The 144,179-nt window shown below is 34.4% G+C and overlaps 2 protein-coding genes and 2 long non-coding RNA genes across 5 annotated transcripts; 3 read left to right on the forward strand and 1 right to left on the reverse strand.

Moving 5' to 3' along the window:
• Positions 1–661: 661 nt before the first annotated feature.
• Positions 662–8,386, forward strand: LOC146929820 (uncharacterized). The gene is made up of 5 exons (XM_085707413.1): positions 662–2,614; positions 2,697–3,816; positions 7,169–7,511; positions 7,668–7,788; positions 8,342–8,386. The coding sequence occupies exons 1-5, from the start codon at positions 662–664 to the stop codon at positions 8,384–8,386; spliced, it is 3,582 nt and encodes a 1,193-aa protein (XP_085563539.1).
• Positions 8,387–15,555: 7,169 nt separating this feature from the next.
• On the forward strand, positions 15,556–20,035 carry LOC146929821 (DEAD-box ATP-dependent RNA helicase 38-like). Its single transcript, XM_085701551.1, has 8 exons — positions 15,556–15,822; positions 15,911–16,207; positions 16,752–16,973; positions 17,142–17,207; positions 18,548–18,955; positions 19,056–19,173; positions 19,532–19,617; positions 19,781–20,035. Exons 1-8 carry the CDS (start codon positions 15,682–15,684, stop codon positions 19,841–19,843), a joined length of 1,401 nt encoding a protein of 466 aa, XP_085557677.1. The 5' UTR covers positions 15,556–15,681; the 3' UTR covers positions 19,844–20,035.
• A 2,645-nt stretch (positions 20,036–22,680) lies between these two features.
• LOC146929822 (uncharacterized) lies at positions 22,681–26,991 on the reverse strand. Of its 2 annotated transcripts, none has more exons than XR_015008294.1 (4): positions 26,735–26,991; positions 25,309–25,368; positions 24,136–24,240; positions 22,681–22,986 (listed from the first exon to the last, which is right to left on the reverse strand). It is a non-coding gene; the product is annotated as an uncharacterized LOC146929822 (long non-coding RNA). The 2 variants fall into 2 exon arrangements; XR_015008293.1 differs by having other exon boundaries at positions 25,309–25,389.
• An 8,270-nt stretch (positions 26,992–35,261) lies between these two features.
• On the forward strand, positions 35,262–103,426 carry LOC146929823 (uncharacterized). Its single transcript, XR_015008295.1, has 2 exons — positions 35,262–35,398; positions 103,188–103,426. It is a non-coding gene; the product is annotated as an uncharacterized LOC146929823 (long non-coding RNA).
• The last annotated feature ends 40,753 nt before the right edge of the window (positions 103,427–144,179 follow it).

The raw sequence follows: 144,179 nt of genomic DNA on the forward strand, positions 1-144,179 counted from the left end.
GAACGCTGAACGAAAGACTCACAACATTTTTACAAGTGCCAAACCTCTGCTGAAATTGTTCTGCATTCACTTAGAATTTCTGTGTCTCAAAGTCATATCTTAGAAATTCTTAAGTCCATTGAGTCTGTATCTGATTTGTATTGTGAGCAGCTCTGATTGTATATCAAGTGTTCAACCTTAAACAATTTTCTGTGTAATTTTGTTTAGTTAGGAAGTCTCTTGCAGTTGTGCTTGAGCAGGAAGTCTCTTGATTGTGTTCTTAAGCAAAGGAAGTCTCTAGCTTGTGTGCTTGAGCAAAGGAAGTCTCTTGCTTGTGTGCTTGAGCATTTGTAATCAGATATTACTCATAGTGAAATCTCCTTGGAAGTGCAAGGGGGACTGGACTACTTCCGGATTGTGGAAGGAACCAGTATAATTGCTTTGTGTTGTTCTTCTTCTCTCTCTCTGTTTTATTCCGCTGCATTTAGATTCTGATCATCACTTCAGAAGCTGTCTCGCTTAGCTTCTGATCAGTGTGTTCAGTTTTTAGGAGAAACGAAGAATTTTTCAAAACACAATTCAACCCCCCCTTCTTGTGTTTTTCTCACCTTCAATTGGTATCTAGAGCCTTGGTCCGTTGTGTAACACTTAACCGTGCAACAGTCAAAGATCTGAGAAAAACATGTATATTCCTCCTCCTACTGGTTCTGGTGATACTAGCTATAAAAATGTCTCACATGATTATAGTGATAGTAAGAAATCCAGTGTTGGAAAAGTTCCAAAGTTCAATGGAGATGCTGAAGAGTTCTCTTGGTGGAAGACCAACTTTTACAGTTACATCATGAGCCTAGATGAAGAATTATGGGATATTCTGGAAGATGGTGTTGGTGATTTAGTCCTTGATGAAGAAGGAGCTGCTGTGGATAGAAAGAAACATACTCCAGAACTGAGGAAACTCTACAAGAAGCATCATATTATCAGAGGAGCCCTTGTCACTGCCATACCCAAAGCAGAATACATGAAGATGAGTGACAAATCCACTGCTAAAGCTATGTTTGCTTCTCACTGTTCAAATTATGAAGGGAGCAAGAAGGTCAAAGAAGCAAAGGCTCTCCTGCTTGTACATCAGTATGAGTTATTCAAGATGAAGGATGATGAAACTATTGAGAAGATGTACTCAAGGTTTCAAACCTTAGTTTCTGGGCTACAGATTCTAAAGAAGAGCTATGTTGCTTCTGATCATGTAAGCAAGATACTCAGAAGCTTACCTGCCAGATGGAGACCAAAAGTGACTGCCATTGAGGAAGCTAAAGATTTAAACACTTTAAGTGTCGAAGATCTTGTTAGTTCTCTCAAAGTTCATGAGTTAAGTCTTAATGAACATGAGTCTACTAAGAAGAGTAAATCAATAGCTCTTCCATCCAAAGGCAAGTCATCAAAAGCTCTCAAAGTGGTTGAATCTGAAGAGGAAGAACAGTCAAGTTCAGATTCTGAACCAGATGCTGCTGAAATGGCCATGCTCTCAAACAGACTTCAATATCTGGCCAAGAAGAACAGAAAGTTTCTCGCCAAAAGGGGTAACTCCAGAAGCTCAAGGAAAGAAGATCAGAAGGGATGCTTCAACTGTAAGAAGCCGGGACACTTCATTGCTGAATGCCCTGATCTTCAAAGAGAAAAGTCAAAGGATAAGCCAAAGAGGTCTACATTCAAACCAAGCAAATTCAAGAAGCAGATTAAGCAGAGTTTAATGGCAACCTGGGATGATTTGGGTAGTGAATCTGGATCTGATAAAGAGGAAGCTGATGAAGATGCAAAGGTAGATGTTGGGTTGGTAGCAACAACAACTTCAGAAGCTGGATCAGATTCAGACTCAGAAGATGAAAATGAGGTATATTCCAAAATTCCCAGAGATGAACTTGTTGAGTCACTTAAAGAACTTCTTACACATTTTGAAGTAAGAACCAATGAGTTGAAGGATTTAAAAGAAAAATATGCTGATTTGGTACAACAGCAAAAATCAACTCTATTGGATCTGAAAGCTTCTGAACAAGGACTTAGCGGCTTCGACTTCATGTGTAAAACATATGAAAACCAGCTCAGGTTCTTATGTCAGAAGCTACAAGAAAAGTGTAATGAAAAATCTTTAAGTAATCATGAAATTGCTCTTGAAGATTTTATTATATCTGGCATTGACAGAAGCAGAGTAGCTTCTATGATTTATAGCATTTACAAGAACAATGGCAGAGGAATTGGTTTTCCAGAAGTGAAACTTGAGAAAACCAATCTAAAATCTTGTTGTGAATGCATCAAGGAAGGTCTGAAAACATTCTTTGTACCAGAAGGGGCTGAGTTGGAAACTGTTGTTCAATCAGAACCTGAAGCTTCTAGTTCTAAGGCTAAGATTACTTCAAAGCAAAAGAACTCTAAGTCAAAGGTTATGATCAAATCTGATTCCAAGATTTCAAAGGTTAGGATCCTGAAAAGATCAGAACCTATTCCTCAGAGTCTGGTGAAACCAAAATTTGGGGTTCTGAAGTTTAAATTTCAGAAGAAGACAGTAACTGCTTCTGAAGTACCAAAACCTAAGGTGATGGTTAATCAGAAGCAACCCAACTCACAGCACAAGTTACAAGAAGTGAAGAGTAAAGCCTTAAGTACTAACCTTCTAGGACCCATAGGACAATGGGTACCTAAATCTAAACATGTCAATGATGCAGGTATGTCTAAGAGCAGTGCCAAAGCAAAGATCATGGTACCTAGACAGCGGTTGCTCAAGACACATGACAGGAGACAAGTCCATGTTCCTCAGCCTAACAATGAAAGAGGGAGGAAATGTGAAGTTTGGAGGAAACCAGACAGGCAAGATCATAGGTACAGGAACTATTGGTAATTCCTCTACCTCAATTAATAATGTATGGTTGGTAGATGGTCTTGAACATAACCTTTTAAGCATTAGTCAATTTTGTGATAATGGTTATGATGTGTTTTTTGAAAAACCCAACTGTACAGTAATCAACAAGGAAGACAAATCCATTGTGTTCAAGGGAAAGAGAGTTGACAATGTCTATAAAATCAATTTTTCTGAATTGGCTGATCAGAAGGTGATTTGCCTATTATCAGTGAATGATAAGAAATGGATGTGGCACAGAAGGTTGGGACATGCTAACTGGAGGTTAATCTCTAAGCTTAGTAAGTTACAACTTGTGAAAGGGCTACCAGATATTGACTATCATTCAGATGCACTCTGTGGTGCATGTCAGAGAGGGAAAATTGTGAAATCATCTTTTAAAACCAAAGACATCGTTTCAACCTCAAGACCTTTAGAATTACTCCATATTGATTTATTTGGACCAGTGAGTACTGCATCCTTATATGGAAGTAAATATGGATTAGTCATTGTTGATGATTACAACAGATGGACTTGGGTGAAATTCATAAAGAGTAAAGATGTTGCGTGTGATGTATTCAGTAGCTTCTGCACTCAAATTCAATCTGAAAAAGAATCAAAAATTTTGAAAGTCAGAAGTGATCATGGTGGAGAATTTGAAAATGAGCCATTTGAAGCTTTTTGTGAAAAACATGGAATTTTCCATGAATTCTCTTCTCCTAGAACACCACAACAAAATGGGGTTGTAGAGAGAAAGAATAGAACTTTACAAGAAATGGCCAGAACCATGATTCATGAAAACAATTTACCAAAACATTTTTGGGCAGAAGCAGTGAATACAGCATGTTATGTTCAAAACAGGATCTATATCAGACCTATTTTGGAGAAAACTGCATATGAACTCTTTAAAGGAAGAAAACCCAATATCTCTTACTTTCATCAATTTGGATGTACATGTTACATTCTGAACAACAAGCTCTACCTAAAGAAATTTGATGCCAAGGCCCAAAGAGGAATCTTTTTAGGTTACTCTGAAAGGTCAAAGGCATACATAGTGTATAATTCAGAAACACTCTGTGTTGAAGAATCTATGCACGTTAAATTTGATGACAAGGAGCTTGAAGATAAAACTTCAAAGCAAGATGAAAGTTTTGCAGAGATACAGGTTCCTGAAGCTACTCCAGAACCTGATCAGATAGCTGAGTCTGAAGATAGTCCAGAAGCTGAACCCACATCAGAAGCGCAGGATGAAGCTGCTTCTGATGAAGCACAAGATGGCTCACATCAAGAAGATCCTCCCAGAAACACATTCAAACACAAGTCTTCACATCCTGAGGAGCTAATCATTGGAAACAAAGATAGTCCAAGAAGAACAAGATCACATTTCAGACAAGTAGAGTCAATGATTGGACTAATCTCAATGATTGAACCTACAACAGTTGATGAAGCACTTTCAGATGATGGATGGATCCTAGCTATGCAAGAAGAGTTGAATCAATTTCAAAGAAATGATGTGTGGGATCTGGTACCCAAACCTTAGCACAAGAACATTATTGGAACAAAATGGGTATTCAGAAACAAGCTGAATGAGCAAGGTGAAGTAACCAGAAACAAAGCCAGGCTTGTTGCACAAGGGTATAGTCAACAAGAAGGCATTGATTACACTGAAACGTTTGCTCCAGTTGCAAGATTGGAAGCAATCAGGTTACTTCTTTCCTATGCAGTTAATCATGGCATAATATTATATCAGATGGATGTCAAGAGTGCATTTCTCAATGGTGTCATAGAAGAAGAAGTGTATGTCAAGCAACCTCCTGGATTTGAGGATATTAAATATCCTGACCATGTTTTTAAACTGAAGAAATCACTATGTGGCTTGAAACAAGCTCCCAGAGCTTGGTATGATAGACTAAGTAATTTCTTAATCAAGAATGATTTTAACAGAGGACAAGTTGATACTACACTCTTCAGAAGGACCCTTGGGAAAGATATTCTTGTTGTGCAAATATATGTTGATGATATAATATTTGGTTCTACTAATGCTTCTCTTTGCAAGGAATTTTCTGAGTTAATGCAGGATGAATTTGAAATGAGCATGATGGGAGAGCTGAAGTTCTTCCTTGGCATTCAAATCAATCAATGCAAAGATGGAGTCTATGTTCATCAATCAAAGTACACAAAGGAGCTTCTGAAGAAGTTCAAACTTGAAGATTGTAAAGTGATGAACACTCCAATGCACCCTACGTGCACCTTAAGCAAAGAAGATGAAGGAGCTAAAGTAGATCAGAAGCTGTATATAGGTATGATTCGTTCTTTGTTATACCTCACTGCATCTAGGCCAGATATTTTATTCAGTGTATGCTTGTGTGCAAGATTCCAATCAGATCCTAGAGAATCTCATATGACTGATGTCAAGAGAATCTTCAGGTATTTGAAAGGAACAACTAATCTTGGACTCCTTTATAGGAAATCCTTAGATTATAAGCTAATTGGATTCTGTGATGCTGATTATGCTGGTGATAGGATTGAAAGAAAGTCAACCAGTGGCAATTGTCAATTTCTAGGTGATAATCTTATATCCTGGGCTAGCAAAAGACAAACAACTATTGCTATGTCTACAGTAGAAGCAGAATACATTTCGGCTGCAAGTTGTTGTACACAACTACTTTGGATGAAACATCAGTTGGAAGATTATCAGATAACTGCTAACAGTATTCCCATTTATTGTGATAATACTGCTGCTATTTGTTTGTCTAAAAATCCAATTTTGCATTCAAGAGCTAAGCACATTGAAATCAAACACCATTTTATCAGAGATTATGTTCAAAAAGGAATTTTAGATATACAATTCATTGATACTGAAAATCAATGGGCTGATATATTTACTAAGCCTTTAACTGTTGAAAGATTTGATTTTATAAAGAAAAATTTGAACATGCACTACGTGTCTGATTAGATGTTTGCTTGCTCCTGAATAGGATTTTAGGTTCTGAAGTTAGTTCAGAAGCAGTAGTCCATCAGAAGCTCCTTATTGAGGTTCTGAGGAAAACTCGCTTCTGATGATATCGTCAGCATCTGAAGTCCAGAATCTGGATTTATTGCTTCTGAATAGTTGAATTAGTGGAAACGTTGGGAGTTACTTTTTAAAAGTAACTTCTGGCCCACTAACTTGGTAGTTACTCTGTGAACTTCTTACGTGGCCTGTATGTGTTGGTGTATAACAAAAAGGGCAATGATGATTTAATAGCTTTGAAAGTACTTTTCACGCGCCCCTAATTTTTGTCATTAATGTTATGTTTGTTTGTCTCTTTTGAATTGCAATCATTTTACTTTTAACACTTTGTCAATTCACACACTACTCACTCACAACAAACACATTTTGCTCTCAAACCTCTTGCGAAGTAAGCGCAAAAACCTTAGAACCCTAAATTCTCTAAATCTTCTTCAATCATTATCAAATGGCATCATCAAGCTCAAAAGTTTCAGAATCTACTTCAAGCAAGCAAGGCGCAACAGAATCTGGGTCAGTCTACAAAGAAAAGACTATGGATATTCCATGGAAATCCTTAATCGTCCAAGTATAATCGCCAGTGGACTTCGCTTCACTTAAGAAGTACAAAGTAAACATGGAAGGATTGATAGAAACTCAGAAGCTGTCTGAGTATTTCAAGATGCTAAATGGGCCAACATATGTGAACTTGGTCAAGGACTTTTGGTTAAAAACTGAAGTGTACAATGAAAAGCCTGCAAAAGTTGTAAGCAAACAAGCTGGGTCGAAGAAAGGGAAAATGACCATGGATATGAATCCTACATCATTTGAGAGCTTAGAAATAAGGTCTGAAGTAATGGGCATTCCTATAACCATCACTGAGGGCGTTATAGCTAAAGCTTGTAGAATGAATGCAGAAGGAAGGTTTCAAGAAATAGTTAAGAAGGATGATGTCCTGCTGCAAAGCTACTACAACACTCTTCTGGGTGGTAACAAAGATGCTAAGCCTTCTGAAATGGAGATTCACAACAGAATGTTGGTGAAATTCAGTAATGATTGCTTCTTTCAAAGAGCAGGTGGGTCTGATCAACCCAACAACCAACAGAAGCTAGCAATTTACTTCATGACCAATCTGGAAAAGATAAACTTCCCAAGATATGTAATGGATCATCTATGCTGGGCTATAAATGAAGGTACTATTAAAGGAAGAAAACAAGTACCTTATGGAAGATTATTGTCTGAGATCTTTCATCAAGGAAGAGTGCTGGACTTCTTGAGAAATACAAGGAGTGCTTCTGACAAATGTTTTGAAGTGTCTACTGCTGAAAGGACTATTAGTAGTAGGAGCTTACACTCTATGAAGTTTATCAAGAAAGCTCCTGAGAATGAAAAGTGGTTGAAGTTAACCACAGAAGAAACTAGAATTATCAGAGACTTTCCTTCAATCTTTGAGGAAAGCAATCCTGAGATCTTAGCAAAATCAGTTGCTAAGTATGTCTTGGAGGGAGTTTCAAGCACTCAGGAGGAAGCTGTGCCTGCTAAAGTGAAGAAGGTTAAGAGTGCTACTGCATCAGAAGCAACTACTGTTAAGGGCAAGCAACAGAAGGTTGCTAAGAGAAAGGGAGGGAAAGCTGAAACCGTTTTTCATAAAGAAAGGTTGGAGGAAGCTCTTGAAGAAATAGAAGAAGAAGAGGCTGAGCCTAAGCTGAAAAGGAAGAAGGCTCCTGTTGACAAGAAAAGCTCCATGGTTGAAATGACTCCAGCCATGAAGAGAATGGCTAAGGAATTTTCTGATGACTATTTAGCAAATAGGCAAGAAGTGAAAGCCATAAAAGAACTTGAAAAAGAACAGGAAGGAGAAAGGACTCTAATAGAGGATGAAGCTGTTGCTGAAAATGTAGAGCAAGTTCAGAATCTTGGAACTTCAGAAGCAGTAGATAACTCTGCAATGTTATCTAAGGTATCTCAAGTTTCTCACACATCTTGTACCACATCCTCTATTCCTTCTGAAGACACATCTCTTTTAGATCACCTAGAAAGTCATTATCTAGGTGAACTACCCCAATCTGGCTTTACCACAACCTCAGAGAAAGCCTCTGAGACAACTCCAGAAGCAGCTGCTTCTGATAAAGTTGTTTCAGAAGACCCCCCACAACAAAAACCTTCACCAGATAAAGCCTTTTCACCCCCTCAATCTTCACCCCCAACAACTTCATCACCCCCAATCATTCCTGAACCATCTGTTTCTGAACAACCAACTCCTCAAAAGACCGTTCCTGAACCATCTGTTCCTGAACAACCAACTCCTCAAAAGACCGTTCCTGAACCATCTGTTCCTGAACAACCAACTCCTCAAAAGACTGTTCCTGAACATTCTGTTCTTGAACAACCAGTTACTAAACCCACTCCTGAACCTGAACCTGAAACTGCCGCTCCTGAACACATTGTTCCTGAGCTAACCTCTGCTTCCATATCTTCTTCACCAGTTCAAGTCATCAAGATCATCCACCATACTGGTGTATGTGATATGAACACAGACTCTGAGGATGATCAATATGATCATGCCTCTGATATGGTAGTTGACCCCACTCCTGACCAACCATCAACCAGCCAATCATCAACTACAAATGACCAATCATCATCAAACCTACCAATTGTTCCCCTAGCCCCTCCAAAACCCTCTAAACAACCTTCACCTCCCACCATTTACCTGGATTCTCAAGTACTAAAAGATGTGTGGGAAGATATTGCTTCTGAAGTTCTCAAACTGATAGCAAGTAGAAATGATCTGGGTCATACAATAAGCTATCAGAAGCAATGGAGAAGGATCAAGGAAAGGGTCATCAACCTGATTTCAGCTCTGCATGATTCCTGCATTGAGGCTCAAGAGCAAGCCAAGCAGAAGCTGGAAGATTGGTTGAATGGCATAGAAGAGAATACTGAAGATGTAGAAATTCTTGGTACTTGGGTGAAGAATCCACTCAGTATCAGAAGCAGAGAACCTGATGAATTCCTGCCTAAGGAGCTGCATCTGATCATTCCTTCTGAGATCCTAGAAAAGATTGATGAACCTAACCTGGCTCTAGCTCAGGAGAACAAGGTGCTCAAAGAAGAAAATGAAAGGCTGGAAACAGTGCTACTAGAGCAGAATCTGAAGATATCAAAGTTGGAAGCTGACATGCAAGAAGCCAAGATCAGAGAAGACAACTACAGAAAAGATATGGACAAGAAGTATGCTGATGTTCAAAAGCTTCTGAAGAAGATTTTAGAGAAATAAGCCAAACCCATAGTTGCACACTTTTAGCTTATTTTTCTGTCTTTTTAGGCTTTTGATATTCCTTGTTCATTTCTGCTTCTGAATTAGTTCTTTTTGCTTCTGATATTATAAGCGCTTCTGAATTCTTCCTGCTTCTGAAAATCTTTAACTGTTTATACCTTGTATGTCATTATTTGCTTTGATAATAATGCTTGCTATGACTGTTTATTTAATCTTTGAAGATGGTTAAAATGCTTTTAATTTATTTGAATTATGATCTGAATCTTTAATCTTACGTTTTTCTCATCTCTTCTTTTTGTTTATGTCTTTTTGCTAATGACAAAAGGGGGAGTATATGTGATAGTATTTAAAGGCTCTGAGCCCCATTAATTAATGTTTGAAAATTTTGAAAATTTCTATCCTTTTTATCGGTGTATCAAAAAGGGGGAGTATCAAATTTCAAATAACAATTAATTGAACCATTCTTCTTATCTATAAGTCAATTCTTTCAATTTTTTTTAGCTCTGAAATTATTGTGCGAAAAATGAATTTAATTAACCTGGATAGAACTTAGGGGGAGCTTACAAACCTCACCTTAAAGACTATCAGACTCAGGGGGAGTTAGAGCTTACAAACCTCAGACTCTGAGCTTACAAACCTCAGAACCCCAAGGTCAACTTGTTAATTAGATTAACAACAATTGATCAATTTTTAAATACTATTGTTTGTCATCATCAAAAAGGGGGAGATTGTTGGACCAAAATGTGTTTAACAATGAACCTTAAAAAGTTTTGATGATAACAAGGTATTAAAAATTGTAAATTGGAATAGCTAATATTTGTTCAAGTGTACAGAACCACAGTTAAAAAAAGTTACATCATTGATTGGTTCTGAATGAGCAAATAAAGAGCAAAAGAAAATGAAGCTTAGATGATTCTGAAGGCAATACGCTCCTGAAAGTAAAAGCGCTCCTGAAGTCAAGCTGCTCCTGAAGAAATAGCGATCCTGAAGTAAAGCTGCTCCTGAAGAATAGTGCTCCTGAAGACAAGAGGTCCAGAAGCCACATTATCAGAAGCTGCATCATTAGAAGCTGCCTCATCAGAAGTCATTTCACCAGAAGCTGAAGATCAACTGGATTTGCAGAACATTCAAAGATTGAAGAATCTACATTGCAAAAGCTGTCTATTGGTTTCGAAAACACAGCAGAAAATCAGTGGAACATTGCAACGGTCATTTCAAAGGTGTTTGAAGGCATGTGCTTGCAATTTGGACGAAAGCGTTGACATTGTACTTTGTACGAATTGTACAACCACGTTCTCCACTACTCTGTTTTGTGTCCACGCTACAAGACAAGAAAACAGCTCCAGAATACGGTCTCGCCTGCATATATGTTCCTTTGGATAAGGAATGGATTTCAAATTGGTTCTTCATAGGACAACAACCAAATCAGGCAAAAGATCATTGGTGAAAGATCAAGCTTCAACAACGACTCTTTGGTGTGCTGGCAATTTCACAACGTCTCTTTCACACCTCTATATAAAGGAGTAAAGACCTAGAGATTTGGTAATGCAAGAACGCTGAACGAAAGACTCACAACATTTTTACAAGTGCCAAACCTCTGCTGAAATTGTTCTGCATTCACTTAGAATTTCTGTGTCTCAAAGTCATATCTTAGAAATTCTTAAGTCCATTGAGTCTGTATCTGATTTGTATTGTGAGCACCTCTGATTGTATATCAAGTGTTCAACCTTAAACAATTTTCTGTGTAATTTTGTTTAGTTAGGAAGTCTCTTGCAGTTGTGCTTGAGCAGGAAGTCTCTTGATTGTGTTCTTGAGCAAAGGAAGTCTCTAGCTTGTGTGCTTGAGCAAAGGAAGTCTCTTGCTTGTGTGCTTGAGCATTTGTAATCAGATATTACTCATAGTGAAATCTCCTTGGAAGTGCAAGGGGGACTGGACTACTTCCGGATTGTGGAAGGAACCAGTATAATTGCTTTGTGTTGTTCTTCTTCTCTCTCTCTCTGTTTTATTCCGCTACATTTAGATTCTGATCATCACTTCAGAAGCTGTCTCGCTTAGCTTCTGATCAGTGTGTTCAGTTTTTAGGAGAAACGAAGAATTTTTCAAAACACAATTCAACCCCCCTTCTTGTGTTTTTCTCACCTTCAATTTTTACAGTTCTGTGATGTGAGTTTCGAAACGAACTTCTGAGAACTGATTCTAATTCATATTGAATCCGTGAAATTGATGATGAATTTGTTGATTTGCGTTTGTTTTGGTGGATCTGGAAAACGGTTAGGGTTTGTTAGATGATGAAGTTCTTCATGAACTTCATCATGTTCTTGATGAAAAAGAGGCTTTGATCTGTTTTTTGAGAGAGAGAAAGAAAGGTTGTGTTTGCGTGAGTTGGCAGAAAGTGATTGATGATTGGTACTGTTGCATTGATTAGGTGGCCTTTTATAGGCTGACACATGGCCTTCTGGACCAATAATGAGCTGGCACGTGGATTTGAACTAGACTTGACTTTGGACCAATCTGCAAATGATAGAAACTAAAAGGACTAATCTGCAAATGACAAAATTAAAAGGACTAATCTGCAAATAACCAAAAAAGGACTAAGATGCAAAAAGACTTGAGGACTAAAATTAAAATAATAATAAAATTGGGTAAAATTGGTAATTTTGACTAAACGTAAAGTGAAACCAATAAAAAACACAAAAAGGAATAAAATGAACCAATTACACAAATGAGGTACTTCAAAGTAACCTCTCTCTGTCAAAATTTCATGTGAAATGACAAAAATGCCCCTAAAGACTAAACTGACCCAAAATGACTCAAATGCAATTCTAAAATATGGATTTTGACATGAATTAAAACAAGAGTTCATACAAACCAATTGAAAAGACTCAGAGACAACTTTCAAAAATTAAAAGGAATTTTAGCATAGGAAATGACTAAAATGCCCCTAGGGGCTAAACTGACTCAAAATGTCTCAGATGCAATTTTTAAAATGGATTTTGACATGAATTAAATCAAGGATTTATACAAACAAATTGAAATGACTCAGAGACAATTTTCAGGGATTAACATGAAGTTGGATACATGAAATGACTAAAATACCCCTTTGTTATGAATTTTGCAAATAATATTGAAGTAAAGTGCAGAGAAACATGCAATTGATCAGAGACAACTTCAAAATGACTTGATATGCAAGAAAAACATTTGGATGGTTTTAAATGCAAGAAAACATAGACAAATTTACAGTTTGAAAAGATTTTTGAGGCAAAATTGGAAGATAAAGCAGGGTAAAATATCAGTGTAAAACAATAGCAAATTGGCAATCTTTCAAGAGTAATAGACACATATCAAAGATGGAAAAACATTTTGAGCAAGTATTTTTAGGTCCAAAATTAGGGTATAACAGATAGGCCTAAGCTTAGGCTTTTTAGAAAATCTGTTTAGTTAAATAGGTCAGGCTTAGCCTTCCAGAAAAGCCTATTAAGCCTAATAGGCCGGCCTATTAATACTTATTTATTAAAAAATGTTTTTTTATATTAAAATAATTGCATACATTAAAAATATAAACATCTTTTTCTCTATCTATTAGTCCTTTAATAGGTTTTGTTGTTATAGGCTTTTTAGGCTTTAATCTAGTTAAAATTTACTTGCAGTGAAATAGGCTTTTAAGTAGGCTTTAAGGCCTGTTTAGCCTATTTAGTAGGTCAAATGAACTATTTGATGGACATAATGTGTCGTTGCCGAAAGCGAAAAATGGTGTAGTGGAAGTAGGCCTGTAAGTAGGCTTTCAGGCCAATCCAGGCTTTTAAATAGGTCAGGTCAGGCCAAGAAAATCGGCTTATGATAGGCCATAGGCCAGGCTTAGGCTTACAATTTTTTTCGTAGGCCAGGCTCAGGCCTATCAAAGCCTGGCCTGGCCTGGCCTATTCCCACCCCTATCTCCTGGCAAGCTACATTCCTAAGTACATTCCCCACATTTCATCACAGAGAGCGTCACACGTTCCAATTTTTTGCGAGTAGCCTGTAATCTATCTGGCATCAGTTTCGAAAGAGTCCACCACAACCAGCAAGACCTGATGAATCTTTGTAGGTTCTATCACAGTTAAGTTTAACCCACGTCTTTTTCAACCAACGAAAATAGTATCACATTGTCGAACATTAAGAGGATGTTTGGTGTATTTGTTTATATCTTCAACCATCTTGAGAATCATGTAAGTGTGGTCAGTTAAACGTTGAAAGTCATCTTCAAAAATAGTTTTGTTCCTCCACATCCATATCTGCCAGCAAGCCACTATAAAATTTGTGCTCCATTTTTTATTCTGAATACCATGTAATTGATGATTGATATTCTTGAAGATCCAATCCCTACAATCAAAAAAATAAAATAAAAACAGAGATTTGATTCAAAGGGGCTAACCTTATCCATATTTGGGTTGCTAATGGGCAATCCATTAACATATGAATAGTGGTTTCATCATCTTTGTCACATCTAGAGCATGTGAGAGAAGCTCCAACACTCCAATTACTCATACGGTAATTAGTGAGCAACTGCTCATCAGCCACAATCCACGTAAAAATTTGAATTCTATATGGTCATTTCCATCTCCACAAGGCCTTCCAATCTCCCTGGATGGGTTGAGCTCTAGAATTTTGAGAATCATAGGTACTTTTAATTGTGAAATCCCTAATGTTGGTTCCTCCCCAACCAATATTGTCAAGTCCATCAGTGTATTTAGGTGCAGGGATAGAAAGAACCTGTAAAGCAAAGGTAGACGATTACCACGTCCCTCACATAGAGAGTTGTGTCAATAATAGATTGATTAGTAATGGACATAAGAGAAGTTCCATTAGGATCCCATTTATCCATCCAAAAATTAATATTGTTACCATCGCCCAGCTGCCACACAATATTTTGCTGAAATTGTTCCCAGATACCTGTTAAAGCTTTCAACAAAGGAGAATCATATGATTTAGAATCTATGGCTACCCTAAGATCTTTATTCCTCCCATACTTACTATAGAGAACCTTACACCATAGGTCATCCGGCTTGGTGATTAGATTCCAAAGCATCTTCATAAGAAAAGCATCATTTATACGACGAGGTCTCTTAATGCCTAGGCCACCCTCATTCTTAGTAAGACAACAAATGTCCCATCCTACAAGATGGAGATTCCAAGATTGGGCAATATTACCCCATTAAAAAGCTCCTTTGAATTTTTTCCATCTCGTTACAAAGGATATTAGGGAGCTTAGCATACTGCATATGATAGTATGGTATAAAGCTCAAAATTGATTTAGATAAAGTATGTATGCCAGCAAAACTCAAGAATTGTTGCTTCCAACCACTTAGTCTGTTTTCATTTTTGTCAATGACGTTATGAAACTTTCCTTTAGTAGCTCTGTCTGAACTGATGTTTATTATTACTAAGAATTTTGTCAACGACGTTATGAAACTTGCCCATATTATTGACTAAAAATCACTTCCAGTATTTATGTTTGGTTAAAAGAATTTAATCAATTATTATAATTTCTATATATTTTATTATTACTAACACGGGTACTCACGTATCCATCTTTCCACTCTTTTTATTGTCCTAATGTATGTAAATTATGAAAGATAGTTTATAGAAGATTTTGATTTTGATTAGAATTATAAATACAAATATTTGTGACTTCTAAATTGTAACATACCCCAAAAAAACCATGTTTATCTTTTTCAATGACTACAATAATTTAACAAATATAATATAAATGCATATCTTTTTTAATATCACTGACAATATAACATTAATATGTTTAAGAGTGTAATTGAACTTATAAAAAGTTCAACCCAAAATCTATATCCCCTTCAGTATAGATAATATTGTTCCTAATGTTGTGGGATATTTTCTATTTTAATGAGATTTAATTTTTTAATTAAAATTTAAAATTAATAATATTAAATGATAAAATAGTAAATAAAATAGTTTTTTTTAGATGGCGTCCGGACCTTGCGAACTCCGAACCTTGCATATATTATGCATTATGCATTGCTCTTACCAACTGAGCTAAGCTCACGAGGACTAAATAAAATAGTTTAAATGAAAGATATAATATGTAACGTAAAAGTAACTCATGTATTTTTCTTTAAAAAATATTTAAGTAATTTTTAAGTTTTTGTTTTTAGAAAACATGTAGACTATAATTGCACCATAATTTTCCGCCATAAAAATTACCGTTGATTTCACTCACATATTTGAAGTTGCTTTATTTCTACGCAACATTGAAGTTGCCTTGTATTAACTCCGTTAATATTTTGACGCCGACCAAGTCCCACTTTGTTTCTACGCAAACTTGAAGTTGCTTTCTTTTTAAGCTAACTCCCTCTATATATATATATATATATATATATATATATATATATATATATATATATATATATATATATATATATATATATATCTTCTGTGCTTCACTTTGTTAATATAAAAATTTCACAACCTCTCTTTCCTCCTCCATTATAGCCCTAACCCTAAGAGTTAAAACTCGTTTTCTTCTTTTTATCATTTCCTATAATGGCAGAAAAACCTTCACAACCTCCCTCCGGTGCAGAGGCCTCCGCTGTAGAAAGCCTATCGTTCGAAGCATTAATTATCGATGAGAACAAAAGTTCTCCTAAATTGCTCGACGGTCCTAATGACAGCAACAATGAAACGGTTCGATATTAATCTTGTTTCTTCTTTTGCTTTAAAATCAAGGCAAGAAATTAACTTTAACTCATAGGGTTTTTGAATTTTCATGTAGGAGGTTAACTCTGGGTACTCTCCTTACACATCTGCGGCAACATTCGAAGAGCTTTCCCTCTCTCCGGAGCTACTGAAGGCACTCTATGTGGAGATGGGGTTTAAAAAGCCTAGCAAAATTCAAGAAATAACCTTGCCGATGATTCTTAACCCTCCACATAAGGATTTGATTGCACAGGCACGTAATGGTTCTGGTAAAACCACTTGTTTCGTGCTTGGAATGCTTAGTCGTGTTGATCCAAACATGAAGGCTCCTCAAGCTCTCTGCATTTGCCCCACTAGAGAGTTAGCTATTCAGGTTATTTGCTTTTCTTTTTGCCATGATTTTGTTTGTACTTAATTGTTTTTCTTTTAGACCTTGTTTGGATTGTGGTTTGTGGTTTCATAATGAATACCTGATTTGATTCTTTTAAGCCAGAAACCCTAATCTGGATTGTCGTTACAGACTGTGTAGAAAATATGGACACAATTGTTAACTTTAAATATGTATTTAGGATGTGATTAACCAGTTGAATGTTAATTTTGAAATCTGATTTCAGTAATATCTGAATCCAATTATGAAGAACAATCCAATCATTTTTTTTTTTTATGTGTAATATTTTATCTGAATGCAAGGCATTAACTAATATGTATCCGGTGATGATTTCAATTAAGTTGTCATGAGTCATGCTAGTCAAGAATCACTACTTGTCAATATTTTAAAGTATGATTTCAGGATTAATCTTAGTAATTGTAAACAATGGTGGAGATTTAAACTACTTAATTAAGTGCTTGTTTGATTTGATTAAATTTGACATTCATAATTGATGTGGTGCAAATGTTCATTGTTGTGTTTGTATTAGAACAACGAGGTTCTCCAAAAGATGGGAAAGTACACGGGCATTAGTTCCGAACTTGCAATTCCTAGCATGGACAAAACTCCACCATCGAGGCGGCCACCTATTATGGCTCAGGTGGTTATTGGTACTCCTGGCACAATTAATAGCTTGAAGAATCATAAGAAACTCGGGTTGACGAGATTGAAGATTCTTGTTTTTGACGAAGCTGATCAAATGCTTGCTCAGGTAACTTTGCTCATCTTGATTATATATTGTTTAACTCTAGGCTCGCAATTCGCATACTAGTACAACTCTATCATGTGTTTTTTCTTTTCTTTACTTTTTAGCAGATTCGGTTGCTTAAATATGATGTGCCCTAATTTACTTAATAACTGTAAAACTTTGTTGCTGCAGGATGGATTTAAAGATGATTCTCTAAGGATAATAAAAGAAATAGAAAAATTCAATTCAAACTGTCAGGTTTGTTGATAGATCTTTCTCTTGCTCTGTACACTTGCATGTATAGCATTTCCATTCATACAAGAAATTATTGCATAGAATAAGGTATCCGGCCAATGAACCAATTAATGGACATTCAGGATTAATATAATTTCACGTTGCTTATGTTTATTTGTTTACATCAAATTTTTAGAACTTTTTTGATATTGGAATCTTCATTTGAAGCTTACTATCATGTTATGCAACTAATATGGGAATGTTTATGGCATTTGGAATTTATTTGAAGAAGCTCACACCTTTTATTCCCATATTTTTTTTTTCTTTTCTTTTTTTTTCTTTCTATTTGCAACACATGGTTTGGGCATTCAATTGCCATTAGTAAGGACATCTCACTAGCAGCGAATTGACAATGCTAAGGAATAATTGTAGGATGTATTAGCCATTTATTTGCTTTCTTTTAATTTATGATTCGATTTTAAATTTTTTAGTTGTAATCTGAATTATTTAGGGTTTATTGAATCTTGAAGTGCTATATCTTGTAATTCAAATATGGAATAAGAAAGTTAAATTTTATTTCTAGTTTGTAAATCAATAGAAATTCTTTTCTCTTTAGTTATTGTGACTCGTCTTAGAGCCTAGTGGCTTAGCCCATGACGATTGTCCCGACTTATCAACCGGAACGTCCACATCTGATTGTGATGTATTCTTGAATTTTTAATCGGACATCCTCTCCAATTGTGTTGTTTAACAACTCTTCCACCATCCCAGCTCCTGTTTCGAGTTTAAAGTCTCCTAGGATTGCATCAGTTTGTAATCAGAGCTTAGGTTAAAATAAGTTGTTGCCTATTCTTTAAATTTTGTTCTTTATGTTGTTTTTTTTATTTTAAGTTTTAAAACAATTTACTAAATATGTCCTGAAAGTTCAAAAATAAAATGAAGTAGAAGAGACAGATATCATCATTTTAAAAAGAAAAGAAGTGAGGAAAAAAAAGCAAAAATCCCATGAAAAAAAAAAAGGAAAAATAAAAATATTAGTTTCAATGATATTATTTTCAAAAGGAAAGTTGTTAAAGAAAAAAAACAGGAAGAATATGGGTAAAAGAGAGTAGAAGTTTCAATTTTTACTATCTTGAATTGATTGTTGTTTGCAAAGTTTGAATTTTTTTGGTTCATCATGGAACCATGAGATATGTAGTTTAGTCATTGATACAAAACATTGGATCGATATGGCTAGTACCACAATGGAGGAAAAGTTTCAACTTTCGGTTCTTGACCATCCAAATATACTTGATAGCCTTGATGATTCGAAGTTTAATGATATGAATAAGATGGTGACCAAGGATTGGCTTGTGTTTCTGCAGGTTCTTCTGTTTTCTGCTACATTTGATGACACTGTCAAGAATTTCGCTACAAGGATTGTTGCGAAGAAGGAGTATAATGAATATTTTGTGAAGAAAGAGGAGCTATCTTTAGAAGCAGTGAAGCAGTACAAAGTGCATTGTTCTGATGAACTCGCTAAGATTGAAGTGATTAAAGATTATATATTCGAATTAGGAGAGAATGTAGGGCAAACTATTATATTTGTGCGCACTAGAAATAGTGCAAAAATGTTGCACAAATCACTTGTTGATTTTGGCTATGAGGTTACTTCCATACAAGGTGCTCTTCAAACTGAAGAGAGAGACGCAATCATCAAGGAATTCAAAGATGGTTTGACTCAAGTTCTTATCTCAACCGACGTTCTTTCCCGTGGTTTTGATCAGGATCAGGTGCTTTCTCTCTCCCCTCCTCTCTTTCTGTGTGTTTTCCCGTTATGTTTGCTTGTTGTACTCATTTGTGTTTCTTGCATCCTTCCATTGCGTTTGTTAGGTCAATTTGGTTATCAACTATGATCTTCCCCTCAAGTACACTCGTGGCCAAGAACCTGAGCCTGATTGTGAGGTGTATTTGCACAGGGTTGGAAGGGCTGGGAGATTTGGGCGCAAGGGTAAGTTTTGAAAACTATCTGCTTGTGTTCTGTGGCTCATTTAAAATTCAGCATGTTTATGCAAAAGATTATTTAACTCACATAGCAGTATTTTATTCATCTCTTTCCAATATATTATAATAATCATAAGAGTAAACTTTGGCCCCAAAATTTTTGTGCTATCCTTGATTTATATTTAAAGATTCCACGTGAGTAAGAGATATGACCAAAGTACTCCATCAGTATTTTATTTGGCTTAGATTTTAACATATTTGAAGTCAATTTGTAATTTCACCCTCAGAATGTTATGCATGATATTTTCAGCAGTGATGTAATAACAAGTTTCGTTGTTTTACATTTGCTTTATTTGATTGAACAGGGGCTGTATTTAACCTGATATGCCATGAAAGTGAGCAAATGGTCATGTTAAAGATTGAAGAACATTTTGGCATCCATGTAGAAGAGGTATATGCCACTTGATAATGTACTTGTATTATGATTATGCAGCGTGATGCAGAACACTGACTCTTCAAAATTTGCAAAAATTTGAAGACTTTGTATGCATTTGCCAAGGTTTATGAACATATGCATCTTACATAATTCATTGTCAATTTTACTGTGGATGTAGGTGCGAGAAAAAAGTGTTGAAGACTATAAAAATGCTCTTAGGAAAGCTGGTTTGCTTTACTGATGTGAATCTCCAAAAGTTGAAGGATGCTATGTTTTGGGGATGGATAGCTCCTCTTCAGTTCTTGTTTATGATGCAATGTGATGGATGTTTTATTCTTTGTCCTAAATTTTGCTTCTTAGGAGTATTTTTTAGAAACAGAATATCTCTTCCTTGTTCTAGATTTATGGAATTGTTCACTTGGGTTTTGGCCTACTCCCCTAAAGTCTTTGTTTTTCATTCTTATATAACTTTGTGGTACTCCAAGTGCACATTTACAATTATCAATCAAAAAAAAAAAAGAGGAAAAGTTCTATTTGCCGTAATAGTGTCCCTTTGAGTATCGAAAATCCCTTTGGGCTCATTTGATCGATAATAATGATCTTGGGAGCTACATTAAGAGAGTGAATTATGGTATTATCGCAGCTTGCTGTCTTTATTTTCAAGTTCTCAAGATGCAGGTGAAGTCTAGTTGAATCAGAGCTACAAGATACAGCTTCTCAAAATCACGACCAACTTGCATTAGGAAGTGATGTGCACTATGATAATATAGGCTTGGTATAGGTTTTCTATCTTCCCAATGGTTTATAAAACTATCAACATGTTCAGGGTTCTGTGAACAAGAGGCACTGGTATATGTTTTGAAAGTAGATGAAAGCATGACATAACGTTAAATAGATGAGAGCAGGAAATTGAACAATTGAATATGGTTCTTGCAACTTCCAAGTTTTGAATTTTGACTTTTGATGTTTATGATGCACTTTTGGCAGGGACTAAAAAGATTGTTAAAATCATTGTTGAGGCAATTGATTTAGTGTTGTAGAATATCACAATTTGTTATTATTTTCCTAAAGGGTGGCCATGCCAGCTGAATAATCATCTGGCTTAAGTTAATTAGTTCAACTTCAGTTGATTAATTTGTATACTAACCATAGCATAATTAGTTCAACTTCATGTCCTATTATCTTGCAATCGCAAATGCAAAATATGCGACATCGTAAGGTAGTATACTAGCAGTAAAACACCCATTTGCGGTGTAGGCTTGAGATCTCGGATTGTGCTCCTCTTTAAGTCTCATGTTTGAATCTTCGCGATAGTAACAATTCATGTTTTGGATTAGTCTATAACCGTTTGAGGAACATATTGTACTGTTTTCACTCGAGTCGTTGTAATTCGCTTTTATCCTAGATCATGCAACTCCATAGGTGTTTTGAGTGTTTTGTAGTGAGAAATTATGTAAATCGACAAATCAGACATCACGTGAAGGATCAAGGATATGAAGACTGAAGTCAATAATTCTTAGAAGGTTTTTGAATACAATACAAATTGAAGAAAATTCATTTCAAGTTCCTAGGAGCTTCCAGACGGAAGAACGATCGAAAACGGGAGAAAAACGCAATAATTTGCGGTACAACTTGTAGTGGGTGGCCTTGTACTATAAGAGGACACCCATGTGTTAGTGCCAAGGGTCCGAAAATTCACATTAGAATTGGAGAGGTGATGACAGGTCATCTTTCGTTATTCTTAGCATGTTTCAGTTAGTTTTAGTAGGAAATAGCAGCAAAAAGGAGGAGTATTAGAATGATTGCCTATGATTTCGGGACTTTTGTAATGTTTTTCTATATTTGAGTTTGTAATTATAGTTTTCCCGAAACATAGCAATTTGAGGGGGGGTTTTGAAGTATTTCACGAAGAAATCATGCAAATCGGCAAATCAAAAACAACCAAAGAATTGTGAAGATTCAAGAGACAAAGAATAAAGATTCAAGAGGCCTTAGAAGACTTACAAGTGGGAGGAATTCTGTTTCCAAAGTACCGAGACAAGTTATTTGAAGACGAAGACCTAAAAACGACGAAAAGTCGGAGATTTGGGCCCGGAAGAAAGGCAGAATGCGCCTAGGGCATGAATATCAATTACATGCGCCTAGGGCATTGCTTATGCGCCCCGTGCATGCAAAAATATTGCACTATGCACCCCGTGCATTTGCAATGTGCCCCGTGCACGCAAAAAGTCGGGGCACAACTGTCTTTTCCTGCTTCCGAAATGGGTAAAGCCCGCACTTTTAGCTCAAATCCAGGTAGAAACTCTCACTATAAATATCAGCCTTCCTCATTCAGAATTTCTCGTTCAGAACTGTGGCAGTTCAAGAGGAAGGCTGCTTTGGAGATTCGGGAGAGAATCTATCTTCTCCTTGATTTTCTAGGGTATGTTTCTATCTTTAGTAATTTGTTTTTAGTTTCCATGTGTAACTAAATCATTTTAGGTTAGAGTTCTAAGATGAACCTCTGTATATTTTTGTTGGATATTTATTTAATATAATTTGTCATTTATTTAATTTATTTATGCTTTTGTTCGCTATTAAGTTTTATTAGGATATAGTTTTATAATTTGTGACAGAGCCTAATATTGCTATTACTAACTGGATGCTTATATCTTGATATTTCTATCCTTTTACTAATAACTATCTGTCTAGGAAGTAAGTGATTATAAATTAGCCAAATCACTACTATAAAATACCCCCTTTAATAGCACTTATTTTGGCTCTTAATAGCGCTTCTCAAGCGCTAAGAAAGCCCCCGCTATAAAAGGTCAGGAGCCTATAATAGCGCTTTCCAAACGCTATTAAATAGCAACACGTCAATAGCGCTTTCAGAAAAGCGCTGATATAGCCTTATTCTAGTGCTATTAAAGTAGCTTTTCTAACAGTTGTTTCTTAACACTTTCTGAGAAGCGCTATTGTAGCCTTTCTACTCAAATAGGGGTTTCTTAGCGTTTTGCTAAAAGCGCTAATAAAAGTTGCGTTTTTTTTTTAAAAAAAAATTTGTAACCAAAAATGCTATAATTAAACGCTATAATAAGATACTGAAATATGAATATAGCAAATTACATTCATGATAATCTCATTACAATCTTCAGAATTCATTCCATAAAAAGATACAAGTACAAAATAAAGATGAAGATGAGGGGGGACATAAAACCAAAACCTTTTATGTTACCAAAACAATATGAGTATATTACATAACATGAGCCACAAAAAGCCTTTTATGTTACCAAACAAAACTATCTTGAATGTTAATTTTAGTCACTGATGGATTATCCAATAAGAACTGAAATGTACTCACGCATTACTGAATAGGTATGCGTTCCCCCTCCGGCATTGAAACGCCTGAAAAAAGGGTGATCAAAGATTATTAGGATGATACAATAATCCAGCAGAGAAGTTGGAAACTTGAAGCATTTTATACTTTCAAAAAACCAGGAAAAATCAAGAGACTGTGCATGCCTTTGGAAGTAATAACTCCCATCCCGACAAAAAAAAACACAGACACACGCATACACATTTATATGACAACTTTATGTTTTTTTTTAACGTTTGAAGCTATGCTTATGCTTATCACTGAAAGACACTGCCACAGAAAAAATGGATACAACAGGGTATAAAAAGTAAAACTGCAAGAAAGCAGTGAAGAATTGGAAGCACATATGAGTTCATATTGAAGTTTTTTCACATGAACCTACTGAAACATAATCAATACCTAAACTTGTTGTCAAAAGTCAAAACAATACTTCCTCCGGTCCTTATTACAAGAAAAAAAAAATCATTTTTTAGGACCAAATACACCGGTTACTCAATGAACCTAAAAAGTGAATTTTTTCTTGTAATGGAAAACGATAGGGAGTAATTAATTCCTAAACCTATCATGACAAGATTAACGCCCCCTTATGACTATGTACCCTTTATAAAATATATTTAGTATTAATTTTTTTTGAGTAAAATCCATTGATTTTGATTGCGATTTTATAATTTCCTATATAGATTCTACAAAAGTCCTTAAGTAAAATCCTTCGATTGTGATTTCGATTTTACGAGTCCCGATTTTGCTACTCCCTTTCGACATGAAGTAAAGTCTCGATTTTGACAACCTTGAGTCACATCCAATGTGAGACTCCTTTACTCTCACGTGACAAACCAACACACCTTTTGGCAATGTAAAAGGGAATGCTTATGGGAAGACAATAACTAAAGGCAACAAAAAAAACAAAAAATATGGTGAAGATACTAGAAGGCCCTAGTATTGAAAAGAAATGAAACCACTACTACAGATCACAGGGTGGTTGTGAGATTAACAATTTGCTTACTAAAACATATCCTTTGATAATTAAGAATTTACTATTCTCTCAACTATAATGTCATAATTAACTATTTCTAATGCTTCATTATTCAAGAATGTTTCACAAACAGGTGCTTCAACAACAATTTATTTAAGAAAATAAAAAGGCATTAGTGATAGTTTAAAAAGTAAAGGGTGCATACCCGAGAAATGAGATCATCTGCAAGAGCCAAATGAGTTCTGCAGAATTTGCATCTATAGGACCTGTCCTCCAGCTCCACCACAAAGATTCTTCCTATTTTCTCTCACTTCAAAAGGAATGGAAGTTTCAGAATTCAGATATTGATGCATTGGAGAAAATGTACTATTAGATAGAGACCAGTTGGTGAAATGAGACACGTGTTAGTGCGCCTGGTCGGTTAAGTACAAGTAAGAGCATCCACAATGGAGACCCTCAACTTTGAGGTCTTAAACGGGTCTCATATTGACACATCATTTTTATTTTATTTTTTAGTAATAGTACCTAATAGGTACTCAACCACTTCACAGACACCCATTTCCGATCCATAGTTCCTAGGTCTTGATAGTTAGATGTCAGGAATAGTTAGTTTGAGTTTATTGGTAACAGATATTACTAGTTATAATTTGGTTCTAACAACCGAGTTATGAATTATATGCTTAAGGATTCACTGCCCAACAACTGCTCAATAAAAGATATGAAAAATACTTACTTAGACACAAGGGTTTGAACGCTAAATTTAGACACACATACACAATTGAAAAAAGATAGAAAAAGAAAATAATTAAATAATATTTATTTTTTAAATAATAAAATAAAATGTATTTTTATGTGTGTGTGCCTAAGTGGTACGCTCAAAAGCTTGTGACCATGGAATACTTTCTCCAAAGATATATACATATAGTCCATTGCAAATTTGATATCTTTCCGTAACCACCTAACTTAAAAGTTGCTTTTAATCATCAAGCTGATCATATAAGTGAAAAAAAGTTAGTCCCTCAAAACTCAAGTCGAAATAGAGGGAATTCGTCTTTGCCATACAAACTTTAAACAATTGTGTGAAGAAAAAAATTGTTAAACACTCCAATTATAAATCAACCCCAATGCTCTGATCAACCCCTATTGCATTCTCCTCGACTGGATCCTCAATATGCTTCAAAGACACAACTATATATTTTGGGTTTAGTTTAAAAAAGAAAATATCAAAGAAAAAACATATCAAAGAAAATTTATAACAACAATTAGTCATACGTATAAGTCTACAATTCTGGCCTTTTAGTAGCATTTTATCTTAGAATTCTAAAACTCAAGAAAGGAGTAAAAAGCATGAAGAAGCTAGAATAGTACTAATACATACAAGTTGATGTCCATGAAGTGCTTGGCTGCCAAAGTAAGTCCGTGAATCCATTCTTGAGTACTAAGACATTCAAATGTCAAACTTCTCACATGAACATGTATAAATTTCATCCAAAACTCTTTAGTTAGTGAAATAAGCTTATTTATTGTCTTCAATATAAAGGTTGTAAGTTAGTGTAAATAGCTATTAATTTATTAATCTTATAAAACAGGGTCTAAAAATACAATAATGTCTAGTATTTATAGTGTATAATACATTTTGCATGAAATAGTTAACCTGTTTGAAAAAAGTGACGCTAAGGAATTTCGATCAATTTTTCATCCAATTATTCACGTCTCGTTCTACTCATAGAATACAAATAAATGAAAATCATTCTTCTCAATAGTAAAAGCAAAAGTAGATAACTCCAAGCAACAACCAAATTGGAACAAACTAAGATATACCCTTCTTTAATATTGTACCTTAGTAGTAATTTAACTAAAATTACAATCATAAATGAAACACTAATATTTCACAATTTTCTCTTCTAACTTCACAATGACACAATCATCACAACTCACACCTACATTTTTACTTTGATTTTTGTGTATAAATTGAAGAATCAGATTCAACAATCACAATAACATAGATGTTGCAAGTAAAGAACAAGCAAGTGATTCTGAGAGACAGTTTTTCTAATGAAGCAGACATGAACATTGTTGACAGTACCATAACATAAATCAAAATACAGCACATTAACCTTAAACTATTTGACAATGGGATCAGCTATTCCCTTATCTATTTATCTAAAGGCACCACATTTCCAAATATATAATAAATATATCACTTTGTTATTTAGGACTAAAGTGACCTGCAATTGAGATTCTTATAGACTAAATTGACATTTTTTTTCTCAAAACCAAACCACTCTCTATATTTTTCATCGGACACCAATTTGAATATTTATTTACTCCATCTAATATATAAAATACATGTTTTCTTCATATACAGAACATACATGGTTCAAGTGGAGTAAATAATTTTTTCTAAAAAACACCATCATAACCTGTTAGGTTACATACATCCACATGGATGAAACTGGTTTTATCTATCCGTCTAGGAAAGAAAAAAAATAATATTAGGTAATTATTATTGAAGTGTAGGGATATGATTAGTTAACAAAAAAATCAAATTAATATGTGCATGCAAATTAATATGTGATTCACAACTAGAAAAAGATAATATTTTTCATAAAAAATTGGATTTTGAAAGCAGAAAAGCAAAAGGATCACATGATTCAACTCTCAAAATCTAAGCAAAATGGTCACCAAATATTAATCCAAATCAAAATCAATATCCAAATCAAAATATATTGAGAGAAGATGTGAAAAGGGTCACCAAATCAAAATCTAAGAGAAGGAACAAAAAGTAAAGTGATGAACAGTACCTGCGAAGCGATTGAGAGAAGAAACAATTCAGTGAGAAGGTTGAGAAGATGAGGCGATTGAAGAATGGAGGAAGGACGAAGAAGAAGGAACACGTTCTTTTGTGAGAAGAAGGAACACGTTCAGTGATTTTTTTTTTGTTGATAAGGGTGAACTTCTTTTTTTGTTGTCTGAGAACGCGATGGAGTTGGAGAGCTTATGTGAGTTGTGGGGCCAGGTTAATTACTCTTTCTGCGCGAAAATGAAAATAGTCCGCTTTTTTTTTTAATTTTCATGAAGCCCAAACAATAGCGTTTGTGTAAAACGCTAACTATACCCCCCTCCAACAATAGCGTTTTCTGAAAAGCGCTATTAGTGTGAACCAAAATAATAGCGTTGATAGAAAAGCGCTATCTAACCCAATTTTTATCATGTTTTTCTTAGCGCTTTCTGAAAAGTGTTATAACAGGTCTATGAGTTGCATTTTCAATAGCATTTATCCAGAAGCGCTATTAAACTTATGCTATTAAAAGCCAAAATTGTGGTAGTGAATATACCATAGGAATTGTTGACCCTAGACGTAGGTACCAGTGGATGATACCCATTGGGTCATGTGGTGCATTACTGAAGCTAGGAATTAACTGGTTAGTAATTAGGGAAACAAGTCTGTAGCTATCCTACTTAAAGCTATAACCTAGTAAGACCATTCTCAAGAAACCCTTAGTAAGGTAGACGTAGATTAGGGCTGCACGTTTGTAGAACTACTAAGTAAGCGTAGAGAGAGTGCGCTATGAGTGTCCTAAGATTCATAGATGGTTCCTTATAAGTTTACTTTTAATGCTATAGCTCGTTACCCTGACAAAGTAAGGAGCATGACCTTTTTATTTGATACGAGTTAGCCCTTAAGCACCAACAGAGTGAAAGTGATAAAGGTCAAAAGGGGATATGATTTTGATTTGAATATATTTGTGAATAATGGGGGAATTTTGGTATTAAGGCTAAAGAATGATGGAAATAAGCAAAAAAAATGGTAACCAAACAAATTCCCAATCCAAGGAAGATATTTAGTTTGATAGAGGATCACCACAAAAGGAAGATGTTAGTTTGGTAGAGGATCGCCACAAGAAACGTTTTTTTTTTTTTAAGATCAAGTCATGGTTCAATCCAGAACCAAGAAACATTTAGTGACTTTTTTTTTTATTTTATCAAAATTCATCTTCTTTATTTCATAAAACGAATTACAATATATAAAGCTCTAGGCCTTATTTGACTTAATACAGTAATAATTAATTTAAAGAAAGAAAATAAACGGCATTTATGCCTTACAAATGATTTTGAAATGAAGCAAATAAAAAGTCAACGTGACCTTGCTTGCCATTCAGTTTTGCAGACCTTAATATGTCTTGATTGTATAATTTGTGTGATGGCTGCCCCAAAGAAAAGCTCAGGTAATTTCAAATATTAAATAGCAATATATGGCTATTAGTAAGAGGTTGAATTGTTGTCCAATAATGCCAAAACGGTTAAATAAAATACCAAGACACTTTTTTTTTTTTAATGTGTGTGCATTATTTTATAGCTTTCTTTCTACATGCTTAAGGAACTCTTGATCAGATCAGAAAGAGGACAAGAGACGTGAATGTAAAACTAACGTTATAGGAAGCTATAGCTCGGTGAACCTCAGTTAGCTTAATAGGTTAATAAATGGCCATAACGCTGAATCACCAAAGCCATACCACGCTATAGCTTAGTATTACATTCCTTAATGTATCTTTGATGTATGACACTGAGGATCGGAATTAAGCCGTGCATAAGAGTGAAAAATGGCAAGACTCCTCCATTAAATAAGCCATAAAGCCAGAGTTTAAAGATATAGCCACATGGGTGAGACATATCAGCTATATCAGGATATAACACTGGACAAATCTAAAAGACTAAAGATTCTTTGAACCGACTATAGCTCTGAGTGACACATTCGACTATATCCAGCTACAACTCTATAAATTGCAGTAATTTATATCATAACCGAACCTTGTTCTAAACCACACCTTCCATCTTGATATTTTCTACAAACTTTAACTAATTTCCTAAACTTAACTTTTTGCTTTTACTGTTGTGACAAATGATTTATACTATAAGTTCTCTACTGAAAAGCTATTTGAAACTATAGCTCCACAGTTCCTGTGGGATCGATATCTTTTTATACAATAACTTGGACATTGTATACTTGCACATAGTATTTCAATCTTAAAATACTTATGTGTTTTGGGAGACACCAAGTTTTTGGCTCCGTTGCCGGGGACTGCAAGGCGTTATAGCTTTAGTAGTTTTTCATTTTTAGTAGTTAGCTTATTTGATATTTTTTTTTTTTACTTTACTTGTAAAATTTGGTGACTTTTTAGCAAGTGGGTTCATGAATGGACATAGCACAATTCTCACCAGAATTCCACATTGATACTGAAATATAAAGGACACTCAAAAAAAGAAGGCAGTTGTTCAAGTTTAAGATGAACCCCAATCTAGAATAGCTAGATCCAGAATTTATCGAGAGCTACAGCTCCAACAAATTAAGTTCAGAGGAAAATTCATCCATCAACTTGGCTGAAAACAACAACATTATTGACATGGTAAATGACAAGGGGAGGTCCATCAAGGAGTATGCAATGTTTGATCCAACAACACTCCACACTAGCATAGTGTAACCATAAGTCACTACTTTTCAGTTCGAGTTCAAACCTTTCATGCTCTAGATGCTGTAAACTATTGGCCAGTTTTCAGGAGCAGTCACAGATGATCCTAATCTCCACTTGAAGAAATCCACTGAAGTAGAAGAAAATTTCAAGATTCCATGCATAGAAGATGATGGTTTCAAGATGAGGTTGTTCCCTTACTCTTTAACCGGGAGAGCTATAGCTTGGTTAAACTCTCTTGAACCAAACTCTGTCACCTCATGGAGAGAACTTGCAGAGAAGTTCCTAGTGAAATTTTTTCCTCCAGTCCTTAATGCCCGAAAGAGGAATGACATAATCTCTTTCAGGCAAACCAATGAAGAAACACTTTTTGAAGCTTGGGAAAGGTAATAAGATCTATTGAGAAGGTTTCCTCACCATGGGATACTTGTGTGCATTATAATGGAGACCTTTTACAATGGGCTTCTTTCATTGACAAGGTTTATGCTAGAAGTCAACTAATGATTGGTCATCTTACGTTATTCTTAGCATGTTTTTTAGTCTTTTTCAATAGGTTTAACCAGCAAATAAACGGAGGAGTATTAGAGCAATTGCCTATTATTCCAGAACATTTGTAATGTTTTCTATATTTGAGTCTGTAATTCTATTCTTCCCGAAACATTGCAATTTTAGGGTGTTTTTGATGTAATTCAAAAAGAAATCATGAAAACCGGCAAAGCATGAACATCTGAAGATTAGTGAGGACCTTGGGAAGATAAAGAATGAAGATTCAAGATGCCTCAGAGACTTTACAGAGGGAGGAATTCTGTTCCTAGGTCCCAATACAACTTATATAGAAGCAAACACCCAAAACAATGGAAAAATGGAGAAAAGGACCAGGAACACACTCACATGCGCCTAGGGCACATTCCATACGCCTAGGGCATGCCATGTGCCTAGGGCATGGTGAGTTTCACACTCACATGACCCAAGGGCATGAAGTGTGTGCCCCGATAACTGAAAAAGTGAGGGGCAAAAACGTTTTTTCCTACTCTTTGTGGGTAAAGCCCACGTTCTTAGCCCAAAACCAGCTGGAACCTTTAACTATAAATACTGCCTTCCTCATTAATAATTTCTCGTTCAGAACTGGAGCAGTCAAAGAGAAAGGTGATTCTAGGAGCTTCAGAAAGAGTTTATCTATATTCTCATTGCTTTTCTAGGGTATGTTTTTATCTTTTAGTAATTTTTCTTTAGTTACCATCTGTAACTATATCTTTTTAGTCTAGGGTTCTAAGATGAACCTCTATTTAATTTGTTGGATAATTATTTAATTTAATGTCATTTATCTATTTATTTTATGTTCGCTATTTAGTTTTATTAGGTTAGATTTATTTGTATTGTAGTGCAACCCTAGTTTAGACACTTGGGTTGTGACAAAGCGTAATATTGATGCTTATATCTTGATATTTATATATGTCTATCTATGAAGTATCAGAGAAATTGGGCTCAAGAAGCTGATGTCATGCGCCCAGGGCTTGGCAAACATGAAGGATGCGCCTAGGGCATCTAAAAAATAACACTAGATGCACCTTGGGCATTTGTGGTGCGTCCCAAGCATCTCAAATGCGAGGGGCGTAGGCATAATTTTATTCATTTTTCGGGGTTTAGCCCGCTTTTTCAGCCCAACCCCAGTAGAAATCTCCTCTATAAATATTAATCTTCCTCATTTAGAATTTATCATTCAGAACTATGACAGTTTAAGAGGAAGGCTACTTTGGAGCTTCGGGAGAGAATCTATCCTCTCCTTGATTTTCTAGGGTATGTTTTTATCTTTAATAATTTGTTTTAGTTGCCATGCATGTGTAACTAAATCTTTTTAGGTCAGAGTTTAAAGATGAACCTCTGTTTATTTTTGTTGGATATTTATTTAATTTAATGTCGTTTATATTTTTTATTTATTATTTTGTTTGCTATTAAGTTTTAATAAGGAAATAGTTTATTTATGTGATAGGTGCAACCCTAGATTAGGAACTTAGGTTGTGACAAGGCCTAATATAGCTATCACTAACTGCATGCTTATATCTTGATATTTATATCCTTTTACTGATAGCTATCTGTCTAGGAAGTAAGTGATTATTAACCAACCAAAGATGCCATAGGAATTGTTGACCCTAGACGTAGGTACTTATTGGCTGAAAACTATTAAGACTGGTAGTGTCCTACTGAACCTAGGAATTAACTGGTTAGTAATTATGGAAACAAGTGCCTAGCTGAAGGAAATAAGTTGTAACCTAATAGAACCATTCTCTTGAAACCCTTAGTAAGGTAGATGTAGATTATGGCTGCCCGTTTGTAGAACTACTTAGAAAGCATAGAGAGAGAGTGTGTTATGAGTGTCCTAAGATTCATAGAAGAGCAGAACTAAGGGAACCTTGGCCTTCATTGCCTTGGGAAACACTGGAAAGCCAGTTTATGTTTCAATTACCTTTGAATTAGCTAGACCCTACACGTAAGGATCACCGTGCAATCAGCAAGTCCAGTTTGCCATCGAAGGGATAGAACAAAGTAGGTTAGTAATGTCTCAACGGCCTCATCACTTGTACAGTCTACCTAAGATAAATAAACGCGACATTTCGGTTACTTATTATCCAACAATATATATACAGAGGGGATTCGAAGAATCCTAACCGCTGCATACTTTTCTGCAACCAAAACAGGTAAACTTGCTCTGTTGTAAACAAATAAAAATTGCAAGTCTTTTAACCCTTATCTTTTATATCGTCAACTTATAAAAATAAGTAACGAGAATTGTTTGGACGAAACGACAATCCATGTGGATACAATACTCTACTTATCATTTTATTACTTGGTAAACGATTTGGTACACTTGCCTTATCCGACCATCAAGTTTTTGGCGCCGTTGCGGGGGACTGTTGATATTTTCGACGGAGCAATTCAAATTACTTATCTTGGTGATAAAATTTAATTCTTACCATGAATACACTTAACACTTGTATAGGTGTTTTCTTCATTTGTAAGTTTTCTTGGAACTTGGGAATAAAACTTCTCCTTTGTAAAGTCTTCTGAGGCCTCTTGAATCTTCATTATTCATCTTCCCAAGGCCCAATAATTCTTCGGAGGTCTTGCTTTGCCTTATTTGCTTGATTTCTTCATAAATTACTTCAAGAACCCCCTAAAATTTCTATGTTTCGGGAAGAATAAAGTTACAGACTCAGATATAGAAAACATTACAAATGTCTCAAAATCATAGGCAATTGATCTAATACTGCTCTGCTTTGCTGGTAAAACCTACTGAAATAGACTGAAAAACATGTTAAGAATAACTTAAGATGACATGTCATCACTCACAGACACCCTAATAAAAGCTCAGCCACTAAGACTATAAAAAGTAAAAAGCAAAGAAGGAGGATAGGCATCAAGTCATCCTCGGGTACTCACATCGATCAAGCGTCCGCAACCTGCATGTCTACACCATATAGTGATGTAGGCGATCAAACAATCACCAGAGGGTAAGATATACGTTCAACATAAAGATTAAATGAACTTAAAGCATATCATTAAGATTTACAAGTCCACATATTCATTTAACCAATTGAACCGATATAATAATAATTAAATCATCAACACAAGATATAACAAATACTCGCATTATCATTAATCACCAAATCAAACATATATCATTCGCACGTCATTCACCATCACCAAATCTCACATGATACACATAGTCATCCACACATCTTCACATAATTCACGTAATCAATAATGACTCTCACATAACTTGTATGCATGCTATGTTATAGACATGACTCTATATGTATGTGGTACCAAGTTTAGGATGTTGGAGTTATGTTACCGATTGATCCCTCTACATATTCTTCACATATTTGGATACTTCGGAATTATGTTACTGAATTAATCCATATCTCTTCATCTTTAAGACTTATGAATACACGGACTTCAAGTATAGACTCGACAATGCACTTCACCAAAACTCATCATTATATAATCCACACCATTATATAATATATCACCACACCAACACATCATTGCATCGTTAAAATCATTACATGCATACATCTTTGATTCATCAACATAAGGACATCATATATCATAGTATTCACATCATCAAGTTTATCACATCAACAAACAACATTACTTCATTTATTCAATTTAAGTCTTGGACGATTCACCACTTACACTTAGTTAATCAATACTTCCTTCACATATCATCAATAAATCCAACCAATATCCATCACTAATCATTATCATATAACCAATTACAATTCAACATGGCACAATTATTATTTCACAAAGTCCGTCTATTTTCCAAAGTTCGCCTATTTTCACATATTTCACCAAAATCAAGTTACATGTTATCATACATCTTACATTCTATCTCTATGTTGATAGTCACAGTATTGCAAGCATAACAACATCATTTCACTTGAAAAAAAACTCTATTTCATATGCAAATTCATCATCATTGTATAATCAAGCATTGTAATATCCCGCATAACAACACTGTCATTTGTCATCTATCTGTGTCAGTTAATTTCCAAATTATCTATGAGATTTTTTTAAAGCAGGGGCAAAATGGGTAGTGCCAACCAAGTACTGTTTAAAGAAGAGAATTCTACACCATTCTATTCATTCTTCTCTCATAAAAATATCACAACAATTCCTCCCTTCTCCCTCAAAAAACCCATCGGCCTCTCTCTAACTATTCCTCCCCCATCTTCAAATCATCCAAACCTTCAAGAATCATTGCCAAAAGCCATGCATATGGGTTCCTAGAGGTGCTATTTGCAACAAACAAGCTTCAATTTCTTCCTTCCCCACTTGTAGCTCAAAACCGCCCCCTTCCTTTAATTTTTCAATCTTCCATTTTTTAACTTCAATCCATGGGAAGTCACTTGTAAGTAAGCTTTGAGAGGTACCCATGATGTTTTAATCACTAGGTAAGCATCAAAGTTCTTCCCTCTTTCTTTTCCATAGGTGCTACAACGCACACACCATTTTTATTGTCATCTTTTCATGGAATTCATTAATTCAATGTGTAGGAATGCAAATTATATTGTAAGTGATTGGTGGTGACTTGTTTTGATGCAAAAGGAGCTTAGTAATCACACTCAAGGTGAGTTGTTAGTAAGTTTGAATTTTTGGAGAATGAATTGGAATTATACTTTGGAAATTGAGAAATGATTATGGAAAGGTGATCTAGCAACTTTGATGAACTGTTGTTGATGTATTTTGAATGGTAATTGTTGATTTAAGTGATTACACTTGAATTCATGATTTTGAGACGAAATTTGAATGTTCTTTACTGACTCATATATACCGCTGTGTAATCCATAATCGAGTAATAATTGGATTTTTGGATTCCTCATTCAATTCCTTACAGTTTGGACACAAATTTCGTATGATTCGGATTAGAAACCAATTCGGAAAATGCAATTGAAGTTGGTAAAATCCTACTGGAATTTGGTTACGGGTTTTGGGACAGAGCTCCACTAAAATGGTAATAACATTCCCTCTGTAACTCCGAATCAGGTGGTTCTTGTAGCTATGGTTAGCTAACGAAATTTCCGTCGTTTTGGAACCATTTTTATGAATTTTGGTCAAGTATTGAGGTCTGGAGACAACTTTGAAGTAAGGGATCATACGCAGATGAGAAATGATATTTTGACAACCACTTTTTGACAACTTTTGGACAACTTTCTCTCTCATACTCACATGATATTGTTATTCTCTCTCTTCCTTTTTCTCTCTCCATTGTTTTTGACCAGTAAGAAGTGAGAAAAACGAGGTTGTCAACAAAGTTGTCATCAAATGGATGTCAAAATATCATTATTCTATGCAGATTTTGTGCAGAATTTGGGTTCTGTTGCGATAGCTCGCCGAAGCGAGCATGAAGCCTCGCCTAGTGTGGAGGTTCCGAAGTGGATATTGAAGTGGACTTCGTGTAAGCCCAAACTCAGCATAATGTTCGATTTAGAGGTGAGTTCCTTTAGTTAGTAAACCCACCTTTGGGTAGTAAATTATTCCATTAGAATGCTAATATGTGATTATGAATTATTAGAATATGTTGGCATGATTGTATCAATGCTAGATTCCCATTATTTTGTTCTAAAATTTCTTATGTTATTGTGCAATACTACATTAGTCTTAAAGTTGGCATGATTGTATCAATGCATGATGACAGTAGTCATTACGTTATTTTAGTGTCATTTTTCATGATGTTTTGAGTTCACGAGCAAGCTTAAACAACAAAGAAAGCAAGAAAAATAGAATCTTTATTTTATGTTATTTAATTTTATGCAATCAAATCAAATCTACTGCCTAGTGGAAACAAAATAATTTATACATCCTAAATATTTACCATATTGCTGAATTGAGATTAACACAGTCCTCGTGGGATCGATATTTTTACTACTTCGATAGTATTTGGTGCACTTGTCAAACGTCTATCAATGCAAAAGGAGCTTAGTAATCACACTCAATGTGAGTTGTTAGTAAGTTTGAATTTTTGGAGAATGAATTGGAATTATAGTTAGGAAATTGAGAAATGATTATGGAATTATACTTTGATTAATTGTTGTTGATGTATTTTGAATGGTAATTGTTGATATAAGTGATTACACTTGAATTCATGATTTTGAGACGAAATTTGTATGTTCTTTACTGACTCGTATATACCGATGTGTAATCCATAATCGAGTAATAATTGGATTTTTGGATTCCTCATTCAATTCCTTATAGTTTGGACACAAATTTCGTATGATTCGGATTAGAAACGAATTCGGAAAATGTAATTGAAGTTGGTAAAATCCTGCTGGAATTTGGTTACGGGTTTTGGGACAGAGCTCCACTAAAATTGTAATAACTTTCTCTCTGTAACTCCGAATCAGGTGGTTCTTTTTGCTATGGTTAGCTAACAAAATTTCCGTCGTTTTGGCACCATTTTTACAAATTTTAGTCAAGTATTGAGGTCTGGAGACAACTTTGAAGTAAGGGACCATATGCAGATTTTGTGCAGAATTTTGGGTTATGTTGCGATAGCTCGCCGAAGCGAGCATGAAGCCTCGCCTAGTGTGGAGGTTCCGAAGTGGATATTGAAGTGGACTTCGTGTAAGCCCAAACTCAGCATAATGTTCGATTTAGAAGTGAGTTCCTTTAGTTAGTAAACCCACCTTTGGGTAGTAAATTATTCCGTTAGAATGCTAATATGTGATTTTGAATTATTAGAATATGTTGGCATGATTGTATCAATGCTAGATTCCCATTATTTTGTTCTAAAATTTCTTATGTTATTGTGCAATACTACTTTAGTCTTAAAGTTGACATGATGGTATCAATGCATGATGACAGTAGTCATTACGTTATTTTAGTGTCATTTTTCATGATGTTTTGAGTTCACAAGCAAGCTTAAACAACAAGGAAAGCAAGAAAAATAGAAGATTTTGAAGAAACAGTTGTGTTGATGTTTTTATTGAGTCTGTAACAATTTTAGACAGCCTGGTGGTGTGAAAAGCAGAAATTCTGGAAGTGCTTAAAATAGACAATCGTGGCGCGATTTTGTAACCAGAATGAAGGTTTGGTTCTGCCATTGAATTCGTGGTATGATTTCTGGTGGCGTGGCGCGATTTTGGACGCAGAAAAACTTGGCTATTTAAGCTGAAGCGAATTCCAGAAACAGAAACAAGGTTTACGATTTGAGAAGAGAAAAGTGCGATTTTGAGACCTAAAGACGGCTAGAAGGGCGATTTTTTCAACCTTCTATCAGTTCATGTATGTTTTGATTCCACTATTGATTATTCTATTTGTAAACTCAATTATGAGTAGCTAAATCTCTTAGAGATTAGGTCTGAGATGATTCTTTGTAACCCTAATTGATCCATGTTGTTGTGAAACTCTATTTATTGCTAATGACAACCTAGTTTTTATTCAATTCAATTGTTCTTAATGCTTTTTATATCATGATCAAATATAAACATGATTTAGTGAGAATGAATGACTACTGACCATAGCTTTCTACTTAGACCTAATTGAATTGTTCTAATAAACAGGGTTAGTCTAGGAATGGATAATCGTTTGTTAGTGATATTAGGTTAACGTGCTTAAACCTTCAAAGATTATTAGACCACCTAAGGGATTAGGGGTTGTAGTTTGAGAAGAGGGTCCTAACTCAAGGGATTGATTAGGACTATTTTGTTAACTATCGTGGAACTAGAAAATCATTCATAAGAATAGGTGCAGTATACCAATTAGGGAAACATAGGTGATTCGAAAGACCTGATCTCATCTCTCTCTTATTTTCTAACCGAATCTTTATTTTATGTTATTTAATTTTATGCAATCAAATCAAATCTACTGCCTAGTGGAAACAAAATAATTTATACATCCTAAATATTTACCTTATTGCTGAATTGAGATTAACACAGTACTTGTGGGATCGATATTTTTACTACTTCGATAGTATTTGGTGGACTTGTCAAACGTCTATCAATGCAAAAGGAGCTTAGTAATCACACTCAATGTGAGTTGTTAGTAAGTTTGAATTTTTGGAGAATGAATTGGAATTATAGTTTGGAAATTGAGAAATGATTATGGAATTATACTTTGATTAATTGTTGTTGATGTATTTTGAATGGTAATTGTTGATATAAGTGATTACACTTGAATTCATGATTTTGAGACGAAATTTGTATGTTCTTTACTGACTCGTATATACCGATGTGTAATCCATAATCGAGTAATAATTGGATTTTTGGATTCCTCATTCAATTCCTTATAGTTTGGACACAAATTTCGTATGATTCGGATTAGAAACGAATTCGGAAAATGTAATTGAAGTTGGTAAAATCCTGCTGGAATTTGGTTACGGGTTTTGGGACAGAGCTCCACTAAAATTGTAATAACTTTCTCTCTGTAACTCCGAATCAGGTGGTTCTTTTTGCTATGGTTAGCTAACAAAATTTCCGTCGTTTTGGCACCATTTTTACAAATTTTAGTCAAGTATTGAGGTCTGGAGACAACTTTGAAGTAAGGGACCATATGCAGATTTTGTGCAGAATTTTGGGTTATGTTGCGATAGCTCGCCGAAGCGAGCATGAAGCCTCGCCTAGTGTGGAGGTTCCGAAGTGGATATTGAAGTGGACTTCGTGTAAGCCCAAACTCAGCATAATGTTCGATTTAGAAGTGAGTTCCTTTAGTTAGTAAACCCACCTTTGGGTAGTAAATTATTCCGTTAGAATGCTAATATGTGATTATGAATTATTAGAATATGTTGGCATGATTGTATCAATGCTAGATTCCCATTATTTTGTTCTAAAATTTCTTATGTTATTGTGCAATACTACTTTAGTCTTAAAGTTGACATGATGGTATCAATGCATGATGACAGTAGTCATTACGTTATTTTAGTGTCATTTTTCATGATGTTTTGAGTTCACAAGCAAGCTTAAACAACAAGGAAAGCAAGAAAAATAGAAGATTTTGAAGAAACAGTTGTGTTGATGTTTTTATTGAGTCTGTAACAATTTTAGACAGCCTGGTGGTGTGAAAAGCAGAAATTCTGGAAGTGCTTAAAATAGACAATCGTGGCGCGATTTTGTAACCAGAATGAAGGTTTGGTTCTGCCATTGAATTCGTGGTATGATTTCTGGTGGCGTGGCGCGATTTTGGACGCAGAAAAACTTGGCTATTTAAGCTGAAGCGAATTCCAGAAACAGAAACAAGGTTTACGATTTGAGAAGAGAAAAGTGCGATTTTGAGACCTAAAGACGGCTAGAAGGGCGATTTTTTCAACCTTCTATCAGTTCATGTATGTTTTGATTCCACTATTGATTATTCTATTTGTAAACTCAATTATGAGTAGCTAAATCTCTTAGAGATTAGGTCTGAGATGATTCTTTGTAACCCTAATTGATCCATGTTGTTGTGAAACTCTATTTATTGCTAATGACAACCTAGTTTTTATTCAATTCAATTGTTCTTAATGCTTTTTATATCATGATCAAATATAAACATGATTTAGTGAGAATGAATGACTACTGACCATAGCTTTCTACTTAGACCTAATTGAATTGTTCTAATAAACAGGGTTAGTCTAGGAATGGATAATCGTTTGTTAGTGATATTAGGTTAACGTGCTTAAACCTTCAAAGATTATTAGACCACCTAAGGGATTAGGGGTTGTAGTTTGAGAAGAGGGTCCTAACTCAAGGGATTGATTAGGACTATTTTGTTAACTATCGTGGAACTAGAAAATCATTCATAAGAATAGGTGCAGTATACCAATTAGGGAAACATAGGTGATTCGAAAGACCTGATCTCATCTCTCTCTTATTTTCTAACCGAATCTTTATTTTATGTTATTTAATTTTATGCAATCAAATCAAATCTACTGCCTAGTGGAAACAAAATAATTTATACATCCTAAATATTTACCTTATTGCTGAATTGAGATTAACACAGTACTTGTGGGATCGATATTTTTACTACTTCGATAGTATTTGGTGGACTTGTCAAACGTCTATCAATGCAAAAGGAGCTTAGTAATCACACTCAATGTGAGTTGTTAGTAAGTTTGAATTTTTGGAGAATGAATTGGAATTATAGTTTGGAAATTGAGAAATGATTATGGAATTATACTTTGATTAATTGTTGTTGATGTATTTTGAATGGTAATTGTTGATATAAGTGATTACACTTGAATTCATGATTTTGAGACGAAATTTGTATGTTCTTTACTGACTCGTATATACCGATGTGTAATCCATAATCGAGTAATAATTGGATTTTTGGATTCCTCATTCAATTCCTTATAGTTTGGACACAAATTTTGTATGATTCGGATTAGAAACGAATTCGGAAAATGTAATTGAAGTTGGTAAAATCCTGCTGGAATTTGGTTACGGGTTTTGGGACATAGCTCCACTAAAATGGTAATAACTTTTTCTCTGTAACTCCGAATCAGGTGGTTCTTTTTGCTATGGTTAGCTAACAAAATTTCCGTCGTTTTGCCAGCATTTTTACAAATTTTAGTCAAGTATTGAGGTCTGGAGACAACTTTGAAGTAAGGGACCATATGCAGATTTTGTGCAGAATTTTGGGTTCTGTTGCGATAGCTCGCCGAAGCGAGCATGAAGCCTCGCCTAGTGTGGAGGTTCCGAAGTGGATATTGAAGTGGACTTCGTGTAAGCCCAAACTCAGCATAATGTTCGATTTAGAAGTGAGTTCCTTTAGTTAGTAAACCCACCTTTGGGTAGTAAATTATTCCATTAGAATGCTAATATGTGATTATGAATTATTAGAATATGTTGGCATGATTGTATCAATGCTAGATTCCCATTATTTTGTTCTAAAATTTCTTATGTTATTGTGCAATACTACTTTAGTCTTAAAGTTGGCATGATTGTATCAATGCATGATGACAGTAGTCATTACGTTATTTTAGTGTCATTTTTCATGATGTTTTGAGTTCACAAGCAAGCTTAAACAACAAGGAAAGCAAGAAAAATAGAAGATTTTGAAGAAACAGTTGTGTTGATGTTTTTATTGAGTCTGTAACAATTTTAGACAGCCTGGTGGTGTGAAAAGCAGAAATTCTGGAAGTGCTTAAAATAGACAATCGTGGCGCGATTTTGTAACCAGAATGAAGGTTTGGTTCTGCCATTGAATTCGTGGTATGATTTCTGGTGGCGTGGCGCGATTTTGGACGCAGAAAAACTTGGCTATTTAAGCTGAAGCGAATTCCAGAAACAGAAACAAGGTTTACGATTTGAGAAGAGAAAAGTGCGATTTTGAGACCTAAAGACGGCTAGAAGGGCGATTTTTTCAACCTTCTATCAGTTCATGTATGTTTTGATTCCACTATTGATTATTCTATTTGTAAACTCAATTATGAGTAGCTAAATCTCTTAGAGATTAGGTCTGAGATGATTCTTTGTAACCCTAATTGATCCATGTTGTTGTGAAACTCTATTTATTGCTAATGACAACCTAGTTTTTATTCAATTCAATTGTTCTTAATGCTTTTTATATCATGATCAAATATAAACATGATTTAGTGAGAATGAATGACTACTGACCATAGCTTTCTACTTAGACCTAATTGAATTGTTCTAATAAACAGGGTTAGTCTAGGAATGGATAATCGTTTGTTAGTGATATTAGGTTAACGTGCTTAAACCTTCAAAGATTATTAGACCACCTAAGGGATTAGGGGTTGTAGTTTGAGAAGAGGGTCCTAACTCAAGGGATTGATTAGGACTATTTTGTTAACTATCGTGGAACTAGAAAATCATTCATAAGAATAGGTGCAGTATACCAATTAGGGAAACATAGGTGATTCGAAAGACCTGATCTCATCTCTCTCTTATTTTCTAACCGAATCTTTATTTTATGTTATTTAATTTTATGCAATCAAATCAAATCTACTGCCTAGTGGAAACAAAATAATTTATACATCCTAAATATTTACCTTATTGCTGAATTGAGATTAACACAGTACTTGTGGGATCGATATTTTTACTACTTCGATAGTATTTGGTGGACTTGTCAAACGTCTATCAATGCAAAAGGAGCTTAGTAATCACACTCAATGTGAGTTGTTAGTAAGTTTGAATTTTTGGAGAATGAATTGGAATTATAGTTTGGAAATTGAGAAATGATTATGGAATTATACTTTGATTAATTGTTGTTGATGTATTTTGAATGGTAATTGTTGATATAAGTGATTACACTTGAATTCATGATTTTGAGACGAAATTTGTATGTTCTTTACTGACTCGTATATACCGATGTGTAATCCATAATCGAGTAATAATTGGATTTTTGGATTCCTCATTCAATTCCTTATAGTTTGGACACAAATTTCGTATGATTCGGATTAGAAACGAATTCGGAAAATGTAATTGAAGTTGGTAAAATCCTGCTGGAATTTGGTTACGGGTTTTGGGACATAGCTCCACTAAAATGGTAATAACTTTTTCTCTGTAACTCCGAATCAGGTGGTTCTTTTTGCTATGGTTAGCTAACAAAATTTCCGTCATTTTGGCAGCATTTTTACAAATTTTAGTCAAGTATTGAGGTCTGGAGACAACTTTGAAGTAAGGGACCATATGCAGATTTTGTGCAGAATTTTGGGTTCTGTTGCGATAGCTCGCCGAAGCGAGCATGAAGCCTCGCCTAGTGTGGAGGTTCCGAAGTGGATATTGAAGTGGACTTCGTGTAAGCCCAAACTCAGCATAATGTTCGATTTAGAAGTGAGTTCCTTTAGTTAGTAAACCCACCTTTGGGTAGTAAATTATTCCATTAGAATGCTAATATGTGATTATGAATTATTAGAATATGTTGGCATGATTGTATCAATGCTAGATTCCCATTATTTTGTTCTAAAATTTCTTATGTTATTGTGCAATACTACTTTAGTCTTAAAGTTGGCATGATTGTATCAATGCATGATGACAGTAGTCATTACGTTATTTTAGTGTCATTTTTCATGATGTTTTGAGTTCACAAGCAAGCTTAAACAACAAGGAAAGCAAGAAAAATAGAAGATTTTGAAGAAACAGTTGTGTTGATGTTTTTATTGAGTCTGTAACAATTTTAGACAGCCTGGTGGTGTGAAAAGCAAAAATTCTGGAAGTGCTTAAAATAGACAATCGTGGCGCGATTTTGTAACCAGAATGAAGGTTTGGTTCTGCCATTGAATTCGTGGTATGATTTCTGGTGGCGTGGCGCGATTTTGGACGCACAAAAACTTGGCTATTTAAGCTGAAGCGAATTCCAGAAACAGAAACAAGGTTTACGATTTGAGAAGAGAAAAGTGCAATTTTGAGACCTAAAGACGGCTAGGAGGGCGATTTTTTCAACCTTCTATCAGTTCATGTATGTTTTGATTCCACTATTGATTATTCTATTTGTAAACTCAATTATGAGTAGCTAAATCTCTTAGAGATTAGGTCTGAGATGATTCTTTGTAACCCTAATTGATCCATGTTGTTGTGAAACTCTATTTATTGTGAATGACAATCTAGTTTTTATTCAATTCAATTGTTCTTAATGCTTTTTATATCATGATCAAATATAAACATGATTTAGTGAGAATGAATGACTACTGACCATAGCTTTCTACTTAGACCTAATTGAATTGTTCTAATAAACAGGGTTAGTCTAGGAATGGATAATCGTTTGTTAGTGATATTAGGTTAACGTGCTTAAACCTTCAAAGATTATTAGACCACCTAAGGAATTAGGGGTTGTAGTTTGAGAAGAGGGTCCTAACTCAAGGGATTGATTAGGACTATTTTGTTAACTATCGTGGAACTAGAAAATCATTCATAAGAATAGGTGCGGTATACCAATTAGGGAAACATAGGTGATTCGAAAGACCTGATCTCATCTCTCTCTTATTTTCTAACCGAATCATTATTTTATGTTATTTAATTTTATGCAATCAAATCAAATCTACTGCCTAGTGGAAACAAAATAATTTATACATCCTAAATATTTACCTTATTGCTGAATTGAGATTAACACAGTCCTTGTGGGATCGATATTTTTACTACTTCGATAGTATTTGGTGCACTTGTCAAACGTCTATCAATGCAAAAGGAGCTTAGTAATCACACTCAATGTGAGTTGTTAGTAAGTTTGAATTTTTGGAGAATGAATTGGAATTATAGTTTGGAAATTGAGAAATGATTATGGAATTATACTTTGATTAATTGTTGTTGATGTATTTTGAATGGTAATTGTTGATATAAGTGATTACACTTGAATTCATGATTTTGAGACGAAATTTGTATGTTCTTTACTGACTCGTATATACCGATGTGTAATCCATAATCGAGTAATAATTGGATTTTTGGATTCCTCATTCAATTCCTTATAGTTTGGACACAAATTTCGTATGATTCGGATTAGAAACGAATTCGGAAAATGTAATTGAAGTTGGTAAAATCCTGCTGGAATTTGGTTACGGGTTTTGGGACATAGCTCCACTAAAATGGTAATAACTTTTTCTCTGTAACTCCGAATCAGGTGGTTCTTTTTGCTATGGTTAGCTAACAAAATTTCCGTCATTTTGGCAGCATTTTTACAAATTTTAGTCAAGTATTGAGGTCTGGAGACAACTTTGAAGTAAGGGACCATATGCAGATTTTGTGCAGAATTTTGGGTTCTGTTGCGATAGCTCGCCGAAGCGAGCATGAAGCCTCGCCTAGTGTGGAGGTTCCGAAGTGGATATTGAAGTGGACTTCGTGTAAGCCCAAACTCAGCATAATGTTCGATTTAGAAGTGAGTTCCTTTAGTTAGTAAACCCACCTTTGGGTAGTAAATTATTCCATTAGAATGCTAATATGTGATTATGAATTATTAGAATATGTTGGCATGATTGTATCAATGCTAGATTCCCATTATTTTGTTCTAAAATTTCTTATGTTATTGTGCAATACTACTTTAGTCTTAAAGTTGGCATGATTGTATCAATGCATGATGACAGTAGTCATTACGTTATTTTAGTGTCATTTTTCATGATGTTTTGAGTTCACAAGCAAGCTTAAACAACAAGGAAAGCAAGAAAAATAGAAGATTTTGAAGAAACAGTTGTGTTGATGTTTTTATTGAGTCTGTAACAATTTTAGACAGCCTGGTGGTGTGAAAAGCAAAAATTCTGGAAGTGCTTAAAATAGACAATCGTGGCGCGATTTTGTAACCAGAATGAAGGTTTGGTTCTGCCATTGAATTCGTGGTATGATTTCTGGTGGCGTGGCGCGATTTTGGACGCAGAAAAACTTGGCTATTTAAGCTGAAGCGAATTCCAGAAACAGAAACAAGGTTTACGATTTGAGAAGAGAAAAGTGCGATTTTGAGACCTAAAGACGGCTAGGAGGGCGATTTTTTCAACCTTCTATCAGTTCATGTATGTTTTGATTCCACTATTGATTATTCTATTTGTAAACTCAATTATGAGTAGCTAAATCTCTTAGAGATTAGGTCTGAGATGATTCTTTGTAACCCTAATTGATCCATGTTGTTGTGAAACTCTATTTATTGTGAATGACAATCTAGTTTTTATTCAATTCAATTGTTCTTAATGCTTTTTATATCATGATCAAATATAAACATGATTTAGTGAGAATGAATGACTACTGACCATAGCTTTCTACTTAGACCTAATTGAATTGTTCTAATAAACAGGGTTAGTCTAGGAATGGATAATCGTTTGTTAGTGATATTAGGTTAACGTGCTTAAACCTTCAAAGATTATTAGACCACCTAAGGAATTAGGGGTTGTAGTTTGAGAAGAGGGTCCTAACTCAAGGGATTGATTAGGACTATTTTGTTAACTATCGTGGAACTAGAAAATCATTCATAAGAATAGGTGCGGTATACCAATTAGGGAAACATAGGTGATTCGAAAGACCTGATCTCATCTCTCTCTTATTTTCTAACCGAATCTTTATTTTATGTTATTTAATTTTATGCAATCAAATCAAATCTACTGCCTAGTGGAAACAAAATAATTTATACATCCTAAATATTTACCTTATTGCTGAATTGAGATTAACACAGTCCTTGTGGGATCGATATTTTTACTACTTCGATAGTATTTGGTGCACTTGTCAAACGTCTATCAATGCAAAAGGAGCTTAGTAATCACACTCAATGTGAGTTGTTAGTAAGTTTGAATTTTTGGAGAATGAATTGGAATTATAGTTTGGAAATTGAGAAATGATTATGGAATTATACTTTGATTAATTGTTGTTGATGTATTTTGAATGGTAATTGTTGATATAAGTGATTACACTTGAATTCATGATTTTGAGACGAAATTTGTATGTTCTTTACTGACTCGTATATACCGATGTGTAATCCATAATCGAGTAATAATTGGATTTTTGGATTCCTCATTCAATTCCTTATAGTTTGGACACAAATTTCGTATGATTCGGATTAGAAACGAATTAGGAAAATGTAATTGAAGTTGGTAAAATCCTGCTGGAATTTGGTTACGGGTTTTGGGACATAGCTCCACTAAAATGGTAATAACTTTCTCTCTGTAACTCCGAATGAGGTGGTTCTTTTTGCTATGGTTAGCTAACAAAATTTCCGTCGTTTTGGCACCATTTTTACAAATTTTAGTCAAGTATTGAGGTCTGGAGACAACTTTGAAGTAAGGGACCATATGCAGATTTTGTGCAGAATTTTGGGTTCTGTTGCGATAGCTCGCCGAAGCGAGCATGAAGCCTCGCCTAGTGTGGAGGTTCCGAAGTGGATATTGAAGTGGACTTCGTGTAAGCCCAAACTCAGCATAATGTTCGATTTAGAAGTGAGTTCCTTTAGTTAGTAAACCCACCTTTGGGTAGTAAATTATTCCATTAGAATGCTAATATGTGATTATGAATTATTAGAATATGTTGGCATGATTGTATCAATGCTAGATTCCCATTATTTTGTTCTAAAATTTCTTATGTTATTGTGCAATACTACTTTAGTCTTAAAGTTGGCATGATTGTATCAATGCATGATGACAGTAGTCATTACGTTATTTTAGTGTCATTTTTCATGATGTTTTGAGTTCACAAGCAAGCTTAAACAACAAGGAAAGCAAGAAAAATAGAAGATTTTGAAGAAACAGTTGTGTTGATGTTTTTATTGAGTCTGTAACAATTTTAGACAGCCTGGTGGTGTGAAAAGCAAAAATTCTGGAAGTGCTTAAAATAGACAATCGTGGCGCGATTTTGTAACCAGAATGAAGGTTTGGTTCTGCCATTGAATTCGTGGTATGATTTCTGGTGGCGTGGCGCGATTTTGGACGCAGAAAAACTTGGCTATTTAAGCTGAAGCGAATTCCAGAAACAGAAACAAGGTTTACGATTTGAGAAGAGAAAAGTGCGATTTTGAGACCTAAAGACGGCTAGGAGGGCGATTTTTTCAACCTTCTATCAGTTCATGTATGTTTTGATTCCACTATTGATTATTCTATTTGTAAACTCAATTATGAGTAGCTAAATCTCTTAGAGATTAGGTCTGAGATGATTCTTTGTAACCCTAATTGATCCATGTTGTTGTGAAACTCTATTTATTGTGAATGACAATCTAGTTTTTATTCAATTCAATTGTTCTTAATGCTTTTTATATCATGATCAAATATAAACATGATTTAGTGAGAATGAATGACTACTGACCATAGCTTTCTACTTAGACCTAATTGAATTGTTCTAATAAACAGGGTTAGTCTAGGAATGGATAATCGTTTGTTAGTGATATTAGGTTAACGTGCTTAAACCTTCAAAGATTATTAGACCACCTAAGGAATTAGGGGTTGTAGTTTGAGAAGAGGGTCCTAACTCAAGGGATTGATTAGGACTATTTTGTTAACTATCGTGGAACTAGAAAATCATTCATAAGAATAGGTGCAGTATACCAATTAGGGAAACATAGGTGATTCGAAAGACCTGATCTCATCTCTCTCTTATTTTCTAACCGAATCTTTATTTTATGTTATTTAATTTTATGCAATCAAATCAAATCTACTGCCTAGTGGAAACAAAATAATTTATACATCCTAAATATTTACCTTATTGCTGAATTGAGATTAACACAGTCCTTGTGGGATCGATATTTTTACTACTTCGATAGTATTTGGTGCACTTGTCAAACGTCTATCAATGCAAAAGGAGCTTAGTAATCACACTCAATGTGAGTTGTTAGTAAGTTTGAATTTTTGGAGAATGAATTGGAATTATAGTTTGGAAATTGAGAAATGATTATGGAATTATACTTTGATTAATTGTTGTTGATGTATTTTGAATGGTAATTGTTGATATAAGTGATTACACTTGAATTCATGATTTTGAGACGAAATTTGTATGTTCTTTACTGACTCGTATATACCGATGTGTAATCCATAATCGAGTAATAATTGGATTTTTGGATTCCTCATTCAATTCCTTATAGTTTGGACACAAATTTCGTATGATTCGGATTAGAAACGAATTAGGAAAATGTAATTGAAGTTGGTAAAATCCTGCTGGAATTTGGTTACGGGTTTTGGGACATAGCTCCACTAAAATGGTAATAACTTTCTCTCTGTAACTCCGAATGAGGTGGTTCTTTTTGCTATGGTTAGCTAACAAAATTTCCGTCGTTTTGGCAGCATTTTTACAAATTTTAGTCAAGTATTGAGGTCTGGAGACAACTTTGAAGTAAGGGACCATATGCAGATTTTGTGCAGAATTTTGGGTTCTGTTACGATAGCTCGCCGAAGCGAGCATGAAGCCTCGCCTAGTGTGGAGGTTCCGAAGTGGATATTGAAGTGGACTTCGTGTAAGCCCAAACTCAGCATAATGTTCGATTTAGAAGTGAGTTCCTTTAGTTAGTAAACCCACCTTTGGGTAGTAAATTATTCCATTAGAATGCTAATATGTGATTATGAATTATTAGAATATGTTGGCATGATTGTATCAATGCTAGATTCCTATTATTTTGTTCTAAAATTTCTTATGTTATTGTGCAATACTACTTTAGTCTTAAAGTTGGCATGATTGTATCAATGCATGATGACAGTAGTCATTACGTTATTTTAGTGTCATTTTTCATGATGTTTTGAGTTCACAAGCAAGCTTAAACAACAAGAAAAGCAAGAAAAATAGAAGATTTTGAAGAAACAGTTGTGTTGATGTTTTTATTGAGTCTGTAACAATTTTAGACAGCCTGGTGGTGTGAAAAGCAAAAATTCTGGAAGTGCTTAAAATAGACAATCGTGGCGCGATTTTGTAACCAGAATGAAGGTTTGGTTCTGCCATTGAATTCGTGGTATGATTTCTGGTGGCGTGGCGCGATTTTGGACGCAGAAAAACTTGGCTATTTAAGCTGAAGCGAATTCCAGAAACAGAAACAAGGTTTACGATTTGAGAAGAGAAAAGTGCGATTTTGAGACCTAAAGACGGCTAGGAGGGCGATTTTTTCAACCTTCTATCAGTTCATGTATGTTTTGATTCCACTATTGATTATTCTATTTGTAAACTCAATTATGAGTAGCTAAATCTCTTAGAGATTAGGTCTGAGATGATTCTTTGTAACCCTAATTGATCCATGTTGTTGTGAAACTCTATTTATTGTGAATGACAATCTAGTTTTTATTCAATTCAATTGTTCTTAATGCTTTTTATATCATGATCAAATATAAACATGATTTAGTGAGAATGAATGACTACTGACCATAGCTTTCTACTTAGACCTAATTGAATTGTTCTAATAAACAGGGTTAGTCTAGGAATGGATAATCGTTTGTTAGTGATATTAGGTTAACGTGCTTAAACCTTCAAAGATTATTAGACCACCTAAGGAATTAGGGGTTGTAGTTTGAGAAGAGGGTCCTAACTCAAGGGATTGATTAGGACTATTTTGTTAACTATCGTGGAACTAGAAGATCATTCATAAGAATAGGTGCAGTATACCAATTAGGGAAACATAGGTGATTCGAAAGACCTGATCTCATCTCTCTCTTATTTTCTAACCGAATCTTTATTTTATGTTATTTAATTTTATGCAATCAAATCAAATCTACTGCCTAGTGGAAACAAAATAATTTATACATCCTAAATATTTACCTTATTGCTGAATTGAGATTAACACAGTCCTTGTGGGATCGATATTTTTACTACTTCGATAGTATTTGGTGCACTTGTCAAACGTCTATCAATGCAAAAGGAGCTTAGTAATCACACTCAATGTGAGTTGTTAGTAAGTTTGAATTTTTGGAGAATGAATTGGAATTATAGTTTGGAAATTGAGAAATGATTATGGAATTATACTTTGATTAATTGTTGTTGATGTATTTTGAATGGTAATTGTTGATATAAGTGATTACACTTGAATTCATGATTTTGAGACGAAATTTGTATGTTCTTTACTGACTCGTATATACCGATGTGTAATCCATAATCGAGTAATAATTGGATTTTTGGATTCCTCATTCAATTCCTTATAGTTTGGACACAAATTTCGTATGATTCGGATTAGAAACGAATTAGGAAAATGTAATTGAAGTTGGTAAAATCCTGCTGGAATTTGGTTACGGGTTTTGGGACATAGCTCCACTAAAATGGTAATAACTTTCTCTCTGTAACTCCGAATGAGGTGGTTCTTTTTGCTATGGTTAGCTAACAAAATTTCCGTCGTTTTGGCAGCATTTTTACAAATTTTAGTCAAGTATTGAGGTCTGGAGACAACTTTGAAGTAAGGGACCATATGCAGATTTTGTGCAGAATTTTGGGTTCTGTTACGATAGCTCGCCGAAGCGAGCATGAAGCCTCGCCTAGTGTGGAGGTTCCGAAGTGGATATTGAAGTGGACTTCGTGTAAGCCCAAACTCAGCATAATGTTCGATTTAGAAGTGAGTTCCTTTAGTTAGTAAACCCACCTTTGGGTAGTAAATTATTCCATTAGAATGCTAATATGTGATTATGAATTATTAGAATATGTTGGCATGATTGTATCAATGCTAGATTCCTATTATTTTGTTCTAAAATTTCTTATGTTATTGTGCAATACTACTTTAGTCTTAAAGTTGGCATGATTGTATCAATGCATGATGACAGTAGTCATTACGTTATTTTAGTGTCATTTTTCATGATGTTTTGAGTTCACAAGCAAGCTTAAACAACAAGAAAAGCAAGAAAAATAGAAGATTTTGAAGAAACAGTTGTGTTGATGTTTTTATTGAGTCTGTAACAATTTTAGACAGCCTGGTGGTGTGAAAAGCAAAAATTCTGGAAGTGCTTAAAATAGACAATCGTGGCGCGATTTTGTAACCAGAATGAAGGTTTGGTTCTGCCATTGAATTCGTGGTATGATTTCTGGTGGCGTGGCGCGATTTTGGACGCAGAAAAACTTGGCTATTTAAGCTGAAGCGAATTCCAGAAACAGAAACAAGGTTTACGATTTGAGAAGAGAAAAGTGCGATTTTGAGACCTAAAGACGGCTAGGAGGGCGATTTTTTCAACCTTCTATCAGTTCATGTATGTTTTGATTCCACTATTGATTATTCTATTTGTAAACTCAATTATGAGTAGCTAAATCTCTTAGAGATTAGGTCTGAGATGATTCTTTGTAACCCTAATTGATCCATGTTGTTGTGAAACTCTATTTATTGTGAATGACAATCTAGTTTTTATTCAATTCAATTGTTCTTAATGCTTTTTATATCATGATCAAATATAAACATGATTTAGTGAGAATGAATGACTACTGACCATAGCTTTCTACTTAGACCTAATTGAATTGTTCTAATAAACAGGGTTAGTCTAGGAATGGATAATCGTTTGTTAGTGATATTAGGTTAACGTGCTTAAACCTTCAAAGATTATTAGACCACCTAAGGAATTAGGGGTTGTAGTTTGAGAAGAGGGTCCTAACTCAAGGGATTGATTAGGACTATTTTGTTAACTATCGTGGAACTAGAAGATCATTCATAAGAATAGGTGCAGTATACCAATTAGGGAAACATAGGTGATTCGAAAGACCTGATCTCATCTCTCTCTTATTTTCTAACCGAATCTTTATTTTATGTTATTTAATTTTATGCAATCAAATCAAATCTACTGCCTAGTGGAAACAAAATAATTTATACATCCTAAATATTTACCTTATTGCTGAATTGAGATTAACACAGTCCTTGTGGGATCGATATTTTTACTACTTCGATAGTATTTGGTGCACTTGTCAAACGTCTATCAATGCAAAAGGAGCTTAGTAATCACACTCAATGTGAGTTGTTAGTAAGTTTGAATTTTTGGAGAATGAATTGGAATTATAGTTTGGAAATTGAGAAATGATTATGGAATTATACTTTGATTAATTGTTGTTGATGTATTTTGAATGGTAATTGTTGATATAAGTGATTACACTTGAATTCATGATTTTGAGACGAAATTTGTATGTTCTTTACTGACTCGTATATACCGATGTGTAATCCATAATCGAGTAATAATTGGATTTTTGGATTCCTCATTCAATTCCTTATAGTTTGGACACAAATTTCGTATGATTCGGATTAGAAACGAATTAGGAAAATGTAATTGAAGTTGGTAAAATCCTGCTGGAATTTGGTTACGGGTTTTGGGACATAGCTCCACTAAAATGGTAATAACTTTCTCTCTGTAACTCCGAATGAGGTGGTTCTTTTTGCTATGGTTAGCTAACAAAATTTCCGTCGTTTTGGCAGCATTTTTACAAATTTTAGTCAAGTATTGAGGTCTGGAGACAACTTTGAAGTAAGGGACCATATGCAGATTTTGTGCAGAATTTTGGGTTCTGTTACGATAGCTCGCCGAAGCGAGCATGAAGCCTCGCCTAGTGTGGAGGTTCCGAAGTGGATATTGAAGTGGACTTCGTGTAAGCCCAAACTCAGCATAATGTTCGATTTAGAAGTGAGTTCCTTTAGTTAGTAAACCCACCTTTGGGTAGTAAATTATTCCATTAGAATGCTAATATGTGATTATGAATTATTAGAATATGTTGGCATGATTGTATCAATGCTAGATTCCTATTATTTTGTTCTAAAATTTCTTATGTTATTGTGCAATACTACTTTAGTCTTAAAGTTGGCATGATTGTATCAATGCATGATGACAGTAGTCATTACGTTATTTTAGTGTCATTTTTCATGATGTTTTGAGTTCACAAGCAAGCTTAAACAACAAGAAAAGCAAGAAAAATAGAAGATTTTGAAGAAACAGTTGTGTTGATGTTTTTATTGAGTCTGTAACAATTTTAGACAGCCTGGTGGTGTGAAAAGCAAAAATTCTGGAAGTGCTTAAAATAGACAATCGTGGCGCGATTTTGTAACCAGAATGAAGGTTTGGTTCTGCCATTGAATTCGTGGTATGATTTCTGGTGGCGTGGCGCGATTTTGGACGCAGAAAAACTTGGCTATTTAAGCTGAAGCGAATTCCAGAAACAGAAACAAGGTTTACGATTTGAGAAGAGAAAAGTGCGATTTTGAGACCTAAAGACGGCTAGGAGGGCGATTTTTTCAACCTTCTATCAGTTCATGTATGTTTTGATTCCACTATTGATTATTCTATTTGTAAACTCAATTATGAGTAGCTAAATCTCTTAGAGATTAGGTCTGAGATGATTCTTTGTAACCCTAATTGATCCATGTTGTTGTGAAACTCTATTTATTGTGAATGACAATCTAGTTTTTATTCAATTCAATTGTTCTTAATGCTTTTTATATCATGATCAAATATAAACATGATTTAGTGAGAATGAATGACTACTGACCATAGCTTTCTACTTAGACCTAATTGAATTGTTCTAATAAACAGGGTTAGTCTAGGAATGGATAATCGTTTGTTAGTGATATTAGGTTAACGTGCTTAAACCTTCAAAGATTATTAGACCACCTAAGGAATTAGGGGTTGTAGTTTGAGAAGAGGGTCCTAACTCAAGGGATTGATTAGGACTATTTTGTTAACTATCGTGGAACTAGAAGATCATTCATAAGAATAGGTGCAGTATACCAATTAGGGAAACATAGGTGATTCGAAAGACCTGATCTCATCTCTCTCTTATTTTCTAACCGAATCTTTATTTTATGTTATTTAATTTTATGCAATCAAATCAAATCTACTGCCTAGTGGAAACAAAATAATTTATACATCCTAAATATTTACCTTATTGCTGAATTGAGATTAACACAGTCCTTGTGGGATCGATATTTTTACTACTTCGATAGTATTTGGTGCACTTGTCAAACGTCTATCAATGCAAAAGGAGCTTAGTAATCACACTCAATGTGAGTTGTTAGTAAGTTTGAATTTTTGGAGAATGAATTGGAATTATAGTTTGGAAATTGAGAAATGATTATGGAATTATACTTTGATTAATTGTTGTTGATGTATTTTGAATGGTAATTGTTGATATAAGTGATTACACTTGAATTCATGATTTTGAGACGAAATTTGTATGTTCTTTACTGACTCGTATATACCGATGTGTAATCCATAATCGAGTAATAATTGGATTTTTGGATTCCTCATTCAATTCCTTATAGTTTGGACACAAATTTCGTATGATTCGGATTAGAAACGAATTCGGAAAATGTAATTGAAGTTGGTAAAATCCTGCTGGAAGTTGGTTACGGGTTTTGGGACATAGCTCCACTAAAATGGTAATAACTTTCTCTCTGTAACTCCGAATCAGGTGGTTCTTTTTGCTATGGTTAGCTAACAAAATTTCCGTCGTTTTGGCACCATTTTTACAAATTTTAGTCAAGTATTGAGGTCTGGAGACAACTTTGAAGTAAGGGACCATATGCAGATTTTGTGCAGAATTTTGGGTTCTGTTGCGATAGCTCGCCGAAGCGAGCATGAAGCCTCGCCTAGTGTGGAGGTTCCGAAGTGGATATTGAAGTGGACTTCGTGTAAGCCCAAACTCAGCATAATGTTCGATTTAGAAGTGAGTTCCTTTAGTTAGTAAACCCACCTTTGGGTAGTAAATTATTCCATTAGAATGCTAATATGTGATTATGAATTATTAGAATATGTTGGCATGATTGTATCAATGCTAGATTCCTATTATTTTGTTCTAAAATTTCTTATGTTATTGTGCAATACTACTTTAGTCTTAAAGTTGGCATGATTGTATCAATGCATGATGACAGTAGTCATTACGTTATTTTAGTGTCATTTTTCATGATGTTTTGAGTTCACAAGCAAGCTTAAACAACAAGGAAAGCAAGAAAAATAGAAGATTTTGAAGAAACAGTTGTGTTGATGTTTTTATTGAGTCTGTAACAATTTTAGACAGCCTGGTGGTGTGAAAAGCAGAAATTCTGGAAGTGCTTAAAATAGACAATCGTGGCGCGATTTTGTAACCAGAATGAAGGTTTGGTTCTGCCATTGAATTCGTGGTATGATTTCTGGTGGCGTGGCGCGATTTTGGACGCAGAAAAACTTGGCTATTTAAGCTGAAGCGAATTCCAGAAACAGAAACAAGGTTTACGATTTGAGAAGAGAAAAGTGCGATTTTGAGACCTAAAGACGGCTAGGAGGGCGATTTTTTCAACCTTCTATCAGTTCATGTATGTTTTGATTCCACTATTGATTATTCTATTTGTAAACTCAATTATGAGTAGCTAAATCTCTTAGAGATTAGGTCTGAGATGATTCTTTGTAACCCTAATTGATCCATGTTGTTGTGAAACTCTATTTATTGTGAATGACAATCTAGTTTTTATTCAATTCAATTGTTCTTAATGCTTTTTATATCATGATCAAATATAAACATGATTTAGTGAGAATGAATGACTACTGACCATAGCTTTCTACTTAGACCTAATTGAATTGTTCTAATAAACAGGGTTAGTCTAGGAATGGATAATCGTTTGTTAGTGATATTAGGTTAACGTGCTTAAACCTTCAAAGATTATTAGACCACCTAAGGAATTAGGGGTTGTAGTTTGAGAAGAGGGTCCTAACTCAAGGGATTGATTAGGACTATTTTGTTAACTATCGTGGAACTAGAAAATCATTCATAAGAATAGGTGCAGTATACCAATTAGGGAAACATAGGTGATTCGAAAGACCTGATCTCATCTCTCTCTTATTTTCTAACCGAATCTTTATTTTATGTTATTTAATTTTATGCAATCAAATCAAATCTACTGCCTAGTGGAAACAAAATAATTTATACATCCTAAATATTTACCTTATTGCTGAATTGAGATTAACACAGTCCTTGTGGGATCGATATTTTTACTACTTCGATAGTATTTGGTGCACTTGTCAAACGTCTATCAATGCAAAAGGAGCTTAGTAATCACACTCAATGTGAGTTGTTAGTAAGTTTGAATTTTTGGAGAATGAATTGGAATTATAGTTTGGAAATTGAGAAATGATTATGGAATTATACTTTGATTAATTGTTGTTGATGTATTTTGAATGGTAATTGTTGATATAAGTGATTACACTTGAATTCATGATTTTGAGACGAAATTTGTATGTTCTTTACTGACTCGTATATACCGATGTGTAATCCATAATCGAGTAATAATTGGATTTTTGGATTCCTCATTCAATTCCTTATAGTTTGGACACAAATTTCGTATGATTCGGATTAGAAACGAATTCGGAAAATGTAATTGAAGTTGGTAAAATCCTGCTGGAAGTTGGTTACGGGTTTTGGGACATAGCTCCACTAAAATGGTAATAACTTTCTCTCTGTAACTCCGAATCAGGTGGTTCTTTTTGCTATGGTTAGCTAACAAAATTTTCGTCGTTTTGGCACCATTTTTACAAATTTTAGTCAAGTATTGAGGTCTGTAGACAACTTTGAAGTAAGGGACCATATGCAGATTTTGTGCAGAATTTTGGGTTCTGTTGCGATAGCTCGCCGAAGCGAGCATGAAGCCTCGCCTAGTGTGGAGGTTCCGAAGTGGATATTGAAGTGGACTTCGTGTAAGCCCAAACTCAGCATAATGTTCGATTTAGAAGTGAGTTCCTTTAGTTAGTAAACCCACCTTTGGGTAGTAAATTATTCCATTAGAATGCTAATATGTGATTATGAATTATTAGAATATGTTGGCATGATTGTATCAATGCTAGATTCCTATTATTTTGTTCTAAAATTTCTTATGTTATTGTGCAATACTACTTTAGTCTTAAAGTTGGCATGATTGTATCAATGCATGATGACAGTAGTCATTACGTTATTTTAGTGTCATTTTTCATGATGTTTTGAGTTCACAAGCAAGCTTAAACAACAAGGAAAGCAAGAAAAATAGAAGATTTTGAAGAAACAGTTGTGTTGATGTTTTTATTGAGTCTGTAACAATTTTAGACAGCCTGGTGGTGTGAAAAGCAGAAATTCTGGAAGTGCTTAAAATAGACAATCGTGGCGCGATTTTGTAACCAGAATGAAGGTTTGGTTCTGCCATTGAATTCGTGGTATGATTTCTGGTGGCGTGGCGCGATTTTGGACGCAGAAAAACTTGGCTATTTAAGCTGAAGCGAATTCCAGAAACAGAAACAAGGTTTACGATTTGAGAAGAGAAAAGTGCGATTTTGAGACCTAAAGACGGCTAGGAGGGCGATTTTTTCAACCTTCTATCAGTTCATGTATGTTTTGATTCCACTATTGATTATTCTATTTGTAAACTCAATTATGAGTAGCTAAATCTCTTAGAGATTAGGTCTGAGATGATTCTTTGTAACCCTAATTGATCCATGTTGTTGTGAAACTCTATTTATTGTGAATGACAATCTAGTTTTTATTCAATTCAATTGTTCTTAATGCTTTTTATATCATGATCAAATATAAACATGATTTAGTGAGAATGAATGACTACTGACCATAGCTTTCTACTTAGACCTAATTGAATTGTTCTAATAAACAGGGTTAGTCTAGGAATGGATAATCGTTTGTTAGTGATATTAGGTTAACGTGCTTAAACCTTCAAAGATTATTAGACCACCTAAGGAATTAGGGGTTGTAGTTTGAGAAGAGGGTCCTAACTCAAGGGATTGATTAGGACTATTTTGTTAACTATCGTGGAACTAGAAAATCATTCATAAGAATAGGTGCAGTATACCAATTAGGGAAACATAGGTGATTCGAAAGACCTGATCTCATCTCTCTCTTATTTTCTAACCGAATCTTTATTTTATGTTATTTAATTTTATGCAATCAAATCAAATCTACTGCCTAGTGGAAACAAAATAATTTATACATCCTAAATATTTACCTTATTGCTGAATTGAGATTAACACAGTCCTTGTGGGATCGATATTTTTACTACTTCGATAGTATTTGGTGCACTTGTCAAACGTCTATCAATGCAAAAGGAGCTTAGTAATCACACTCAATGTGAGTTGTTAGTAAGTTTGAATTTTTGGAGAATGAATTGGAATTATAGTTTGGAAATTGAGAAATGATTATGGAATTATACTTTGATTAATTGTTGTTGATGTATTTTGAATGGTAATTGTTGATATAAGTGATTACACTTGAATTCATGATTTTGAGACGAAATTTGTATGTTCTTTACTGACTCGTATATACCGATGTGTAATCCATAATCGAGTAATAATTGGATTTTTGGATTCCTCATTCAATTCCTTATAGTTTGGACACAAATTTCGTATGATTCGGATTAGAAACGAATTCGGAAAATGTAATTGAAGTTGGTAAAATCCTGCTGGAAGTTGGTTACGGGTTTTGGGACATAGCTCCACTAAAATGGTAATAACTTTCTCTCTGTAACTCCGAATCAGGTGGTTCTTTTTGCTATGGTTAGCTAACAAAATTTTCGTCGTTTTGGCACCATTTTTACAAATTTTAGTCAAGTATTGAGGTCTGTAGACAACTTTGAAGTAAGGGACCATATGCAGATTTTGTGCAGAATTTTGGGTTCTGTTGCGATAGCTCGCCGAAGCGAGCATGAAGCCTCGCCTAGTGTGGAGGTTCCGAAGTGGATATTGAAGTGGACTTCGTGTAAGCCCAAACTCAGCATAATGTTCGATTTAGAAGTGAGTTCCTTTAGTTAGTAAACCCACCTTTGGGTAGTAAATTATTCCATTAGAATGCTAATATGTGATTATGAATTATTAGAATATGTTGGCATGATTGTATCAATGCTAGATTCCTATTATTTTGTTCTAAAATTTCTTATGTTATTGTGCAATACTACTTTAGTCTTAAAGTTGGCATGATTGTATCAATGCATGATGACAGTAGTCATTACGTTATTTTAGTGTCATTTTTCATGATGTTTTGAGTTCACAAGCAAGCTTAAACAACAAGGAAAGCAAGAAAAATAGAAGATTTTGAAGAAACAGTTGTGTTGATGTTTTTATTGAGTCTGTAACAATTTTAGACAGCCTGGTGGTGTGAAAAGCAGAAATTCTGGAAGTGCTTAAAATAGACAATCGTGGCGCGATTTTGTAACCAGAATGAAGGTTTGGTTCTGCCATTGAATTCGTGGTATGATTTCTGGTGGCGTGGCGCGATTTTGGACGCAGAAAAACTTGGCTATTTAAGCTGAAGCGAATTCCAGAAACAGAAACAAGGTTTACGATTTGAGAAGAGAAAAGTGCGATTTTGAGACCTAAAGACGGCTAGGAGGGCGATTTTTTCAACCTTCTATCAGTTCATGTATGTTTTGATTCCACTATTGATTATTCTATTTGTAAACTCAATTATGAGTAGCTAAATCTCTTAGAGATTAGGTCTGAGATGATTCTTTGTAACCCTAATTGATCCATGTTGTTGTGAAACTCTATTTATTGTGAATGACAATCTAGTTTTTATTCAATTCAATTGTTCTTAATGCTTTTTATATCATGATCAAATATAAACATGATTTAGTGAGAATGAATGACTACTGACCATAGCTTTCTACTTAGACCTAATTGAATTGTTCTAATAAACAGGGTTAGTCTAGGAATGGATAATCGTTTGTTAGTGATATTAGGTTAACGTGCTTAAACCTTCAAAGATTATTAGACCACCTAAGGAATTAGGGGTTGTAGTTTGAGAAGAGGGTCCTAACTCAAGGGATTGATTAGGACTATTTTGTTAACTATCGTGGAACTAGAAAATCATTCATAAGAATAGGTGCAGTATACCAATTAGGGAAACATAGGTGATTCGAAAGACCTGATCTCATCTCTCTCTTATTTTCTAACCGAATCTTTATTTTATGTTATTTAATTTTATGCAATCAAATCAAATCTACTGCCTAGTGGAAACAAAATAATTTATACATCCTAAATATTTACCTTATTGCTGAATTGAGATTAACACAGTCCTTGTGGGATCGATATTTTTACTACTTCGATAGTATTTGGTGCACTTGTCAAACGTCTATCAATGCAAAAGGAGCTTAGTAATCACACTCAATGTGAGTTGTTAGTAAGTTTGAATTTTTGGAGAATGAATTGGAATTATAGTTTGGAAATTGAGAAATGATTATGGAATTATACTTTGATTAATTGTTGTTGATGTATTTTGAATGGTAATTGTTGATATAAGTGATTACACTTGAATTCATGATTTTGAGACGAAATTTGTATGTTCTTTACTGACTCGTATATACCGATGTGTAATCCATAATCGAGTAATAATTGGATTTTTGGATTCCTCATTCAATTCCTTATAGTTTGGACACAAATTTCGTATGATTCGGATTAGAAACGAATTCGGAAAATGTAATTGAAGTTGGTAAAATCCTGCTGGAAGTTGGTTACGGGTTTTGGGACATAGCTCCACTAAAATGGTAATAACTTTCTCTCTGTAACTCCGAATCAGGTGGTTCTTTTTGCTATGGTTAGCTAACAAAATTTTCGTCGTTTTGGCACCATTTTTACAAATTTTAGTCAAGTATTGAGGTCTGTAGACAACTTTGAAGTAAGGGACCATATGCAGATTTTGTGCAGAATTTTGGGTTCTGTTGCGATAGCTCGCCGAAGCGAGCATGAAGCCTCGCCTAGTGTGGAGGTTCCGAAGTGGATATTGAAGTGGACTTCGTGTAAGCCCAAACTCAGCATAATGTTCGATTTAGAAGTGAGTTCCTTTAGTTAGTAAACCCACCTTTGGGTAGTAAATTATTCCATTAGAATGCTAATATGTGATTATGAATTATTAGAATATGTTGGCATGATTGTATCAATGCTAGATTCCTATTATTTTGTTCTAAAATTTCTTATGTTATTGTGCAATACTACTTTAGTCTTAAAGTTGGCATGATTGTATCAATGCATGATGACAGTAGTCATTACGTTATTTTAGTGTCATTTTTCATGATGTTTTGAGTTCACAAGCAAGCTTAAACAACAAGGAAAGCAAGAAAAATAGAAGATTTTGAAGAAACAGTTGTGTTGATGTTTTTATTGAGTCTGTAACAATTTTAGACAGCCTGGTGGTGTGAAAAGCAGAAATTCTGGAAGTGCTTAAAATAGACAATCGTGGCGCGATTTTGTAACCAGAATGAAGGTTTGGTTCTGCCATTGAATTCGTGGTATGATTTCTGGTGGCGTGGCGCGATTTTGGACGCAGAAAAACTTGGCTATTTAAGCTGAAGCGAATTCCAGAAACAGAAACAAGGTTTACGATTTGAGAAGAGAAAAGTGCGATTTTGAGACCTAAAGACGGCTAGGAGGGCGATTTTTTCAACCTTCTATCAGTTCATGTATGTTTTGATTCCACTATTGATTATTCTATTTGTAAACTCAATTATGAGTAGCTAAATCTCTTAGAGATTAGGTCTGAGATGATTCTTTGTAACCCTAATTGATCCATGTTGTTGTGAAACTCTATTTATTGTGAATGACAATCTAGTTTTTATTCAATTCAATTGTTCTTAATGCTTTTTATATCATGATCAAATATAAACATGATTTAGTGAGAATGAATGACTACTGACCATAGCTTTCTACTTAGACCTAATTGAATTGTTCTAATAAACAGGGTTAGTCTAGGAATGGATAATCGTTTGTTAGTGATATTAGGTTAACGTGCTTAAACCTTCAAAGATTATTAGACCACCTAAGGAATTAGGGGTTGTAGTTTGAGAAGAGGGTCCTAACTCAAGGGATTGATTAGGACTATTTTGTTAACTATCGTGGAACTAGAAAATCATTCATAAGAATAGGTGCAGTATACCAATTAGGGAAACATAGGTGATTCGAAAGACCTGATCTCATCTCTCTCTTATTTTCTAACCGAATCTTTATTTTATGTTATTTAATTTTATGCAATCAAATCAAATCTACTGCCTAGTGGAAACAAAATAATTTATACATCCTAAATATTTACCTTATTGCTGAATTGAGATTAACACAGTCCTTGTGGGATCGATATTTTTACTACTTCGATAGTATTTGGTGCACTTGTCAAACGTCTATCAATGCAAAAGGAGCTTAGTAATCACACTCAATGTGAGTTGTTAGTAAGTTTGAATTTTTGGAGAATGAATTGGAATTATAGTTTGGAAATTGAGAAATGATTATGGAATTATACTTTGATTAATTGTTGTTGATGTATTTTGAATGGTAATTGTTGATATAAGTGATTACACTTGAATTCATGATTTTGAGACGAAATTTGTATGTTCTTTACTGACTTGTATATACCGATGTGTAATCCATAATCGAGTAATAATTGGATTTTTGGATTCCTCATTCAATTCCTTATAGTTTGGACACAAATTTCGTATGATTCGGATTAGAAACGAATTCGGAAAATGTAATTGAAGTTGGTAAAATCCTGCTGGAAGTTGGTTACGGGTTTTGGGACATAGCTCCACTAAAATGGTAATAACTTTCTCTCTGTAACTCCGAATCAGGTGGTTCTTTTTGCTATGGTTAGCTAACAAAATTTCCGTCGTTTTGGCACCATTTTTACAAATTTTAGTCAAGTATTGAGGTCTGTAGACAACTTTGAAGTAAGGGACCATATGCAGATTTTGTGCAGAATTTTGGGTTCTGTTGCGATAGCTCGCCGAAGCGAGCATGAAGCCTCGCCTAGTGTGGAGGTTCCGAAGTGGATATTGAAGTGGACTTCGTGTAAGCCCAAACTCAGCATAATGTTCGATTTAGAAGTGAGTTCCTTTAGTTAGTAAACCCACCTTTGGGTAGTAAATTATTCCATTAGAATGCTAATATGTGATTATGAATTATTAGAATATGTTGGCATGATTGTATCAATGCTAGATTCCTATTATTTTGTTCTAAAATTTCTTATGTTATTGTGCAATACTACTTTAGTCTTAAAGTTGGCATGATTGTATCAATGCATGATGACAGTAGTCATTACGTTATTTTAGTGTCATTTTTCATGATGTTTTGAGTTCACAAGCAAGCTTAAACAACAAGGAAAGCAAGAAAAATAGAAGATTTTGAAGAAACAGTTGTGTTGATGTTTTTATTGAGTCTGTAACAATTTTAGACAGCCTGGTGGTGTGAAAAGCAGAAATTCTGGAAGTGCTTAAAATAGACAATCGTGGCGCGATTTTGTAACCAAAATGAAGGTTTGGTTCTGCCATTGAATTCGTGGTATGATTTCTGGTGGCGTGGCGCGATTTTGGACGCAGAAAAACTTGGCTATTTAAGCTGAAGCGAATTCCAGAAACAGAAACAAGGTTTACGATTTGAGAAGAGAAAAGTGCGATTTTGAGACCTAAAGACGGCTAGGAGGGCGATTTTTTCAACCTTCTATCAGTTCATGTATGTTTTGATTCCACTATTGATTATTCTATTTGTAAACTCAATTATGAGTAGCTAAATCTCTTAGAGATTAGGTCTGAGATGATTCTTTGTAACCCTAATTGATCCATGTTGTTGTGAAACTCTATTTATTGTGAATGACAATCTAGTTTTTATTCAATTCAATTGTTCTTAATGCTTTTTATATCATGATCAAATATAAACATGATTTAGTGAGAATGAATGACTACTGACCATAGCTTTCTACTTAGACCTAATTGAATTGTTCTAATAAACAGGGTTAGTCTAGGAATGGATAATCGTTTGTTAGTGATATTAGGTTAACGTGCTTAAACCTTCAAAGATTATTAGACCACCTAAGGAATTAGGGGTTGTAGTTTGAGAAGAGGGTCCTAACTCAAGGGATTGATTAGGACTATTTTGTTAACTATCGTGGAACTAGAAAATCATTCATAAGAATAGGTGCAGTATACCAATTAGGGAAACATAGGTGATTTGAAAGACCTGATCTCATCTCTCTCTTATTTTCTAACCGAATCTTTATTTTATGTTATTTAATTTTATGCAATCAAATCGAATCTACTGCCTAGTGGAAACAAAATAATTTATACATCCTAAATATTTACCTTATTGCTGAATTGAGATTAACACAGTCCTTGTGGGATCGATATTTTTACTACTTCGATAGTATTTGGTGCACTTGTCAAACGTCTATCAATGCAAAAGGAGCTTAGTAATCACACTCAATGTGAGTTGTTAGTAAGTTTGAATTTTTGGAGAATGAATTGGAATTATAGTTTGGAAATTGAGAAATGATTATGGAATTATACTTTGATTAATTGTTGTTGATGTATTTTGAATGGTAATTGTTGATATAAGTGATTACACTTGAATTCATGATTTTGAGACGAAATTTGTATGTTCTTTACTGACTCGTATATACCGATGTGTAATCCATAATCGAGTAATAATTGGATTTTTGGATTCCTCATTCAATTCCTTATAGTTTGGACACAAATTTCGTATGATTCGGATTAGAAACGAATTCGGAAAATGTAATTGAAGTTGGTAAAATCCTGCTGGAAGTTGGTTACGGGTTTTGGGACATAACTCCACTAAAATGGTAATAACTTTCTCTCTGTAATTCCGAATCAGGTGGTTCTTTTTCCTATGGTTAGCTAACAAAATTTCCGTCGTTTTGGCACCATTTTTACAAATTTTAGTCAAGTATTGAGGTCTGGAGACAACTTTGAAGTAAGGGACCATATGCAGATTTTGTGCAGAATTTTGGGTTCTGTTGCGATAGCTCGCCGAAGCGAGCATGAAGCCTCGCCTAGTGTGGAGGTTCCGAAGTGGATATTGAAGTGGACTTCGTGTAAGCCCAAACTCAGCATAATGTTCGATTTAGAAGTGAGTTCCTTTAGTTAGTAAACCCACCTTTGGGTAGTAAATTATTCCATTAGAATGCTAATATGTGATTATGAATTATTAGAATATGTTGGCATGATTGTATCAATGCTAGATTCCTATTATTTTGTTCTAAAATTTCTTATGTTATTGTGCAATACTACTTTAGTCTTAAAGTTGGCATGATTGTATCAATGCATGATGACAGTAGTCATTACGTTATTTTAGTGTCATTTTTCATGATGTTTTGAGTTCACAAGCAAGCTTAAACAACAAGGAAAGCAAGAAAAATAGAAGATTTTGAAGAAACAGTTGTGTTGATGTTTTTATTGAGTCTGTAACAATTTTAGACAGCCTGGTGGTGTGAAAAGCAGAAATTCTGGAAGTGCTTAAAATAGACAATCGTGGCGCGATTTTGTAACCAAAATGAAGGTTTGGTTCTGCCATTGAATTCGTGGTATGATTTCTGGTGGCGTGGCGCGATTTTGGACGCAGAAAAACTTGGCTATTTAAGCTGAAGCGAATTCCAGAAACAGAAACAAGGTTTACGATTTGAGAAGAGAAAAGTGCGATTTTGAGACCTAAAGACGGCTAGGAGGGCGATTTTTTCAACCTTCTATCAGTTCATGTATGTTTTGATTCCACTATTGATTATTCTATTTGTAAACTCAATTATGAGTAGCTAAATCTCTTAGAGATTAGGTCTGAGATGATTCTTTGTAACCCTAATTGATCCATGTTGTTGTGAAACTCTATTTATTGTGAATGACAATCTAGTTTTTATTCAATTCAATTGTTCTTAATGCTTTTTATATCATGATCAAATATAAACATGATTTAGTGAGAATGAATGACTACTGACCATAGCTTTCTACTTAGACCTAATTGAATTGTTCTAATAAACAGGGTTAGTCTAGGAATGGATAATCGTTTGTTAGTGATATTAGGTTAACGTGCTTAAACCTTCAAAGATTATTAGACCACCTAAGGAATTAGGGGTTGTAGTTTGAGAAGAGGGTCCTAACTCAAGGGATTGATTAGGACTATTTTGTTAACTATCGTGGAACTAGAAAATCATTCATAAGAATAGGTGCAGTATACCAATTAGGGAAACATAGGTGATTCGAAAGACCTGATCTCATCTCTCTCTTATTTTCTAACCGAATCTTTATTTTATGTTATTTAATTTTATGCAATCAAATCAAATCTACTGCCTAGTGGAAACAAAATAATTTATACATCCTAAATATTTACCTTATTGCTGAATTGAGATTAACACAGTCCTTGTGGGATCGATATTTTTACTACTTCGATAGTATTTGGTGCACTTGTCAAACGTCTATCAATGCAAAAGGAGCTTAGTAATCACACTCAATGTGAGTTGTTAGTAAGTTTGAATTTTTGGAGAATGAATTGGAATTATAGTTTGGAAATTGAGAAATGATTATGGAATTATACTTTGATTAATTGTTTTTGATGTATTTTGAATGGTAATTGTTGATATAAGTGATTACACTTGAATTCATGATTTTGAGACGAAATTTGTATGTTCTTTACTGACTCGTATATACCGATGTGTAATCCATAATCGAGTAATAATTGGATTTTTGGATTCCTCATTCAATTCCTTATAGTTTGGACACAAATTTCGTATGATTCGGATTAGAAACGAATTCGGAAAATGTAATTGAAGTTGGTAAAATCCTGCTGGAAGTTGGTTACGGGTTTTGGGACATAGCTCCACTAAAATGGTAATAACTTTCTCTCTGTAACTCCGAATCAGGTGGTTCTTTTTGCTATGGTTAGCTAACAAAATTTCGATCGTTTTGGCACCATTTTTACAAATTTTAGTCAAGTATTGAGGTCTGGAGACAACTTTGAAGTAAGGGACCATATGCAGATTTTGTGCAGAATTTTGGGTTCTGTTGCGATAGCTCGCCGAAGCGAGCATGAAGCCTCGCCTAGTGTGGAGGTTCCGAAGTGGATATTGAAGTGGACTTCGTGTAAGCCCAAACTCAGCATAATGTTCGATTTATAAGTGAGTTCCTTTAGTTAGTAAACCCACCTTTGGGTAGTAAATTATTCCATTAGAATGCTAATATGTGATTATGAATTATTAGAATATGTTGGCATGATTGTATCAATGCTAGATTCCTATTATTTTGTTCTAAAATTTCTTATGTTATTGTGCAATACTACTTTAGTCTTAAAGTTGGCATGATTGTATCAATGCATGATGACAGTAGTCATTACGTTATTTTAGTGTCATTTTTCATGATGTTTTGAGTTCACAAGCAAGCTTAAACAACAAGGAAAGCAAGAAAAATAGAAGATTTTGAAGAAACAGTTGTGTTGATGTTTTTATTGAGTCTGTAACAATTTTAGACAGCCTGGTGGTGTGAAAAGCAGAAATTCTGGAAGTGCTTAAAATAGACAATCGTGGCGCGATTTTGTAACCAGAATGAAGGTTTGGTTCTGCCATTGAATTCGTGGTATGATTTCTGGTGGCGTGGCGCGATTTTGGACGCAGAAAAACTTGGCTATTTAAGCTGAAGCGAATTCCAGAAACAGAAACAAGGTTTACGATTTGAGAAGAGAAAAGTGCGATTTTGAGACCTAAAGACGGCTAGGAGGGCGATTTTTTCAACCTTCTATCAGTTCATGTATGTTTTGATTCCACTATTGATTATTCTATTTGTAAACTCAATTATGAGTAGCTAAATCTCTTAGAGATTAGGTCTGAGATGATTCTTTGTAACCCTAATTGATCCATGTTGTTGTGAAACTCTATTTATTGTGAATGACAATCTAGTTTTTATTCAATTCAATTGTTCTTAATGCTTTTTATATCATGATCAAATATAAACATGATTTAGTGAGAATGAATGACTACTGACCATAGCTTTCTACTTAGACCTAATTGAATTGTTCTAATAAACAGGGTTAGTCTAGGAATGGATAATCGTTTGTTAGTGATATTAGGTTAACGTGCTTAAACCTTCAAAGATTATTAGACCACCTAAGGAATTAGGGGTTGTAGTTTGAGAAGAGGGTCCTAACTCAAGGGATTGATTAGGACTATTTTGTTAACTATCGTGGAACTAGAAAATCATTCATAAGAATAGGTGCAGTATACCAATTAGGGAAACATAGGTGATTCGAAAGACCTGATCTCATCTCTCTCTTATTTTCTAACCGAATCTTTATTTTATGTTATTTAATTTTATGCAATCAAATCAAATCTACTGCCTAGTGGAAACAAAATAATTTATACATCCTAAATATTTACCTTATTGCTGAATTGAGATTAACACAGTCCTTGTGGGATCGATATTTTTACTACTTCGATAGTATTTGGTGCACTTGTCAAACGTCTATCAATGCAAAAGGAGCTTAGTAATCACACTCAATGTGAGTTGTTAGTAAGTTTGAATTTTTGGAGAATGAATTGGAATTATAGTTTGGAAATTGAGAAATGATTATGGAATTATACTTTGATTAATTGTTGTTGATGTATTTTGAATGGTAATTGTTGATATAAGTGATTACACTTGAATTCATGATTTTGAGACGAAATTTGTATGTTCTTTACTGACTCGTATATACCGATGTGTAATCCATAATCGAGTAATAATTGGATTTTTGGATTCCTCATTCAATTCCTTATAGTTTGGACACAAATTTCGTATGATTCGGATTAGAAACGAATTCGGAAAATGTAATTGAAGTTGGTAAAATCCTGCTGGAAGTTGGTTACGGGTTTTGGGACATAGCTCCACTAAAATGGTAATAACTTTCTCTCTGTAACTCTGAATCAGGTGGTACTTTTTGCTATGGTTAGCTAACAAAATTTCCGTCGTTTTAGCACCATTTTTACAAATTTTAGTCAAGTATTGAGGTCTGGAGACAACTTTGAAGTAAGGGACCATATGCAGATTTTGTGCAGAATTTTGGGTTCTGTTGCGATAGCTCGCCGAAGCGAGCATGAAGCCTCGCCTAGTGTGGAGGTTCCGAAGTGGATATTGAAGTGGACTTCGTGTAAGCCCAAACTCAGCATAATGTTCGATTTAGAAGTGAGTTCCTTTAGTTAGTAAACCCACCTTTGGGTAGTAAATTATTCCATTAGAATGCTAATATGTGATTATGAATTATTAGAATATGTTGGCATGATTGTATCAATGCTAGATTCCTATTATTTTGTTCTAAAATTTCTTATGTTATTGTGCAATACTACTTTAGTCTTAAAGTTGGCATGATTGTATCAATGCATGATGACAGTAGTCATTACGTTATTTTAGTGTCATTTTTCATGATGTTTTGAGTTCACAAGCAAGCTTAAACAACATGGAAAGCAAGAAAAATAGAAGATTTTGAAGAAACAGTTGTGTTGATGTTTTTATTGAGTCTGTAACAATTTTAGACAGCCTGGTGGTGTGAAAAGCAGAAATTCTGGAAGTGCTTAAAATAGACAATCGTGGCGCGATTTTGTAACCAGAATGAAGGTTTGGTTCTGCCATTGAATTCGTGGTATGATTTCTGGTGGCGTGGCGCGATTTTGGACGCAGAAAAACTTGGCTATTTAAGCTGAAGCGAATTCCAGAAACAGAAACAAGGTTTACGATTTGAGAAGAGAAAAGTGCGATTTTGAGACCTAAAGACGGCTAGGAGGGCGATTTTTTCAACCTTTTATCAGTTCATGTATGTTTTGATTCCACTATTGATTATTCTATTTGTAAACTCAATTATGAGTAGCTAAATCTCTTAGAGATTAGGTCTGAGATGATTCTTTGTAACCCTAATTGATCCATGTTGTTGTGAAACTCTATTTATTGTGAATGACAATCTAGTTTTTATTCAATTCAATTGTTCTTAATGCTTTTTATATCATGATCAAATATAAACATGATTTAGTGAGAATGAATGACTACTGACCATAGCTTTCTACTTAGACCTAATTGAATTGTTCTAATAAACAGGGTTAGTCTAGGAATGGATAATCATTTGTTAGTGATATTAGGTTAACGTGCTTAAACCTTCAAAGATTATTAGACCACCTAAGGAATTAGGGGTTGTAGTTTGAGAAGAGGGTCCTAACTCAAGGGATTGATTAGGACTATTTTGTTAACTATCGTGGAACTAGAAAATCATTCATAAGAATAGGTGCAGTATACCAATTAGGGAAACATAGGTGATTCGAAAGACCTGATCTCATCTCTCTCTTATTTTCTAACCGAATCTTTATTTTATGTTATTTAATTTTATGCAATCAAATCAAATCTACTGCCTAGTGGAAACAAAATAATTTATACATCCTAAATATTTACCTTATTCCTGAATTGAGATTAACACAGTCCTTGTGGGATCGATATTTTTACTACTTCGATAGTATTTGGTGCACTTGTCAAACGTCTATCAATGCAAAAGGAGCTTAGTAATCACACTCAATGTGAGTTGTTAGTAAGTTTGAATTTTTGGAGAATGAATTGGAATTATAGTTTGGAAATTGAGAAATGATTATGGAATTATACTTTGATTAATTGTTGTTGATGTATTTTGAATGGTAATTGTTGATATAAGTGATTACACTTGAATTCATGATTTTGAGACGAAATTTGTATGTTCTTTACTGACTCGTATATACCGATGTGTAATCCATAATCGAGTAATAATTGGATTTTTGGATTCCTCATTCAATTCCTTATAGTTTGGACACAAATTTCGTATGATTCGGATTAGAAACGAATTCGGAAAATGTAATTGAAGTTGGTAAAATCCTGCTGGAAGTTGGTTACGGGTTTTGGGACATAGCTCCACTAAAATGGTAATAACTTTCTCTCTGTAACTCTGAATCAGGTGGTACTTTTTGCTATGGTTAGCTAACAAAATTTCCGTCGTTTTGGCACCATTTTTACAAATTTTAGTCAAGTATTGAGGTCTGGAGACAACTTTGAAGTAAGGGACCATATGCAGATTTTGTGCAGAATTTTGGGTTCTGTTGCGATAGCTCGCCGAAGCGAGCATGAAGCCTCGCCTAGTGTGGAGGTTCCGAAGTGGATATTGAAGTGGACTTCGTGTAAGCCCAAACTCAGCATAATGTTCGATTTAGAAGTGAGTTCCTTTAGTTAGTAAACCCACCTTTGGGTAGTAAATTATTCCATTAGAATGCTAATATGTGATTATGAATTATTAGAATATGTTGGCATGATTGTATCAATGCTAGATTCCTATTATTTTGTTCTAAAATTTCTTATGTTATTGTGCAATACTACTTTAGTCTTAAAGTTGGCATGATTGTATCAATGCATGATGACAGTAGTCATTACGTTATTTTAGTGTCATTTTTCATGATGTTTTGAGTTCACAAGCAAGCTTAAACAACATGGAAAGCAAGAAAAATAGAAGATTTTGAAGAAACAGTTGTGTTGATGTTTTTATTGAGTCTGTAACAATTTTAGACAGCCTGGTGGTGTGAAAAGCAGAAATTCTGGAAGTGCTTAAAATAGACAATCGTGGCACGATTTTGTAACCAGAATGAAGGTTTGGTTCTGCCATTGAATTCGTGGTATGATTTCTGGTGGCGTGGCGCGATTTTGGACGCAGAAAAACTTGGCTATTTAAGCTGAAGCGAATTCCAGAAACAGAAACAAGGTTTACGATTTGAGAAGAGAAAAGTGCGATTTTGAGACCTAAAGACGGCTAGGAGGGCGATTTTTTCAACCTTTTATCAGTTCATGTATGTTTTGATTCCACTATTGATTATTCTATTTGTAAACTCAATTATGAGTAGCTAAATCTCTTAGAGATTAGGTCTGAGATGATTCTTTGTAACCCTAATTGATCCATGTTGTTGTGAAACTCTATTTATTGTGAATGACAATCTAGTTTTTATTCAATTCAATTGTTCTTAATGCTTTTTATATCATGATCAAATATAAACATGATTTAGTGAGAATGAATGACTACTGACCATAGCTTTCTACTTAGACCTAATTGAATTGTTCTAATAAACAGGGTTAGTCTAGGAATGGATAATCATTTGTTAGTGATATTAGGTTAACGTGCTTAAACCTTCAAAGATTATTAGACCACCTAAGGAATTAGGGGTTGTAGTTTGAGAAGAGGGTCCTAACTCAAGGGATTGATTAGGACTATTTTGTTAACTATCGTGGAACTAGAAAATCATTCATAAGAATAGGTGCAGTATACCAATTAGGGAAACATAGGTGATTCGAAAGACCTGATCTCATCTCTCTCTTATTTTCTAACCGAATCTTTATTTTATGTTATTTAATTTTATGCAATCAAATCAAATCTACTGCCTAGTGGAAACAAAATAATTTATACATCCTAAATATTTACCTTATTCCTGAATTGAGATTAACACAGTCCTTGTGGGATCGATATTTTTACTACTTCGATAGTATTTGGTGCACTTGTCAAACGTCTATCAATGCAAAAGGAGCTTAGTAATCACACTCAATGTGAGTTGTTAGTAAGTTTGAATTTTTGGAGAATGAATTGGAATTATAGTTTGGAAATTGAGAAATGATTATGGAATTATACTTTGATTAATTGTTGTTGATGTATTTTGAATGGTAATTGTTGATATAAGTGATTACACTTGAATTCATGATTTTGAGACGAAATTTGTATGTTCTTTACTGACTCGTATATACCGATGTGTAATCCATAATCGAGTAATAATTGGATTTTTGGATTCCTCATTCAATTCCTTATAGTTTGGACACAAATTTCGTATGATTCGGATTAGAAACGAATTCGGAAAATGTAATTGAAGTTGGTAAAATCCTGCTGGAAGTTGGTTACGGGTTTTGGGACATAGCTCCACTAAAATGGTAATAACTTTCTCTCTGTAACTCCGAATCAGGTGGTTCTTTTTGCTATGGTTAGCTAACAAAATTTCCGTCGTTTTGGCACCATTTTTACAAATTTTAGTCAAGTATTGAGGTCTGGAGACAACTTTGAAGTAAGGGACCATATGCAGATTTTGTGCAGAATTTTGGGTTCTGTTGCGATAGCTCGCCGAAGCGAGCATGAAGCCTCGCCTAGTGTGGAGGTTCCGAAGTGGATATTGAAGTGGACTTCGTGTAAGCCCAAACTCAGCATAATGTTCGATTTAGAAGTGAGTTCCTTTAGTTAGTAAACCCACCTTTGGGTAGTAAATTATTCCATTAGAATGCTAATATGTGATTATGAATTATTAGAATATGTTGGCATGATTGTATCAATGCTAGATTCCTATTATTTTGTTCTAAAATTTCTTATGTTATTGTGCAATACTACTTTAGTCTTAAGGTTGGCATGATTGTATCAATGCATGATGACAGTAGTCATTACGTTATTTTAGTGTCATTTTTCATGATGTTTTGAGTTCACAAGCAAGCTTAAACAACAAGGAAAGCAAGAAAAATAGAAGATTTTGAAGAAACAGTTGTGTTGATGTTTTTATTGAGTCTGTAACAATTTTAGACAGCCTGGTGGTGTGAAAAGCAGAAATTCTGGAAGTGCTTAAAATAGACAATCGTGGCGCGATTTTGTAACCAGAATGAAGGTTTGGTTCTGCCATTGAATTCGTGGTATGATTTCTGGTGGCGTGGCGCGATTTTGGACGCAGAAAAACTTGGCTATTTAAGCTGAAGCGAATTCCAGAAACAGAAACAAGGTTTACGATTTGAGAAGAGAAAAGTGCGATTTTGAGACCTAAAGACGGCTAGGAGGGCGATTTTTTCAACCTTCTATCAGTTCATGTATGTTTTGATTCCACTATTGATTATTCTATTTGTAAACTCAATTATGAGTAGCTAAATCTCTTAGAGATTAGGTCTGAGATGATTCTTTGTAACCCTAATTGATCCATGTTGTTGTGAAACTCTATTTATTGTGAATGACAATCTAGTTTTTATTCAATTCAATTGTTCTTAATGCTTTTTATATCATGATCAAATATAAACATGATTTAGTGAGAATGAATGACTACTGACCATAGCTTTCTACTTAGACCTAATTGAATTGTTCTAATAAACAGGATTAGTCTAGGAATGGATAATCGTTTGTTAGTGATATTAGGTTAACGTGCTTAAACCTTCAAAGATTATTAGACCACCTAAGGAATTAGAGGTTGTAGTTTGAGAAGAGGGTCCTAACTCAAGGGATTGATTAGGACTATTTTGTTAACTATCGTGGAACTAGAAAATCATTCATAAGAATAGGTGCAGTATACCAATTAGGGAAACATAGGTGATTCGAAAGACCTGATCTCATCTCTCTCTTATTTTCTAACCGAATCTTTATTTTATGTTATTTAATTTTATGCAATCAAATCAAATCTACTGCCTAGTGGAAACAAAATAATTTATGCATCCTAAATATTTACCATATTGCTGAATTGAGATTAACACAGTCCTCGTGGGATCGATATTTTTACTACTTCGATAGTATTTGGTGCACTTGTCAAACTATCAATGCAAAAGGAGCTTAGTAATCACACTCAATGTGAGTTGTTAGTAAGTTTGAATTTTTGGAGAATGAATTGGAATTATAGTTTGGAAATTGAGAAATGATTATGGAATTATACTTTGATTAATTGTTATTGATGTATTTTGAATGGTAATTGTTGATATAAGTGATTACACTTGAATTCATGATTTTGAGACGAAATTTGTATGTTCTTTACTGACTCGTATATACCGATGTGTAATCCATAATCGAGTAATAATTGGATTTTTGGATTCCTCATTCAATTCCTTATAGTTTGGACACAAATTTCGTATGATTCGGATTAGAAACGAATTCGGAAAATGTAATTGAAGTTGGTAAAATCCTGCTGGAAGTTGGTTACGGGTTTTGGGACATAGCTCCACTAAAATGGTAATAACTTTCTCTCTGTAACTCCGAATCAGGTGGTTCTTTTTGCTATGGTTAGCTAACAAAATTTCCGTCGTTTTGGCACCATTTTTACAAATTTTAGTCAAGTATTGAGGTCTGGAGACAACTTTGAAGTAAGGGACCATATGCAGATTTTGTGCAGAATTTTGGGTTCTGTTGCGATAGCTCGCCGAAGCGAGCATGAAGCCTCGCCTAGTGTGGAGGTTCCGAAGTGGATATTGAAGTGGACTTCGTGTAAGCCCAAACTCAGCATAATGTTCGATTTAGAAGTGAGTTCCTTTAGTTAGTAAACCCACCTTTGGGTAGTAAATTATTCCATTAGAATGCTAATATGTGATTATGAATTATTAGAATATGTTGGCATGATTGTATCAATGCTAGATTCCTATTATTTTGTTCTAAAATTTCTTATGTTATTGTGCAATACTACTTTAGTCTTAAAGTTGGCATGATTGTATCAATGCATGATGACAGTAGTCGTTACGTTATTTTAGTGTCATTTTTCATGATGTTTTGAGTTCACAAGCAAGCTTAAACAACAAGGAAAGCAAGAAAAATAGAAGATTTTGAAGAAACAGTTGTGTTGATGTTTTTATTGAGTCTGTAACAATTTTAGACAGCCTGGTGGTGTGAAAAGCAGAAATTCTGGAAGTGCTTAAAATAGACAATCGTGGCGCGATTTTGTAACCAGAATGAAGGTTTGGTTCTGCCATTGAATTCGTGGTATGATTTCTGGTGGCGTGGCGCGATTTTGGACGCAGAAAAACTTGGCTATTTAAGCTGAAGCGAATTCCAGAAACAGAAACAAGGTTTACGATTTGAGAAGAGAAAAGTGCGATTTTGAGACCTAAAGACGGCTAGGAGGGCGATTTTTTCAACCTTCTATCAGTTCATGTATGTTTTGATTCCACTATTGATTATTCTATTTGTAAACTCAATTATGAGTAGCTAAATCTCTTAGAGATTAGGTCTGAGATGATTCTTTGTAACCCTAATTGATCCATGTTGTTGTGAAACTCTATTTATTGTGAATGACAATCTAGTTTTTATTCAATTCAATTGTTCTTAATGCTTTTTATATCATGATCAAATATAAACATGATTTAGTGAGAATGAATGACTACTGACCATAGCTTTCTACTTAGACCTAATTGAATTGTTCTAATAAACAGGGTTAGTCTAGGAATGGATAATCGTTTGTTAGTGATATTAGGTTAACGTGCTTAAACCTTCAAAGATTATTAGACCACCTAAGGAATTAGGGGTTGTAGTTTGAGAAGAGGGTCCTAACTCAAGGGATTGATTAGGACTATTTTGTTAACTATCGTGGAACTAGAAAATCATTCATAAGAATAGGTGCAGTATACCAATTAGGGAAACATAGGTGATTCGAAAGACCTGATCTCATCTCTCTCTTATTTTCTAACCGAATCTTTATTTTATGTTATTTAATTTTATGCAATCAAATCAAATCTACTGCCTAGTGGAAACAAAATAATTTATACATCCTAAATATTTACCTTATTGCTGAATTGAGATTAACACAGTCCTTGTGGGATCGATATTTTTACTACTTCGATAGTATTTGGTGCACTTGTCAAACGTCTATCAATGCAAAAGGAGCTTAGTAATCACACTCAATGTGAGTTGTTAGTAAGTTTGAATTTTTGGAGAATGAATTGGAATTATAGTTTGGAAATTGAGAAATGATTATGGAATTATACTTTGATTAATTGTTGTTGATGTATTTTGAATGGTAATTGTTGATATAAGTGATTACACTTGAATTCATGATTTTGAGACGAAATTTGTATGTTCTTTACTGACTCGTATATACCGATGTGTAATCCATAATCGAGTAATAATTGGATTTTTGGATTCCTCATTCAATTCCTTATAGTTTGGACACAAATTTTGTATGATTCGGATTAGAAACGAATTCGGAAAATGTAATTGAAGTTGGTAAAATCCTGCTGGAATTTGGTTACGGGTTTTGGGACATAGCTCCACTAAAATGGTAATAACTTTCTCTCTGTAACTCTGAATCAGGTGGTTCTTTTTGCTATGGTTAGCTAACAAAATTTCCGTCGTTTTGGCACCATTTTTACAAATTTTAGTCAAGTATTGAGGTCTGGAGACAACTTTGAAGTAAGGGACCATATGCAGATTTTGTGCAGAATTTTGGGTTCTGTTGCGATAGCTCGCCGAAGCGAGCATGAAGCCTCGCCTAGTGTGGAGGTTCCGAAGTGGATATTGAAGTGGACTTCGTGTAAGCCCAAACTCAGCATAATGTTCGATTTAGAAGTGAGTTCCTTTAGTTAGTAAACCCACCTTTGGGTAGTAAATTATTCCATTAGAATGCTAATATGTGATTATGAATTATTAGAATATGTTGGCATGATTGTATCAATTCTAGATTCCCATTATTTTGTTCTAAAATTTCTTATGTTATTGTGCAATACTACTTTAGTCTTAAAGTTGGCATGATTGTATCAATGCATGATGACAGTAGTCATTACGTTATTTTAGTGTCATTTTTCATGATGTTTTGAGTTCACAAGCAAACTTAAACAACAAGGAAAGCAAGAAAAATAGAAGATTTTGAAGAAACAGTTGTGTTGATGTTTTTATTGAGTCTGTAACAATTTTAGACAGCCTGGTGGTGTGAAAAGCAAAAATTCTGGAAGTGCTTAAAATAGACAATCGTGGCGCGATTTTGTAACCAGAATGAAGGTTTGGTTCTGCCATTGAATTCGTGGTATGATTTCTGGTGGCGTGGCGCGATTTTGGACGCAGAAAAACTTGGCTATTTAAGCTGAAGCGAATTCCAGAAACAGAAACAAGGTTTACGATTTGAGAAGAGAAAAGTGCGATTTTGAGACCTAAAGACGGCTAGGAGGGCGATTTTTTCAACCTTCTATCAGTTCATGTATGTTTTGATTCCACTATTGATTATTCTATTTGTAAACTCAATTATGAGTAGCTAAATCTCTTAGAGATTAGGTCTGAGATGATTCTTTGTAACCCTAATTGATCCATGTTGTTGTGAAACTCTATTTATTGTGAATGACAATCTAGTTTTTATTCAATTCAATTGTTCTTAATGCTTTTTATATCATGATCAAATATAAACATGATTTAGTGAGAATGAATGACTACTGACCATAGCTTTCTACTTAGACCTAATTGAATTGTTCTAATAAACAGGGTTAGTCTAGGAATGGATAATCGTTTGTTAGTGATATTAGGTTAACGTGCTTAAACCTTCAAAGATTATTAGACCACCTAAGGAATTAGGGGTTGTAGTTTGAGAAGAGGGTCCTAACTCAAGGGATTGATTAGGACTATTTTGTTAACTATCGTGGAACTAGAAAATCATTCATAAGAATAGGTGCGGTATACCAATTAGGGAAACATAGGTGATTCGAAAGACCTGATCTCATCTCTCTCTTATTTTCTAACCGAATCTTTATTTTATGTTATTTAATTTTATGCAATCAAATCAAATCTACTGCCTAGTGGAAACAAAATAATTTATACATCCTAAATATTTACCTTATTGCTGAATTGAGATTAACACAGTCCTTGTGGGATCGATATTTTTACTACTTCGATAGTATTTGGTGCACTTGTCAAACGTCTATCAATGCAAAAGGAGCTTAGTAATCACACTCAATGTGAGTTGTTAGTAAGTTTGAATTTTTGGAGAATGAATTGGAATTATAGTTTGGAAATTGAGAAATGATTATGGAATTATACTTTGATTAATTGTTGTTGATGTATTTTGAATGGTAATTGTTGATATAAGTGATTACACTTGAATACATGATTTTGAGACGAAATTTGTATGTTCTTTACTGACTCGTATATACCGATGTGTAATCCATAATCGAGTAATAATTGGATTTTTGGATTCCTCATTCAATTCCTTATAGTTTGGACACAAATTTCGTATGATTCGGATTAGAAACGAATTCGGAAAATGTAATTGAAGTTGGTAAAATCCTGCTGGAATTTGGTTACGGGTTTTGGGACATAGCTCCACTAAAATGGTAATAACTTTCTCTCTGTAACTCCGAATCAGGTGGTTCTTTTTGCTATGGTTAGATAACAAAATTTCCGTCGTTTTGGCACCATTTTTACAAATTTTAGTCAAGTATTGAGGTCTGGAGACAACTTTGAAGTAAGGGACCATATGCAGATTTTGTGCAGAATTTTGGGTTCTGTTGCGATAGCTCGCCGAAGCGAGCATGAAGCCTCGCCTAGTTTGGAGGTTCCGAAGTGGATATTGAAGTGGACTTCGTGTAAGCCCAAACTCAGCATAATGTTCGATTTAGAAGTGAGTTCCTTTAGTTAGTAAACCCACCTTTGGGTAGTAAATTATTCCATTAGAATGCTAATATGTGATTACGAATTATTAGAATATGTTGGCATGATTGTATCAATTCTAGATTCCCATTATTTTGTTCTAAAATTTCTTATGTTATTGTGCAATACTACTTTAGTCTTAAAGTTGGCATGATTGTATCAATGCATGATGACAGTAGTCATTACGTTATTTTAGTGTCATTTTTCATGATGTTTTGAGTTCACAAGCAAGCTTAAACAACAAGGAAAGCAAGAAAAATAGAAGATTTTGAAGAAACAGTTGTGTTGATGTTTTTATTGAGTCTGTAACAATTTTAGACAGCCTGGTGGTGTGAAAAGCAGAAATTCTAGAAGTGCTTAAAATAGACAATCGTGGCGCGATTTTGTAACCAGAATGAAGGTTTGGTTCTGCCATTGAATTCGTGGTATGATTTCTGGTGGCGTGGCGCGATTTTGGACGCAGAAAAACTTGGCTATTTAAGCTGAAGCGAATTCCAGAAACAGAAACAAGGTTTACGATTTGAGAAGAGAAAAGTGCGATTTTGAGACCTAAAGACGGCTAGGAGGGCGATTTTTTCAACCTTCTATCAGTTCATGTATGTTTTGATTCCACTATTGATTATTCTATTTGTAAACTCAATTATGAGTAGCTAAATCTCTTAGAGATTAGGTCTGAGATGATTCTTTGTAACCCTAATTGATCCATGTTGTTGTGAAACTCTATTTATTGTGAATGACAATCTAGTTTTTATTCAATTCAATTGTTCTTAATGCTTTTTATATCATGATCAAATATAAACATGATTTAGTGAGAATGAATGACTACTGACCATAGCTTTCTACTTAGACCTAATTGAATTGTTCTAATAAACAGGGTTAGTCTAGGAATGGATAATCGTTTGTTAGTGATATTAGGTTAACGTGCTTAAACCTTCAAAGATTATTAGACCACCTAAGGAATTAGGGGTTGTAGTTTGAGAAGAGGGTCCTAACTCATGGGATTGATTAGGACTATTTTGTTAACTATCGTGGAACTAGAAAATCATTCATAAGAATAGGTGCAGTATACCAATTAGGGAAACATAGGTGATTCGAAAGACCTGATCTCATCTCTCTCTTATTTTCTAACCGAATCTTTATTTTATGTTATTTAATTTTATGCAATCAAATCAAATCTACTGCCTAGTGGAAACAAAATAATTTATACATCCTAAATATTTACCATATTGCTGAATTGAGATTAACACAGTCCTCGTGGGATCGATATTTTTACTACTTCGATAGTATTTGGTGCACTTGTCAAACGTCTATCAATGCAAAAGGAGCTTAGTAATCACACTCAATGTGAGTTGTTAGTAAGTTTGAATTTTTGGAGAATGAATTGGAATTATAGTTTGGAAATTGAGAAATGATTATGGAATTATACTTTGATTAATTGTTGTTGATGTATTTTGAATGGTAATTGTTGATATAAGTGATTACACTTGAATACATGATTTTGAGACGAAATTTGTATGTTCTTTACTGACTCGTATATACCGATGTGTAATCCATAATCGAGTAATAATTGGATTTTTGGATTCCTCATTCAATTCCTTATAGTTTGGACACAAATTTCGTATGATTCGGATTAGAAACGAATTCGGAAAATGTAATTGAAGTTGGTAAAATCCTGCTGGAATTTGGTTACGGGTTTTGGGACATAGCTCCACTAAAATGGTAATAACTTTCTCTCTGTAACTCCGAATCAGGTGGTTCATTTTGCTATGGTTAGCTAACAAAATTTCCGTCATTTTGGCACCATTTTTACAAATTTTAGTCAAGTATTGAGGTCTGGAGACAACTTTGAAGTAAGGGACCATATGCAGATTTTGTGCAGAATTTTGGGTTCTGTTGCGATAGCTCGCCGAAGCGAGCATGAAGCCTCGCCTAGTTTGGAGGTTCCGAAGTGGATATTGAAGTGGACTTCGTGTAAGCCCAAACTCAGCATAATGTTCGATTTAGAAGTGAGTTCCTTTAGTTAGTAAACCCACCTTTGGGTAGTAAATTATTCCATTAGAATGCTAATATGTGATTACGAATTATTAGAATATGTTGGCATGATTGTATCAATTCTAGATTCCCATTATTTTGTTCTAAAATTTCTTATGTTATTGTGCAATACTACTTTAGTCTTAAAGTTGGCATGATTGTATCAATGCATGATGACAGTAGTCATTACGTTCTTTTAGTGTCATTTTTCATGATGTTTTGAGTTCACAAGCAAGCTTAAACAACAAGGAAAGCAAGAAAAATAGAAGATTTTGAAGAAACAGTTGTGTTGATGTTTTTATTGAGTCTGTAACAATTTTAGACAGCCTGGTGGTGTGAAAAGCAGAAATTCTGGAAGTGCTTAAAATAGACAATCGTGGCGCGATTTTGTAACCAGAATGAAGGTTTGGTTCTGCCATTGTATTCGTGGTATGATTTCTGGTGGCGTGGCGCGATTTTGGACGCAGAAAAACTTGGCTATTTAAGCTGAAGCGAATTCCAGAAACAGAAACAAGGTTTACGATTTGAGAAGAGAAAAGTGCGATTTTGAGACCTAAAGACGGCTAGGAGGGCGATTTTTTCAACCTTCTATCAGTTCATGTATGTTTTGATTCCACTATTGATTATTCTATTTGTAAACTCAATTATGAGTAGCTAAATCTCTTAGAGATTAGGTCTGAGATGATTCTTTGTAACCCTAATTGATCCATGTTGTTGTGAAACTCTATTTATTGTGAATGACAATCTAGTTTTTATTCAATTCAATTGTTCTTAATGCTTTTTATATCATGATCAAATATAAACATGATTTAGTGAGAATGAATGACTACTGACCATAGCTTTCTACTTAGACCTAATTGAATTGTTCTAATAAACAGGGTTAGTCTAGGAATGGATAATCGTTTGTTAGTGATATTAGGTTAACGTGCTTAAACCTTCAAAGATTATTAGACCACCTAAGGAATTAGGGGTTGTAGTTTGAGAAGAGGGTCCTAACTCAAGGGATTGATTAGGACTATTTTGTTAACTATCGTGGAACTAGAAAATCATTCATAAGAATAGGTGCAGTATACCAATTAGGGAAACATAGGTGATTCGAAAGACCTGATCTCATCTCTCTCTTATTTTCTAACCGAATCTTTATTTTATGTTATTTAATTTTATGCAATCAAATCAAATCTACTGCCTAGTGGAAACAAAATAATTTATACATCCTAAATATTTACCATATTGCTGAATTGAGATTAACACAGTCCTCGTGGGATCGATATTTTTACTACTTCGATAGTATTTGGTGCACTTGTCAAACGTCTATCAATGCAAAAGGAGCTTAGTAATCACACTCAATGTGAGTTGTTAGTAAGTTTGAATTTTTGGAGAATGAATTGGAATTATAGTTTGGAAATTGAGAAATGATTATGGAATTATACTTTGATTAATTGTTGTTGATGTATTTTGAATGGTAATTGTTGATATAAGTGATTACACTTGAATACATGATTTTGAGACGAAATTTGTATGTTCTTTACTGACTCGTATATACCGATGTGTAATCCATAATCGAGTAATAATTGGATTTTTGGATTCCTCATTCAATTCCTTATAGTTTGGACACAAATTTCGTATGATTCGGATTAGAAACGAATTCGGAAAATGTAATTGAAGTTGGTAAAATCCTGCTGGAATTTGGTTACGGGTTTTGGGACATAGCTCCACTAAAATGGTAATAACTTTCTCTCTGTAACTCCGAATCAGGTGGTTCATTTTGCTATGGTTAGCTAACAAAATTTCCGTCATTTTGGCACCATTTTTACAAATTTTAGTCAAGTATTGAGGTCTGGAGACAACTTTGAAGTAAGGGACCATATGCAGATTTTGTGCAGAATTTTGGGTTCTGTTGCGATAGCTCGCCGAAGCGAGCATGAAGCCTCGCCTAGTTTGGAGGTTCCGAAGTGGATATTGAAGTGGACTTCGTGTAAGCCCAAACTCAGCATAATGTTCGATTTAGAAGTGAGTTCCTTTAGTTAGTAAACCCACCTTTGGGTAGTAAATTATTCCATTAGAATGCTAATATGTGATTACGAATTATTAGAATATGTTGGCATGATTGTATCAATTCTAGATTCCCATTATTTTGTTCTAAAATTTCTTATGTTATTGTGCAATACTACTTTAGTCTTAAAGTTGGCATGATTGTATCAATGCATGATGACAGTAGTCATTACGTTCTTTTAGTGTCATTTTTCATGATGTTTTGAGTTCACAAGCAAGCTTAAACAACAAGGAAAGCAAGAAAAATAGAAGATTTTGAAGAAACAGTTGTGTTGATGTTTTTATTGAGTCTGTAACAATTTTAGACAGCCTGGTGGTGTGAAAAGCAGAAATTCTGGAAGTGCTTAAAATAGACAATCGTGGCGCGATTTTGTAACCAGAATGAAGGTTTGGTTCTGCCATTGTATTCGTGGTATGATTTCTGGTGGCGTGGCGCGATTTTGGACGCAGAAAAACTTGGCTATTTAAGCTGAAGCGAATTCCAGAAACAGAAACAAGGTTTACGATTTGAGAAGAGAAAAGTGCGATTTTGAGACCTAAAGACGGCTAGGAGGGCGATTTTTTCAACCTTCTATCAGTTCATGTATGTTTTGATTCCACTATTGATTATTCTATTTGTAAACTCAATTATGAGTAGCTAAATCTCTTAGAGATTAGGTCTGAGATGATTCTTTGTAACCCTAATTGATCCATGTTGTTGTGAAACTCTATTTATTGTGAATGACAATCTAGTTTTTATTCAATTCAATTGTTCTTAATGCTTTTTATATCATGATCAAATATAAACATGATTTAGTGAGAATGAATGACTACTGACCATAGCTTTCTACTTAGACCTAATTGAATTGTTCTAATAAACAGGGTTAGTCTAGGAATGGATAATCGTTTGTTAGTGATATTAGGTTAACGTGCTTAAACCTTCAAAGATTATTAGACCACCTAAGGAATTAGGGGTTGTAGTTTGAGAAGAGGGTCCTAACTCAAGGGATTGATTAGGACTATTTTGTTAACTATCGTGGAACTAGAAAATCATTCATAAGAATAGGTGCAGTATACCAATTAGGGAAACATAGGTGATTCGAAAGACCTGATCTCATCTCTCTCTTATTTTCTAACCGAATCTTTATTTTATGTTATTTAATTTTATGCAATCAAATCAAATCTACTGCCTAGTGGAAACAAAATAATTTATACATCCTAAATATTTACCATATTGCTGAATTGAGATTAACACAGTCCTCGTGGGATCGATATTTTTACTACTTCGATAGTATTTGGTGCACTTGTCAAACGTCTATCAATGCAAAAGGAGCTTAGTAATCACACTCAATGTGAGTTGTTAGTAAGTTTGAATTTTTGGAGAATGAATTGGAATTATAGTTTGGAAATTGAGAAATGATTATGGAATTATACTTTGATTAATTGTTGTTGATGTATTTTGAATGGTAATTGTTGATATAAGTGATTACACTTGAATACATGATTTTCAGACAAAATTTGTATGTTCTTTACTGACTCGTATATACCGATGTGTAATCCATAATCGAGTAATAATTGGATTTTTGGATTCCTCATTCAATTCCTTATAGTTTGGACACAAATTTCGTATGATTCGGATTAGAAACGAATTCGGAAAATGTAATTGAAGTTGGTAAAATCCTGCTGGAATTTGGTTACGGGTTTTGGGACATAGCTCCACTAAAATGGTAATAACTTTCTCTCTGTAACTCCGAATCAGGTGGTTCTTTTTGCTATGGTTAGCTAACAAAATTTCCGTCGTTTTGGCACCATTTTTACAAATTTTAGTCAAGTATTGAGGTCTGGAGACAACTTTGAAGTAAGGGACCATATGCAGATTTTGTGCAGAATTTTGGGTTCTGTTGCGATAGCTCGCCGAAGCGAGCATGAAGCCTCGCCTAGTGTGGAGGTTCCGAAGTGGATATTGAAGTGGACTTCGTGAAAGCCCAAACTCGGCATAATGTTCGATTTAGAAGTGAGTTTTAGTTAGTAAACCCACCTTTGGGTAGTAAATTATTCCATTAGAATGCTAATATGTGATTATGAATTATTAGAATATGTTGGCATGATTGTATCAATGCTAGATTCCCATTATTTTGTTCTAAAATTTCTTATGTTATTGTGCAATACTACTTTAGTCTTAAAGTTGGCATGATTGTATCAATGCATGATGACAGTAGTCATTACGTTATTTTAGTGTCATTTTTCATGATGTTTTGAGTTCACAAGCAAGCTTAAACAACAAGGAAAGCAAGAAAAATAGAAGATTTTGAAGAAACAGTTGTGTTGATGTTTTTATTGAGTCTGTAACAATTTTAGACAGCCTGGTGGTGTGAAAAGCAGAAATTCTGGAAGTGCTTAAAATAGACAATCGTGGCGCGATTTTGTAACCAGAATGAAGGTTTGGTTCTGCCATTGAATTCGTGGTATGATTTCTGGTGGCGTGGCGCGATTTTGGACGCAGAAAAACTTGGCTATTTAAGCTGAAGCGAATTCCAGAAACAGAAACAAGGTTTACGATTTGAGAAGAGAAAAGTGCGATTTTGAGACCTAAAGACGGCTAGGAGGGCGATTTTTTCAACCTTCTATCAGTTCATGTATGTTTTGATTCCACTATTGATTATTCTATTTGTAAACTCAATTATGAGTAGCTAAATCTCTTAGAGATTAGGTCTGAGATGATTCTTTGTAACCCTAATTGATCCATGTTGTTGTGAAACTCTATTTATTGTGAATGACAATCTAGTTTTTATTCAATTCAATTGTTCTTAATGCTTTTTATATCATGATCAAATATAAACATGATTTAGTGAGAATGAATGACTACTGACCATAGCTTTCTACTTAGACCTAATTGAATTGTTCTAATAAACAGGGTTAGTCTAGAAATGGATAATCGTTTGTTAGTGATATTAGGTTAACGTGCTTAAACCTTCAAAGATTATTAGACCACCTAAGGAATTAGGGGTTGTAGTTTGAGAAGAGGGTCCTAACTCAAGGGATTGATTAGGACTATTTTGTTAACTATCGTGGAACTAGAAAATCATTCATAAGAATAGGTGCAGTATACCAATTAGGGAAACATAGGTGATTCGAAAGACCTGATCTCATCTCTCTCTTATTTTCTAACCGAATCTTTATTTTATGTTATTTAATTTTATGCAATCAAATCAAATCTACTGCCTAGTGGAAACAAAATAATTTATACATCCTAAATATTTACCATATTGCTGAATTGAGATTAACACAGTCCTCGTGGGATCGATATTTTTACTACTTCGATAGTATTTGGTGCACTTGTCAAACGTCTATCAATGCAAAAGGAGCTTAGTAATCACACTCAATGTGAGTTGTTAGTAAGTTTGAATTTTTGGAGAATGAATTGGAATTATAGTTTGGAAATTGAGAAATGATTATGGAATTATACTTTGATTAATTGTTGTTGATGTATTTTGAATGGTAATTGTTGATATAAGTGATTCCACTTGAATTCATGATTTTGAGACGAAATTTGTATGTTCTTTACTGACTCGTATATACCGATGTGTAATCCATAATCGAGTAATAATTGGATTTTTGGATTCCTCATTCAATTCCTTATAGTTTGGACACAAATTTCGTATGATTCGGATTAGAAACGAATTCGGAAAATGTAATTGAAGTTGGTAAAATCCTGCTGGAATTTGGTTACGGGTTTTGGGACAGAGCTCCACTAAAATGGTAATAACTTTCTCTCTGTAACTCCGAATGAGGTGGTTCTTTTTGCTATGGTTAGCTAACAAAATTTCCGTCGTTTTGGCACCATTTTTACAAATTTTAGTCAAGTATTGAGGTCTGGAGACAACTTTGAAGTAAGGGACCATATGCAGATTTTGTGCAGAATTTTGGGTTATGTTGCGATAGCTCGCCGAAGCGAGCATGAAGCCTCGCCTAGTGTGGAGGTTCCGAAGTGGATATTGAAGTGGACTTCGTGTAAGCCCAAACTCAGCATAATGTTCGATTTAGAAGTGAGTTCCTTTAGTTAGTAAACCCACCTTTGGGTAGTAAATTATTCCGTTAGAATGCTAATATGTGATTATGAATTATTAGAATATGTTGGCATGATTGTATCAATGCTAGATTCCCATTATTTTGTTCTAAAATTTCTTATGTTATTGTGCAATACTACTTTAGTCTTAAAGTTGGCATGATTGTATCAATGCATGATGACAGTAGTCATTACGTTATTTTAGTGTCATTTTTCATGATGTTTTGAGTTCACAAGCAAGCTTAAACAACAAGGAAAGCAAGAAAAATAGAAGATTTTGAAGAAACAGTTGTGTTGATGTTTTTATTGAGTCTGTAACAATTTTAGACAGCCTGGTGGTGTGAAAAGCAGTAATTCTGGAAGTGCTTAAAATAGACAATCGTGGCACGATTTTGTAACCAGAATGAAGGTTTGGTTCTGCCATTCAATTCGTGGTATGATTTATGGTGGCGTGGCGCGATTTTGGACGCAGAAAAACTTGGCTATTTAAGCTGAAGCGAATTCCAGAAACAGAAACAAGGTTTACGATTTGAGAAGAGAAAAGTGCGATTTTGAGACCTAAAGACGGCTAGGAGGGCGATTTTTTCAACCTTCTATCAGTTCATGTATGTTTTGATTCCACTATTGATTATTCTATTTGTAAACTCAATTATGAGTAGCTAAATCTCTTAGAGATTAGGTCTGAGATGATTCTTTGTAACCCTAATTGATCCATGTTGTTGTGAAACTCTATTTATTGTGAATGACAATCTAGTTTTTATTCAATTCAATTGTTCTTAATGCTTTTTATATCATGATCAAATATAAACATGATTTAGTGAGAATGAATGACTACTGACCATAGCTTTCTACTTAGACCTAATTGAATTGTTCTAATAAACAGGGTTAGTCTAGGAATGGATAATCGTTTGTTAGTGATATTAGGTTAACGTGCTTAAACCTTCAAAGATTATTAGACCACCTAAGGAATTAGGGGTTGTAGTTTGAGAAGAGGGTCCTAACTCAAGGGATTGATTAGGACTATTTTGTTAACTATCGTGGAACTAGAAAATCATTCATAAGAATAGGTGCAGTATACCAATTAGGGAAACATAGGTGATTCGAAAGACATGATCTCATCTCTCTCTTATTTTCTAACCGAATCTTTATTTTATGTTATTTAATTTTATGCAATCAAATCAAATCTACTGCCTAGTGGAAACAAAATAATTTATACATCCTAAATATTTACCTTATTGCTGAATTGAGATTAACACAGTCCTTGTGGGATCGATATTTTTACTACTTTGATAGTATTTGGTGCACTTGTCAAACGTCTATCAATGCAAAAGGAGCTTAGTAATCACACTCAATGTGAGTTGTTAGTAAGTTTGAATTTTTGGAGAATGAATTGGAATTATAGTTTGGAAATTGAGAAATGATTATGGAATTATACTTTGATTAATTGTTGTTGATGTATTTTGAATGGTAATTGTTGATATAAGTGATTACACTTGAATTCATGATTTTGAGACGAAATTTGTATGTTCTTTACTGACTCGTATATACCGATGTGTAATCCATAATCGAGTAATAATTGGATTTTTGGATTCCTCATTCAATTCCTTATAGTTTGGACACAAATTTCGTATGATTCGGATTAGAAACGAATTCGGAAAATGTAATTGAAGTTGGTAAAATCCTGCTGGAATTTGGTTACGGGTTTTGGGACATAGCTCCACTAAAATGGTAATAACTTTCTCTCTGTAACTCCGAATCAGGTGGTTCTTTTTGCTATGGTTAGCTAACAAAATTTCCGTCGTTTTGGCACCATTTTTACAAATTTTAGTCAAGTATTGAGGTCTGTAGACAACTTTGAAGTAAGGGACCATATGCAGATTTTGTGCAGAATTTTGGGTTCTGTTGCGATAGCTCGCCGAAGCGAGCATGAAGCCTCGCCTAGTGTGGAGGTTCTGAAGTGGATATTGAAGTGGACTTCGTGTAAGCCCAAACTCAGCATAATGTTCGATTTAGAAGTGAGTTCCTTTAGTTAGTAAACCCACCTTTGGGTAGTAAATTATTCCATTAGAATGCTAATATGTGATTATGAATTATTAGAATATGTTGGCATGATTGTATCAATGCTAGATTCCCATTATTTTGTTCTAAAATTTCTTATGTTATTGTGCAATACTACTTTAGTCTTAAACTTGGCATGATTGTATCAATGCATGATGACAGTAGTCATTACGTTATTTTAGTGTCATTTTTCATGATGTTTTGAGTTCACAAGCAAGCTTAAACAACAAGGAAAGCAAGAAAAATAGAAGATTTTGAAGAAACAGTTGTGTTGATGTTTTTATTGAGTCTGTAACAATTTTAGACAGCCTGGTGGTGTGAAAAGCAGAAATTCTGGAAGTGCTTAAAATAGACAATCGTGGCGCGATTTTGTAACCAGAATGAAGGTTTGGTTCTGCCATTGAATTCGTGGTATGATTTCTGGTGGCGTGGCGCGATTTTGGACGCAGAAAAACTTGGCTATTTAAGCTGAAGCGAATTCCAGAAACAGAAACAAGGTTTACGATTTGAGAAGAGAAAAGTGCGATTTTGAGACCTAAAGACGGCTAGGAGGGCGATATTTTCAACCTTCTATCAGTTCATGTATGTTTTGATTCCACTATTGATTATTCTATTTGTAAACTCAATTATGAGTAGCTAAATCTCTTAGAGATTAGGTCTGAGATGATTCTTTGTAACCCTAATTGATCCATGTTGTTGTGAAACTCTATTTATTGTGAATGACAATCTAGTTTTTATTCAATTCAATTGTTCTTAATGCTTTTTATATCATGATCAAATATAAACATGATTTAGTGAGAATGAATGACTACTGACCATAGCTTTCTACTTAGACCTAATTGAATTGTTCTAATAAACAGGGTTAGTCTAGAAATGGATAATCGTTTGTTAGTGATATTAGGTTAACGTGCTTAAACCTTCAAAGATTATTAGACCACCTAAGGAATTAGGGGTTGTAGTTTGAGAAGAGGGTCCTAACTCAAGGGATTGATTAGGACTATTTTGTTAACTATCGTGGAACTGGAAAATCATTCATAAGAATAGGTGCAGTATACCAATTAGGGAAACATAGGTGATTCGAAAGACCTGATCTCATCTCTCTCTTATTTTCTAACCGAATCTTTATTTTATGTTATTTAATTTTATGCAATCAAATCAAATCTACTGCCTAGTGGAAACAAAATAATTTATACATCCTAAATATTTACCATATTGCTGAATTGAGATTAACACAGTCCTCGTGGGATCAATATTTTTACTACTTCGATAGTATTTGGTGCACTTGTCAAACGTCTATCAATGCAAAAGGAGCTTAGTAATCACACTCAATGTGAGTTGTTAGTAAGTTTGAATTTTTGGAGAATGAATTGGAATTATAGTTTGGAAATTGAGAAATGATTATGGAATTATACTTTGATTAATTGTTGTTGATGTATTTTGAATGGTAATTGTTGATATAAGTGATTACACTTGAATTCATGATTTTGAGACGAAATTTGTATGTTCTTTACTGACTCGTATATACCGATGTGTAATCCATAATCGAGTAATAATTGGATTTTTGGATTCCTCATTCAATTCCTTATAGTTTGGACACAAATTTCGTATGATTCGGATTAGAAACGAATTCGGAAAATGTAATTGAAGTTGGTAAAATCCTGCTGGAATTTGGTTACGGGTTTTGGGACAGAGCTCCACTAAAATGGTAATAACTTTCTCTCTGTAACTCCGAATCAGGTGGTTCTTTTTGCTATGGTTAGCTAACAAAATTTCCGTCGTTTTGGCACCAATTTTACAAATTTTAGTCAAGTATTGAGGTCTGGAGAAAACTTTGAAGTAAGGGACCATATGCAGATTTTGTGCAGAATTTTGGGTTATGTTGCGATAGCTCGCCGAAGCGAGCATGAAGCCTCGCCTAGTGTGGAGGTTCCGAAGTGGATATTGAAGTGGACTTCGTGTAAGCCCAAACTCAGCATAATGTTCGATTTAGAAGTGAGTTCCTTTAGTTAGTAAACCCACCTTTGGGTAGTAAATTATTCCGTTAGAATGCTAATATGTGATTATGAATTATTAGAATATGTTGGCATGATTGTATCAATGCTAGATTCCCATTATTTTGTTCTAAAATTTCTTATGTTATTGTGCAATACTACTTTAGTCTTAAAGTTGGCATGATTGTATCAATGCATGATGACAGTAGTCATTACGTTATTTTAGTGTCATTTTTCATGATGTTTTGAGTTCACAAGCAAGCTTAAACAACAAGGAAAGCAAGAAAAATAGAAGATTTTGAAGAAACAGTTGTGTTGATGTTTTTATTGAGTCTGTAACAATTTTAGACAGTCTGGTGGTGTGAAAAGCAGTAATTCTGGAAGTGCTTAAAATAGACAATCGTGGCGCGATTTTGTAACCAGAATGAAGGTTTGGTTCTGCCATTCAATTCGTGGTATGATTTATGGTGGCGTGGCGCGATTTTGGACGCAGAAAAACTTGGCTATTTAAGCTGAAGCGAATTCCAGAAACAGAAACAAGGTTTACGATTTGAGAAGAGAAAAGTGCGATTTTGAGACCTAAAGACGGCTAGGAGGGCGATTTTTTCAACCTTCTATCAGTTCATGTATGTTTTGATTCCACTATTGATTATTCTATTTGTAAACTCAATTATGAGTAGCTAAATCTCTTAGAGATTAGGTCTGAGATGATTCTTTGTAACCCTAATTGATCCATGTTGTTGTGAAACTCTATTTATTGTGAATGACAATCTAGTTTTTATTCAATTCAATTGTTCTTAATGCTTTTTATATCATGATCAAATATAAACATGATTTAGTGAGAATGAATGACTACTGACCATAGCTTTCTACTTAGACCTAATTGAATTGTTCTAATAAACAGGGTTAGTCTAGAAATGGATAATCGTTTGTTAGTGATATTAGGTTAACGTGCTTAAACCTTCAAAGATTATTAGACCACCTAAGGAATTAGGGGTTGTAGTTTGAGAAGAGGGTCCTAACTCAAGGGATTGATTAGGACTATTTTGTTAACTATCGTGGAACTAGAAAATCATTCATAAGAATAGGTGCAGTATACCAATTAGGGAAACATAGGTGATTCGAAAGACCTGATCTCATCTCTCTCTTATTTTCTGACCGAATCTTTATTTTATGTTATTTAATTTTATGCAATCAAATCAAATCTACTGCCTAGTGGAAACAAAATAATTTATACATCCTAAATATTTACCATATTGCTGAATTGAGATTAACACAGTCCTCGTGGGATCGATATTTTTACTACTTCGATAGTATTTGGTGCACTTGTCAAACGTCTATCAATGCAAAAGGAGCTTAGTAATCACACTCAATGTGAGTTGTTAGTAAGTTTGAATTTTTGGAGAATGAATTGGAATTATAGTTTGGAAATTGAGAAATGATTATGGAATTATACTTTGATTAATTGTTGTTGATGTATTTTGAATGGTAATTGTTGATATAAGTGATTACACTTGAATTCATGATTTTGAGACGAAATTTGTATGTTCTTTACTGACTCGTATATACCGATGTGTAATCCATAATCGAGTAATAATTGGATTTTTGGATTCCTCATTCAATTCCTTATAGTTTGGACACAAATTTCGTATGATTCGGATTAGAAACGAATTCGGAAAATGTAATTGAAGTTGGTAAAATCCTGCTGGAATTTGGTTACGGGTTTTGGGACAGAGCTCCACTAAAATGGTAATAACTTTCTCTCTGTAACTCCGAATCAGGTGGTTCTTTTTGCTATGGTTAGCTAACAAAATTTCCGTCGTTTTGGCACCATTTTTACAAATTTTAGTCAAGTATTGAGGTCTGGAGAAAACTTTGAAGTAAGGGACCATATGCAGATTTTGTGCAGAATTTTGGGTTATGTTGCGATAGCTCGCCGAAGCGAGCATGAAGCCTCGCCTAGTGTGGAGGTTCCGAAGTGGATATTGAAGTGGACTTCGTGTAAGCCCAAACTCAGCATAATGTTCGATTTAGAAGTGAGTTCCTTTAGTTAGTAAACCCACCTTTGGGTAGTAAATTATTCCATTAGAATGCTAATATGTGATTATGAATTATTAGAATATGTTGGCATGATTGTATCAATTCTAGATTCCCATTATTTTGTTCTAAAATTTCTTATGTTATTGTGCAATACTACTTTAGTCTTAAAGTTGGCATGATTGTATCAATGCATGATGACAGTAGTCATTACGTTATTTTAGTGTCATTTTTCATGATGTTTTGAGTTCACAAGCAAGCTTAAACAACAAGGAAAGCAAGAAAAATAGAAGATTTTGAAGAAACAGTTGTGTTGATGTTTTTATTGAGTCTGTAACAATTTTAGACAGCCTGGTGGTGTGAAAAGCAGTAATTCTGGAAGTGCTTAAAATAGACAATCGTGGCGCGATTTTGTAACCAGAATGAAGGTTTGGTTCTGCCATTCAATTCGTGGTATGATTTATGGTGGCGTGGCGCGATTTTGGACGCAGAAAAACTTGGCTATTTAAGCTGAAGCGAATTCCAGAAACAGAAACAAGGTTTACGATTTGAGAAGAGAAAAGTGCGATTTTGAGACCTAAAGACGGCTAGGAGGGCGATTTTTTCAACCTTCTATCAGTTCATGTATGTTTTGATTCCACTATTGATTATTCTATTTGTAAACTCAATTATGAGTAGCTAAATCTCTTAGAGATTAGGTCTGAGATGATTCTTTGTAACCCTAATTGATCCATGTTGTTGTGAAACTCTATTTATTGTGAATGACAATCTAGTTTTTATTCAATTCAATTGTTCTTAATGCTTTTTATATCATGATCAAATATAAACATGATTTAGTGAGAATGAATGACTACTGACCATAGCTTTCTACTTAGACCTAATTGAATTGTTCTAATAAACAGGGTTAGTCTAGGAATGGATAATCGTTTGTTAGTGATATTAGGTTAACGTGCTTAAACCTTCAAAGATTATTAGACCACCTAAGGAATTAGGGGTTGTAGTTTGAGAAGAGGGTCCTAACTCAAGGGATTGATTAGGACTATTTTGTTAACTATCGTGGAACTAGAAAATCATTCATAAGAATAGGTGCAGTATACCAATTAGGGAAACATAGGTGATTCGAAAGACCTGATCTCATCTCTCTCTTATTTTCTGACCGAATCTTTATTTTATGTTATTTAATTTTATGCAATCAAATCAAATCTACTGCCTAGTGGAAACAAAATAATTTATACATCCTAAATATTTACCATATTGCTGAATTGAGATTAACACAGTCCTCGTGGGATCGATATTTTTACTACTTCGATAGTATTTGGTGCACTTGTCAAACGTCTATCAATGCAAAAGGAGCTTAGTAATCACACTCAATGTGAGTTGTTAGTAAGTTTGAATTTTTGGAGAATGAATTGGAATTATAGTTTGGAAATTGAGAAATGATTATGGAATTATACTTTGATTAATTGTTGTTGATGTATTTTGAATGGTAATTGTTGATATAAGTGATTACACTTGAATACATGATTTTCAGACGAAATTTGTATGTTCTTTACTGACTCGTATATACCGATGTGTAATCCATAATCGAGTAATAATTGGATTTTTGGATTCCTCATTCAATTCCTTATAGTTTGGACACACATTTCGTATGATTCGGATTAGAAACAAATTCGGAAAATGTAATTGAAGTTGGTAAAATCCTGCTGGAATTTGGTTACGGGTTTTGGGACAGAGCTCCACTAAAATGGTAATAACTTTCTCTCTGTAACTCCGAATGAGGTGGTTCTTTTTGCTATGGTTAGCTAACAAAATTTCCGTCGTTTTGGCACCATTTTTACAAATTTTAGTCAAGTATTGAGGACTGGAGACAACTTTGAAGTAAGGGACCATATGCAGATTTTGTGCAGAATTTTGGGTTATGTTGCGATAGCTCGCCGAAGCGAGCATGAAGCCTCGCCTAGTGTGGAGGTTCCGAAGTGGATATTGAAGTGGACTTCGTGTAAGCCCAAACTCAGCATAATGTTCGATTTAGAAGTGAGTTCCTTTAGTTAGTAAACCCACCTTTGGGTAGTAAATTATTCCGTTAGAATGCTAATATGTGATTATGAATTATTAGAATATGTTGGCATGATTGTATCAATGCTAGATTCCCATTATTTTGTTCTAAAATTTCTTATGTTATTGTGCAATACTACTTTAGTCTTAAAGTTGGCATGATTGTATCAATGCATGATGACAGTAGTCATTACGTTATTTTAGTGTCATTTTTCATGATGTTTTGAGTTCACAAGCAAGCTTAAACAACAAGGAAAGCAAGAAAAATAGAAGATTTTGAAGAAACAGTTGTGTTGATGTTTTTATTGAGTCTGTAACAATTTTAGACAGCCTGGTGGTGTGAAAAGCAGTAATTCTGGAAGTGCTTAAAATAGACAATCGTGGCGCGATTTTGTAACCAGAATGAAGGTTTGGTTCTGCCATTCAATTCGTGGTATGATTTATGGTGGCGTGGCGCGATTTTGGACGCAGAAAAACTTGGCTATTTAAGCTGAAGCGAATTCCAGAAACAGAAACAAGGTTTACGATTTGAGAAGAGAAAAGTGCGATTTTGAGACCTAAAGACGGCTAGGAGGGCGATTTTTTCAACCTTCTATCAGTTCATGTATGTTTTGATTCCACTATTGATTATTCTATTTGTAAACTCAATTATGAGTAGCTAAATCTCTTAGAGATTAGGTCTGAGATGATTCTTTGTAACCCTAATTGATCCATGTTGTTGTGAAACTCTATTTATTGTGAATGACAATCTAGTTTTTATTCAATTCAATTGTTCTTAATGCTTTTTATATCATGATCAAATATAAACATGATTTAGTGAGAATGAATGACTACTGACCATAGCTTTCTACTTAGACCTAATTGAATTGTTCTAATAAATAGGGTTAGTCTAGGAATGGATAATCGTTTGTTAGTGATATTAGGTTAACGTGCTTAAACCTTCAAAGATTATTAGACCACCTAAGGAATTAGGGGTTGTAGTTTGAGAAGAGGGTCCTAACTCAAGGGATTGATTAGGACTATTTTGTTAACTATCGTGGAACTAGAAAATCATTCATAAGAATAGGTGCAGTATACCAATTAGGGAAACATAGGTGATTCGAAAGACATGATCGCATCTCTCTCTTATTTTCTAACCGAATCTTTATTTTATGTTATTTAATTTTATGCAATCAAATCAAATCTACTGCCTAGTGGAAACAAAATAATTTATACATCCTAAATATTTACCTTATTGCTGAATTGAGATTAACACAGTCCTTGTGGGATCGATATTTTTACTACTTTGATAGTATTTGGTGCACTTGTCAAACGTCTATCAATGCAAAAGGAGCTTAGTAATCACACTCAATGTGAGTTGTTAGTAAGTTTGAATTTTTGGAGAATGAATTGGAATTATAGTTTGGAAATTGAGAAATGATTATGGAATTATACTTTGATTAATTGTTGTTGATGTATTTTGAATGGTAATTGTTGATATAAGTGATTACACTTGAATTCATGATTTTGAGACGAAATTTGTATGTTCTTTACTGACTCGTATATACCGATGTGTAATCCATAATCGAGTAATAATTGGATTTTTGGATTCCTCATTCAATTCCTTATAGTTTGGACACAAATTTCGTATGATTCGGATTAGAAACGAATTCGGAAAATGTAATTGAAGTTGGTAAAATCCTGCTGGAATTTGGTTACGGGTTTTGGGACATAGCTCCACTAAAATGGTAATAACTTTCTCTCTGTAACTCCGAATCAGGTGGTTCTTTTTGCTATGGTTAGCTAACAAAATTTCCGTCGCTTTGGCACCATTTTTACAAATTTTAGTCAAGTATTGAGGTCTGGAGACAACTTTGAAGTAAGGGACCATATGCAGATTTTGTGCAGAATTTTGGGTTCTGTTGCGATAGCTCGCCGAAGCGAGCATGAAGCCTCGCCTAGTGTGGAGGTTCCGAAGTGGATATTGAAGTGGACTTCGTGTAAGCCCAAACTCAGCATAATGTTCGATTTAGAAGTGAGTTCCTTTAGTTAGTAAACCCACCTTTGGGTAGTAAATTATTCCATTAGAATGCTAATATGTGATTATGAATTATTAGAATATGTTGGCATGATTGTATCAATGCTAGATTCCCATTATTTTGTTCTAAAATTTCTTATGTTATTGTGCAATACTACTTTAGTCTTAAAGTTGGCATGATTGTATCAATGCATGATGACAGTAGTCATTACGTTATTTTAGTGTCATTTTTCATGATGTTTTGAGTTCACAAGCAAGCTTAAACAACAAGGAAAGCAAGAAAAATAGAAGATTTTGAAGAAACAGTTGTGTTGATGTTTTTATTGAGTCTGTAACAATTTTAGACAGCCTGGTGGTGTGAAAAGCAGAAATTCTGGAAGTGCTTAAAATAGACAATCGTGGCGCGATTTTGTAACCAGAATGAAGGTTTGGTTCTGCCATTGAATTCGTGGTATGATTTCTGGTGGCGTGGCGCGATTTTGGACGCAGAAAAACTTGGCTATTTAAGCTGAAGCGAATTCCAGAAACAGAAACAAGGTTTACGATTTGAGAAGAGAAAAGTGCGATTTTGAGACCTAAAGACGGCTAGGAGGGCGATTTTGAGACCTTCTATCAGTTCATGTATGTTTTGATTCCACTATTGATTATTCTATTTGTAAACTCAATTATGAGTAGCTAAATCTCTTAGAGATTAGGTCTGAGATGATTCTTTGTAACCCTAATTGATCCATGTTGTTGTGAAACTCTATTTATTGTGAATGACAATCTAGTTTTTATTCAATTCAATTGTTCTTAATGCTTTTTATATCATGATTAAATATAAACATGATTTAGTGAGAATGAATGACTACTGACCATAGCTTTCTACTTAGACCTAATTGAATTGTTCTAATAAACAGGTTTAGTCTAGGAATGGATAATCGTTTGTTAGTGATATTAGGTTAACGTGCTTAAACCTTCAAAGATTATTAGACCACCTAAGGAATTAGGGGTTGTAGTTTGAGAAGAGGGTCCTAACTCAAGGGATTGATTAGGACTATTTTGTTAACTATCGTGGAACTAGAAAATCATTCATAAGAATAGGTGCAGTATACCAATTAGGGAAACATAGGTGATTCGAAAGACCTGATCTCATCTCTCTCTTATTTTCTAACTGAATCTTTATTTTATGTTATTTAATTTTATGCAATCAAATCAAATCTACTGCCTAGTGGAAACAAAATAATTTATACATCCTAAATATTTACCTTATTGCTGAATTGAGATTAACACAGTCCTTGTGGGATCGATATTTTTACTACTTCGATAGTATTTGGTGCACTTGTCAAACGTCTATCAATGCAAAAGGAGCTTAGTAATCACACTCAATGTGAGCTGTTAGTAAGTTTGAATTTTTGGAGAATGAATTGGAATTATAGTTTGGAAATTGAGAAATGATTATGGAATTATACTTTGATTAATTGTTGTTGATGTATTTTGAATGGTAATTGTTGATATAAGTGATTACACTTGAATTCATGATTTTGAGACGAAATTTGTATGTTCTTTACTGACTCGTATATACCGATGTGTAATCCATAATCGAGTAATAATTGGATTTTTGGATTCCTCATTCAATTCCTTATAGTTTGGACACAAATTTCGTATGATTCGGATTAGAAACGAATTCGGAAAATGTAATTGAAGTTGGTAAAATCCTGCTGGAATTTGGTTACGGGTTTTGGGACATAGCTCCACTAAAATGGTAATAACTTTCTCTCTGTAACTCCAAATCAGGTGTTTCTTTTTGCTATGGTTAGCTAACAAAATTTCCGTCGTTTTGGCACCATTTTTACAAATTTTAGTCAAGTATTGAGGTCTGGAGACAACTTTGAAGTAAGGGAACATATGCAGATTTTGTGCAGAATTTTGGGTTCTGTTGCGATAGCTCGCCGAAGCGAGCATGAAGCCTCGCCTAGTGTGGAGGTTCCGAAGTGGATATTGAAGTGGACTTCGTGTAAGCCCAAACTCAGCATAATGTTCGATTTAGAAGTGAGTTCCTTTAGTTAGTAAACCCACCTTTGGGTAGTAAATTATTCCATTAGAATGCTAATATGTGATTATGAATTATTAGAATATGTTGGCATGATTGTATCAATGCTAGATTCCCATTATTTTGTTCTAAAATTTCTTATGTTATTGTGCAATACTACTTTAGTCTTAAAGTTGGCATGATTGTATCAATGCATGATGACAGTAGTCATTACGTTATTTTAGTGTCATTTTTCATGATGTTTTGAGTTCACAAGCAAGCTTAAACAACAAGGAAAGCAAGAAAAATAGAAGATTTTGAAGAAACAGTTGTGTTGATGTTTTTATTGAGTCTGTAACAATTTTAGACAGCCTGGTGGTGTGAAAAGCAGAAATTCTGGAAGTGCTTAAAATAGACAATCGTGGCGCGATTTTGTAACCAGAATGAAGGTTTGGTTCTGCCATTGAATTCGTGGTATGATTTCTGGTGGCGTGGCGCGATTTTGGACGCAGAAAAACTTGGCTATTTAAGCTGAAGCGAATTCGAGAAACAGAAACAAGGTTTACGATTTGAGAAGAGAAAAGTGCGATTTTGAGACCTAAAGACGGCTAGGAGGGCGATTTTTTCAACCTTCTATCAGTTCATGTATGTTTTGATTCCACTATTGATTATTCTATTTGTAAACTCAATTATGAGTAGCTGAATCTCTTAGAGATTAGGTCTGAGATGATTCTTTGTAACCCTAATTGATCCATGTTGTTGTGAAACTCTATTTATTGTGAATGACAATCTAGTTTTTATTCAATTCAATTGTTCTTAATGCTTTTTATATCATGATCAAATATAAACATGATTTAGTGAGAATGAATGACTACTGACCATAGATTTCTACTTAGACCTAATTCAATTGTTCTAATAAAGAGGGTTAGTCTAGGAATGGATAATCGTTTGTTAGTGATATTAGGTTAACGTGCTTAAACCTTCAAAGATTATTAGACCACCTAAGGAATTAGGGGTTGTAGTTTGAGAAGAGGGTCCTAACTCAAGGGATTGATTAGGACTATTTTGTTAACTATCGTGGAACTAGAAAATCATTCATAAGAATAGGTGCAGTATACCAATTAGGGAAACATAGGTGATTCGAAAGACCTGATCTCATCTCTCTCTTATTTTCTAACCGAATCTTTATTTTATGTTATTTAATTTTATGCAATCAAATCAAATCTACTGCCTAGTGGAAACAAAATAATTTATACATCCTAAATATTTACCTTATTGCTGAATTGAGATTAACACAGTCCTCGTGGGATCGATATTTTTACTACTTCGATAGTATTTGGTGCACTTGTCAAACGTCTATCAATGCAAAAGGAGCTTAGTAATCACACTCAATGTGAGCTGTTAGTAAGTTTGAATTTTTGGAGAATGAATTGGAATTATAGTTTGGAAATTGAGAAATGATTATGGAATTATACTTTGATTAATTGTTGTTGATGTATTTTGAATGGTAATTGTTGATATAAGTGATTACACTTGAATTCATGATTTTGAGACGAAATTTGTATGTTCTTTACTGACTCGTATATACCGATGTGTAATCCATAATCGAGTAATAATTGGATTTTTGGATTCCTCATTCAATTCCTTATAGTTTGGACACAAATTTCGTATGATTCGGATTAGAAACGAATTCGGAAAATGTAATTGAAGTTGGTAAAATCCTGCTGGAATTTGGTTACGGGTTTTGGGACATAGCTCCACTAAAATGGTAATAACTTTCTCTCTGTAACTCCAAATCAGGTGTTTCTTTTTGCTATGGTTAGCTAACAAAATTTCCGTCGTTTTGGCACCATTTTTACAAATTTTAGTCAAGTATTGAGGTCTGGAGACAACTTTGAAGTAAGGGACCATATGCAGATTTTGTGCAGAATTTTGGGTTCTGTTGCGATAGCTCGCCGAAGCGAGCATGAAGCCTCGCCTAGTGTGGAGGTTCCGAAGTGGATATTGAAGTGGACTTCGTGTAAGCCCAAACTCAGCATAATGTTCGATTTAAAGGTGAGTTCCTTTAGTTAGTAAACCCACCTTTGGGTAGTAAATTATTCCATTAGAATGTTAATATGTGATTATGAATTATTAGAATATGTTGGCATAATTGTATCAATGCTAGATTCCCATTATTTTGTTCTAAAATTTCTTATGTTATTGTGCAATACTACTTTAGTCCTAAAGTTGGAGGATAGAATTTGAATGGAAGTTTGAAATACATATAATTTGGAAAATTGAATTGTCGCATGTTTTGTTATTAATTTACTCTAAATTCTCTTTTATGTTATGAATATGTTTATGATAGTGTTGATGTTGGAGGAAATTGTTTAAACAAGGCCAATGATGAATTTACTTATATAAATGATTGAGAAAAATACTGGAATTTAACACTTGCCTTGGTTACTAGAATCGGTTACATTTTTAAAAAAAAAAAAAAAGATTTTACAAGAAAGTTTATCATGCCTAAATATAGCCATTGTTCGGCTAGGATATGAAATATTTATTTTTATTCGATTACGTAACCAGGAATGTTTTAAGATACTCAAACATGGATAGTAACATAAACATGTTCAAATTGACATTAATGCATATTTTCTTATTATGTGAAAAAGAATATTTAGCAATCCTCCAACTTAGGTGTCATTACATAATTATTGCACCTTGACATAAGAGATGTATTTAGATCGAGTATGTCACGCAAAACAATTCATGGGTAGATTTCCAATTAATGGAAGTAAAGAATCCTAGTTATAGAAGTTCGGCTTAATTAGTCGATTTAGTTTATCAGGATATGGGAAAAACTTATTACCGTTTTGGTATGGCATATGACAACGATATGCCTATAACCTGAATAGGTTAGTATCAGAATTAATTTCAGAATAAAGACGGAATCACTACATCTTTATTATCAGTTTCATGATGTTATTATTACAAGAAATTAATTAAGTTAAGTTATTCCTCTCTAACTCCCCGTTAGTAGTGGAGTTGAGGGTTATTTCAGTTATCAGAAAATATGTTTAGTCTGTGGCTTTTGCTATCCTCACCAGTTAGGATACAAAAGGTTCCCACTAGTTGGAATGGGCACTATCCGTGAGGATGACCCCACGATAATCAGAGGAGTCCGGTATCCCCGTCAGTTGGGCTCCCGCCAGTTGGAATTTTTACTGGTTAGCAGTGGAATAAATTTCGGGGTTACTCCACCTGGGTTTATTTCGTAAAATCAATTCAGATAATATTGTTTGTTTAACGCTAACATTTCTAACATAATATGATAGACATTATAACTATAATTATGAGTATGATTTCAGTATTAGTATCAGGATTGTATCAGTAATTCAGATAGCGATCCTAGTTATCCCCCAATCGCTCAGTTATACATGACAAAACTGTATAAACCCAAAAAGGGTTGAGTTTAGAGACCGATGGCGATCCTAGGTTCCCTCAGATTGCCTGCAGCCTAGGATATGTGGAACTCACTGAGACATCCCGTCTCACCCCAATTCCTTTTATTTTATTTCAGATCAGCAGGTTGTACGTGGCAAGGAGACAATACAGAAGGCTAAATGATATACTCTCACATGCTCGTGTCGTACTAGTTCAGATTATTTATTACGGTTCCAGACATGTATTCAGATAGCAAATGTATGATCCTGCAGTGATGTATATATTTATTCAGTTAAAAAACTTTTATTATTGTAATTTTAATGTATCCAGTACTAAATTTAACGCACATTCTAAATATTCTAGATAAGTTTAGTATGGGCTTTACAAGCATTCACATGTTTTAATTATACACTATCTTCACTTCATTATATACATATCATTAAATATACAACTTCATAATTACATATTCATTTATCCACTCTAAGACTTTCTTAAATTCAATATTAATTTCAATGATGTTTCATGGTTCACTCAAAAAGTTATATTGAAGTTTCATAAAAAAAATGTAGCATGACCTATGTGTAGTATTTTGATCATAACTAAAGTTCTAGAAATGATATTGGAGTCAAACCAAAGCCAAAATAAAGTTAACATTCTACAACTTAACTCAATCTCTTTTGAATCACCAAAATCAGTTCAAAAATGTGTTTTTCACCAAATATTTAATCACCTTTGAATCACTTAACTCAATCCCAACACACCCAAATCATTACAAAACATTATCCATGGTCAAAACATTTATATAATAAACACTTTCACCACTTCATAACACCAATTACACATCCAAAATCATAATTTCTATCAACTTTTCCAAAAAAATCATTTTTCACATAATCACAACTTAACCATGAACTTATCAATTAAATCTCATACAAACAGAACATTCCATACTCAATATCATAACAAGATTATAGAACTCGAATTAACATCATTCATAAACAACGTCATGATTTTCACTCAATTAAGTTAAAAACACTTAAACACCAACTTATCATAACCAAACATAGATTTTCTTACAACAACATGATTATATCACTTTTCATATATTCAAAATAACCACAATTAAAGGAGCACGAAAATCAACTTAATTCAACATCAATTTCATGAAAACATCAAGAACACAAATAATCTAAAACCTTACAATTGTTCATAAACCAATATGAAGAACATAACTTTTTCCCCCTCACCTCTGCCTACACAAGCTAAGTCTCCTAGCTCCAATCTTCCCATCTACTTTGATTCTCCTAAGCTCCTCCTTTTTCCCCCTTTAACTCTTCTTTCTTCTTTTCCTTTCTATATTCTCTCTCTGGCCTCTATTTTGTAAACTTACCAAATGATTTCACAACCCTAGTTTGTGACTACTACTAGTCTTATATACTCTCACAAATTGGGGTTAATTCACTTACTCCTATTGGACTTATTCATTATTCTTACTAACAAATAACACTACACATTCTAATTCACTTAATATCCTCTTTTACCATTTACTTCTATTTTATTAATTCCACAAAGTTACTACTAACCTCAATAAATTTTTCTCTTCTTCCAAATTACTAAAATGCTCTACACTCCAAAAATTACCAAAATACCCTTAATTCCTCTATTTCTAATAAAAACCCATTAACCCAACATTTAAACACATCAAACAAGCCAATAATTAATAAAACCACTAAAATAAAATAATAATATCCTAAAAATCGGGTCGTTACAATGAACACAATTCTCTAGTGTTTTGAGCTTGCCTCTATCCTTCTTGTTAAATTTGTGATGAGTTTCTTCGTTGGTATCCATGTAACAGACTTTTTTTTAGGTAGGCAATGGACTTTTTTTAGTTTAGGATAGGTAACCTTCCCTTTAAGTACTTGGGATTGCGGGTGGGAGCTGACCCAAGGTTGGATAATACTTGGAAACTTCTTGTCAACCTTATATGTATGTGTTAGTTATGATACGTATGAAAGAAAGTAATGATTGATTTTTGAAGCTTATAAGATTTAAGTTTAGATTTTCAACTTGTTAGCAACAAAGATATGATTTTATGGAGAAAAGGTCAATTTTTACGTAAAGGTTCAATATATTTGGTTGTTACCTAAAAATTTAATATTTTAAAGTAGTACCTTTAAAAAAAAACCGATTCATATCAGAAACAAAGATATGATTTTTATGGAGAAAAGTTCAATTTTTACCTATTGGTTCAATATATTTGGTTGTTACCAAAAAAAATTAAAATTTTATAGGACTACCTTTTGGAAAAAAAATTGTGATTCATATTAGAATGCTCTCAATTCCATTAATCATGTCAATGGAATGGGGCAAAGATGAGTTTTACCTTTTTCGTCTCCATCTCCGACTCTTATATACTTACATGTCGTCTTGCCCATATTCAACCGGGATGAGATATTGAATTTCATCCCAGTCCCCGATGGGTTTGGGTATTTCGGCCCAATCCATATCCCCACATTGAATATTTTTTTAATAAAAAAATAAGTTTTTTTTCCAGCTTCGAGGGCAATGTTGTAATACCTTTACGTTCAACATAACATTTCCTTTATTGAATGATTTGGTTTCTCCTTTAAATATCAATGGTATTTTTTATAACATGTCATATCAACATATAGTCAAACTATCAATATTCTAAATTAATTGATATTTCAAAATATCAAACCAAATTACATATGACTTCATTATATAATGAACACAAAAACAATAAGGGAAGTGAAGGTTTCTAGTTTAGGATAACCCAAAAAAAAATCAAACATAGAGCATAAAAAAACACCTCAAGGTAACGCTGACAGAGAGAGTGGAGATGATGTCGAGATCGAGAGGGACTCACGTTGTAAATTTGTTAGAGTGATACCAATTGAGAAGAGATGATGGCGATTGATGGATATGGTGATGGAGAAGAGAGAGACCGAGAGTGTGAGATGTGGAGGAGAATAGAGAATTCAAAGAACTGAGTGAGTTTCGTCAGACAGACCGAGACTATGAGTGCGTGTGTGAAATGGTTTAAGTTTCGAGTTTCTATTTATATAAAAGGGTAATAAATTAATTTTTTAAATTTGGGACGAGTTTGTGTATGAGTTTAGGGTGGCTACATATATCCTCATTACCCACCCTGTACCTGTGTTCTGAAATCAGGAAAAATCCATACCAAAACTCAATCAAAGCGGGAAGTCCCCGTCAAATTGAATGGTTTTGACGGGTATCTATGGGTACGGATTTTACTTCGATGCATAAATTCCATATTATCATTTTTTTTAAATTATAAATGATTTAAATTTTAAAAGTAAGTTTATCTCATATGAACCTTTAAAAAATATACAAAGGTTTACCCTTCGAAGCTGCCTTAAAATTGCGAGGAATGATAACTCTACACCCATTTTTAGAAAAACGTTTGGGACAACCATTTCTTTCCTCTTTTTTAAAGAGAAAAACAATAGAGATACAAAGAGGGACAAAGAGAATAATAACACAATATGAGAGAAAATTGTTACAAAAGTTGTCACAAAATAGTTGTACACATATCATTTTTCTAAAATTATATGTATTTAGTAAATTTAAAATGTATAATCAAGGTTTTTCTCAAACATGCATTTTCTTTTGGTCAATTAGCCTAGTGGTTAGGGCTAACACATTTTAAATATAGAGAAGTGTGGAGTCTGAAGTTCAAACCCAACCCCTGTATAATATTCTCCTTGTAGCTAGCAACTGACTTGCGCATACATGATCACAACCACACCCATAAATATCATTAATAACATTTATCTGTTTCCATATTTTTTTTAGGGTTATATATTTATAGTTTTATAGTATAATTTTCAATTAAAATGTGATAAAGTTCTGTAATGCCCATGGCTGACAAGGAATTGTAGTGGTCGGTGGTGGGCATGGCAATGGGGCGGGGTGGGGACGGGTTAGACCTTCTCCGTCCCCATACCCGATTCTCATATACTTACCCGTTACACTACCCATACCCAATGGGGATGAGAAATTGAATCTCATCCCCGTCCCCGACGGGTTTAGGTATCCCCATCCCCATCCCCGCATTTTTAATACAGGGACCATTTTTTAAATGACCCCTATTTGCAGGGACTAAACACATATTAAATTTTTTTGCAAACCTAAAAGTAATGTCGTAATAAATTATCCAACAATATGTTCACTTTAACATTTGTTAGACCGAATGATTTAGTTGTTCCTTTAAATATCAATGGAAGTTTTTATAACATGACAATTATCAAACAAAATAACATGGCATATCAACATAAAATAATTTTCTACATTCGGGACGGGTTTGAGTATGGGTTCGGGGTGGGTACCTATGTTACTCGTCCCATACCCGTGTTTTGAAATCGGGGAAAACCCGAACTCATACCCAAACCCAATCAAAACGAAGAATACCCGTCAAATTGGGTTTGGTTCGGGCCGGTAACCGCGGGTATGTGTTTTGTTGCCATGCCTAGTCGGTGGTGCACAAGGTATGACAATGTACGGCTCCTGACAGCTTTTAGCCAAATCGAATCCACATCAGAATGAGAGAGATCCTGAGGCCATGCAGATACGTGATTTCATGGTTGAAGGTAGGCATATAAGAATTGTTTGGTACTACCTATACCAACAAGATGCATTTTCATTTGATAGCCCAACCCATAAGAATTCCACAGTTGAGCGTGCTTGACTTGGAGCAATTTTGGGATGGGTAACCTTCTAGGAAGATTTCCAGAAAGCATGCGAGTGAGGACAAACCACACTGGAAAGACTTGTGTTGGTATGTGAGGTCAGTCGGCAATCCTGAAAAGCAGTGTTGGATTTTACAAGTGGTATTAGAGCAGACCTCTCTTAGTATGATGTAGTTTGGGGATGAACCAAGTTGAAACAGGTAGGCATGTAACGCCCGAGGCTGAGGAGGCGGATAGTGGTTATCAGTAGGGGTGTTCAAATCCAAACCGATCTAAAATAAAACCGCAAACCGATCCAAAAAATCCGAAAACCGCAAAAAACCGAATGTTTTTGGATGTGTCTGGATGTTGTTTTGGAAAAACCGCTATGATCGGATCGGATTTCAGATTGCCGTTTCAAAACCGAACCGAACCAAACCGAACCGCAAAAGTAAATTTTTATACTTATTTATTATTTTATTAGTATTATATATTGCATTAATATATTTCTTATTGGTATTTAATCTTATATATTGCATTAATTTAATCTATATTATTACTACTTCATTTATTTCAAATATAATCAATCATTTTCATTGTGTAATGTTAAATTTTTTAATAAATTTGTGTCATGTTTTGTATCAAACATATTATTTTATGGTGTATGAGTAATATTAATATTAATAAAAAAATTACATGTTGCACTTTGGATATCCAAAAACTGATCCAAATTAAACCGCATATATTTGGATCGGATCGGTTCGGATTTTTTTAACATAATCATCCAAACCGAACCGAACCGCACATGATTTTTATTTTGGATCGGTTGATTTTTTACCTCAAAACCGATCCAAACCGAACCGCGAACACCCCTAGTTATCAGTGCATAAGGCATGGCAATGTGCAGCTCTTGGCAACTTCTAGGCAAATCGAATCCACATCAGAATGAGTGGGATCCTCAGGTCGTGCATGTACGTGACTGCATGATTGAAGAAAGACTTAAAAGAATTATTTGGTACTACCTATACTAATAAGATGCATCTTCTTTTCAGAAGCCAAATCCAAAAGAATTCCACATTAAGTGTGCTTGACTTGGAGCAATTTTGGGATGGAAAATTTTCTCCGAAGTTTCTCGTGTTGGTGTGTGGAGTCAGTCGACAGTCCTAAAAGCAATATGGGATGTTACATGTTCCTTAAGAAAAGACTTTAGGATAATTATTTAAATATAAAATAATACATTTCTTTTCTTGCATTTTATCCAATATTGTAGTAAGATCATATATTAAAAAATGTTGGACAAAAAATGAAGAGTGTATAAGTCCACCACTTGAATTAGGATAAATATTTTCTTGAGAATAATTTCAATGTGCATTAACAGTGTAATAATTTTTACACATGCATCCAACTAAATCATACAAAATAGATATTTTTAGAGATATTTCAATAACTAAACTAAAAATAGGACATCATGTGTAAAAAGATTTTACACCATCAGTATATGCAAATTAAATTGTTTTATATTATAGTAATAAATATTTCCTATTTAATTTAGGATATAAAATTAAATTAATGTATTCCACCAAATTAAAATATATATATATATATATATATATATATATATGATTTGTCTGTTAGTTTCCATTCTTTGACTCGTGTGCACTCTAGTATGAATTGGCAGAAGGCGAGGATGAATTGGGTTAAGGAAGGTGACGCCAATTCTAAGTTCTTTCATAATGTGATGTCTAATAGAAAGAGAAGGAATTTTATTCATTTGGTTCTTGTTGATGGGGTCTTAGTCGAAGGTGTTCAAAATATTGTAACACGGTCTTTGAACATTTTGCAAATCATTACCATGCTCGTGATGTTAATCAACCTGGGGTGGAGGGATTGAATTTCCGAAAACTGACAGTTACTCAGGGTGGGGGATTGACTCGCCTTTTTTCTTTAGAGGAGGTGAAACGAGATGTTTAGGACTGCGAGAGTTTTAAAAGTCCAGGACCTGATGGCATAAACTTTGGCTTCATTAAAGAGTTTTGGCAAGAATTGAAAGATGATTTTGAGATTTTTGAGCGATTTTCACCGAAACGGGGAGTTGTCGAAAGGTGTCAATTCGACATTTATTGCTTTGATTCCAAAGGTGGATAGTCCTCAAAGGCTTGCTGATTACCGCCCTATTTCTTTGGTTGGGTGTTTGTATAAAGTGTTGGCAAAGGTTCTAGCGAATAGGCTTCGTGAAGTTATTGGGTATGTGGTGTCAGATGCTCAGTCCGCCTTCGTTCGTGGTAAACAGATTTTAGATGGTATTCTTATTGCTAATGAGGTAGTCGATGAGGCTAGGCGTTTGAAGAAGGAATTATTGTTGTTTAAAGTTGACTTTGAAAAAGCTTATGACTTTGTGGACTTAAATTATTTGAATTCGGTGATGATTAGCATGAATTTTCCAACTCTTTGGCGTAAGTGGATTGCAGAGTGTGTTGGGTCAGCTACTGCTTCGGTCCTTGTTAACGGGAGTCCAACAGAAGAGTTCCGTATTGAGAGGGGACTTCGACAAGGGGATCCTCTCTCTCCGTTTTTATTCCTATTAACTGCTGAAGGATTTGATGCCTTGATGATGGCTGCAGTGTCACATTCTTTGTTTCAGCTATATGGGATTGGTGGACAAGGGGAGGTCAAGCTATCCCATTTACAGTTTGCGGACGACACTCTTATTATTGGTGAAAAATGTTGGTTGAATGTTCGATCGATCAGGGCTGTGTTGTTATTACTTGAGGAGGTTTCGGGGATAAAGGTAAATTTCAATAAGAGTATGCTGACAGGTGTGAATATCCCTTCGACTTGGCTGACAGAAGCAGCTTCAGTGTTAAATTGTCGAATTGGGTCGCTGCCTTTTGTTTATTTGGGGTTACCGATTGGTGGTGGTAGTAGGAAGTTAAGTTTTTGGAAACATGTGGTTGACCGCATAGTGGCTCGATTATCGGCGTGGAATAATCAGTTTTTGTCATTTGGTGGTCGTCTGGTTCTCCTGAAATCTGTCATGTCCTCTCTTCTGGTTTACTTTCTTTCTTTTTTCAAGGCCCCTGCAAGTATCATCTCTTCTAGTGAATCTATTTTTAAAAAAAAATTGTTTGGGGGGGGGGGGGGGGTTGTGAGGTTTCAAACAAAAATTGCTTTGGTTCATTGGGACTCTATTTGTTTACCTGTGGATCATGGTGGTTTGGGGGTTAGGAAGTTACTAGAATTTAATGTGGCGTTAATAGGTAAATGGTGTTGGAGGTTGTTGCTAGATAAGGAAGGGTTATGGTATAGGGTGTTAAAAGCTCGTCATGGAGAGGTGGGTGGTCATATTTAGGAGGGGGTGAACTGTGTCTGGTTGGTGGAGGATGTTGTGTCAGGTGCGGGAAGGAGTAGGGTCGGGTCTAGGGAATTGGTTTGATGACAATACAAGACGGATGGTAGGTAATGGTAGGGATACCTTCTTTTGGACTGATAGCTGGTTAGGTGGAGTTCCATTAAAGCTCCAATTCAGCCGCCTTTTTGAGTTATCAGTGCACAAGGAGTATTCGGTGGAGGATATAGAGAGTTTGGGGTGGGAGGAAGGACGTGGTGCGTGGAGTTGGCGGAGAAGATTGTTGGCGTGGGAGGAGGAGAGTGTGAGGGAGTGTGCGGCTTTGTTGAATAATGTTATTTTGCAGGTTAATATTAAGGATACTTGGAGGTGGCTTTTAGACCCTACTGTTACTCGGTTCGTGGGACTTATAGATTTCTGACATCAACTAATGAACCGATTAATGGCGTAGTATTTAACAATGTTTGGCATAAGCTAGTTCCTTCAAAAGTTTCTATTTTTGCTTGGCGTCTTCTTTAAAACAGAATTCCAACAAGAATAAATTTGGTGCGCAGACATGTTCTTCAACCTGATAACAACTTGTGTGTTAGCGGATGTGGAGTCATAGAGACGACGGATCATCTGTTCGTTGGTTGTAGTGTTTTTGGGACGGTTTGGCAGTTAATTTGTAAATGGCTTGGTATCTCGTTTGTTTGTCCAGGGTCGATCAATTACCACTTTATACAGTTTATTCACTTGGCGGGAATGCCGCGATCATCTCATATTTATTTTAAGGTTATTTGGCTTGCTTCTACTTGGGCAATTTGGAAGGATAGAAACAACCGCGTCTTTACTAATGAGGTTATTGATATTCATAACATCCTCGAAAAAGTGAAACGCAATTCATTCTTATGGATTTCTTCGAATATAACTCCAATTGCTTTTGATTTTCATGATTGGTGGAGACACCCACTTTTGTGTATGGGTGTCATGTAATTTTGTTTTTATTTGTTGGTGGTGGCATCCGTTGGTTTGGTGCCTTTTTTTCTTTTTGTATCAGATATTGGGTGTTTCATCATTATTAGCACACATTGTGCGGGGTGAATAACCTTTCCTTTGAGCAATATATATATATATATTAATTACATGTTTTTCTTATTAAATGACTGACATTTTCTAGAAAACCTTTAAAGAAACGAAAAATTAGAAAAATTCATTAAAAATGTAGCTGTTTTCTTTTGTAGGAAAAACTGTTGCTAGTTAAAATACCGCTATACTAAAAGTTGTATATTTAATTTTTAAATTATTTTTGAGAGGTTAATTTTTAATTTATATTTCTCAATTCATGAATCATAAAATTAAGGAATTAAAAAAAAAAAAAAAAGAGAAGTAGTCAACGAAAAGGTATATTTTCTTAATATCACTATATTAAAGATTGTATATTTTATTTTTATTGTGTACTTCTAAATTCATTTATCCTAATGAAAAAAATTTAAAAAAAAAAGAAGGAATATTTCTCAATTATATTATACATTTGTTCATTAAAGTAAATTCAACCTCTGACTTGGTCAAATACTCACTATCTAGAACTTAATGGAAGGAGTTTAACGACAAAATAAATAACTTAATAATTATAAAAAAAAAATAATCATTTTTTTATTTAGAAAAATACAACTATTTTTTTTAGGTAAACTAGGAGAGAGGACAGGCATCAAGGAGAAGCAACGACATCCCAACTAGATTAGCACCCCGATGAGCTAAAAAACAAGCGAACCAATTTTTTTTAGGCTAAAGTGCAACTTTGGCCCCTTATCTTTCAAAAAGTTGCGATTTTGATCCCCTAACTTTGAAAACTACGATTTTGGCCCCCTAACTTTGAAAACTGCTGAGAAGGCGACACGTGTCCAAAAAAAGGGGCCATTTTGAAAAGATAAGGGGCCAGAATCGCAACATTTTGAAAAGATAAGGGGTCAATAGACATATTTCCCTTAAGTTAGGGGGTTAAAAGAGCATATTTCCCTAAACATGGGGGACCAAAATTGTAGTTTTCATACTTAGGGGGCCAAAATCGCAACTTTTTGAATGATAGGGGGCCAAAGTTGCACTTTAGCCTTTTTTTTAATAAGGCCAGAGCATAATAACATCAAGAAAGAGAATGGATGATTTCTCAACTATACTATAATCTTGTGTCAAGAGCTCATAAATATTATTAAAAAAAACTAGGAGGACATAAACCTAACCCAGTAAAAACATACAAATGTTCAAGACAACCCAAACGGGCATTACAAACATTTTAAGCCACACATGATCCAACCTCCAATGATTAATCCTAAATAAACAAAGGTCAGTTATCCGGTGTATGAACCAACCGTCAACACAAAAAAGTCCAAGAACCAACAACTCTCTGCAGCGAGACCGAAACAATAAAATATATAAATGTGTAATATATTTATCATATAATACATTTTTGGATGAATTAAATAATTTACTTATATATTAATCATGATTTAGTCTATATATATATTATAAAAATGTTCTCGTCAACAAAAGATTAACCATGAACTTTGAACAAACCACATTAAATATTTGTTTATTGTGTGTAACATAATATTATTTCAATTTCTTTTAAACAACTAAAATATTGTTAAAAATTAGACAAAACCACAAGCTATGTGAGGGAGGGCACAAATGATACAATGGAGCACAAACAATCAAGCAGAACACCAAAACCAGGGGCACCACATCAGGAGCTAAAACCTAGGGGCAAACTAAAACATAAATATTTGTCAACCATATTATGAATCTAATATTTTATTTCAACCTAATATTTTAAATAGACAAACTATTTTCCAACCATTTTATCATAAGATTAATAATATTGTTTGTCAACATATTTTTCATTTAAAATAAGTGTTCACGCTTTACACGTGAACACCTTAGTTAAATCGAAGTTGTCTTGCCTAAAATACCCTTCAAATTCATATCCTTTTGCCACTGCTGACTCGACAAAAAAAATCCTATAAAATGCCATAAGGTGTTCGACTTTTTCACTCATCTCACTTTTCTCACTTTTTTGTTTTATCCTTCAAATTTGTGGTGTTTTGTACTTATTGCGTGTAACAATTTTTTGAAAAGTGGGGGTTTTGATTGTGTAACTTGTAAGGTTGCAAGAAATGGAAAACTCTCAAAAGCATAATGGGAGTTTGGGTGTAAACCCAACAGGGAAGAACAAAAGAAAGATTTCTTTTCAACAAACAATTGATGATGGAAACGATATTATACCCAATGGTAAATATCTCTATCCTCATTCGGATCATTATGTGGTTCACAAAGATGAATTCAAGAGTTTTGTTCAGCACATTACGGGAAATAAATCAAATGCATTAAGGCCACCAGATCCTGTTCAGGTTTCGGCTCCAGCATCTCCCTCACAGGCACAGCACAATGCACTTCCAGCACATCCTGTGCATCCTATTACTGGTAATCCTCTTGTTGACAATTCACAGAGTAATCTTGTTGAGTTTCCAATATCTGCTTCGATGAGAAACTCTCAAGACTTACAGCCGCTAAACATTGGTAATTCAGGAGGTAATCAATTTCAATCTTACCCTAATCAATTACAATCCTTCAACAATATAAATGTTCAATATAATCCAATAATTACATCTCAAGAACATTATTATCCTATTAATGGTAGCAACCAATTTGTGAATGGTTTCAATTCCTCACAAACAAATGCTAATACCCAACTTCTGAATGGTTTCCCTTCATTACAAACAAATGTGGCTAATCCTTCAATGTCTCTTAATTGTTCCAATCAAACTTTTAATGTTAACAACAATAACCAACTTGTTAATGGTTTCCCTTACACACCAAAATCTCAGGAAAAGGTTACAAGGTTGCAAAAGGTTCGGCCTCCACCATTGTCCATTGTAAGGCCACCAATTCCGGCCATGGTTTCGACACTAGTACCTCCTTCACAAGCTCCAAACAATACACTTCTAAGAAATCATGTGCAATCTGTTAATAGTCCTCCTATTGTTTATAACTCACCAAATAATCTCATTGAGTCACCATTGTCAGCTTTCATGAGAAACTTTCAAGACCCAGTAATGAACTTTGATGATTCAAGAGGTAACCAGTTTCAACAGTACCCTGCTCAACCACAAGTATTCAACAACATAAATGCTCAATATCAGCCAATAATTCAATCTCAGGAATATTACGATCCTCTGAATGGTAGTAACCAAGTTATGAATAGTTTCCCTTCAACACAAACAAATATGTCTAATCCTTCAGTGTCTCTGAATGCTACCAATCCAACTCTCCCTACGAACGACAATAACCAACATGTGATTGGTTTTTCTTCCTCACTAACAAATGACTCCCTATCACCAACTTCTGAATTTATATTGCCTTCACCAGAAAATAACATGAATTTCCTATCCCCCCAGTCACCTTATAGGCATCTACTATCACCAAGCCTTTTTTCTTCGCCTCCATCGCCTGAATACCCTTTATATTCACATTTAGTTCTCAATCCCCCGTCTCCACTTTCTTCAAGCCTTTTTCCTTCTACTACAAGTCCTAAGAGGCTAGATTATCATTAGTCTGGTCATTCTTCATTAAGGGTGCTCCATTCTAGCAAAATTTATCTTATTCACAGTCTCATAAGAGTTTTTTATGTAGGGATACTATTTTGTAATATAAATAAATAAATACAAGGGGATTTCTTGTCATAATGTCTTCTTTTATTGTTATATTTCTTTACTATGTATGGAATTAGTTTTTAAATATTGATTTTATGTGGCAAGTGATTTTGCAATAAAATATATTATGTACTTCTTCAACATTTATATTCCTAGTTGTTCGATGGTTGTTTTGGATGATTTTGTTTGCTAACATGAATTGAGGAAAAGAATAAGAAAAATCATAACTTTTGTACCAAATTTGAGTGAATTGACTAGCCTTCTTTTGGAATTATTTACGTTTTTCTTATATAGTAGACAAAAAGTGTGCAGGTACTAACAATCATTTTATGAAAGCAAGGATTGTACTATTTTCAGACGATTCCTTTATGTATATTGTGCACGCTTAGAAATTCTTAAATTAAATTGGAATATCTAGATTTTTCAAATTGAATCTACCAACATATTTATAGATTTTCAAAGTACATGGTTTGCCTATTGCATTATTGGTTCAAAATTGAGATATCGATTAAATTTTCTTATTTTTTATACTAGTATTCCATTTCAAAGTTTAGTTATAAGTTTGTGAAGATTTGTTTTGGTTTGATTTCTATTCTTTGTTTGAAACCAGTAACATGACTTGTGGTAATGTAATTCCGTGAGCTCCCCTCTCAATTTTACTTTTAATACATCTCTTTCACAAAAACATCTATTTATAATCAGCAATGATAGGTTGACACCCTTAATGTGTACACTCATTTGTACCACTCTAAAAAAAGAATGTTAACCAAATATATAGTTTGTGTGACCACATATTTTTAGTTGCATGACCACAATTTGTTCAGAATTTATTTGGTTAACTAAGTCAAAAAATAGTGGTCACGCGCATTTTAGTTGAGTGACCATATTTTTCAACTTCTAAATGTGGTCACGCAACAGAAAAAATGTGATCACACAGACTATATATTTGGTTAACTGAAATTTTTCAAAGTGATACAAAGGGGTGTACATATTAATTGTGTCAACCTATCTTTATTCGTTCATAATTCACTTTATCATCATTTTCATTTAAAGTGGTAAAATGATGAGCATCCTTTTCATTTAAAAATATTATAAATTATTTTTTATGTATCTTGCAAGCTTCTGTTGCGCTTCCTTTTTTATACCACACGGTCTAACGAACAACTCCAAGCTTCTGTTGCGCTTCTCTGATAAAACCATTATCTTATTTTGGATAATATTCTTCCCTTTGGTTCCTGTTGTTTTTGGATTCCCAAACTGTTGTATTTTGGTTTTTCAAATTCTATTTTCTACCGAAGTTGTTACTAGGTTGAGTCACGACCAGGTCGCTCTCTTTAAGACGTTTCGTGGCACTGCCCAAAATTGTGCAAAGCAGACTATCAACCACGTCGCCTCCAGGATAAAACAAGCCCAGCTACAACTGTTCGATTAACTACTGCACTGTAGAAAACTGTTCGAGAATTACACCTCCAATATGGTACCAAGACCATTCTTTTAATATTGAAACCACTTTAATATGGTATTGTTACCACTCTGTTATGGTGCTGAGACCATTCAAATATGGTGTTATCACCATTCTAGCTTTAATTTCTCCAAAACATCAATATGGCACTAGGACCACTCAAATATGGTGATACCACCATTTCTCCTCAAATAGAAAAAATATTTTTATAATATTTATATACAGTTAAGATCATTCTTGATTCCGACGGGACATTGTTATTCCAAATAGGGACTATGATCTTAAAAGTACTCTTTATTCCGAAGGGACGTATAGTACCGAAGGGACTATGTTTTTAAGACCATTCTTAATTCCGAAGGGACATTAAACCGAAAAGGGACTATGGTCTTAAGAACACTCTTAATTCCGAAGGGACCGAAAAATGAGATGAGGAGAAGAATAGCTCGTTAACACAAGCTGGAGGGAGAAGAGAGAAAGAGTTCCCGACAACTCAATGAAACTCTTTGGTGAGTGGAATGAACTATGTGAGTTCTCTATTTATTGGGAAAATTCACAACTAATAAGTGAGAAACTTTGGGAACAAGTAATATGAGAAACTTTGGGAACAAGTAATATATTACTTTGTGATTAAGTAATTCACATATTAGATCTAGTACAAAAATATCTTAATTGAGTACCAAAATATATTATATTATGTACCAAAATATATTTCAGATTAAGTACTAAAATATATTAGATTGCGTACCCAAATATTTTAGCAAAACTTGGGGACTAAGAAAACACTTTCTAATAATGATTAAATTAATTATTTAATTTATCATTTCCAAATAATAAAATATATATCAATATATTTTTTTCTATAGTGTTTACTTCGTTCACATAATTATGTACCCTCATTAATTAGAGGTACACCCCACTTTATAAACACTACTAATGTGTGTGTTCCATCCGATGTGGGACTTCCACTTTTTTCAATTCACACAACACTAGTTCTACCCAACATGGGAATTTGTGTTTAGTCTTTTTACTCAATTTCCACACATGTTCCAACAATCCCCCACTTGAATTTAAAAAAATGGTTTCAGAAATAACGTCAAAGACGTCTCCATAAGATTTGCTAGTAAACAAAGGTGTCGCCTACAACTTGAACCTCTACATAGCGAGTAAAATTCTGATTAACAAGAGTTGCTTACAGCATTGAACTCTATCTCAGACATAGAACCCACACACAAACCTTTTCATAAGGTGTATTCTAAAAGCCCGTGCGTTTATGGCCCTGCACGTCTATCCCAGTTTTAACGAACGCTCTAGGTATTCTGCCCCGAATTCCATAAAAACCGGCCCTTAGTTCCACATTCGTATATGTGAGTCCATCAAGAGTACTCCTGTAGCTATGTACTCCACTCCACATAGAGTATAGATCTCATTAAGAGTTTCTATTATCTCATCCTTCTATCGCTACAGGAATCATGCTTTCTTACTTTTATCATAGCATGTTCTATCACTTGTGACTTGTTATTACCCATTGAACCTATTTCTTGGGATATCTAGTCATGTAGGTCAGGTTACCATCACTTGTGACCTTTGGGCATTAGTCCCATCCTATTGGATGTGTTTAGGACTTTCTTTCTAGTAATTCCTTTCGTCAAATGATTGACTATTCTTTATCAGTACGTGCACGATATACTTTAACCGTTCCTTTTAGAGCTCTCTAATTATTCTGTGTCCGTGCCTTAATTATCGTCTCTCACCATTATGGTAACGATTCTCAATTTTGTAATAGCTGCAGACTATCACAATAAATTAACACTTCGGATAACGGTTTCACCCACTAAGGGTTCTCAGCTAGCAAGCATCTTATCAACTTGCTTCTTCACTAGTTTTCTCTAGTATTCTCATCTCAGATTCATTCCATAGTGGACTGAGTCAATATCATTTGTTTTAACAAACAACTTCTCCAGTGAAGCTTATTATGCAAACACTAGTCGCTTTAAGACTCATATGAAGGATGTTCTATTTTGTATCTTGTACCATTCATGTACAATATGATACTTATCATTTGTATCTTGTACTATTCAAGTACAATAGGATACTTCTCATAATGTAATCCTAAAGTCATAATCTTCTTAAGGCACCTCATGACTCTTTCAATAGCATACTATAAACTTGAACAAAAGTCTCACGACGTGGCCAATGTCGAGTCTAATACATTCAATGGCATACCTAAGGCTGCCAAGCATATTCTATTTGTCTAACACTTGGATCAGAAGGCGTGCTTGCAAGTTTATAGTCAAATAATTACATTTCCTTAAGATATTCTCAACTTTGTGAGATTCATCAGAAAAATTCTCTTTTCTGATCTAGTAATCTTGAAACCAAGAATTACTTCAACTTTGTCTTGGTCTTTCTTATCAATGTTATTGATAAACAGTGATTTCACATAATTCATAAGATGAATCTTTAAACCAAAATATGAGCAAATCGTCTTCATAGAGACATATGATCGTGCAAATATTATTTCCATATTTGTTGTAAATATATTTGTCACTTTCATTCACTTTATACTCATTCGATAACATTAGAAATGTCATTCCTTTTTAGACCTCACAAAGAATTATCTTATTTACAGACCTTGTTTTCTTGTCCATGAATCACAAAACCTTCAGGTTGTCTAATATAGATTTCTTCTTCTATTCACCATAAAAAAGCAACTTTCACATCCATTTGGAGTACTATCGAGTTATGACGGCGGCTAAAGGGACTAGTACTCTTATGGATATGATTCTAGTGACTGGTTAATGAGTATCGAAGAAGTCTATATTTTTTCTCTTTTTCTAAAACCTTTAACTACAAGGATAGCCTTGTATTCATCAACCATCACATCAGGTTTTAGTTTCCTTTTCCAAAATCCAAATACAACCGATTGATTTTGCAACTATGAGGCAAGTCAACCAAGTGTCATGTTTTGTTAGACTCTAGAGAATCCATTTCATCGTATATTGCTTTTTGCCAAAATTCAACATCCAATGAGGATATATCTTATTTAAGGCTTAATGGATCTTCTTCCAATGTATAAACTATAAGATTCACACTCTTTAGCAATTCTTGCTTTCTTACCTCTTCGAGGTTCTATAACATCTCGCATAATGTTTTCATAACTATTTCTGATTACTGAAATATGATCAGATCTAGTTCCCCCACTAGTTCTTAATATACAAGGGCAATTTAGTTTACCCCCACTAGTGCCCCCACTTTCCTCTAATTTACAGGGGTACTTACTTCATAGAAATCAACATCGGTTGACTTTATGATCACTTTAGCATTTAGGTCATAAAACCTATAAGCTTCCCTAATTATAGCATACCCAATGAATAGACATTCATAGGCTCTACTAACTCTCTTGGGATCGAAATCCGAACTTATGTCAGACAATCCCAAGTTCAAAAAATAAGACAAGTTGGATTGCCTTTTCTTCAAAAATTTCTTAATTAGAATTTTTGTTCATAGACTTGGGTACTCTAGCCAATATAAATTTCAATTTTCGTTAAAGAAATTGAACACATCAAGCATATCAATTTTATTTTTCAAAATTTGCAGTCATCAATAAATATGATAAAATATCATTTTATCATTTCTAGGTTATGTGCCATCAAGTTCACACATATCATAATTTATTAAGTTTAGAGATTTATATTCTCTAAATTTTGATTTATATGAACTTTTGCTTCATATATCTTGACTGCAATAAATAAAATTGTCTAATCATATAACGTTGGAATTAAGTCCAAGTTACTCAAGTTTAAAATTAAACGCTTGTTCACACAATAAATTTTCATATGTCAAATATTAAAATCACACAACTAATAAAATAGAAGGAGAGTTTAATTTTGAACATACCATCAAAGGTGCAATCTTTTTGCACAAGAATGTATGATACACAAGTCTCTCTTTAAGTCTGAGTCAACTCAGTCTTATTCAGTAGAAATCTGAAATTCAGATTCTTTCTTATTTTTATATGAAACATTTGGAACAAATATATTTATATCATCAAAAATCCTTTTCAATTTGTTCAATCTTTGATTTTACAATGATCGCATTCAAACATATAGCAAGGGGACTGATGAAATTTTCCTCCTATTACTCGGTACATTCCAGCTATTCAAAAGTAGCTTTGATTAGGGGCGGTCAAAAGCTGAATAGCTATCAAAGAGATGAACACTTAATCCTTCTATCAAATAAATAGGATTTAACTTGCATAACTTTTGCCAAAATATATGGATTTGCCAAGACAATTTTCTAACCACAATTAACTCCACGCTTTACCATTAAAAGCGACATGTGAATTTCTTAGTGTTGTTGTTGTAACAACAAACACTTCATTGTTTCAGTGGAAAGATGTATTTCTATAGCTGTTAGCCAATATATTTTACTAGCTGTAATAAATATGGTCAAAGTATAGTTGACCTAGATTTAAAGAAGATTCGAACAGAGTGTTGTATTGAAAGCAAATATGGGTTCGAAGATGGTAGAAGACTTCGATAGAGCAGTTTTCGAAGGTGGTTATCAACAGTTATTCTTTAAGTCAGTTTGTATTTTAAGTTTGTTTTCAAATAAGTAAAACTGTCGACTTGTGGCAGTTGTAGTTTGAATTTCAAAGAAGTGTAGTTATTTCTAGACTTAGTATAAATAGTAGTTTTTCATAGGAAAAACGGGTCACAATTCCATCATACAAACTTACACTCAAAGTATCCGTATGGAAGCGAGAAACGAGTCACAAGTTGCAATGTATGAATCTGTGTACCAACTTTTATTTAATCAATACAATTTACCCTTTTTTCTTTAAGTGTTCTTGCACTTTACTTTGTTAAGTTCGATTGAGTTCAAGTGGATTGAATTCGATTGTTTTTATTGTATTTCTTACATTTTCGACACCAAAAACACAGAATTTCTAACAACAAGAACAAACACAATATGTCCTAAGATTTACTGGTTGATCTTGCAAGTTACCATTTGTAAACCAGCGGTTGTTTACGAAAATCCAACGTAAACAAATTGGCACGCCCAGTGGGACCGTTTGTGCTTTTTGTTTATAGTTTTTGTTAGAATTTCTTTTAATTCTGGTTTGTTTTGTTGTGTATGCAATTAAGAAATAAGAAATTGCTTCTTAATATGACACGCGCTAACAACCAAAAGAAAACAAATCCAACATCTTCAAATGAAGATGTGGATCAAGTGACGGTTGAAGATGATGTTCCATCCCCAGGGAATGTTAGAACATCACAGGCTGTTCCAACTAGTAATACAGTCACTCAAACATCGTCTCAGGCCATGCCTTCGATGGCCACAATAATTTCTCAAGCCATGCCTTCGATGGCTACCCAAACTTCCCATGATTATCCAAATAATACTTCTATTCAAGGAGTTTGGGATCATAGATCAATGCCATATGGTATGCCATCATCATTGATGCAAGGCTTACAAACTAGTGGTAATATGTTTTCAGAGAATTTAAATGTTTCATTACCACAACTTTTTGGTCCTGGGGTATCTACAACATATAGAAGTCCCCAACAAAATTTAACCAACGCTTCTATGGCTGCCATTAGGCAAACTATGGAAGAAACTAATCATGATATGGTTAATATGATGACCCAACAAATTGGTACTGTCATAAATCCTTTAATTCGAGACACCAACACTAGTTATCAACGGTTGTCTGATCAAATGGAAAGAATTGCCAATTTCTTTGGCGCTCCACCAATCCAAAATAACCCATTGCCTCAAAATCGAAATTTGAGGGCAATTGAAATAATTGCTGATGAACCAGTGGTTCGAAATCATGAAAATATTGTCCAACCACAAGTAGTACAACCACAAGTTCAGGCAGAACCTGAAAGGCAACCCATTTTGGTTAACAGAAACCAAGATGCCGATCAAGTGGTTTTACAAGCCCGTCGGAACAATTTCGATGGTCAGAATAATGTAGCGGGTATTGTCGAGGCTTTGTTAGCCCAAAATGGTTTTAATATGGGTTTACATAGACCAAATTTTGTGTCTCCTTTGTCTGAGTATGTTTTAGACGCTGAATTGCCTAGAAATTGGAAAATTCCAAAGTTTACCAAATTTGCTGGAGAAACTAATGAATCTACTGTCGAACACATTGCTAGGTTTCTCATGGAAGCAGGAAATATTGCAGAAAATGAAAATTTGAGAATGAAATATTTCCCAAGTTCTTTGACAAAAAATGCTTTTACTTGGTTTACAACTTTACCTCCTCATTCAATTTATAGTTGGAACCAATTAGAAAAAGCCTTTCATGAACAATTTTACATGGGTCAATCTAAGATTAGTTTGAAAGAATTGGCCAGTGTTCGACGTAAAAGTCATGAATCAATCGATGATTATCTCAATAGGTTTCGTCTCCTTAAGGCTAGATGTTTTACTTCTGTTCCAGAATATGAATTGGTCGAAATGGCTGCTGGTGGCCTCGATTATTCTGTTCGAAAGAAATTAGATACCCAGTACTTAAGAGACATGGCCCAATTGGCAGACAGAGTTCGACAAGTTGAAAGACTTAAAGCTGAAAAAGCTAGAACTCATAACAAATTTCCTAAAAAGGAAAAAATTGCCTATATAGAAACAGGAGATAGTGAACCTGAATTCGATTGGGGTTTAGATATCGTTGAAGACAATGATATAAACCTAGCAGAATTAAAAGATGGACCTCCATATGCTTGTAAAATGTTGAGGCCATCCAATGGAAAAAATCCTGAAGATCCCAAGAGTGACAAATATCCTTCTAAAACTTATACTTTTGATATTACTAAAAGTGAAGAAATTTTTGATCTTTTAGTTAATGATGGCATAATATTAGTGCCACCTAATATGAAGTTACCTCCTTTGGAACAAAGGAAGAAAAGAGGATTTTGTAAATTCCATGGTTTTTTAGGTCATAACTTATCTCGATGTACTCGTTTCAGGGATTCTGTACAAAAAGCTCTTGATGAAGGGAGACTGAAATTTGGAGAGAAACCAAAACAGCAAGTGGATGGAGATCCTATGAAAAAGGCAGAGTCCATGTTTGCTGATGTGTCTGCCAATGTGGCAGAATCCATGTTTGCTGGTATTTCTATCAATATGGTGGAAATTTCAGATAATATTGATGCAGAAATGGTTACTGAGGACCATCAAATTGAAGAGCCAGTGGTTACTGAAGATCAATTGGCCAAGGAAATGGAGAAAGCATATCCAAAGGCTGAAGAAGATTTGGTTGATTTCTTAAACCGATGTAAAATATCTAACACCAATGCTATGCTTTGTCCTCGATGCAGTGCAGTGTTCGATAAAGAAGCTGCGAAATCTGTTGAAGGATATCAACCTCAAACAAAACGTAAAGGAGGGTGGTTCGAGAACCGTTCTAAATTTGGCTTTAACAAAAGAGGTGTTCCTTACAAGATGAAAACTTCAGAGAAGTATCAAGTGAAGAATCATAAGAAGACTTTCATTCCTTCATCGAAGTCTCCTATTGATACTTGGGTTTTCTCTGGGGGCAAGAAAACTGGTCATTCTGCGCCTCCAGCACCACCAACAAAATGGGTAAAAAGAGCTGTCAAAGTTCCAGACCAACCAGAGAGTTCTAATCCTAACAAGTATGCTTACAAAAATAACTATAAAGGTAAGAATCCTATGACTAGAACTCAATGGCGCCGTTTTCAACGCCAGAAAAAGGAAGGAGTTTTGAAAGATGTCACTAATGATGACAAAAGTAAGGGAAAACAACCAATAGTTTTCGAAATGGTTAAAAAACCAGCTACTGAAAGAATTTTCCCTCCATTATCTTCTGCTTTAAACATCCCCAAAGGGGATGATGATATTCTCACTTCTACTTTTTCAGATTCTGAACCAAGTCTTGACATTATATGTGTGGTTTCTGTACTACCAATTGAATATGCATATGATGTATCTTCGAAGGCCAATCATGATGATGAATGTGATTTCACTGAGGAAATGGCTCGTCATAGGCCTCTGTGTTATTATGTTATGAACAATGGCTGCATCGAAGATCAACATGCAGTGTTCGAGAAACCTGATGATAACATGAAGCTTCATTTAAAGCCTTTGTTTATTCAAGCTAAATTAAATGGTGTTGGAATTAACAAAGTATTAGTAGATGGTGGTGCTACTGTTAATCTCCTACCACAATCTTTTCTAAGAAAACTTGGTATTTCTGAATGTGATTTGAAACCACATAATGTAGTGCTCACTAATTATGAGGGATCTACTGGACAATCTCTTGGTGCTATCGAACTAGAATTGGTAGTAGGAAGCATAACTAGAGCAACTGTGTTTTTGGTAGTTCCTTCTAAAGCCAATTTCAATGCATTATTAGGAAGGGAATGGATCCATGATGTAGGTGCAGTTCCTTCTACAATGCATCAAAGGATTGTGATTTGGAGGAAAGATGGTTTGGTAGAGAATATTGAGGCTGATCAGAGTTATTATTTCAAAGCTGAAGTTGATAATCAAGATATCAACAAAAAGAACTTTGACAAACAGCTTCAATTTATTGCACCATTCATGGAAAATGATGCATCAAGTTCTATGACTAAAGAAGAGAAATTCTTTGTAAAACTTGCACCAGAATGGGGTTTTCGTTGGAAAACTGCATTTGACGATGACTTCGTAGTGGTGAACAATGAAGATTGCCATGAGAAGATGCCTGTAAAGGAAACAGATTTGCTGAAGACAAGAAGTACTTCGTACAAGAGGGTTACTGATGACCAAGGATATTCAGCAAATAGAATCTCACCAACTGGGTGGGATATCAATAATTGATCAATGGTTGAGCCCAGCATATGGGAAAAGATTACGGCTTATGTAGCCGAGAAAAACTTCGATTTGGCTGAAACAGCCAAAGAAGAAGAGGTCTTCGATACTTCAGTAGAAAATAATTCTGATGACCTCATTGATGATAAAAAATTAGACTGTATTTACGATGATGAACCTTTGGGTTTTGAAGAAGATCCAATGGGATCTACAATAAAAATGAAGGCCCAAGATCCTCTTGAAGAAGTGGATATAGGAGATGGTTCTGTAAAAAGACCAACATACATAAGTTCAAAGATTCCTAAGAGCTTCAAAGATCGAATTGTGGCGCTTTTGAAAAATTACAAGGATTGCTTTGCTTGGGATTATCATGAAATGCCTGGTTTGAGTAGAAAGGTAGTAGAGTTGCAATTGCCAATCAGGACAGACAAGAAACCAGTGAAGCAAATTCCAAGAAGGTTTGCACCAGAGATTCTACCAAAAATAAAAGAAGAGATAGAAAGACTCCTCAAATGTGGCTTCATCAGACCTGCAAGGTATGTTGATTGGTTAGCTAATGTAGTTCCTGTTAAAAAGAAAAATGGAAGTATAAGAGTTTGTATTGATTTTAGAGATTTAAATCTCGCCACTCCTAAAGATGAATATCCTATGCCAGTAGCAGAAATGTTGGTAGATTCTGCAGCAGGTTTCGAATATTTGAGTATGCTTGATGGTTATTCAGGTTATAATCAAATATTTATTGCTGAAGAAGATGTTTCTAAAACAGCATTTCGATGCCCAGGGGCATTAGGATGTTATGAGTGGATAGTAATGCCATTTGGTCTTAAAAATGCTGGTGCTATATATCAAAGAGCAATGAATTCAATGTTTCATGATTTTATTGAAGATTTTATGCAAATTTACATTGATGATATTGTTGTGAAATCATCTTCTGAAAACAAACACTTAGAACATTTACGTTTATCATTCGAAAGGATGAGACAATATGGATTAAAAATGAATCCATTAAAATGTGCGTTTGGTGTTTGTGCAGGTGATTTTTTAGGGTTTGTTGTCCATAAAAAGGGCATCGAAATCAATCAAAATAAGACTAAAGCTATAATGGAGGCTAAAGCACCCTCTACCAAAAAAGAGTTGCAGTCTTTATTAGGCAAAATAAATTTCCTCAGAAGATTTATCTCTAATCTAAGTGGCAGAGCACAAGCATTCTCGTCATTACTTCGATTAAAGAAAGAGGAAATTTTTAGATGGGAGCCTGAACACCAAAAGGCATTTGAAGACATAAAGTCATATTTATCTAATCCTCCCATTCTTTCACCTTTGTTGAAAGACAAAAAGATGAAGTTATATATAGCATCATCTGAAAGAACTATAGGGAGTATGTTAGCACAAGAGGATGAAAATGGTGTAGAAAGAACCATTTATTATCTTAGTAGAGTTTTAAGTGATGTTGAAACAAGATATCATCCTAGTGAAAAATTATGTCTTTGTTTATATTTCTCATGTATGAAACTTAAGCATTATATAAAGCCTTTTGATGTTTATGTTTATTCCCATTTCGACATTATTAAGCACATGTTATCTAAACCTATTCTGCATAGTAGAGTTGGTAAATGGGCTTTGGCACTCACAGAATATTCTTTAACTTATCAATCTTTGAAAACTGTGAAAGGCCAAATAGTGGCTGATTTTATTGCTGATCATTCCATTGAAGAACCTGTGACTGGGGGCATCGAAACATTTCCATGGACATTATATTTCGACGGGTCTAGTCATAAAAATGGTTCTGGAATAGGTATAGTTATTGTTTCACAAACAAATGAGGTAACCAAATATAAATTTCGAATTAGCCAATATTGTTCGAATAATGAGGCAGAATATGAAGCCTTAATAAATGGTTTAGAGATTTTGCTCGAACTGGGGGCAAAATGTTTAATTATTAGAGGTGATTCTGAATTAGTAATAAAGCAAATAACAAAAGAATATAAATGCCTCAAAGAAACTTTGATAATGTATTACACTATAGTTAATGCATTACTTAAACATTTTGTTCAAATTGAAGTTCAACATGTTCCTAGAGCAGAAAATCAAGAAGCTAATGATTTAGCTCAATTAGCTTCTGGGTACAAACTTTCGAAGGAACAAGAGCAAGAGGTTATTGAAATTAAAACAAAGCGTAATTCGATAGACATTGTGTCTAACAAATTGTTAAGACCAAAACTTGGGGGCATGGAAGCATCTCAAGGATACCTTCAGAGTGCAAAATTTTCTGAAATTTTGGTCATTAACAATTTGGATGATGATGATTGGCGAAAACCCATAGTCAATTTTTTGGAAGATCCAGATGGCACAACTTGTAGAAAAGTCAAATATAGAGCCTTGAGTTATGTGATAATAGGCAATGAATTATTTAAAAAGACTCCAGAAGGAGTTTTACTTAAATGCCTTAGTGAAGCAGAAGCATATTTGGCTGTATCGAATACTCATAGTGGTGCTTGTGGTACACATCAAGCAGGCCATAAAATAAAATGGCTTTTGTTTCGACAAGGTGTTTATTGGCCAACCATGTTAAAAGATTGCATAAATTTTGCTAAAGGTTGTAAAGAATGTCAAGAACATGCTGGAATTCAAAAAGTACCAGCTAGTGAATTACATTCAATAGTGAAGCCTTGGCCATTCAGAGGATGGGCTTTAGATGTAATTGGGGAAATCAAACCTAAGTCATCCAAAGGCTACAAATATATTCTGGTTGGAATAGATTATTTCACTAAATGGATAGAAGCTGTTCCACTAAAAGATGTTACTCAAGATGAAGTTATAAACTTCATTCAAAAATTTATTATTTATAGATTTGGCATACCAGAAACTATTACTACAGATCAAGGATCTGTATTTACTGGTCGAAAGATGGTAAAATTTGCTGAAGAAATAGGTTATAAATTGTTGACTTCAACACCATATTATGCTCAGGCAAATGGTCAGGTAGAAGCAGCAAATAAGAATTTGATTACTATAATCAAAAGAAAAGCTAGCCAAAAGAAAAAACCCAAAGAATGGCATGAGTTTCTTTATGAAGCTTTATGGGCAGTTCGAACTTCTCCTAAAGAATCTATAAATACTACTCCTTTTCGATTAACATTTGGCCATGATGCTGTATTGCCAACAGAAATCTTACTTCAAACTACTCGAATTCAAAGACAAATCGAAATTCCAACAAATCAATATTTGGATATGATGTTGGATGAATTAGTAGATATTGATGAAGAAAGATTAATGGCTTTAGAAGTGCTTACAAAGCAAAAAGAAAGAATAGCAAAAGCCTATAACAAAAGAGTTAAATCGAAATTATTCCTGCAAGGGGACTTAGTTTGGAAAGTTATCTTGCCGATGGATAAAAAGGATCGATGTTTAGGAAAATGGTCTCCTAGTTGGGAAGGACCATGGAAAATTCTAAGAGTTTTTTCGAATAATGCGTATGAGATCGAAGAACTACAAGAAGATCAGAGAATTATACGCATAAACGGTAAATATTTGAAAAAATATAAACCGATGCTACAAGAAATTAAAATTACACAAGAGTAATTTGATTCGAAATAAAAACTTGGCATTAATTTAAAAATGCCAACTGATGGGCAGGTTACATCGAAATGCTTAAAATGGAAAAACCATTACAAAAGAAAACACAAAGTACTTAAAGATTAAAAAGCATTTAAAGATGGTTTTCACCATTCAGTTACAATCCCAAAACGATCGAGAAACCAGCGAATTTCTGTATCGAGACGACACCTGAAGCAAGCATTGACCAAGTAGTATTCATGATCTGGCCCAGGTAGAAGTGCATACCAGCCTCCAATTCTCCCATCTCCTGCACAGTTGTGGTAGTTGTTGCAAAAACGACGCCTAGTAAGCCAAATAGGCATGGGCCTATTCCACCAAGGACAGCGAAATCGATAAGTTGAAGTTCCTCCCAAAATGTCGCTTCGAAATTCTGCCAATCGATGTGTCCATGCAAGATCTTCGAAGTCTTCGAGGATGTTTTCTGGCATAGGCATGGAGAGCGCATTGATGAGAAGACGGTAGTACTTTGCACTCAGAGAGCCAGTGGCGTTGATAGCAGTAGTAAGGAGACGTTTCATTTCTTCAATGTTTGGATTAGCATCCAACATGTGTTGAGTGCTTCGAAGAATACAGAACATGGCGTTGCCATGATTCCATAGTCTAAGTTTAAAAGCAAACTTAGAATGAGCCACCATAGCATTGTTGTACCATTCATTGGGGTCGTAGAGAAAGTAGAGGACATCATTTCCAAAAGCCTTAGAAACTTCAGAATCCTCACTGACACGCCAATGCCTGCTATTGGTATGGCGAAAGGCGAAAAGATCTTTCCTGCTTTGAGCAGCAATCTTTGCAGCAATCTTGACTAAAAGATCATCACTCAGATTATCAATGGTGGTCATGATGATTTAAGAAAGAAAAAGCTTTGAGTAAGAAGGATTTTTCAGACGAAGACGAAACAAAGAAAAGAGTGATTTTTATAAAAAAAGGAAAATCATATTTATAGTGGAGGGAAGTTGAAAGAAGTGGCTCAATCAGACGGTTCTTCTTACTTTGAAGATGATGACACGTGGGAACAGTTATTCCAATGGCCAATGGTTACTTAACTTTGTAACCTGAGGGAAGTTTTAAAGGTTTTCTTTTAAAAAGGATTTATCTGTGTTAAAAGGTCATTTATTGGTTTTATTTCTTTTCAACTTCCTAGACAAGTTTAACTTGTTGGGTTAAACAAAAAAGTTACTTTTTTGTTTCCTCATCATTAAAATGTCTTGGAAATTGTGCCAATCTTGTTTGGATTTAAATAAAATTTGAATTCGATATAAGAGAATAAGAAAGGAATTTCGATGATTGAAAAGAAATTGTCGTTCAAAATAGAAAATGGTCCACAGATTGTTATAAAGACATTACAGACCAAGATATTCGATAAGGCTGAAATAAAATAAAAGTCTTAGAGAATAAAATAGAAACAGAACTAAATCTCAATGATGAGATGAGTTTCTCGATTTGGCTTTTGTATTCAGCCAGTTGAGTATCGAGAGCATGGTTGTCACTTGCAAGTTGAGCAATGGTAGACTCTAGTTCCTTGGAGAGCTTGAATTTGTTAACAGCTTCATTGGCTTCTTGATTTCTGGCTTCATCCTTAGCCAAAATTTCAGCTTTCTGAGCTTCCAACTCTTTAATCTTGGCATCGATGTCAACCACTTGCTGCTTTGCATTGTTTCTCTCTTGCTGAAGAGTTTTAAATTTCTCTTGGAAAGATGACAGTTCGATCACAATTTGATCATGATGCGCTTTCTTCTCTTCCATTTGAGCTTGATCAATTTTTCTCTTCTGGAAGTTTTGATTAGCACTCTCCAACATTGGTTCAAGATAATTAAACAGGTTTCGAAATTTCCAACCAGTTGGGAGAGCACCAAGCTTTTCGAATAAACTCCTGATTTCAGCAAGAGCTCCAGCATCCTTTTCAATCAACTCTAGCAAGTCGGCTTCGATGATCCTCTTTTGAAATTCTGCTAGCAGGTTGTTCTTTGAAGTCTCAGAGGGATTTCCCTTGGATGAATCAGAAGTTTGGCCAGTACTAGTTGAGAAAAGAGTATTACTCTTAGCTATCAAAGCAAAAGCATTGAAAGGATCATCTTTGGCCAATCGATCGATTTCTTCCAGATCGATCATAGGAGTATCTTGTTGAGCAATCATCTCTGCATCACCAGGAGCATTTTGTCGAGTAGTTATTTTTGTATCTTCAGTAGCAAAGTTTGATACATTATCTCCAAGGGTGGGTGCAGAATGAGATTGGTCATTGTTGAGTGATTCATCATTTACCAAGTCATCAGTGGGTGTTTCTGTTTGTTGTTGTTGAGGAAGATCAACTTTAAGACCTTCTGGACTGCTAGCATCATCATGCTCATCTTCTTTGTCTTCAGCAATTGGGAAGTGGTCTTCGAAGAAGGAAGAACTTGCCCATGTTGTGATGGATTAGTTTGTTCTTGTTCGATACCCTAAAAAGAATAAGATAAATGCTTAAAACAAGACATTTAGAAATATTTCGTATAAAATATGGTTTCGATAAAATACCTTCGAACCATTATCACCAACATGTGAATGAGCACTAGAATGAGAAGTCTTTCGAAGACGTTTGAATGGTTTAGATGGTGAGATGGGGGGAGAACCTTCAGAAGCTTCCACTTCGACTTCCTTTTCTTGGACAAGTGATATTTGTTCCTGTTTTCTTTTCCTTCTTCCTTCAGTATTGACTTTGGGAAGTGTTACTTTGGAAGCTTCGATCTATTCTTTAGTTATCTCCACCTCGCTATCATCATCAGAGAGATCGACAGTTGCTTGTTCTTTCTTGTTCTTCGATCTAGAAGGTCCTTTTGATGAAGTTGTTTTCACTTTGGGTTCCTTTGATTTAGGAGGTTCCTTCGATGCAGCCTCAGATTTCTTCGATTCAACTTCTTTAGTTTGGGAAGCTTTCTTTTTCTTCTTGTCAGACTTGCTTTTCGAAGTGTTCTGGGTGCTGGCATCATCGAGCTTTGCTTCTCCTGGAGTTAAAGGCAAAGCTGAAATATGTGATTATACAGATAAGTACTATTTCTTCTAAAAATAGTATTAATATATTTTAGTAAAAGAAAAAATCATACCCATGATACTGGGAGTTTCGATTCGAACTTGGGATAATTCATAGCCAAGTTCACCATTATATTGGTATAAATTGCATTTAGCATAGGTTACTAAATTATTCTGTGGGAATTTGAAATTATAAAGTAACCATTTTGGGTATGGTGGCCTAAAGGCCAAAGCAAGATTACAAGATGGAAGTCTTGCTAGTCTCATTTTCTTTTCTAAAACATAAAGATATTTATTGGGTGTTCCAGGGGGAAAAATTGTTTCTGGAATTTTTTCTCGAACTTTATCTCTCAAAGTTTGAGCAGCATAATATACTGTCCTCTTTGGATGTAAAGGGTCATATGCTGTTTGATAATATCTTTGAAATTGCTGAATTTCTTTAATGTGCGTACCTCTAGTCTTCTTGTCTTTGTTCTGCAAAGTGTGAAAAGTACTGGTCAGTTGAGGCAGCAATTCATCAGGATTCCCTCGATTGGATTGGCGTGTGTAATAATTTCGCCACCATCGAAAGAATGCTTCAGAGCATGCAAATGATGTTGAGAAATATGTAGGCTCGAACACAGTTGTTCTCCTGGCTTGAATTATGGATTTCCACACAGGTTCGATCAGAGGAATTTTCCATTCACTTATACTTTTGAACAAAGAGCTGGGTTTCGATTGAACCATACCAAACTGTCTAGCTACATGGTTAGGTTGATAACCATATACTCCATAAGGGCTACCAGGTGTAAGTCTGCTAGATAGATAGGTAGGGGTCAAATAAGCTTCCCATATAGCATTGATTTCTGTTTTGTTGGCTGTTTTCGAAGTAGTGGGAAAGTCCTCTTTGAACCAGTTAGGTCCATATTTCCTAGTGGTAAATGGTGCCATCATAGGGGTGAAAATGGGACAATCAAGCAGGGTTTCATAAGCATTCTCAAAAAGTTGTTGTGATGACTTGTTCCCATCGGGGTGAAACATAGCTAAGCCTATACCTTCAGTGGTCTTTTCTGAGTATGCTGATGTGTAAGAGGAAGGTAGGATCGAAGCAAGTTTTGATCCAAAAATGGCTAAAAGCCATAGTTGGAACAACCATATGGGTCCTGATACAACTAAATTCCCACCAGTTTGGGGATAATCTCTAAGATTATTAGTTGTATGGTTAAGGGTTTCATATAAAGAACCTAGAATCAGTTTGCTTAAACAGATATCTGTTCCTTCATGTAACTGACTAGCTAGACACATGAATTTCTTAGGGACTTGTACTGACCTTGAGCAAAAAACATGCATAGATAACCAGTAGGTCAAGAAAGCTACATGTTCATCTGCAGATACTTCAGCACATTTGGTATCATGGTTGTTAGCTATAAACAAACCATAGGCAGGGCTATCGAAATTTACTGAGTATTGAGAGGTGGTAACATCTGGATTAAAGGTGTATCCAGTTGGTTTTAAGCTAGTAAGGCCAGCCACATCTAAAAGGGTAGGAGTGAGCATTCCACATTTCAAGTGAAGGCTGTTGTTCGATGGGTTCCAAAAATGTAAAGCAGCAAATATCAATTCATTATGGTATTTTGGACCATATCGAGATATTTGGATGAGATCAAAAATCCCTTTCTCCTTCCAGAATTGTCCCTTTTGTTTTTGAACTTTGTCTAACCAAGCAATGTATTCTGGATAAGTTTTTGGTTCAGTCCTAATTTTGGATTTTACAAAACTTAGGTCAAAAGGACCTTTTGTGAAAATTAAAGGAGGTTGAGTTTCAATACATGGGAAAAGAGAGTTAATCTCTGGAGTTTCAGGTTCTAGAGAAATGGGGCCTAAGAATGCATGTGGAGTATCAGTACAAGGGATGATTACCTGGGTTTTCCAGATAGCTTTTTCAGCTTCATTGATCTCTGGTTCGTTCATAAAAGCAGGAGCAGCACTGGCGATTTCTTTAGTAAAATCAATGGGTTCTTCGCGATTCACATGAGAAGTTCCTGCTGCGTTCGTCATTGTTTAAGTGTTTTTGTGAGAGGTTGATGAATAGTGAAGATTTCGTGTTTAAAGATAGGAGTTGCAGAAAATTCAAAGTTTTTTCTTCGAGAGAATTTTTGGCGGAGAAGAGGAACAGTGAAAGTGAAAATGAAATGGTGAAAAGTGAGAAGAGTAAAGGTGAGTTTGTTTCTATATAGACCTTTGATCATGACACATGTCAAGATCTTATTTTGACAGTTTTACCATTAAAGTGTTGTCTTTTCCAATGTTAGAGAACGTGGCCCACTAACTAAGATTGTGGGGTCAGTATTTAAAGGAAATTTGAATTAATTTTTGAATTAAATACTGACATCATTCATTTCGATGGAGAATGTTAGTTATTTTTTCAAAAACGTCTTTTTCCTTCTTTGGTGAAATCGAAAATGGCGTTTCTGGGGGGCAATTTGTTAGCCAATATATTTTACTAGCTGTAATAAATATGGTCAAAGTATAGTTGACCTAGATTTAAAGAAGATTCGAACAGAGTGTTGTATTGAAAGCAAATATGGGTTCGAAGATGGTAGAAGACTTCGATAGAGCAGTTTTCGAAGGTGGTTATCAACAGTTATTCTTTAAGTCAGTTTGTATTTTAAGTTTGTTTTCAAATAAGTAAAACTGTCGACTTGTGGCAGTTGTAGTTTGAATTTCAAAGAAGTGTAGTTATTTCTAGACTTAGTATAAATAGTAGTTTTTCATAGGAAAAACGGGTCACAATTCCATCATACAAACTTACACTCAAAGTATCCGTATGGAAGCGAGAAACGAGTCACAAGTTGCAATGTATGAATCTGTGTACCAACTTTTATTTAATCAATACAATTTACCCTTTTTTCTTTAAGTGTTCTTGCACTTTACTTTGTTAAGTTCGATTGAGTTCAAGTGGATTGAATTCGATTGTTTTTATTGTATTTCTTACATTTTCGACACCAAAAACACAGAATTTCTAACAACAAGAACAAACACAATATGTCCTAAGATTTACTGGTTGATCTTGCAAGTTACCATTTGTAAACCAGCGGTTGTTTACGAAAATCCAACGTAAACAATAGCTTGATTTATCCTTCTTGTATTTAGGGACAACTTAACCTCAGTAAGTAACTTCTTCGGTAGACAGAACGAAACGTCTTAAAATTGTTGTTTTTGGATTCCCAAACTGTTGTATTTTGGTTTTCCAAATTCTATTTTCTACCGAAGTTGTTACTAGGTTGAGTCACGACCAGGTCGCTCTCTTTAAGACGTTTCGTGGCACTGCCCAAAATTGTGCAAAGCAGACTATCAACCACGCCGCCTCCAGGATAAAACAAGCCCAGCTACAACTGTTCGATTAACTACTGCACTGTAGAAAACCATTCGAGAATTACACCTCCAATATGGTACCAAGACCATTATTTTAATACTGAAACCACTTTAATATGGTATTGTTACCACTCTGTTATGGTGTTGAGACCATTCAAATATGATGTTATCACCATTCTAGCTTTAATTTCTCCAAAACATCAATATGGCACTAGGACCACTCAAATATGGTGATACCACCATTTCTCCTCAAATAGAAAAAATATTGTTATAATATTTATATATAGTTAAGATCATTCTTGATTCCGACGGGACATTGTTATTCCAAATAGGGACTATGATCTTAAAAGTACTCTTTATTCCGAAGGGACGTATATTACCGAAGGGACTATGTTTTTAAGACCATTCTTAATTCCGAAGGGACATTAAACCGAAAAGGGACTATGGTCTTAAGAACACTCTTAATTCCGAAGGGACAGAAAAATGAGATGAGGAGAAGAATAGCTCGTTAACACAAGCTGGAGGTAGAAGAGAGAAAGATTTCCCGACAACTCAATGGAATTCTTTGGTGTGTGGAATGCACTATGTGAGTTCTCTATTTATAGGGAAAATTCACAACTAATAAGTGAGAAACTTTGGGAACAAGTAATATGAGAAACTTTGGGAACAAGTAATATATTATTTTGTGATTAAGTAATTCACATATTAGATCTAGTACAAAAATATCTTAATTGAGTACCAAAATATATTATATTATGTACCAAAATATATTTCACATCAAGTACTAAAATATATTAGATTGTGTACCCAAATATTTTAGCAAAACTTGGGGACTAAGAAAACACTTTCTAATAATGATTAAATTTAGATATATTTTAGCAAAACTTGGGGACTAAGAAAACACTTTCTAATAATGATTAAATTAATTATTTAATTTATCATTTCCAAATAATAAAATATATATCAATATATTTTTTTCTATATTCTATAGTGTTTACTTCGTTCACATAATTATGTACCCCCATTAATTAGAGATACACCCCCACTATATAAACACTACTAATATGTGTGTTCCATCCGATGTGGGACTTCCACTTTTTTCAATTCACACAACACTAGTTCTACCCAACATGGGAATTTGTGTTTAGTCTTTTTATTCAATTTCCACACATGTTCCAACAGTTCTCACATGGGAAGTTACATAATATGCAACAATGTCTAATACAACTTGCTTTTGGAATGCTACATGACCTACGAAAACTTATCTAATTTTGTCAAACATCCGAAGAAAACATCTTCAGAGAACTAGTTTTCCGGAGCATTTGCCATACAATTAAGAGTTTCAAGCCTCTTAGTGTAGAGTGGCTTAGTTTACTCATTCGGGAGAGTAACTAAGTCAATGTCTACACTACATGGACAAATAACTTTCAGCATAAAATCTTAACTATCCTCTTTACAACTTTTCACTATATCATATATATTATATTAATCTCACCCAACTCAAACCAACTTTACAACACTAACAAGTTCAAGTACATTGCCTAAATAGTATAATCTAAATCAATCTCTCAGAAAACATTATTATTATGCTATAACACTACTTTCTATCTAACACAATTTTAATATCACAATCACCATTGTCCAAAACATGCAGTTGAAAGGCAAGACACGGTAACTCAACATTATCATGCTATTTCACATTAAAACACATAAATTCTATCTGATTATAATTCATCCAAACATTATGAAATTCACAGGATAAAATCATCAATCACCTAGAGTGCATGTGAAATCTACTAAGCTCAAAAATCATTAAATATTCAAGCAAGGCAGACCCTAGGAGAGGTTTGAGGGAAAATTTTATGTTACCTATCATTTTCTTGTTACAATTCCACATTTCTGACCAAATATTTTTGACATCCTTTCCTCACTATTGTCATATTTAAATATCATCAAGCAGCACCTTTTCAAACAACAAAGCATACCTTTATATTATACAATATCCATGTACACAAAAAAAAATAATCAAATTTCGTATATAATGAGTCAGGCCCGGCCTTGAGGGAGTGCAATGTGCTCAATCAAGCCCGGCCTCCAAAAGATATGGCCCTCAAAAAAAATTAACTTCAATGCCCACCCCCACTTAAATAAAAAATATATGTGTTACTTCTTTACACGTTTGAGTTTTTTCTAGATTTTAGTTCTTCTATCTGGACATAAATCTGGTACTATCAAACCACCCCCAATTTGTATAATCACTTAAGCAGTCAATTTGAAAACCTATTTCATTGAAAGAATCACAACAATCATTTCTTTTTTCACATAAACCATTCGTTTTTCCCTTTCCCACAACGGATAAGTGACAAATCCAAACGACGCCGTTAGTAAATTCTACCTCTCTTTCGCTTAATTTTTTTGTATTTCGTTTTATGTTTAGAATCCCTTCTGATTCTGATTTTTTAATAAAGCTTAGCTACACAAAAAAATTGCGTTTTTATTTTATTGGGGGCCTATTTTAAATAGAGAGCCGAGCCTCCTATTTCATAGGGACGGCCCTGCAATGAGTAATGATGCTCTATCTCATCACTCAAGTACCAATCGGAGTCTTAAATTCACAAAACAAGGGTCACATTCCTAACAAAATCCACCATGTTCAAGCTTCATTTTATACAATCATCGATGTTCAACGACTCTTACTAAGGATTCATTTCCCAACTTGTTGGAACAAAATCAGTTCCAAAAGACATAGACAATTACTTATCATGCAAGAGCAGTAATACAATAGCCATCGACATACAGGTTCCTAGAGCTTATTTTCATGCAGGCCAATATATTTCAATATGACTATTTCTAAATATATATAAGTGTTAGGAAATGAAGAAAAATAAACACAATCACAACATAAGAATATAACGTGGAAACTCCAAAACCGGAGAAAAAACCACGACCGTTGTCTAAACCGACAACCAGAGAATTGTACACTCACACTCTCACAAAGCAAATATTTAAACTAAGTCAGATATAAGCTTAAAGTGCTACTGACTGGTGCATCTAAAAACAAAGAAACTAGGTTCAATATATAGCCTTGGTCTTCCCCTTGCTTCACTAAACCAAGCGATGTGGGACATAATCACCAATAACTAATATTTTCTAACCTCCTTCTTTATTCAAGAAACTTGACAATCAAACCCAACAATCTCCACCTTGATTGTAAGAGTTTCATCTTCCGCTTCCATTGTTTATACCGACAATCATACTCCACCATAAAGAGTATACTTCACTTGAAACTGAATCATTCCAAGAATTCTTCACGTCGAAACCTTTCTGGAAGATTATGGTGCAACTCCCATGTTGGCTTCCAGGAAGTTCTATAGCAATCGACATATCTCACCACACACCATGCATCAATGCCAACCAATGCCCGTGTGTTGTTCTGAATCCGCTAGCAATTACTTGTCCTTTTGCATGGTATAGCGGAAATACCATAATGACACACTTAATCTTCTAGATAAGATCTTCATCATCTCCCAAAACAAGGGAGACATTGCTAGCACTTGCCTCAGAGTCTTTTTCAGAAACTGCTCCACCTGGACAATTTCTCTTTAAATGTCCAGACATTCCACACTTCCAACACGAAAAATCCTTTGCATGGATCTTCTTCCCATTAGCCCCACTTCTAGTTAACAACATTGAGCTTGATGAAGTGCTTTCATCACTTTTCATCCTCCTTTCTTCAGAAATAATTTTAGTTGCAACTTCTTCAAAACTCAAACTTTCCTTCCCATACATCAAAACAGGTTTGAGATGAACATAAGAAGGTGGAAGGGACAAAATGAGCCTTAACGCTTTCTCTTCATCATCAATCTTAACTTCAATAGATTCTAACTCAGAAACTTCAAAGTACTAAGATGATCAGAGATTTTCGTACCCTCATCCATGCGTAAATTGTGGAATTACTCCTTTAGCAACAACTGATTTGAGATGCCCTTTGCCTGATATAACCCTTCGAGCTTTTCCCAAAGTTCCTTGGCTGATGACAGATTCTGCACATTTGCAAGAACAATCTTTGCCAAACACAGACGAATTGCACTTGCAGCTCTCAAATCTAGTTCCTCCCACTTATCAGCCTCCATCTTGGAAGTGTTTCCTTTCAGCGCCTTGTGTAAACCTGATTGTATCAGCACATCCTTGACTTGTACTTTCCACCAGCCAAAGTTGATTCTTCCATCAAACTTCTCTATGTCAAACTTCATTGCACTTGAATAAGACATAGCAGTTGCACAGTACCACCCTTCTTCAGCACCTTCACAATATCACACTTCTTTTTTCTGATGTGGAAGATCAGACAATGCTGCAACCACATAGCATACTCAGAATTGTGATATCTCACGGAACCGAAGCTCTTGATACCACTGTTAGGAAATAACAGGGCTGAAGAAGAAAAATAAACACAATCACAACACAAGAATATAACGTGGAAACTCCAAAACCGGAGAAAAAACCACGACCGTTGTCTAAACCGACAACCAGAGAATTGTACACCCACACTCTCACAAAGCAAATATTTAAACTAAGTCAGATATAAGCATAAAGTGCTACTGACTGGTGCATCTAAAAACAAAGAAACTAGGTTCAATATATAGCCTTGGTCTTCCCCTTGCTTCACTAAACTAAGCGATGTGAGACATAATCACCAATAACTAATATTTTTTTAACCTCCTTCTTTATTCAAGAAACTTGACAATCAAACCCAACAATAACCCAACAATAAGGTATACCAAAATCTGTCCAATTTATTCATTCAGCCATGGAACAACATTGTGAATTCAAAAAAGTGAACATGCAAGAAAGAGGGAAAAAAAAGGAAGGGATTAAACACAATTTATTCAAACAACATCTTAAACAATTTAATCAACGTTACAAACCATAGATAACGAGGTCCCACTTAACTATCTCTTGAACTCGCATGGAAAGAAAATTTCTAAATCAATAGCAAATCCGCAAGTAAATCAATAGCAAATCCGCAAAAAATGAAGCCATGACAAAATTTATACCAAATTTCTTTCTGGTGGTGGCTGGTTTCCCGGACTTTGAATATATTATGCATCGTCCCTACCAACTGAGTTAAGCTCACAAGTACAAAATTTATACCAAATTGATTGACTCAAAAGTATCCACAAACAAATGGGTTAGACATAAAGTTGGTAAATCTTGGTCATATCATTGTATGCACTTTTTACCACATTTAAATCACTGAAGGAAAAAAAAACATCTAATTTTTAATTAGTAATAGTTAATATCATAGACCAAAATTAACTTCCATTTATATTAGAGGAAACGATATCCTCGTAAGGTTTGGTTCACTAAATTTTTTCCATGGGAATAAGATTCGTTCAAGAAAGAAATAAAGGTCACCAGTCACATACAACAAATCAAAGCATTTCTACATCTATGCTTTATAGTTTTTAGAGCAGATACATTTTTGTTGGAACATGTGTGGAAATTGAGTAAAAAAAGACTAAACACAAATTCCCATGTCGGGTAGAATTAGTGTTGTGTGAATTGAAAAAAAATGGAAGTCCCACATCGGATGGAACACACACTAGTAGTGTTTATATAGTGGGGGTGTACCTCTAATTAATGGGGGTACATAAGCACTAGAGAAAAAATATATATTGATATATATTTTATTATTTGGAAATGATAAATTAAATAATTAATTTAATCATTATTAGAAAGTGCTTTCTTAGTCCCCAAGTTTTGCTAAAATATTTTGGTACATAATATAATATATTTTTGTACTAAATTTAATATATTTTAGTACTCAATTAAGATATTTTTGTACTAGATCTAATATGTGAATTACTTAATCGCAAAGTAATATGTTACTTGTTCCCAAAGTTTCTCATATTACTTGTTCCCAAAGTTTCTCACTTATTAGTTGTGAATTTTCTCTATAAATAGAGAGCTCACACAGTGCATTCCACACACCGAAAAGAATTTCATTGAGTTGTCGGGAATTCTTTTCTTCTCTTCTCCCTCCGACTTGTGTTAACAAGTTTCTTCTGCTTCTACTCCTTTCTGTCCCTTTCGATTTCAAATAGAGCGGTTACGTACCGTATCGAGTGGCTTCGATCAATCGATTGAACCATATTTTAAGAGTGTTCTTAAGACCATAGTCCCTTTTTCGGTTTAATGTCCCTTCGGAATTAAGAGTGGTCTTAAGTTCATAGTCCCTTTCGATAATATATGTCCCTTCGGAATAAAGAGTACTATTAAGATCATGGTCCCTTTCGTAATAATAATGTCCCGTCGGAATTATGAATGATCTTAACAGTATATAAATTATTTAAATATTTTTCTATTTGAGGAGAAATGGTGGTATCACCATATTTTGAGTGGTCGTAGTACCATATTGAAAGTTTGGAGAACTTAAAAGTTAGAATGGTGGAAACACCATATTTGAGTGGTCTTAGCACCATATAGAATGGTAATAATACCATATTAAATTGGTTTCAGTATTAAAGAGTGGTCTTAGTACCATATTTGAAGGTGTAATTCTCGAACGGTTTTCTACGGTGCAGTAGTTAACCGCACAGTTGTAGCTGGGCTTGTTTTATCCTGGAGGCGGCGTGGTTGATAGTCTACCTTGCACAATTTTGGGTAGTGCCACGAAACGTCTTAAAGAGAGCGACCTGGTCGTGACTCAACCTAGTAACAACTTCGGTAGAAAATAGAATTTGGAAATCCAAATACAATAATTTGGAAATCCAAAAACAACAATTTTAAGACGTTTCGATCTGCTATGTCTACCGAAGAAGTTACTTATTGAGGTTAAGTTGTCCCTGAATACATTAAGGATAAATCAGGCTATAGAATTACATCTTTCGGCTGAAACAACGAAGTGTTTGTTGTTTCAAACAATAACACTAAAATTCACTGCAAAATAATGTTGATCATATTTGACAAATAAAAGCCATGTTCGCTCTATTCAATTCGGCATGGCTGTGATGATGTTAAAGAACTTTTATGGAATTTCATAGAAGTATGAACACTAATTTGAACATGACTTCATTCTTCACATTGAAAAGTCAACATTTGCAGGGAACCCTTCATTGGTTGTTATTAAAGATTGGATGATAATGTACTAATGATTTTTTGGATGCAATTAATTGGGATGGATTCGGTTGTTACGAATTGCTCTTGGAATAACCATGCGAAAAAAATTGTGCAAATTCTTATATTTGAGCATTGGTTAATCAGTTATTTCGAAAGAATCTGAATTTCAGATTTCTATTGAATAATACTTAGTTGACTCAGACTTAAAGAGAGACTTGTCTACCATACATTCTTGTGCAAAAAGATTGCACCTTTGATGGTATGTTAAAAATTAAATTCTCCTTCTATTTTATTAGTTGTGTGATTTTAATATTTGACATATCAAAATTAATCACGAACAAGTGTTTAATTTTAAACTTGAGTAACTTGGACTTAATTCCAACGTTATATGACAATTTTATTTATTGCAATCTCTAAACATAATAAATTATGATATGTGTTAATTTGATGACACATAAATTAGAAATGATAAAATGATGTTTTTATCATATTGATTGATGACTGTGAACTTTGGAAAAATAAAATTGATATGCTTGAATGTTCAATTTTTTATAACGAAAATTGAAATTTATAGAGTACCCAAGTCTAAGAACAAAAATTCTAATGAAGAAATTTTTGAAGAAAAGACAATCCAACTTGTCTTATTTTTGAACTTGGGATTGTCTGAACTATATTTGGATTCTGGACCCCGAGAGTTGAACTCACTAGTAGAGCCTATGAAAGTGTATTCATTGGGTATGTTATAAATAACGAAGCATATAGGTTTTATGACCTAAATGTTAAAGTGATCATAGAATTAAAAGATGTTGATTTCTATGAAGTAAGTACCCCTGTAAATTAAAGAATAGTGGGGGCACTAGTGGGGGTAAACTAAATTCCCCTTGTATATTAAGAACTAGTGGGGGCACTATATCTGATCATATTTCAATAATCAGAAATAGTTACGAGAACATCGTACGGGATGTTTTAGAACCTCGAAGAGGTAAGAAAGCAAGAA

The sequence above is a fragment of the Medicago sativa genome, chromosome 4 (genome assembly GCF_051527215.1).
Source record: "Medicago sativa cultivar Bolivia chromosome 4, Bolivia_mono, whole genome shotgun sequence".
Classification (NCBI taxonomy): Eukaryota; Viridiplantae; Streptophyta; class Magnoliopsida; order Fabales; family Fabaceae; genus Medicago; species Medicago sativa.

Excerpts from the sequence above, each read along its gene's own strand:
- LOC146929820 (XM_085707413.1), top strand. The coding sequence starts at position 662 with ATGTATATTCCTCCTCCTACTGGTTCTGGTGATACTAGCTATAAAAAT. Across the intron at positions 2,615-2,696 it reads CACAGCACAAGTTACAAGAA|GTATGTCTAAGAGCAGTGCC; the intron begins GTGAAGAGTAAA and ends TCAATGATGCAG. Across the intron at positions 7,789-8,341 it reads ATCTTGGAACTTCAGAAGCA|TTCAAGTCATCAAGATCATC; the intron begins GTAGATAACTCT and ends CTTCTTCACCAG.
- LOC146929821 (XM_085701551.1), top strand. The coding sequence starts at position 15,682 with ATGGCAGAAAAACCTTCACAACCTCCCTCCGGTGCAGAGGCCTCCGCT. Across the intron at positions 17,208-18,547 it reads AATTCAATTCAAACTGTCAG|GTTCTTCTGTTTTCTGCTAC; the intron begins GTTTGTTGATAG and ends GTGTTTCTGCAG. Across the intron at positions 18,956-19,055 it reads GTGGTTTTGATCAGGATCAG|GTCAATTTGGTTATCAACTA; the intron begins GTGCTTTCTCTC and ends TGCGTTTGTTAG.